This window comes from Zootoca vivipara, chromosome 14 (assembly GCF_963506605.1).
Source record: "Zootoca vivipara chromosome 14, rZooViv1.1, whole genome shotgun sequence".
Taxonomy (NCBI): Eukaryota; Metazoa; Chordata; class Lepidosauria; order Squamata; family Lacertidae; genus Zootoca; species Zootoca vivipara.
In genome coordinates this window covers 42,275,670-42,419,848 of record NC_083289.1, presented here as the reverse complement: position 1 = coordinate 42,419,848, position 144,179 = coordinate 42,275,670, and the positions used below count along the sequence as shown (strand labels likewise).

General features: G+C 46.0%; 1 protein-coding gene across 1 annotated transcript; it reads left to right on the top strand.

Annotated features, from left to right (window-relative positions):
• Window positions 1-23,333: 23,333 nt before the first annotated feature.
• Window positions 23,334-134,511, top strand: FAM20C (FAM20C golgi associated secretory pathway kinase). Its single transcript, XM_035131633.2, has 10 exons — window positions 23,334-25,510; window positions 40,058-40,236; window positions 67,934-68,012; window positions 110,547-110,639; window positions 113,879-113,994; window positions 118,860-119,040; window positions 123,184-123,293; window positions 124,357-124,438; window positions 125,427-125,486; window positions 131,295-134,511. The coding sequence occupies exons 1-10, from the start codon at window positions 24,702-24,704 to the stop codon at window positions 131,545-131,547; spliced, it is 1,962 nt and encodes a 653-aa protein (XP_034987524.1). The 5' UTR covers window positions 23,334-24,701; the 3' UTR covers window positions 131,548-134,511.
• Window positions 134,512-144,179: the final 9,668 nt, after the last annotated feature.

Genomic DNA, 144,179 nt, shown 5'->3' with positions numbered 1-144,179 from the left:
GATTAGCTTGGCATAACAAATAAAATAAAAACACTCTGTGACTCACAAGGGTGTATTTTCTGTGGCTTGATCTACCAGGGGTTTGGCACCAACCCTAGACAAGATGCAACATCAGAAATTTTCAGCCTGGCCCATCACTGTGCCACTGTTGTCTTCCCAAGGCCGCCTGTTTTTTTAAACTTTCTACTCACAGAGCAAAACAAAATAAATTGTGGCGTATGCATGTTCCCTTGAACCGCAGGAGCCTACTGAAGGCGGGGTGGGGAAACAAAACAAAATTATGGTATATTGCTGTGGTGACTCTTTTCAGAGCACTCATTTGCATGTGCTTCGTTAGGACCTGGATGAACTCTGGGAGGACAGGAGACGACTGGCAGCTGCAATACTAAGAGTGGGGCAGGGTGCATACCTGCCAAGCTGCTGTCGGAGAAATAAGGGACCGGGCCAGAAGTAGCAGACCGGAAGTAGCGCTGCCGCCATTTTGGAACTGGGCGGAGCATGCTCAGAAGTGACTTTTGATGCTGCTTTGCCCAGTTCCAAAATGGCCGCCGCGCCAGAAGTCGCACTACAGCCATTTTGGAACTGGGCAGAGCAGCATCAAAAGTCGCTTCTGAGCATGCTCCGCCCAGTTCCAAAATGGCCGCCGCGCCAGACTAAACCGGGGAAAAACAAAAAAAATCCGTTTTTTCAGCTAGGAACAGCTGGAAAAACGGGGATTTCCCGGTGAATACGGGAGACTTGGCAGCTATGGTAGGGTGGACCAGGCCACTTTGTGGATCAGTTGTTTCCAAGGTTAGAGCTGAGTTGGAAGTTCTTTGAAGAAGGTTTCTTGCTCAGAATAGATAGCTCTTAGGGGCACTGGCAGAGGAAGAGGAGTGCGGGGGGTGCACACAGTTCCCGGCAGTGCGATCCCGATGGGGTGCCATTGTGGCTGCCCCCCCCCCGTGCGCTGGGCGCCACGCCCCTACGGGCAGCACATCACGCCCCTGGGACATGCACCAGCCACACCCCCAGTGCCAGAGCTCTCCGCCCCCCCCCCCCAGTGCCAGAGCACGAAGCTCCGCCACTGCTTAGGGGTGAGAGAAAAAGTAGTCCAGGCTAGATTACTGCCATGTATTCTATTTGGGGCTGCCCTCGAAGACACACCAGAAATTGCTAATTGTGAAAAATGCTGTGCCAAGAATGATGGTAGAGGCAATAGCCTTCAGGCGTATTACCCGCACCTCAAATCAGCTGCACTATTTCCACTCACATTTCCATTGGAAATCGCTGACAACCATTCTCTCCCTCTCCCTCTCCCCACTCTCTCACAAATAGAATCATCAAATTGTAGAGTTGGACGGGACCGCGAGGGTCATCTAGTCCAAACCCCTGCAATTCAGGAATCTTCTGCCCAGCATGGGGCTCGAATCCACGACCCTGAGATAAGAGTCTCATGCTTTATCAACTGACCTACGGAGGCATCTCCTCACTCATCCAAAAATCATTCGTCTTCACAGAGCTCAGTTCAGCGCCCTTGACTGCCTTCAGAAGTCTCCAGCGGGAGCCTCGTTTTGGTGCCTGCTAAAAAATATTTCTGCTTAGACAAGCCTACCTAGATATTTAGAATGTTGATGCATGTTTCAAACTGCTTTCAGTTCACCTTTGATTTTTTTGAACATTTAAAATTATTGTTGGTGCCGTACTTTTCCGTCTATAAGACAAGGTGTTGTTGTGTTTTTTTTTACTGTAAAATAATGTTCAAAATCAGGGCGTGCAATTGGCGGCGGCTGATGGCGAGTGGGCAGGTGGTTGTTGGCTTTGGCGACATTTCCCCCCCCCCCAAAAAAAGAAGAAGCTGAAAAACCCTGGGCAATCCTCCCCCCAAAAAGCTCAATAACTCTGGGCCAGCACCATTCCCCCCTCCACCTCTTTCCTCCTTTTCTTCCTAATGTAACACTGATGTTTCAACAAATGAAACTGATCTGTAAAAAATGTTATTTGAAAGAAAAAATGGAGACATTGCACATACTTTTGTAAACCAAGAAAATCTTTAATAAAAATACATTTTTTTTAAAAAAAAACCTCAAAAACCTCTGGGCTATCTCCCCCCATTTTCTTAAATTGGAGTCCCCCAAAATAGGGGTCATGTTATAAACGAAAAAAATACGGTGATTGTTTCCGTTAATCATTTTCATTGTTTTATCTTCTTTTTGCAAAGCACTTTAAGAGTTTCCTCCACCATTAAACTGGGGTATAAATTTTATAGAAAGGAAGGAAGGAAGGAAGGAAGGAAGGAAGGAAGGAAGGAAGGAAGGAAGGAAGGAAAGAAAGAAAGAAAAGGAAAGAAAGGAAAGGAAAGAAAGGAAAGAAGGAAAGGAAGGAAGGAAGGAAGGAAGGAAGGAAGGAAGGAAGGAAGGAAGGAAGGAAGGAAGGAAGGAAGGGGGAGAAATGGTTTCTATGAAAAAGCAGCTTCCGTTTGGTGGGTTCCCCCCCCCCCTTGGCTCCTTTGTCCCCCATGCTCTGCTTTCTTGCCTTGTTTCCCTGGCATTGCAGCTCAGCGGGTGGCAATTCGCGAGGGAACAAATGGCTTCAGGCATCGCCTACCCCATGGTACCGAGCAAAGCACAATTGCATCCCTTGCTGTTATGAATGGGGGGGTAGGAGGTGTGCCTGACAGGAGACGCACAAGTGTCACTGCAGAGAAACGTGATCTTGAAACGTTTTGGAGAGGAGTCAGACCTGCTGCCGCTGGCGGGCGGTATCAAAACCACTGCTCTTCCCACCAACACCTGGGATTATCCATTTGAAGTCTGGGGCCTTATAAAGACCTTGCTGTCTGACAGAAATCTCACAGGAAGTTGGAGTTTCGCCCCAGGGAACAGACCAAAAACTTGTACATAAAAGGCCTTGGTTTTTCAAAGTGAAAACTCTCTCACACACCCCTTTTTCTTCCTTTCTTTAATTAATTTTTATTAATTTTCGCATACCACATATTCCATTATCAAACATTTGGGCTCATTACATTCATTATCTTTACAAATTCTCTATAATTCTCAAATAAAAATTCAACTGTGTATAGTAATAATAACAACAACTCTTAAGGTTCAAACCTAAAGTTACAAAAATTTCCGATGATCGACTTCCACACTACTTTCTTCTGCTATTTTTAGATTCATGTGTTTGGTTGCGCGGTATAACATTCCTTATCGTTTCAGTCTATTTTCAACATTCTTCATATCGTTTTTAAACCTTCATCCTCTTTCTTTTGTACTTATATTTTCTTGTTTGATCCTCTTTTTGTATATATATAAATATATATATGCGAATTTAATTTTTATTTTATTTTTTTACTATACATTGTACTTGTATTTTCTATCTGTATGTCCAATAAAGATTTCTAATTTGTTGTTGTGGGTTTGTTTCCTTCCCTTTTTCTTCTTCTTAGTAAACATTAAGACGCCCTTAAGACAGGATTGGCAAGCAAAAAGACAATGGGAAGGCTTTCCCCATTTGCCTCCCGCAGGGGCGTAGGAAGGATGGGGCGATGGGGGCGCTCTGCCCCAGGCAGCGCGATCCCGAGGGCGCCATGGCGGCTGCCCCCCACCTGCGCTGGGGGCCCCGCCCCAGAATGTGCACCATGCCCCTTCGGGCGGTGCATCACGCCCCCAGAATGCGTGCCAGCCCGCCCCCGCCTGCTCTCCACCCCCAGTGCCGAAGAATTAAGCTCCGCCAGTGGCCTCCCTTACTGCGGAGGAATATTTGAGGTCATTGGGAGAGTCAAAATGGCTTCAGGATTGCTCTCCCATACTATTTCAGACACATGGTTCATATATTTAGATATGTGTGCATTTATGAATATTGATTCTATATTTGAGACCTTGAAATTCTTATAACACCTTGTTGATTCATCCACTTGTATAGATCTGTGGATCTTCATAATACCAAACATTGTCAGTAACTCAAGGGCAGGATAGCGTTTTGCTGAAAATCTGGTGCACAAAAAGAGAAAACAAAGCTGATAGGAGGAAAAGAAGCATGAAAATGACAACCATCCAAGAAAGAACAAAAGCAAAGTGAATTAAAGAGAAAAAAAACAATGAAGTTGAAAGAACAAGGAGTTTGATAAGACCATCTGAATTTAATTTTTTTAAAAAAACCAAAAACCCCTAATGAAATAATGAGACAAGAGGGGAATAAAGAGTGATGGATGCTCACTTGAGTGCCGTTTGCATAAGTTCAAATGGGCCAGAACAAATGTTTGCTCTTCACTTATTGGCTCTCCAATGAAGGCTGCTTCTCTTGTTCCAATTCCCCTCTCATCTTTTTGAAACCACACATGAAGAATCAGCTGAAAGACAAAGAGGGGTGTTCTCTTTTTTTAATGCGAGGATGATCAGACACAAGCGTTCAGGCTCCTTCTCATATCAATCTGCAATCACTCTCAAATGGGCTGGCTCATTCACCAGACAAGGAAGGGGAGTCCACAAATGTTCCAATTAGGGACAGGGGAGAAATTTGATTTTGCATTTAAAGCCAAATCTTTCTAAAACAATATGAGAACTGAAACACAGCCGTCCTAAGGTGCAGGCGATGCTGATTACCAAACCAGAACAAATTGCATTTTAATTGCTAGTTTTAAAATGTGCTGTGATGAATTTTAATCATGGCCTTTTAACTAGTTTGCTTTTGTTATTCTGCATTTTGCAACCGGTGCTTTTAAACGTTGTAAGGTGCCTTGAAATCCCAGCTTGGGAGAAAGGCCGGAGAGAAATATATTAAATTAAAAAAACCCAAATCCTTCAAAGGTCTCAACTCATTTTTCAATGCAGTTCTCCAGCTGAGCAATGTTTACAGAAATGCATATATTAGGGACCTGGCACACAGGAATGTGCATATTAGTCAATCTGCATGCAAAAAAAAAAAGAGTTTATTAGGGGGAGGGGGAATCACTCTAAAATGCTAATGAATTTTCATGAGAATTTTTAAAAATGGCTGAAAAAAATTTTAGATTGATTCTCTCCATTTCTCATTTTTCCAAAGTGGATGGATTCTTCCATTCCCAGCTCTAACCCGGTGGAGGGTGGAATGCCATGTGTGAAATCAGGGTTGTTTGGGCCATGACTGCCTCCAGCTTTGAGGAGACCTTCAGCAAAGCGACCTCTGGTAGGGCCTCTTCTATGGAGATAACTCTGTCCATTTTGTTTTCTCTTGTTCTCTCATTTTTCCAGCCTCATGTTCAGTTCTCCACATCTGCGTGTGGAGACCTTTTAAACCCCTCCCCCGACAATAAATTCAGGCAAGACTCAAATTTTTTTGTTTGGTTTTTGGCAGAATTTAGGCCACAACTTTATTGATTACAATCAAGTGAGTGGTTGCACAGGCTCTGGTTCGACTAGCTCCCTACACCCTTGCAGGCAGCGCTGACCCTGGGCACCAACCATAGGTCAGCCTTGGGTGAATATATGGGACGGTGGCAAGCAGGGGGGTCTGCTAGACCTCCACTCAGGTGTCCCCTGAGCTCAGGTTCCGGGCACAACCCCTCACAGGGAAGACCAAGCCCTAAACGGCCTCGGTCCAGTATATCTGAAGGAGCGCCTCCACCTCCATCACTCGGCCCGGACACTGAGGTCCAGTGCCGAGGGCCTTCTGGCGGTTCGCTCGCTGCGAGAAGCCAAGTTACAGGGAACTAGGCAAAGGGCCTTCTCGGTAGTGGCACCCGCCCTGTGGAACGCCCTCCCACCGGATGTCAAAAAGAAAAACAACTACCAGACTTTTAGAGGACATCTGAAGGCAGCCCTGTTTAGGGAAGCTTTTAATCTTTAAGAAATTAGTGTATTTTAATATTTCTGTTGGAAGCCGCCCAGAGTGGCTGGGGAAACCCAGCCAGATGGGCGGGGTATAAATAATAAATTATTATTATATTATTATTATGAGTCCGTGGATTCCTTTAGAGGAATACCCAACGCATAGGGATGGCTAGGCATCCTGCCACCCCTATCTACCTGAACCAGAGGCTATCGGCAACCTTACAAGTTGTGTCAATTTGCTTCGCGGCAGGCAAAACCCACGTGGCACCAGCCAATTAGCCAAGTGGGTGAAATTCCTGCCATGCCCCTGTCCCAATGACAGGGAACACAAGACGGCATAGCAAGGTCAAGCGCAAGCCCTAAATATAGGGAGAGGTGGGCGGGTGTTCCAATGCACTGAACCCAAAAGAGGAAGCTCAGGGACACATGCATGGGCTTAAATAGAGGTCCCTCGATTGCTTTGACTGGCGTCCCTCTGGCCCAATTGCACCCAGGATCGAGAGACCTCCAATAGGGTGTTGTGGCTATCCAAAGGTTCCCACTCACAACACAGGGTCTGGTTGCCAGGTCACACCACAACACGTGCCCTCTTGTTAGGGAGGACCCGATTTCCCCATTGGTTTGCAATTTTTAAAGTCCTTGTGGAAATTCAGTACGCAATTTTGTCCCATTTTGTGCAACGCTCTTTCCCCTGATATATGATGCAATTTTCAATGTCGTTTTCACTAATCCATGCATTTATATGCACACTCGGTTTAAGTACACAATTGGTTCCGGATGTCTGTACTTAACCTGAAGCGTACTTAACCTGAAGCGAACTTTCCCATTGAAAGTAATGGAAAGTGAATTAGTCCGTTCCAGACGGGTCCGCGGAGTACTTAAACTGAAGCGAACTTTCCCATTGAAAGTAATGGAAAGTGGATTAGTCCGTTCCAGACGGGTCCGCGGAGTACTTAAACTGAAGCGAACTTTCCCATTGAAAGTAATGGAAAGTGGATTAATACGTTCCAGGCGGGTCCACGGAGTACTTAACCTGAAAGTATTCAAACCGAAGCATACTTAAACCGAGGTATGACTGTATAGCAGGCATCTTTGTACATATTCCTTGGCAGGAGAATTGCATTGAAAAATGCTTGTTCTGTGTTTCGGTTCAGTTAATTTACATTTTTATGCTGTAAACCACCCTGTAATCTTTGGATGAAGTATATAAATTTAAATTTAAATAATAATATTAATAATGATACTCTGTCAACCGCCCTGAGACCCCATGCAGTGCCGGATTTACTTATAAGCTAAACAAGCTATAGGTTAGGGGCCCATTCTCCTGGGCCCCCCAAAGAATTTGAAGGGGGGGAAATTGGATGTACATATATAAGATAAATATAAGATAAGATAAGATAAGATAAGAAAAGATAAAAAACAAATAAAATAAAATCTACCTACAGCAACAGTTTTTTGTGTTGTGTAGGCTCCTATGATGTAAGTCATGGGCCCCGCCTGCTAGCCTGCTCCCTTAAAATATCACTGGTTTGCTCATTTCTATATCAATTACTTTAATAAAATACATATTTTGTTATGTGCAAATGGCTTTGGATACCTATTAGGTCCCTAAATTACCATATAGCATATATTCAACACAAAACACAGCGGCAATTTGTTGTTGACAAAGGACAGCTGGGCATATAAAAGGCCCCATTACCTTCAGTAGCTGAGGGCCTCATCAAACCTAAATCTGGCCCTGGACCCCTGGGTATAGGGCGTTATATAAATTCAATAAATAAAAAAAATTAATTTTATTATTACTATTATTATTATTCAGAAAGTGTGACTTAGGGGCGCTCTCCTTTAAATGTGAACTCAATCGAATCCCTCCCCCATCCCTACCTCAGGCTTACCTGGTGGTGGTAGTGCCACTCGTACAGCACGTTGGCGACAAATATTCACATAGTTGTTCAAAAATAATTTTACACCAATTATCAAATTTGTGAGAAAGAGACAATTACTTACAAGGCGCCATGAAAACTTACAAACTACCTAAAATAAGGTGAACTTGCAATACCAGATTTGACTAGGTTCTTACAAATTATTGACTCAGTTTTTCGTTTTTTAATTAAGTTCAAGGAGATTCAAGAAAAAGGTAAGTTCAGCGTTGTTCCCGGTGGCTGAGAGGTGCTGATGAACCAGCGTACGAAGTTATAAAGAAGACAGGGTGCCACCGTTCTATCCCCATTTCGTCCTAGCAGTCCATGCAGTTGAGAGGCTGCTGTTTTCGCCCCCGGTGGGGCTGATTTGTTGGGGTTGGCGGATAGCACACTCCCTGAGCACAGTTTTCTCGGCTTCTTCAGTAGTCTCGAGCCATTGATGCGTCTACTAATGCTAAATATCATTGAAGAGACTATTTCTTGGCTTAAGCATAAAAGACTGAATAGCTTATAGCTGCTGGTGGTGGCAGCACAACTATGAGCGACCATTTTGAATTCTCTACAGGACCCCAAATCTGGCACCTGCCTCCTCCAACCTATGCTTTCCCACTTTTTGGGGAGGGGGGATCACAGACACAGCTTCAATTATCAAAAGAATAACATTGAAGGAAGAGAGGAAAAGATGGAAACCATTTACAGCTTATCTCTGCTACAGCTTGTCTCCGCTGTTACAACCCGGATCTTTTTTGTTGTTGTTGTTGCTGGTAGCCAGAGATGGGTTTTTAACCCTTTCTGTGCTGTTTTTCTGGCGCTTTGGCAGACTATGATTGGGTGTAACAGCGTTAGTTTTTTAACTCGTTCTGTGCTGGTTTATTTGGCGCTTTGGCAGACTATGTCGCTGCTGCATGTTTGTTCCAGCAAGGGTATTATTCGTCATTTATTTCTGTTCTCTTCCCTCCCCCCCCCCCAAAAAAAGCGCAGCAGCTTTGGGGCACCCCCCCCCCCAAAAAAAGCAAAGCAACTTTTGCACACACACACCTCCAAAATTTTGGTCAGCAGCTCCCCCCAAAAGCTCAACAACTCTGGGCACTTTGTGATAAATAAGGGGTTTTTGTTTGGTTTGGTTAAATAATTAGTCTTTGGTTTTTTAAATACAGTTATATATTACAATTATACATTTTTGTTATTTAAACTATAAATATCGCGAAATTGTGGTTTTTCTCTCGAAGTGACACACCACCTGAGTTATGCTCGGTTTTTTGGCGAATTTTGACACACCAAGCTCAAAAGGTTGCCCATCACTGATTTAAAATGAAGGGATTTGAGACAGTGGGCTTGCATTCACTGTCCTGGCACCTGAAATGGAGGCCACGTGGCTTCTGCTGTCTTCAGTGTCCTTATCTTCGCCCACAGCAAGTTGCCAAGAAGCACAATGAACAAAGGAGGCTGTGGAAGGAAGCAAGGAGGAGTTCTGTGGTCTAGAGTTTCTTCACCTCACCACGCTCCCGATTTGTGCTTTCCTTCCTGTCTTGAGCTCGTGACTCAGGAGGCCTGGCTTCCAACCAGTGAATCACTGCTTCAGTCAAGATGTGTTTTGCTTTTTTTGTCGAGGAGGGTAGGAGTGGAGGGAAACCAAACCAAAAATTAACACAAAACAAAGGTCACTGAACAGCTCTGTTGACAGAGCAGCTTACGGTACACTCCAAGAAGCCAGAACAAAGCACAAAATCCACCACTATCTCCTTCTGTGTCAGAATTTCCATGGTAACCCTTACTAGATCAACCAAGAGTTGACCGATGGAAGGGGGCACAGGAAGCATAGGTTTGAAGCTTTAAAAAAGAACTTTTGGTATATAAACTCTGTGGGAAGGCACCTGGAAACTTTGGCAGGCATTGTGACCATTATCCAACTCCCAAGCCCTTCCTTAAGTCCTCTGGTGTGTCCAGAGACCTCATGGGTGGAGAAAGGTGAGTCTCTGGGGTTGGACAGCAGCTGGAATTTATTATAGTTAATAATTAAATTTATGTCCCTTCCTCCCTCCCAAAGGAGCACTGCGTGACAAGTTGTCCCATACTAATTATCCACAGAATTTAATCAGGGTACAGTGACTGTAAGACGCCTAGACAGCATCTTAAAAAGCAGAGACATCACCTTGCCGACAAAGGTCCGTATATTTAAAGCTATGGTTTTCCCAGTAGTGATGTATGGAAGTGAGAGCTGGACCATCAAGAAGGCTGATCGCCGAAGAATTGATGCGTTTGAATTATGGTGCTGGAGGAGACTCTTGAGAGTCCCATGGACTGCAAGAAGATCAAACCTATCCATTCTTAAGGAAATCAGCCCTGAGTGCTCACTGGAAGGACAGATCCTGAAGCTGAGGCTCCAATACTTTGGCCACCTCATGAGAAGAGAAGACTCCCTGGAAAAGACCCTGATGTTGGGAAAGATGGAGGGCAGAAGGAGAAGGGGACGGCAGAGGACGAGATGGTTGGACAGTGTTCATGAAGCTAGGAACATGAGTCTGACCAAACTGCGGGAGGCAGTGGAAGAGAGGAGTGCCTGGCATGCTCTGGTCCATGGGGTCACAAAGAGTCAGACACGACTAAACAACAATGACTGTATGTGGGGTCAAGATGGGTGACTGTCAATTTTGATTTCTCTCTGTTTCCCTCTCTTAAGTTCAGTTCTACAGCAGCCTGCCATTTTTAAACAAGTCCTTGTTCAAATTAACCCGCATTTCAGTCTGAATTTCCCTAAAGCACACATGTTTGCAAAGCAGTTTTCGAGGGTCGTGCACCAGAATTGGCAGAATCCCAGATAACACACTGATTCAGGCAGGTTCAAGTTGACCCAGGATTCAGCCGGATCAGGTTGAGGCAACCCAGGATTGCCACAAGTCACATTTGGTCCACCTGGAGTAACTCGAATCTGTCAAAAGGGGTGGTGGTCTGGCATCTACGAAAGGAGGGCAGCAGGAGTAGCTTTGTGGATGTCTTCCCCCTCCCCATCATTAACTGCATCTTTAATTAGGGGTTTAAACCCTGATTCAACATCCAGTCAGGGGAGAAGAAAGTGTATGTCTCCTTCTCCACAAAATCTGGCTGCTTGTTTATTGGGGTTTTCGACGTGCAAGGATCCCGAATCAGGCCCAGAACTGGGTCAGGATTAGAACGGAAGTACCAGATCAGGCCCCAAATCTGATTGAAGGGACCCATAGACAGCCCTGCAATTTCTCCTGATATAATGCTGTTCTTGTTTGTTATTTTCACTAACATAAGACATTTTAATGCACACTCTCACCAAATATAGGCATTTTGTCTGCACATTATCCTCCACAATAGAAGCATTTTTGTACACATGATTTGGACAGCACCACAAAATTTGCCCAAGTGTGATTATTGAAGGATAGCTGTTTTGGTTCACACACTGTTTTGGAAAATGGTCATCACTCCTGATCTGGGGGTATGTTGGGAGATGACTGCATAGGGGCATCTCTGCAGGATGGCAAAACCCCCTACCTTTGTAAGGCAGAAGAAAGTAGAGTTCACAGGAGCTAGCAGCTTCTGGGAGAAGTTGTTTCAATCTCTCTCGCCACTTCCTGAGTGGCAGAGCACATTCTTTGCACGCCGAAGGTCCCAGGCTCAAATCCTGTGTAGTTGAGTGGCAAGGGGTGCGAAACCCTTGCCTGAGGCTCTGGAGACTCACAACCAGTCTGAACTGGTGATACCAGGGTAGATGAACTAATGGTTTGATCAGGTATAAGGCAGTTCTCTGTGCTCCCAAGTATCTCTACACCTGATACAATGACCAAATGACCTCAGGAATTCCCTAGTTTTCAGAGGGCTTGGAGGTCAGCCTCTTATATGACACCACACTCTGAAGTGCAGAGAGACAACCCCTCTCTACACTTTGATCAGTGCAGAATGAAGATCATGTAAAGCAGCACAGGAATTTTAAGCTCCACTCTTGATCTCCATGCATTGAGGGGATGGGATTTTTCTGAAAATATTGACGTCATGCTTACCCTCATGGATTATTTTTTTTCCCTAATTCATGTCTTGCTCCTTGATGTTGATGCAAAGCAAGTTTTTCCAATTCTTTATTCTTTTACCAGTGCCACTAAAAGTACAAACTCTCATATGCATTATAAGACATATTGTATTACAAAGACCTCCAGTTTCCTCAAATAACCAGCACTTAAGCAGATACATACAACAATGTATTTAACTTTCATATTTTTAAAAAATAGCTTTACTTGCCCATGCCTATAAAATGCTGCAGATAAATAGTATTGCAAGGGGGTTAACTGTTTTATTTATTCATTTTTACCATAATCTTTTATTGTATTTCATTGTAATATTTTGCTGGAGGCCGCCCAGGGTGGCTGGGGAAACGCAGCCAGATCGGCGGTGTATAAATATATTATCATCATCATCATCATCTTGTTCTTCTTCTTCATTATATTTCATTCATGAACTGCTTCCCATGAGGCATACCAAACTTGTACACACACACACACACACACACACACTTTCAGATTCAATACAGAAAGAGACACCAAGTTATAGTATATGCATTTCTTCCTCATATGGCATATAATTAGCAAGGTTTGAAATCCAACATTTCACAAATGGCCAAAACAAAAGCAAGTGTGCTGATATATGCAGGACTTGCTCAGACCAGAGCTATCTGAATGAGTTAGTGACCTCCCACACCCCTGCATGCATTTGCTTTAGTGTCAGAAGTGACCCTCCATGCGTGCAAGGGTATGTCCGTGAAGGTCTCTCTCTGCACAGCTGGGAACTGGGCTTTTACTAGTCAGCTGCCTCTGTTGACACTTTCAGGGAATGCAATTCCAGCCCAACAGTCCAGTGTGGAGAGATAGAGGGAAGGCAGGCAGGGTTCCGTCCTAAATCAGGGATCCAGTAACAAAGGGGAGTCAGGCACAGGTCTTTCAGGACCCCGGACAGGGGACAGGGAGCAGGCAACTTGGTCCTCTGAAGGCAGAGCTTCCCACAAACCCTTTTAGATGTCATTTCATTTCAGAATCACTTCCTATGAAGCTTGCTGAAGCGATTTCTCAACACACAAAAAAGTTTATCTAAAGAAGCACATGGATGAAAATGAGTTTAAACGACCACATATTAAAAACAGTTGCACGTATAAAAATAGCTGTGTATTATTTATTACGTATAGAGACCACCTTTTCCTCCAAGCAGATCAAGTTCTCCATGGCTCTCTTTCTGCGAGGCTGAGAGATGGTGACTGCTCAAGGTCACCCAGTAAGCTTCACAGCTGAGTAGGGATTCGAACCCCAGTCTCCCAGGTCATAGTCCAACACTCTAACCATTGTGCCACACCGGTGAAGGCAGTTGCATATACAAAACGGTTGTGATCATGGTATCTCCCATGTGGTGGCATAGCTGCCAAGTTATCCCTTATTTTAAGGGATTTTCCCTTATGCTGAATAGGCTTCCTCGCGAGAAAAGGGAAAACTTGGCAGCTATGTGTGGTGGCGAAATTTTGTGCCAACGCTATTAAGATTCGGTCCACACAAATTGGTGGCACCCAAATCAATTCTTGATCTGAGCTAGAAAATAACCCGATTTGCTGATGCCTTAATTTATGTAGTGCGATAATTAATCAACCATATTGTATCTAATGGAATAATGACGGCAAATTCTGTCTAGTTTAAATTTTTAGAATATATTTTAAACTGTATTCTTGATTGATTTTATGCTTTTAATATGCTGTGCTGGTCGTTGACCATAATAGATAAATTGACAAATTGATTGATACGAAACGGTTTCGAATTCCATAGAGATACTGACTGTCATAAAAGAAATAGCCACTTGGAAGGCTTGCTGGAGAAAGAAAGTCTTCAGCAGGCAACAAGACAATCAAGACAACGCCAGTCTGATAAGTCACAGGAGTTCGTTCCAAAGAACAGGTACCACCACGCTAAAGGCATCGTGTGGAACAGCATCGAGCTTCATGACTGAGTGGAGATTCGAACCCATGTGCCCTAGGTTCTAGTTCAGCACACTAACCAATAAACAACACTACCGTAGCTCTTGCCTCAGCAGGAAGAATGTGAGGTGCTGACCTAGAAACAGAAGACTCTGTCTCAGCAATAGAGGATAATCCATTAGGGTGAATGGGGTAATGCTCCACCAACCTTAGAGTGCTTTCAACACACCGGTTCTGAAAGTCCTACATTGGCTCCCAGTACATTTCCGAGCACAATTCAAAGTGTTGGTGCTGACCTTTAAAGCCCTAAACGGCCTCGGCCCAGTATACCTGAAGGAGCGTCTCCACCCCCATCGTTCTGCCTGGACACTGAGGTCCAGCTCAGAGGGCCTTGTGGTGGTTCCCTCACTGCGAGAAGTGAGGTTACAGGAAGCCAGGCAGAGGGCCTTCTCGGTGGTGGCACCCACCCTGTGGAACGCCCTCCCATCAGATGTCAAGGAAATAAACAACTATCTGACTTTTAGAAGGCATCTGAAGGCAGCCCTGTTTAGGGAAATTTTTAATGTTTAATGTTTTATCATGTTTTTAATATTCTGTTGGGAGCTGCCTAGAGTGGCTGGGGAAACCCAGCCAGATGGGCGGGGTATGAATAATAAATTATTATAATATTATTATTATTTCATTGTGCACCCACCCACCCACCCACCCACCCTGTCTGTCTGTCTGTCTGTCTTTTTTTAAAAAAGGTCATTGCACTAGTCCTCAAGGTGACAAGCCCACACAAATGAAGGGAACGTGGCCAACACATGCAAAGGAAATAGAACCGCCTCCTGAAAAAGCTGATCCGCTGAAACGAGAGGCAGTGATATATTTTCTAGCCGGCTCGGCATACCACACACACAGCAACCTGCCTTTTGAAGTCCCTCCTCTCTACAATGGAGCCCTATCTCATGTTGCTCCTTTTATTTTCATTTTCTAGCCAGAGCTTACTAGCTCAATGCAGCTCCAATGAACCTTAGCGAAACGATAAAGGGAAAGGGATGACTAACCAGACAAGCAGAGCTGCTTTTTTGGGGGGGGGGGAGAGGCGGAGAGACGGCAGCTGGCAAGAGGTGATGTGAACAGGATGGCAACTGCAGCAGACAGGTTCCTGCTCCCTGAGAAAAACGGAGAGGACAAAGAACATGAACTGGGTTTTCAGATTGGTGGATAAATTGATCTAAGGTCCCCAATATAGCACCCATAGGTCAAGCAGTTTCCCTTGACTGTGATCGCCCTACTCAATGCTAATCCTACAATGAATGTGACCAGTGCTAAAAAATTTTCCAGAAAAAGAGGTGTCGAAACACACCATGAACCTCATTCTCTGAGAACGGCAATGGTGCCCACCTGAGCGGTGCCGGAACTGAGTTCTGGCACGTTCAGGCTGAAAAAAAGCCCTGGATGTGACTAACTAGGGTCCATTAATTTCAGTGGATACAGCTCTAGGTGTCCATCAAACCCCTCTGTCCAAGCTCTGATAAAAGTTTTTTTTTTTCCTCGCTTTTGGGAGTTAGTGGGAAATTTTCTTCTGTGAAAATGGGCATTTTCTGGCACCCATAAACAAGGGACAGTTGGGTCCTTTTTTTGAGGGGGGAGATAATTCAGATGGAAATTCCCAGGTGTCAAAAAAAGGTTATTTATGCATGCCACACTGCAGCCTGTGTTTCATTAGCCCAAAAATGGAAAATGAGCGAGGTCTCCACCAAAGAAGAATGGCAACTTAAACTGATGGCATATGCACAGATTGCAGATCTAACCTAGAGAATAAGAGAACAAGAAGAACATTTAAAGAAGATTGGAAAATGTTTATTGAATATATGGGGGGGGGGAGGTTGTATCACTTGAAAACATTGGTAGCATTAAGATAAATTCAACAGTGTAAATATGTTTTGATGGAAGTAATAATGGATTACTGAATGGTTGAGTAGTAGTAGTAGTAGTAATAATAATAATAATAATAATAATAATAATAATAATAATAATACATTGTTGTTGTTGTTGTTGTTTCCCCAGCCACTCTAGGCAGCTCCCAACATAATATTAAAAACACAATAAAATGATGTGTAAAATGAGAAGAGAAGAGAAGAGAAGAGAAGAGAAGAGAAGAGAAGAGAAGATAAGATAAGAGAAGAAGGGTATCATTGACATTTTAAGGTTGTATAAATGAATATTCCAAACTGTAAAACATGAATATGAATATTCTAAACTGTAAAACTGGTGTGTGTGTGTGTGTGTGTGTGTGTGTGTGTGTGTGTGTGTGTATCAGAAAACAAAAAACAGTTACAGTACTTTGATTTCCAGGTGGTCCCCTGGCCAACCCGCAAACTTGGGGACCCCTGAAATAGATACACACACACACACACACACACACACACAATTTTTCCTCTTATGCCACCAAGAGGCCACATCTAGCAGGATCGCGAAATGAAGTGTAAGTTTGCATAACAGCATTTCTCTGAATTCACCCTCCAATTTCTCCTCTCTCCACCCTGATCTCTTCATGGTTCTCCTTCCTGGCCATTCCAGAGTTGCAGCCTTGTGATTACTTGCCAGCAGCAGGGGCGGCTGGTGTCTCTATGGGGCCTGGTAGGGCAGAAAGTGGGGAGTCCGACACTAAGTGGAGCCAGAGCCAGTGACAGGCAGAACCCACTAATTATAGTTTTCTTCCCAACCTCCTCCTCTGTGGTGAGTTCAACAAGGGCAACAGCAAGGCTGAGGAAGAAGCAGTTGAGAGCCAGAACCCACCTCTGGTTGTACAAAAGCAAGTGGGGCTGCTGGAATCTACACTGAGCTTGATGGGGGCAGTGCCCCATTTGTTCTAAGGGGAGCAGTCTCCACAGCACGACTTCGGATTAAGCGAAGTTGCATAGTATTCCGTTGCCAGGTTAGTGAGCCCTCCAGGGGCAGAGAACTCTTGGGTTTGGTTTGCATGTGCTCCCCACGCATCGTGCTGTGTCGGTAACACCGGTGCCACTATATAAATAGTCTCTATTACACAGTAGCTCTAAGCACGAATCGTAGTAAAATTCCCAGCTGGGCCTATTGTGTTTGTGCAGACATGCATGTTGTCCAGAAGCCAGCTGAAAACAAATTTCAGTCACTTAATATGTGTACTCAGGAGAACCCAGACTCATTTAATTTAAACAAATCACACAAATTCCCACCATTGCCAACGTGACTGCAAAGGCAAATAGATAAATCAGGGGGAGAGAGATCTGGCAAACCTGCCTTTTCTGGGCAACCGTATCATAAGTGTGTACAAGCGATAAGCGTTACCATGCAATGGCCAATTGTGAGCACAATACAGAGGGAAGAATGCAACAGAGGTGTGAGATGAGGGATTTGTGCCACAGGTCAGCTCTAGCTTCTTCACTTCACATTACAGCTGACTCTCAGGGAGACCTGTCTAAAACATAAAGCATTGTGCCCACCTTGCTCACACAGGGTACACCCTGAGCCTCTTGGGCTTGCCGACCAAAAGGTCGGTGGCTCAAATCCCCGCAACGGGGTGAGCTCCCGTTGCTCTGTCCCAGCTCCTGCCAATCTAGCAGTTTGAAAGCACACCAGTGGAAGTAGATAAATAGGTACCACTGCGGCGGGAAGGTAAATGGCATTTCCATGCGCTCTGGTTTCCATCACGGTGTCCCGTTGCATCAGAAGCGGTTTAGTCATATTGGCCACATGACCCGGAAAGCTCTCTGTGGACAGATGCCGGCTCCCTCGTCCTGAAAGTGAGATGAGCACCGCAACCCCATAGTTGCCTTTGACTGGAGTTAACCATCCAGGGGTCCTTTACTTTTACCCTTTTTATTAGTATATAAAGCCCTTAATAACTTGAGACCCATTTACCTGCAAGATGGCCTGGCCCCAAGTATGCCCATTTGACCACTTCAATCTACTCTTACAGATGCCACATAATTTTCTCTTCTTTTAGCATGGCAGCACCTACACTCTGGAACTCCCTGCCTATTGACATCATACCGTAGAATGTGGAGCACAGGTGGCTCTGTGGTCTAAACCACTGAGCCTCTTGGCCTTGCCAATCAGAAGGTCGGCGGTTCGAATCCGTGCGATGGGGCAAAGTCAGAAAACCACGAGGAAGGGGGAGTAAAATGGAGTGACTGGAAAAGCACTCCACATTTGTGTTGGTCCTCTTCATAATAAGCTCCTAAAGCCAATAATTTCTAATGAATGCTTTTATGTGGCATCACCCTGTTCCAGTACTGAATGAATGGGCTCCATTGTCTCAGTGAGGCTTCTTTTAATTTACTTTTCCCACCCCAGAGAGGTTTGAAACAAGTCACCTTATGCATTAATATAGTGCTCCAATTATTTTTAATATCTCAATTGCTGGAAAATGTCCTTATTTGGAGAGTGAAGCCATTAAAATCGTACCTGTGGTTAAGAGATTTGCAAGGAGATGCCTAGAGGGTCAATTTAACGTTGGGTTTCCAGCAGCCTAATAGGACAGTTATAGGCATCATATCCAACAGATTTCCAAAAATTCTGCTGGTACAATGTGTGTCATCACCTGCATTTGAATGATTCCTTGTTTCATTGACCCTACCTCTCCAGTGTTTCCTGTTCTCAAAAGTCTCTTTCTGGAGAATGCTGGATCCTCAGGACTGATTTTGGAGGAGCTCGGGGACTGTAATGTGGAGGAAGAGGGGACGGAAAAGCCCCATTATATGAGTGGACTTCCACACCTCCAGATCTAGCACATTGCCATTCTTTCGCCTATCCCCATTTAACATCCTGCCAGCCCCTGCCAGCCTTAGACAGCATGGACAATAGTCAGTGATGATGGGAGCTGTTGTCCAGTGTCTGCATTGCCACAGATTCCCTATTCATTCGTCTAGTCACGGGGTAGAGAACCTCCAGCCTGCAGGGCAATCTTGGCCCACCAGGGGGAGTCCAAGCTGGCCCGCAAGGCCATTTCTGGCCACACTCCTCAGCTGATATCACTTGTGACATCATCTGATGGGTGATAGGGTAGGATTAAATTTGTTCGCTTGTGCATTTTTATCCTACCTTGCTCAAGGTGGTGTCCATAGTTCTCTCACCACCATTTTATCCAAGAGACCATATTGGCTGTGTTTCCTGGAAGCCTCTTTCCTTTGGAACCTACCTGGACCCTGAGATTACCTTCTAAGGCCCTCCTTCATGCGCCTCTCCTCGAGAGGTATGGAGGGTGACATCACAAGAATGGGCCTTCTCTGCAGTGGCTCCCCGTTTGTGGAATGCTCTCCCCAGGGAAGTCCGCCTGGTGGCTTCATCACACACCTTTAGGCGCCAGGCAAAAATGTTCCTTTTTTAACCAGGCCTTTAGCTGATCTGTTTGACATCCTATACCCTTTTAAAATGTGCATGTGTGTGTGTGTGTGTGTGTGTGTGTGTGTGTGTGTTATTGGCTTGTTTTTATTCTGATTATATACGTTGTGATCTTTTCTGGGCAGTATATATAGGGCAGTATATAAACTATAATAAATAATAATAATAATAATAATAATAATAATAATAATAATAATAATACCTGCCCATGGAGAAATAAATAAATAAATTGCACCCCAGTATAGTCCCTGGCTGCTTGATCATAGCGATCAAACTGGGAAAAGAGAGAGTCTAAAATGGGGCAGGTATTGTTTCATCTACTCCATGATCATCCAAGTTGTCAACATTAGTCTTTGGGGTAGGGGCAGGGATCAGAATCAATAAGGTTTGGACAGAAGTCAATTTAGAAATCAATGCAGATAAAACAGCATCAGTGAGGTCAAGGGTGAACCCAAGACTGAGTTCTGAATTCTGAAAGAAGGATACTAGGCAGAAGATTTTGAATCAGAAAGGAGAGCTGGAGTTGAATCTTGATGAAATATAGGTGGAGTTAGCCAGAACCTAGGAGAATCAACTGGCTCCCCCCCTCCCTCCAATGCTCATTGCTAGGAGTGTACATCAGATTTTTTTGGGGGGGGGGGAGTTAAATGTCAAGCAGAAGTGAGGTACCTCAGTGAGATTTTGGGCTTATTACGTAGATGCGAAGCAGGACACACCAGCCTGTGTGTCAAAGCAGGCACCCGCTGAACTGTTTCATGTAGCCTCGATGATCCAGGTATCCAAAAATGCTGCAGACAAGTGCCCACTAAAAGCAATTTCTCCAAGCTTAGCATTTGAGTAATCACACCATGGTGAAGAAAGAGAGAATATCAGAATGGGGAGGACGCATAGGGGTAGCTCTGCGGTAACTGACAAGTATAGCTTGTCGTCAGAGGGAAAGATGTTATCCCAAAGTGAATCCTTTCTAGTCTTCCTCTCCCCACCCCTGCCCCAAGAAAAACCACATTAAAGGTACCTAGTACAAAAGTCACTGGGCTGATTTGTCTGAAATGTAGCAGGTTTCTTACCCAGGGGAACCTCTTTCATAGCTGAAAATTTCAGACCAATCGTCCTGAAAATGCCGTGGAAGATTAAGTGATTAATTCTTCCCTCCCCAAGGTGATGGCTGCCCCAGCAGAAAAACCATGACAATTATCTTTTTTGGAATTGGGCAGGATTCTTCGACTCAGAAGGGGCAACGTTGCCTGTGAATTTCATTCAATTCCGCCCTCCCCCAATAAAATAAAAGTTACAGAAGATTCCTGCAACTACCACCCACTTCTGCCAAAATAAGATACCTACTAGGTACCTGCCACAAAAAAAACTTCTGCTCCTTAAAAGAACACTGGTTGTCAATCTTACAAGCAAATGTCAGTTGTAAACAGTTGTCTGTGTTACATTTCTATAATACGTAATATCTGTTGTTCAGTCACAAGATCACGCACCAGACTTGCTGATTATAGCTGCTCATATCAATAATGCGGGGGCAGAGGGGAAAGAGGAAGAGAGAAAGAGAACAGGAACGGTTTCCAGGCAAAAAAATAATGATAAATCACAGTAGGTGCCACCCTATACGAAAGAGTTCATTTTATTACATTTATCAGCTAGCAAAAAAACCATATTAATGGCAAGCAATTCCATTAAGAGCTCATTATTTCCTTGTGTTTATAATAGGAGAAGCATTATCAAGGGTAATAATATTCATCTGACACAGCAGAAACTGAGAGCGTGAAACAGTTTGGGAAAGTCACGGGAGAAGACGTTGAGCTTAATCCCTAAAAAGAAATAGTTATGTTCCGCCTCCCCCCCCCCCCCGAACTGAGTTCTGCTCATCAAAAGCATATCAAACCTTCATCGGAAGGGATGAGGGCGCAGAGGCATCTATATAAATGCCATGTATATATTATTGTCTCGATAATCCCCATAACAAATTAAAGTAGGCAATTTATGTTAGCCGCACATTGCAGAGGGAGACCTACCCAGTGTGTTGAAGACTAAACTGACATTTCAACCAAGGACCTGCAGGCATTAAACCACTATGCTACAATTAATTGATATTGTTATAATTCAGCTATTATCGGGGGAATATTGGAAAACTAATAAAAACTTTTGGGGGGGGGGACCACCACTTGTGCTATATGGGCATATTCTGCAACATTATCTTCATTCATTGCATGTTTGGGGAAGCTAAACCCATGGGGCTTAATTGCGGCCCTCCAAGCCTCTCTATCTGGCCCTTGAGATGCAAGCCACACCGTCTTTTCCCAAGCCACACCCCTCCCTGGCCTTACATCACAGCCTTCTTGAGGTTTTTTCCTGGCTGTTATGTGCCCTCAACTCTGATAGAGGCTCTTGCTTAACAGGATGGATGATAGACAGGAAAGTGTGAGTGTGCAAAGTCTGGACATGCTTGCTGGGGCAGATGACATAACCCCCCAACATTTCTCTGATGAAATAGGGACATCCTATTCTCTTATACTATTTATACCCCACCCATCTGAATGGTTGCCCCAGGCACTCTGGGCGGCTTCCAACATACGGTATAGAAAAACACAATAAAACATTAAACATCAAAAAGCTTCCCTATACAGGGCTGCCTTCAGGTGGCTGGGGGGGGGGCAGATAACTCCATACCCTCCAACATTTCTCCGATGAAAATAGGAGCGTCCTAAGGCAGTGATGGCAAACCTATAACACGCGTGTCAGACGTGACATACAGAGCCCTCACTGCTGGCACGCGCCCCATCGGCCCAATCACTGTTGTTGTTGTCCCCCCCCCCCTATTTGTTCTCCCACTCCTCCTCACGCTACAGCTTGTCTCCGGTGGTCAAAACCCCAGATCCTTTGTTGTTGTTGCTGCTGCTGGTAGCCAGAGATTGGTTTTTTAACCCTTTCTGTGCTGTTTTTTCTGGCGCTTTGGCAGACGATGATTGGGTGTAACAGTGTTCATTTTTTAACCCGTTCTGTGCTGGGGTTTTTTGGCGCTTTGGCAGACTATGTTGGTGCTGCGTGTTAGTTCCAGCGAAGGTATTATTTGTCATTTATTTCTGTTCTCTTCCCCCCCAAAAGCGCAGCAGCTTTGGGGCACCCCCCAAAAAAGCAAAGCAACTTTTGCAGCCCCCCAAAAAACCTCCAAAACTTTGGTCAGCAGCTCCCCCCCAAAAGCTCAACAATTCTGGGCACTTTGTGTTTGGTCTGGTTAAATAATTAGTTTTTTGTTTATATATTACAATTATACATTTTTGTTATTTAAACTATAAATATCACGAAATTATGGTTTTTTTCTTGAAGTGACACACCACCCGAGTTATGCTCGGTTTTTTTGGCGAATTTTAACACACCAAGCTCAAAAGGTTGCCCATCACTGTCCTAAGGAAAAGTGGGGTGTTCAGGGATCAAATCAGAAACTGGGAACGCTTCTGTAAATCTAAGAATGTCACTGGGAAACAGGGACACTTGGTATCAGATGGGAATCAGGGTCCAAAATCATCAGGAGTGCACCACGTTGGCTATTCCTGACCTAACACTCAGGTTCATTCCAGTGGCTTTTGGATTTGTCTTGCAGTCACTGCATACAGAAACCGCAATAAAATCTGGCCTGGTGTGCCTACTTAACCCTGGAGAGCTGCTATGGGAGCAATTATGTGTGCATTTATGGATTGATTATTTTTGCATTAAATGCACGCGCGCACACACACACACCCTAGACTATTTGTGTGCATCTCTCATCCCTCTGTAAAAAACAAAACAAAACCCAAACCAAAATAATGACCTTGCAAAAGGAGCCAGTTGCAGTTCTCCTTTGCGTTTCATTTGCGAAATGTGCTCTGTGTGATGCAGACGATGACAACAGCAAAAAAAAATATTACAATAATAATTCAAGTCCCTCTGATCCGACGCAGCCAGACTGCCCTCATACTTTGCAATCATAGATTTTCTTCCTTTCCTCTCCCTCTCTCCCTCTCCCCTGCTACCAGCGCCTTCCCCTCCTCAAACCTTTGAGAAAAAGACGCCCTCTTTTTGCCCTAGTTGGATCTGCAGTAAAAACGAGAGAGATACTGGGGAAAAGGAGAGAGAGGGACAGCTTTTGGGCTGAGGTTTTCCTGTTACTATCACTGTAGCATTTATTTAGCCAATCTCTTAACTATGACGTCTGGGTGGATGGCTTGCTCATAATATTTTAACACACCCACCGAAGGCAGGCGCTGCCTCCTCCTCTCGCGGCCAGCCAATCTGCTGCATTCAGTGTGGCTGCAAGGGGGGAACCGCGCTGCACCTGCCAAACGCTCCCTCCGAGCGCTCTCTCTCTCTCCTCCCCCCTTTCCCTTTTTGCCTTTTCACATTTATTTACCCCCTTCTTCTTCTTCCTACCCACGAAAAGCAGATCCGCACAGCCCAGCGCGGATACAACCCCAGCTGCTGCCTTGCTCCAAGAAGGACCGCTATTGAATGTGATGCTTCTATAGATCTTTTATTCCCCCCCCCCTTCTAATTCGCCCCCCTCCCCGCACCACCCTATTTAAATTCTCTATTTTGGGTCATCTGGGAGGTTATTATTTCTTTGTCTCTCCCCCCCCCCCTCTTTGGAGCAAATGACAGTATTGCATTTTTGCTATATATATAGTGCGGGTTTTCTTTTTTCTTTTCCCCTGCTCTGACTTATTTTTTAAGAGAAAACCTCTGTCCTTTCACCGGCCTCCCCTCCTCTCGCTACCCAATTCCTGGATGAGCCGATCGCTCTCGCCCAAGCGCTGGAAGGAAGCTCCGGAAAGAAACATGTTAAAGAAAAAAACCAGCGTCCAGCCAATGTTTTGAAACAGTCGCGCAGAGAGAGGGAGAGAGCGAGCGAGCGAGCGCGAAGAGAAAACGGCCAGAGAACAGAGAGAGAGAGAAGGCAGGAAGATTTTTCGCCTCCTGCCTTTTTCCAGCAGCCGCCTCGCTCGTTTTTTTGCAGAGAACCTGGAAGGAAAAGAGAAGCTCGAACAGAGGACCAGAAAAAATACTGGGCTGATTCCTTCTCCACCATCACCCCGCTCTTTTATGGTCCTTTTCTGAAATCTCGTCATCCACCCCGTTACCTTTTTAATTTAATTTAATTCTTTTTTTAAATGCTCCTGATTTCTTTGCCTTTATTTCCCTTGGCTTCTTACTCCCTCCTTTTCCCCCCTAAAGGCAAAAAGAGGCCGATGTTGTGTGCATTCGGGGAGGTCACGTCCAACATCCGACTCCCTCTTTATTTTTTGCATCTGTTTTGACCCCTTCCTGCATTAAACCCGTCCGATCGTGGGGTGCTCCGAGGACTTTTTAAAAAGATTTAATTTGCAACTCTACAGATCGCGATGCTCCTGCTGCTGCTGCTTCCGTCGCCGGCTGCTCCTCGGTTTTAAAAAAGACTTGCCTGGTGCGAGCGGGGGGTAAAGAAAAACCGAATTATTTATTTCTGGAAATGACTGGCTGGACCGGACCGGGAAGTCCCGACGCTTTTGTGTTTCTTTTTCTGTGAAAAAGCTCACCCAACTCCAGCCAGCCTTTCTGGGTCCCTGAATATATTTATTTCCAAATAACCCCCAAACTCTATATTTATTTCCTCCTCCTTTCCACCGAGCCATGAAGATGATTTTGGTGCGCAAATTCCGGATCCTTATCCTGATGGTGTTCCTCATCGCCTGCACCATGCATATCATGATCGACTTGCTGCCCAAGCTGGAGAAGCGGGCGGCGGGCGCCGACGGAGCCGGAGACGGCAGAGGCGGCGCTGGCGGAGCCGGTGGAGGCAGCGCCAACGCGGGCTGCTCCTGCTCGCACGCCGCGGCCGCCGCTGCAGCCAGCCGAGCCGGGGAGAAGGAAGGCGCGCGGGGCTGGGCGCCGGCTCCGGAGCTGCCCGAGCAGCAGCAGCAGCAGGCGGCGGCGGCTGCTGCTGCGCCCGCGGAGAGGGCCGGCGCCTCGGAGGCTGCCGCTGCAGCCGCGGGCTGGCCTAGCAAGCACACGCTGCGGATCCTGCAAGACTTCAGCAGCGACCCCAGCTCCAACGTGAGCTCGCACTCGCTGGAGAAAGGCGCCTCGGAGCGGGCCGAAGCCTTCAAGCGCGCGCAGCAGGAGAAGCAGCAGCCCAAGGGGCCGGGTCTGACCCAGAAAGCGCTCATCCAAGATGGGGAGCTGCGCCACGGCCAGCCGAGCAAGAGGAGGCAGCAGCAGCAGCAGCCGGGGAACCGCCTGGGAGGCCACCGGCCTCGCCAGCAGCCGGGCTACGAGGAGGAGGACGGGGACGAGGAAGGCGCGTATTTCTCCAAGCTGGCGGCTCTCTTCGAGCACCCGCTGTACAAGCTGCCTGTCCCGCCGCTGGGAGACCAGGACGTCCTGTTCAGCGTCAACAGCGACATCCGATTCAACCCCAAAGCGGCGGAGAATCAGGAATGGTGAGTTGGGGGGTTGCTGCTGGGGTGGGGGGGAGGGAAAAGAGGCTTTGGAAGACGCCCCGCCCCGCCGCCGCCGAAAATAGAGGAGTGTGTGTGTGGGGGGGGGTGTCTAGGGTAGGAGTGAAACTAGGCTTTCTTTCACCCGGGGCAAAGACCCAGGTTGGCACACTCCCCATGCGCATTTGCGCGCGCTCGCGCGCACACACAGGCTGGGAGTCTCAATACCGCCCCTCTGGAGGCTTCACCCGGGGCAAAAAAATAAAATAAAATCCGGTTAGTTGCGCCCCCCCCCTGTGCAAGGCACTGAATTGGGGTTGGGGGCTGCTGGAGGATGGGGAGGAGAGAAGTGGCTTTGGCTTTAGGTGACGCCCCACCGCGCCGTCCAAAATAGAGGAGTGGGGGGGGGGTCTAAGGGAGCGTTGCCTGAAGTGGCCTTTTCGGCTTAGGAGCAATCCTTAAAAGAGCCTTGCTTGCCCTAATTGATTCTCTGCGCCCACCCCCACCCCTTCCGCACCGGTGTCTTTCTTTGCCCGTTCATATTCTTGCATTGAGTGATTCTCTGCCCCCCCCCCAATTAAATAGGGAGGGGAGTTTTTGCCCCTTCTGGTTCTCTCCTGAAGAACAGGCAGCGTTGGTTGATTCTCTTCTTTCCCCTAAAATTAAAATAGGGAGAGAGTCTTTCTGAGAAAGGGTGGGCTGGTGCTGCTGCCGCCCCTTCTCCACCCTCAGAGTTTAAGATCTCCCCCTTCCCTGCCTGAAGACTGGAAGAGAAGCTTGCATGGGCTGACAAGCCCCCCCCCCACCCATACACTTCAGTAGCAGCAGCATAGAGGGAAGAGGGCAAAAAGTATTAGCTGATGTTGGTGGAACCTTGCTGATTCTTGCCTTCCCTTCTTATAGAGAAGAAAAAGAGAATCTTACATTGACAGCCTGCCCACCCACCCTGCAAATAAAACAGGGAATGGGTCTTTCTAAGAGAGCCTCAGCTCTTTCCAAAAATTATCAGCTCCTTCCTTAACAAAAATGGGTAAGAGTCTCCTCTTGACTTTTACTGCCCTCCCCGCCCCATCCCAAGAATAAAATGCAGAAGTCCTAGTAGCAGTGACAACATTTCAGAAATCTTCCTCCCTTATAAAAAAATATGGGCAAGTCTTGCATTGGCTACCCCCATTAATTTATTTTTTAAAAGGCCTCACACACCCTACAAAAAATATGAGTCGAATTCTGTAACTGCATTAGCTGATGACCCCCCTTTTGATTTTCTCCGCCCTTCAAACCTAAAATATGTAGGTAAGAGTCTTGCAGCAGTTAATGCCCCTCATAAGAGTCTTACAGTGATTGACACTCCCTTATTAAACTAGATAACTTACCCTGAGATAGCAATGGCTGGTGTCTCTCTCAACCCCCTCCCGCACTCCCCCCCCCACTTCTCCCCTGCTCCTGGTTTTGCAATTTTTGATGCCAAGGCTAACATTAACAAATACAAATATTTTACTGACTGTCACCCTTCCAGAAAACAAACCAACCAACCAGAGTGTATTCTATAATGCTGCTTTCTCAGTAAGTTGCTCCTGTGAAGGATAATTCTCTTCTCCAGCTGTTGTAAAAATGAAGGAATCTTGGTTTACCTCCCCTCCCCCCAAATAAATAACGCAGAGATAATGTTTCTGAGAGAGCACTCTGTGCGTTGTGAAAGGTAGCTTTGGTTTTTGTTAAACCCCTTCTTTGATTCCCCCCACCATAGAAATAGATAAGGATCTCAGGGGGCAAAATGGCTATGTTTTCCTTTAAAGATAGCATCTGGAGATGTCTTGCCCACCCAACCAAAAACTGAATAGGCAGAATTGCCAGGTCTTCCCTCTCTCTTACTGAGTCTCCCACTTGTACTGCCCCCACCTCCAAACAACAGATAATGGATAGTGGGTCTTTAAAAAACAACACAGGCCAATGTCTTTTAAAATATCACTTTGAACTTCCTGATATGGTCCCCTCTGTGTCTCTCTGCAATCAGAATTGTTACCCCCCCTCCTCCCAAAAAAGGAAGGTGAGATACAGTGTTTTAAAAAATCCTGTCATTGAGAAGAAGGTTTGTTAGATTGTTTCATCTGAGCTGAAATGGGTTCGCAGAGTTAATCTACCCAAAAGACAAATAACTAGGAATCAGAAGGAGGAGATGAGCAATTCAGGGTCTACCCCAGGCATCCCCAAACTGCGGCCCTCCAGATGTTTTGGCCTACAACTCCCATGATCCCTAGCCAACAGGACCAGTGGTCAGGGATGGTGGGAATTGTAGTCCAAAACATCTGGAGGGCCGAAGTTTGGGGATGCCTGGTCTACCCACCTGTCAGTGATCCCCCAGCCCAGTCCATGTATACCCCCTTGTTAGGTAGAGAAAATAGAATTTGGAGGATTTTATTTCAGTAGAGGTGCCAGATTTAATTAACCACAGGAAGAGGAACTGGATAGATGTTACGACTTCCACCACAGCCAGCCTTCCCTTCCCAGGAACCTTTCTATAAAAAAACCCCACGATTTTTGTGAATGGAGCCTGCTAATCTCATCCACCAAAGATGAAGAGGTGATGGTGAAATAGGAAGTACAGTATTTCCAATCCCATCTCTTTCCTCCTCTGCCTTTGTCAGTGTATAATCTACTCACCTCCAGCCCTTTGTTGGAACTGCTGAATGAATGGCTTTATTTTAATTACTGGTATATAGGATGTCTTTCTAGCTTAAAAACCTGGAAATAAGCCCCATCAAACATAGGGGGATTTACTTCTGAGTAGACCTGTACAGGATTGTGCTAGTGAGCTCCTGAACAGAGCAAGGGATGTTAGAAAAAAAGGTGTATCTTTCTCTCTCACCCCCCACCCCCAATTTTTTCAGGCTTCTGCCTTCCACTTTCTCTTTTAAAAAAAACAAAACCAGGGATGGCGGTTTTAGTATATTGTCCAATAATTTAAAATGCTGAGAGAACTCCTGCAGATTTAAGCCCAGACACACCCTGGCAGGATGCAGAGAATTTGAGATAACCATACTGACATGCTTACCCACTGCCACTACTACCACTTCCAGTGTTCGAAACGCCCATTGTTCTAGGCGCATTTTGCAACAGGGAATTTCATTAGCGCAACCCTTTTCTGAGCTCTGGGTGCAGTATTGCGCCTAAGATCCCAGATTAAAACTGCAGAGTGGAAGGAAAGGTGGACCTTACTCTGGCTCCCCACTTCCTGCTACCCTCTGAAGAAGACTGGAGAAGAGACCATCTTAAAGAATATTAAAGGGGTGGGCAGGGGAAGGACAAGACCATGTGGAAAATGAACATAATATTTTAGCTGCAATTCATTCATTTTCCAGCTCTGTATTCTTATAAAAAAGAGTGCCTAGACATTCTGTTGTTGCGCCCGTAACCTAGGTTTAAGGTGCCGTTCAGCTCCTAGCTTTCACATCTCAGTTTCTAACACTGACCACTACTATACTGTACTAGATCCCGTTTTCCAGATATTTGGTAAAACCACTAGATCTTGTCCTCACAGGAAGCAGTGATGGTCACGGGTTTGGGTGGCTTTCAAAGAGGATTAGACGAGTCCATGGAGAGGAAGGCTATTAATGGCTACTGGCCCAGACGGTTATACTCTGCCACCACAGTCGGAGACATTAATGCTTCTGTATGCCAGTTGTTGCAAACCACAGGAGTGGGAAAAGTGCTTCTGAGCTCTGGTCCCACTTGTGGGCCACTTTGAGAACAGGATGCTGGACTAGATGGGCCATTGGTCTGATCCAGCAGAGCTCTTAATGCTCTGGTCATTTGCCGATTGATCCTGTAGTCCTATACTCACTGAGAGTGAGCCCCTTTGGATAGACATCTGTAGGGCTGTAGTGCTAACTTCCAAAGCTGAAAGAATTGCAGATGGTCTAAGCACTGTTTGCAAAGGCTCTTCCCACCCCTTAGGATTGCATTGTAGGAGTTGTTGTTATAAAGATAAAAGCAAGTGCATGAGCAAATCCCCCCCCCCGATGTCCAATTCTAGGGTCCATCTCCAAGTGAGAGTATCAGGAGCTGGATCAGGCCAAAGTCGCATCCTGTTCTCACTGTGGCCAGCCAGAAACCTATGGGAAGCCTAAGAGCAAGACCTGAGTGAAAGAGCACTCCCTCCCCCCCTTTGTGATTTCTAGCGGTTGGTATTCAGACATCCATTCGATGCTTTGCTTACTGCGTTTCTAACCCACTTGTTCCTCCAAGGAGTTCAAGGTGATGGCCTTAGTTCTCCGTCTCCCCGTTTCAACCTCACAACAACCCTGTGAGGTAGGTTAGGCTGAGGGTGAGTGACAGGCTCAAGCTCACCCAGTGAGCTTCGTGGCCGGGTGGAGATTCAAACCTTGGTCTCTTATGCTAGTCAGACACTCTAACCACAGTACCACACTGGCTCTCTTTTAAAAAAATCAAAATCAAAATAAAATAGAAAAATTCCTTCCTGTAGCACAGGGGTCAGCAAACTTTTTCAGCAGGGGGCCGGTCCACTGTCCCTCAGACCTTGTGGGGGGGGGGCGGACTATATTTTGAGGAAAAAAAATGAATGACTTCCTACGCCCCACAAATAACCCAGAGATACATTTTAAATAAAAGGACACATTCTACTCATGTAAAAACACGCTGATTCCCAGACCATCCGTGGGCCGGATTTAGAAGGCGATTGTGCCGCATCCGGCCCCTGGGCCTTAGTTTGGGGACCCCTGCAGTAGTAGCACCTTAGAGACCAACTAAGTTTGTCATGAGCATGAGCTTTTGTGTGCATGCACACTTCTTCAGATACCCCGAAAGCATCAGGGATCCTACTGGGTAAGGTGCAAGCTTCCATTCCCTCTCCCCACAAAAGTAATTTGTCCATTTACACACTACCCAACAAAGATGCCCTTTTTGTATATGCAAATGTCACGTGATAAATTGTAGCCCCAAAGACATAGATATGTAACAAAAGGTGTGAGCTGTACCTTCCCTCCTTTTGTGGCCTCGTTCAGGATTTTCCCTTCCCTGTTGTTAAACAATGCATTCATAAAAAATGAATACGGGTGGGTAACTCTTTTTATATTGCTGGGGGCAATTGCTGGGTCCTCCTTCTTGTTTAGCCTTTATTCCGATTGAACTAGTTCCCCTTTCCCTTAATACAGTGGTTCTGATTGAACTAGTTCCCCTTTCCCTTAATACAGCCTCGAGTTACAGGCGCTTCAGGTTACAGACTCCGCTAACCCAGGAATAGTACCTCGGGTTAAGAACTTTGCTTCAGGATGAGAACAGAAATCGCGCGACGGCAGCGGGAGGCCCCATTAGCTACAGTGGAACAGTTTCAGGTTAAGAACGGACCTCCAGAACGAATGAAGTTCTTAACCAGAGGTACCACTGTACAGAGGGATGACTTATTGGATATGCAAGGCCAGGGAGGCAGGCTCTTTTCTTAACTCCTCTCTCGACCCCTGCTCTCCTCATAGGTAAAGGTAAAGGTAAAGGGACCCCTGACCATTAGGTCCAGTCGTGACCGACTCTGGGGTTCCGCGCTCATCTCGCATTATTGGCCGAGGGAGCCGGCGTACAGCTTCCAGGTCATGTTGCCAGCATGACAAAGCCGCTTCTGGCAAACCAGAGCAGCACATGGAAACGCCGTTTACCTTCCCGCTGTAGCGGTTCCTATTTATCTACTTGCATTTTGACGTGCTTTCGAACTGCTAGGTTGGCAGGAGCTGGGACCAAGCAACGGGAGCTCACCCCGTCACAGGGATTCGAACTGCCGACCTTCTGATCAGCAAGCCCTAGGCTCAGTGGTTTAACCACAGCGCCACCTGGGTCCCACCTGGCTCTCCTCATATTGTCCCTTAAAATGGCAGGGCCTTTGATATATGCATCTGTTACATATCTTTCCCATCTGTCCTCCAAGGAGCTCAAGGTGGTGTCACACACATTTCTTATTTCCCCGCATGTCCCTGTTACTGTAGGTGCATTATATATTGAGGCAGCTTGCTTATTTATCTCCGCTCCCCCTCCACGTTGGACGCATAGTCCCAAGGATGCCCCCTCCACCCTTTTACAGCAGCTTTCCTCAGCCTGGCGCCCACTAGATGAGGCTCCAAACCAGTGCCGGATTTACATATAAGCTAAACAAGCTATAGCTTAAGGCAGGGGTCAGCAAACTGTCCCTCAGACCTTGTGGGGGGCCGGACTATATTTTGGAAAAAAAAATGAACAAATTCCCATGCCCCACAAATAACCCAGAGATGCATTTTAAATAAAAGCACACAGTCTACTCATGTAAAAACATCAGGCAGGCCCCACAAATAACCCAGAGATGCATTTTAAATAAAAGCACACAGTCTACTCATGTAAAAACATGCTGATTCCCAGACTGTCCACGGGCTGGATTTAGAAGGCGATTGGGCTGCATCCGGCCCCCGGGCCTTAGTTTGGGGACCCCTGGCTTAAGGCCCCAATCTCTTGGGGAACCCAAAAAAATTTAAAGGAAAAAAACCTGGATGTACATTTCCCAAATATAAGATAAAAACCAAATAAAATAAAACCTACATACAGCCAACAGTGTTTTGTGTTGTGTAGGCTCCTATGATGTAAGTAATGGGCCCCGCCTGCTAGCCTGCTCCCTAAAATATCGAAACTCTCCATTCTGCATGGACTGGTTGCATGGCAACATGTGCAAATGGCTTTAGATACCTATTAGGTCCCTAAATTACCATATAGCATATATTTAAAAAAAAAAAAAAAACAGCGACAATTTGTTGTTGACAAAGGACAGCTGGGCATATGAAGGGCCCCATTACCTTCAGTAGCTTGGGGCCTCATCAAACCTAAATCCAGCCCTTCTCCCAACCCTCTTTCAGCCCCAGATAAGCGGTACAGCAACTGCTTTGCATGCAGAAACCCCCAGTTCCAGTCTCTGGCATCTCTAGGTAGGGCTAGGAATGTATCCTCTCTGAAATTCTGGAGAGCCGGGCTGGTCATTGGATAAGTGGACCCGATGGTCTGTATAAGGCAGTGCCAATAGGTGAACTACTGTAGCTGAGAAGGCCTTTAAAGATGCAAGCCTAAACATGTCTACTTAGATCCAGCTGATTTCAAGAAGGCACCCCCCAAGTGCATGCAGCCTGAGGTGATGGCCAGACGGGAGGATTTTGCCTGGTGTGGCTTTGCCCATCATAATTCTTTCTGGTATATGTTTTGTGTGTGTGTGTGTGCTGAAACTACTCCTCACTCCCATCCCTTTGCTGCTGCTGTTGTTGTTTAGTCGTTTAGTCATGTCCGACTCTTCGTGACCCCATGGACCAGAGCACGCCAGGCACTCCTGTCTTCCACTGCCTCCTGCAGTTTGGTCAAATTCATGTTGGTAGCTTCAAGAACACTGTCCAACCATCTCGTCCTCTGTCATCCCCTTCTCCTTGTGCCCTCCATCTTTCCCAACATCAGGGTCTTTTCCAGGGAGTCTTCTCTTCTCATGAGGTGGCCAAAGTATTGGAGCCTCAGCTTCAGGATATGTCCTTCCAATGAGCACTCAGGGCTGATTTCCTTAAGAATGGATAGGTTTGATCTTCTTGCAGTCCATGGGACTCTCAAGAGTCTCCTCCAGCACCATAATTCAAAAGCATCAATTCTTCAGCGATCAGCCTTCTTTATGGTCCAGCTGGTCCCCTTCTCCTTGTGCCCTCTATCTTTCCCATCAGGGTCTTTTCCAGGGAGTCTTCTCTTCTCATGAGGTGGCCTAAGTATTGGAGGCTCCCTTTGCTGTGCAACTCATAAAAACCATCGTTGCCCTCTCATCTGGACCCTATTTATTTTTTATTTCCATCATTTATATCATGCACCTTCTTCAACATAGATGTATGTTTGTTTGTTTGTTGTTGTTGCCAGGCTGGCCGACAGGAGGAAAAAGTACCATTGAAAATAAACGATTTAATAGGATAACAAGGTTTATTACCTGTTGGAACCCTTTTAGTACACAGAGTGAGCAGCATTTAAACTAGTGAATCTTGGTTAGAGAGTAGATTTTGCCCGTTGCAGTCACACACATACACATAAATGCCTGCACGTAAAAAATGAAATAAAGTTGTTTATTGTAGGAAATAAATAACTTGGACAGAAAAGGTGTCTAGTTCCAGAGGTTGGGTGGCCATCTGTCTTGGATGTTTTAGTTGAGATTCCTGCATTGCAGAGGGTTGACTTGGTGACCCATAGGGCCCCTTCCAGCTCTACAATTCTATGAACTAGACAGAACAAGGCACCCATACTTACTCCCTTGTTTTCTCAGGGAGGGAGGGAGAGGAGCAGGAGCAGGAAAACAGGGGGCAACCTAAGAATATCATTCTAATATCAAAGAGAGAGAGAGAGAGAGGTTAAAAGTACAGGGATAGTCTGGGAATATGGAGGTCCCCAACTCTTTTGTCTGTTTTAACCCCATGCAAAACCCCTCTTCTGCCAGCTGAGTTGCACCCAAACACAACTCAGAACGCAGTAAGAGAAAACCTACAAAAAAAAAAAACCCTAATGCAGCAAATTAAAAACAAACTTAAAGCAGCAACAGCCAATTTAAGCAGATGGTAAAATCAAACGGCTCTGAGTTTCGGAACGCTTACATTAGCAGTTCTTCAAAGCCTGGGAAAACAGGAATGTTTTTTGCCTGGCGCCTAAATGATAGTAATGAGGTCTCTAGGCAGACTCCCTCAGGAAGGGCAGGATGAAGGTGCTGAACCCTGTTCTTCTCCCTTTTTATCTCATCACACATGAAAAGGGAACTAGGGATCCTCCAATTGGACCAGGAGGGCCACGCTCTACATCTACTGAATTCCAGCTTCTGATAATTGCAAGTAGGAAGAGAACGATACGGCACTCAGATTCTGCTTGCTGGCTTCCCAGGGGTTGGACATTGTGAAAACAGACTGCTGGATAGGATGGGCCTTGGCATGATCCGGCAGAGTACTTCTTCTATTTCATGTTCCCAAAAGGCTAGTGAAGGCTGCAGTCCGAACACCACTTTTCTCTGGGAGCGAGGCCTATTGAATCTGGTATGCCTTACTTGTGAGTACTCGTGGGTAGGATTGCAACCAGTCCAGCCTGAAAGCTCAGAACTGGATGAAAGACACTTTTAAGAAATGAATAAAAATCATTATCCCAAAAGTGCACCACTGAGGAATTAGGTCAGAGTCAATTTTGGCAGGGATGCCAAATCAACCTCTCTCCTGGTGGAGAACTCATTCTCCAAGGCATCCTTCCCAAGGCAAAAGGTGGGGGTGTCCGCATGGTCAAGGGGAAGCCCAAGATTTCCCAAATCATCATCATCAACAACAAAACCCATTAGGGGTATGCGTGTCTACATATAGGCACCAAACCTGGGTATTATGGAACCTGAGTTCTTCCAGGTGGAGAAGCTGTGATTTAAGATGAGACCCCAGGAACCATGAGGAACTTTTGTATACTTTTGTAGTTTTAGTTAAAAGTATCAACCTGGGTGGCACTGGGTGAGTTATTCATTGTCAGACGAGTCAGGAGTTGCATACGTTGTTTTTATATTGCAAAAACCAATAGTTGATTCTGGAGAGTGATTGTATATACAGTACCGGTATATTTCTTTTCAAAGCAATCTCATGTTAAGGGCTTATATTCAGGGATGGCTTATATTTGGACCCAGGGCCGTCTTAAGCATATCTGGCGCCCTGGTGCCGTGGTGCGAAGATCCCTCCGGCGCCCCCCCGCCCCGTTTCCCAGCGTGGGCTGTCTGGCGGGCGCAGCGCGGCTGCTGCGGGCACGGCAGCGTGGTGCCCCCCCTGGTGGCCTGGCGCCCTGCGCCACCCAGCCTTGCCGTTTGGATCAATATGGCAAATGTTTATGTGTGTGTCTGTGTGTGTGTGTGTGAAAGAGAGCAAGACAGACAGACAGACAGACAGACAGACAGACAGACAGACAGACAGACACACACACACACACACACCCTGAGACCAACCGCTCAATGAAGGCTAATCATGCTTAGTGGCTACAGAATGCTGACTGGCTGTTCTAAGGAAGGGATTGGAATAGAACAGAATGGAGTTACCAGGAAATGGACCACAGCTAGCTGGTCCATTTTTTTTACAAGTCCACTTGTATTCCTTATATCCAGTCGAATATCTTTTAACACCGGGGGGCTCCAGCTTCTATAGATCATAGCAAACACATCTTCTTTTAGCAAGTTTTCTATCACAGTTCTGGTGTGTGTGTGTGTGTGTGTTTCCAATATATTGTAGAGAAAATGTAGTGGTTTAGTTATGTGAGAGAATTCCTGTCACACTTTTCCATCTAGAGCATCTGCAATTCAGCTTGCTTTGGATTTATTTTTTAAAGGTTTTGACATTGTTGCTTCTAAGCTTTGAAATGCAGTCATTCGGGAAACTTTGATTTTCTCAGCAGTTGAGAAAGGGCTTACTAGTGTGTCAAGAAGGGCTGAAACAAGATAATGTTATAAGTTATTTACCTGCACTTTTGAATCTGAACACAGAGTTGGTGTTTGTGTATTTGTGTATTAACTGGCAGTATGCAAAGTGCTTTTTAATATTAAAACAATTCCCTGTTTTTCTTTAAAAAATATTTATTCTTTATGCCTGTACTGTACTTGGGTTGCCACCACACACCGGGGAGTAAGTCCCACTAAGTTCAATGGAATTTACTTCTTAGAAGATGTTCATTGCTTTGTGTTGCCTATGGATTTGCAAAATTTGAAACCCTGTTTCAAATAAAGGCAACAATTTACTGGGGATTGCTCCTGCCTGAACCTAATAGGAATAAACAGGAGCTGCTGCAAGGAATGGAGAAATTCCCTGTCGACTCTGCATCTATCTGAAATACCCATCTCCCTCTCGCTCTGCCTTGTAGTAAGAACAAACAATAAAGTAGCACAATTGCCTTCCAAAGCCTTCTGACCAGACAGCCTGTCTCCCTGCATACGTGTATCGGTAATCTGAGACTGCGTCACAGGACAGTTCTTGCACCTCAGGCAGGGGTGGGGAACTGTAGCAGCCCGAGGGCCACATTTCTGCCTGAGCAACCTTTCAGGGGCCACATGCCAGGGGGGGTAGGGTCAGAGGCAAAAGTGGACGGAGCGACTAATGTTATTTCTACCTTTGTGTTGTAGGTTAATTTCCACGCGCGTGCGCACACACACACCTATTCTATATAGGCAAGCACGAAGCAGATTGCAAAGACAAATTCCAGCCAGGCAAAAACACTCGAGGCTGCAAAACAAGGGTGGTGAGAGGTGTGGTTTGCGAGGGTGTGTGACCTGGGGAGAGTCTTGTGCAGGGGTCCCCAGACTTACCCGCCTTTGGGCCGGTGCCCGCCGCGCCAATCGCACGGCGGCCCGGAGGGTGGGGGAGTGCGCGCACAGTGGGCCGGAGGGTGGGGGAGTGCGCACCAGTGCGCATGCGCACACCCATTTACTGGCGCGGTGGCGCGCTTCCAGGCCGGAAAAATTCACTGAGAATTGTTTGTGCGCATTCGTATGGGCCTCCCCGACCCGGAAGTGCACCTCCCCCGACCCGGAAGTGCACCGGAAATGACCTCTTCTGGGTCGGGAGAGGCCCATACGCATGCGCAGAAACGATTTTCAGCAATTTTTTTCAGATCTGGAATGGCGCCGCAGCGCGCTGCAAGAGCGGTCGGCGGGGGTCGTCGCGGGCCGGATTGGGAGGCCAATTGGGCCGCATCTGGCCCGCGGGCCGTAGTCTGGGGACCCCTGGTCTTGTGGGTCAGGGAGGAAGGGCCAAAGGACTGCATTTGGCCCGTGGGTTTCATGAATTGTGGCTTAGCTGAATTAAGTGGGCAAGCTCTTACACAACTTGGCAGGAACCATATAATATTGTTTGAGGAACAAGGACAGTTACCTTGAAGGTTTCTTAATGGGCTGAGAAACACCCTTCCCCCTTAAAACGTTAATGTTCGTTTTCTCTTGAAATGTAGGGTTTTTTTCCCTAGACGGTTTACAGTATTTTACTCTCTCTTCGTAACACTTTTAACCTTTTGTTGTTTGTAATTGAAAATGAAAATAATGGCTTATTAAAGGATCCGAAATTGGGTTGTTTACTCAGATCCAGGGGCACAGCAGAGGCAACCATTCACTGCACAGAACAATTCTGCCCCCACTGAATAAGTGCTTTGTGGCTCTGGTTTTGTCATGCAAACTTGATCTGAAAGCACAAGACACAAAACTTTTTCTGGGGCTCAAAATCTCCCCCAATATACACTGGAAATCTCATGGAAGTACGAAAAACACCTCCAAAACAATGCTGTTTGTTTGTTTTGAGATTGGATGAAAGTTAAGCAGACATATATTGCAATTATAATTGATCTACCCAGCACCCTCAATGCTCATTTTGCTTTGCACCATACAAGAGACTAGGTCCATGCCCCGTTGAGCTTACAATCTAAAATTGGAGATGGGAGGGAAATGGCAGCAGGAGCTAAACAAAGGAAGACCAATGAATTTGCTCTGGTCATTTGCTGCCAAGATGCTACTTGTTACCAAGTGTTTTACACTTTCTGTATTAGTCTTTCGTTATCCTGACAGCATATTTTGTCAGTTTCAAAATTTTGTCCATATGCTGCCTTGGAGAGCCTTTGACAAGGCAGAAGCAGGATGGGAACTTTCCCAGGGAATAAAATGAAATGTTGAAACTGCGCATGCCAGATCCTTCCCCCTCCTGAAAGCTAACAAAAAGTTAAACACACATATAAAGTGGGAAAAGGGATGTGAGAGAGCAGTAGAATATTAACTTCTTTTGCAAACAGGAGAATCGGCATCAAAGGTCACAAAGAAAAACCATTTCCAAGTATGGATTGCTTAAATGGGGATTTCCCCCTGCCCACATCCCTGAGATTTTTGAGTTATCCTCATGTCCTGAATGGCAGCTTGATAACTCTGCAGCCTCCAGCTTCTGCTTCATATTGAAAAGGCATTTTGGATTTCTTCTGTGGATGCCACATTTGCCAACATGAGCAGATGATTCTTAACCCAGCTGCACCCCCTTCCAAATGTACTGACACGGCCCTGTTGCATTGTGGTATGTGATACCTGCTCTGGCAGACAACCAAGATGGGCGATATTTGTAACTTCACATCCCTCTTTTTTAAAAAGAGTCTTCCTTCCTTGGGATCAATTCATATCGGAATGAGATAGGTCAGGCATGTCCAAAGTCCGTTTTGGGGGCCTAATCCCACCTGCCGGTTTAATCTGCCCCCTGTGGCAGTTTAGTTCCTGGGGTAAAATCCTAAAAAAGAAAAGAAAAAGAAAAAAACTCAACAACTTCAATCCTAAAAAATGTCAACAATGTTGGTCGGCCCTCACGCATGTTCCCTTCATCAAATCTGGTCCTCTTTGAAAAAAGTTTGGACAACCCTGAGATAGGTGAATCAACTTGGGGGGCATATCATGAGGGGTGGAGTGAGAAGATCTCCTGAAGACCAGATCAATCTTCTTGGGATGGGGTGAAGGTTTCTAAGTTCTTTCACATTTATTTGGGGGTCTACTTAGGGGTTGCCAACGTGACACCTATGGGCACAGTGGTGCCCTTGAAGTCTTCCCTTGGTGCCGACTAAGACTTGGAGCTCCCTCTCCCTACACTCTGCTCCTCTGGTCATGAAGTGGTGAGGGTGATACCCTTTTCCCCCCTCTCCCTTGAAAAACTAGAGCATGGCATCTGTTGATTGCTGTTTTATTAGGAAAGGTGACACAGGAAAGCAAGGCCTAGAGTTTTCTTAGGTAGATCTGGCAAATATTAATGTTTAGGACCATTTTTGGCAATGTTTTCATTTTGCTTTGTGAGGTGCTATAGGATTATGAACTTTGTGTAGAGGTGTCTTTGAAGACAGTTTAGGAACTTCACTTGGTCCAGATTGATAACATGGATCATGCAAAGAAGGGTTGTTAGCAAAGTCTCTTTAAGTAATGCAGATAGAGCCCAGAGAGAAAAGAAAAAACTCTGGTAACACTTTAATGAGGAAACTATTTAGTGCATAGTTTAGTGTATAATTTTAGGAGAAATAAACAGAGAGCTTTTGCACACTGGCAACTTAACTTCAGGCCTTGTACATAGCAGGGAGACATGAAACCAAACACACAGAGGAAAAGCTCCCTCGGAACTATACGGCCAATCAGAATATCTGCTATCTCAGCAAACATCATGCCATCATGCCACTCTGTCTGGTGCTAAGCAGCACCATCACTCGTTCCCCTCTTGGCTGGTTGACTATAACACTAACAGAAGCAACACCTAAGTTACACATTGAATGATCTCTGTCATTGCACTTCCAACACAAGCAAGCCAGAACACTCATCTGCAGTACAACAGAGTTTAAGAATTGCTGCCCTGACCTATTGCTTTTCTTGGCACCTCCCCAGGCTTGGAATCCGTCCCATTTGCTCCCCTCCCCAATTTCCCCTCTCCCTCACTGACATGTTGCAAAGTGCATTGCTGGCGTTTTAACGAAACCTAATCTTCTCCCGTCTCTTGTTCTATTTTATTTTGCTAGGCAAAACGAAGGCAACGAAGACGAAGAGTTTCTACCCACTGGAGAAACGTCCATTGATTCCTATCCAAACTGGCTCAAATTCCACATTGGCATTAATCGATATGAACTGTATTCCAGACACAACCCGGCAATCGGAGCCTTGCTTCAGGACCTGGCCTCCCAGAAAATAACAAGTGTCGGTAGGTTGATGAACATGCAGTTCCTAACAGCAAACTGTGCAAATCATTTGTTCCTTCTTTTTGTTTCTGCTTGTGGATGAGGGATATTTTATCTGGTTTTATACTGGCTGCTCCTAAAAGATGGTTCCAATAAGGTTTATTTCTGCTTTGGGAGGCTTTAAAGAGAAGCCACTGCTAGCTCTGAATTGGCTTTACAGCAAATGTGCTGCTAGCTCTGAATTGGCTTTAAAGCAAAGTTGCTGCCAGCTCTGTATTGGCTTTAAAAGCAATTCCTAAGAATAACCCTTAGAGGAGTCTAGTCGCAAAATGCAGCCATAGTGTGGAGCTGAGAGGCAGCAACTTTATGGGGCCTCTTTGGTGGTGGAAACACATGAGAAACTTCTCAGGGATAGGGGCTTTCATGGACAAAGAGCACTGGCTTTTCCCATTCTTCTTTCAAATGTAGCTTGCTGCCAGTCCTCAGCATAGCTGCCAAGTATCCCGTTTTTCGTGGGAAACCCCGTATTTTAAACCGTTTCCCGCTGGCAGCCCGGATTGGAAAAAATCCCGTAAATCCCCCGGATTTTCTACCTGCCAGGGAGGCTCCATTTTGGGTGCCGGCGCAGCCCAATTTCTGGTGCCCAGACATGGGTAGCGCAGCACCAGAAGTCGCGTCTACACATGTCCAGACATGCGTAGAAGCGACTTCCGGTGCCGCTTCGCCCATGCCTGGGCACCGGAAATCAGGCAGAGCGGCACCGGAAGTTGCTTCTACGCATGTTCGGATATCTAGTGGGAGGGCATTCCACAGGGTGGGAGCCACTACTGAGAAGGCCCTCTGCCTGGTTCCCTGCAACTTGGCTTCTCGCAACGAGGGAACCGCCAGAAGGCCCTCGGTACTGGACCTCAGTGTCCGGGCAGAACAATGGGGGTGGAGATGCTCCTTCAGGTATACTGGACCGAGGTCATTTAGGGCTTTAAAGGTTAGCACCAACACTTTGAATTGTGCTCGGAAACGTACTGGGAGCCAATGTAGGTCTTTCATGAGAAGCCGTTTAGAAACGTTTGACTCGTGTGGTTAACATGTTTCATTGATCCATCTCGCCACCTAACTTTGATCTATACCTCCCCACTTTTGCACGTTTTGAAGAATGTACTCCTTAAGTGGTCTGTTTAACCCAGTTCACATCCGCACTGCACATTTAAAGTGCTCTTATAACCACTTTAACTCTTCACGATGCATCCACCGAGGTAACCTGGGAACTGTAGTTTGTTAAGACATTTGTTAGGAGACACCCGTATTTCCCTCACAGAGAAATACATTTGCAAATGCTACTTAGGAAGAGGAGTTGATTGTTAAACCATTGTGGAGTTTGTAGTTGTTTGAGGGAAACAGCCTCTTGACCACTCTCAGCACTCTTAAACTACAATTCCCAGGATGTGGGGGTGGGGCAGGAGCTCTAAATGCATAGTGCACATTTGCCGCCTCAGATGGGAGCTGTGAAGTTCAGCACTAGCAGGCTCTGTGGAGAAGCAAACCTGTCTCTTGTCATCTTTGCCAGTCCTGTACAGTTTTGGAAATGCGGCAGCTCTCAACCTTCCCTGACCAGCTGAACCTACCAACATTCCTACTCAAAGGAGACCCATGCCCTCTCTTGCTTCTGCCTCAGGGTGCCACCCAGGCTATGGAGGGACAAAGAATTCAAACATGTACATGTCCTTTGGAGAAAAATCCAGTAAAAGGGGTTCCCTGGTGGGAATAAATGCGAAGGGGGCACTAGGGCCACATTTCTCCGTAGGCCACATTCCGGAGGGCCGCATACTGTGCAGGGCAGGGCCAGCGGCAAACGTCGGTGGAGCAATAGAGATTATTCTTCCCTTTGTACAGTGGGGTACAAGAATCAGAGGTTCATATATACAAACATACCTCTTTCTCCATCCTCCATTCAGGCAAGCAAGAGCCATTGCCACAGTTCAAGGACATATTCTAGCCAGGCAAAAACCACAAGGAATGTGTGATGTATGGCTGCTGAGAGGGGTGGCCCAGAGGTTTTGACCTTGGTAGAGTCCAGAGGGATGAACAGAGAGGTGGGGGGGGGTAAAGACAGCTGCCCCCTCCGATTTGGTCCTGCAAGGGTTTGCAATCTGGTTTTCTGGTTTGATCCAGCACTGCAAAGATGGATAAATCCCCCACCAACCTACCTGGGTTGGTTATCACAGTTTAATATCATTGTTGTCATTGGTTTAACACCTAGGAGCACAGTGTACAGATTACAGAATGTACTCTCGAATGTAGCAGCAATTATCAGTTGGCAACCAAGAGATTAGCGCGTATAACAGGCGGAGGTGTTTTCCGCAGGAATTCTGACGTGTGATTCAACTTTGGAACGTCTCCACATTTTCGGCACTGTTAAGGAACTGCCTAGTATATTATTTTTGCTGCACAAGCCTTTGGATATTCTAGTTGGGACTAGTCAGTGACAAAACCTTGAATGCAACTTCTCAGCAGCAAACTACACTGAGTTCATGGGTGCTTACTTCCAGGTTGAGAGAGTAGGGTGGCAACCTAAAAGTGCAATCTTAATAACTTAACTGTGGTTGCTGCTATTGTTTTCATTTATTAATCACTTGCAACGTAAGTAGTCTTGGAAAGGGAGCAGCCAAATTAAAAACAATTAAATGAAGCATAGCATAAACCTGGGAGAAAAGAATGCATCATAATACAATAATAAAAATACTCAATTCATACAGCAGACCTTGTCAAATAGCAGCTAAAAACGTCGGCAGCAAAATCAGAATCAGTGTGGTGTAGTGGTTAGAGCGCTGGACCAGGGCATAGCAGTGTTGAGACATTCACCGAAACTGGGGAGCCGACAGCACCCCTTCTTGTTCTCTCCCTCCAGGAGCCGGTGTCTCAAGCGGAACACGACCCAGGGACCGCAGTAGCCTGGGCACGTAATTAGCAGAGCTTATCCACGCAGGGTCAGCAGTGTTTGCGGAGAGGACGAGGCAGATGAGAGGCATTTTGTATTTTCATAAGCAGTTTTATTTACAGCATCTTAGAACACTTGGAAGAGAGAGAGAGCAGTGCTTCTCCTCCTATACTCTTACAGTAACAGCATACAGCATTACAGCTCAGCATGACTGCAACATGGCTGCTAACTCATACAGCAAACTCAGCATATATAGGAAAAGCCTAGACATGTGACACACTATCTCAGCAACATGTCTAACCCTTAAGGTATAATGCTTAAGGTGGAACTGAATTTACTAACCAACCTCCCCCATTCAGTGTAACCTTAAGTTCAGTAGTTCCTAACTGAAGCTTTTTCAAACAAATCTGAAGTTGTTCTCTGTTTACAATCTTGGATAACACATCAGCAGGGATTTCGTTACCTGCCATGTATGGAACATTAATTAAACCTTTTCTGATGCATTCCCTTGCCCGATGTAACCTAATTTGCAAGTACTTAGTTCTATGCTTGCCACTTTCTGAAGCTAGTAGAGCTAAACAGGATTTGTTATCTTGGTACACCTGTATTGGGCAAGATACTTTAACTCCAAGATCATTAAACAACTGTAATAACCATTTGCAATCCAGCAACGAGAATGAGAGCGCGTTTAGCTCCGCCTCACAGGAACTTTGGCTAACTGTTGATTGTTTCCTGCACATCCAGTCAAAAAGACCATGATTATACATGTTACAAACACTTGACGTGCTTTTGTGACGTCATCTCCAAAACTTGCGTCCGCAAAAATGTCGAGACCTCCAGTCTTTTGATTTGTTAACCGCAATCTGTAGTGTACAGTGCCTTTCAAATAGCGACATATACGCTTCAGAGCGCGCCAATCCTGAACAGTAGGATTGTTTGTACGTCTACTTAACAAATTACAACCAATTGCTATGTCAGGTCTTGAAACTCTCGCAATGAAATTTAATTTACCCAAAATACATCTATACAATGTGGTATCAGCAAACAATTCTGTGTTATCATAAACTCGATAACCATGAACCATAGGCGTGTCAACAGGATTCGCCTCAGTCAAATTTAGCTTATTCAGCACATCCATAATTTTCTGGGTTTGGTGCACCAGGAAATTTCCTTCTTTATCCTTCTCAACCTGCAGAGAGAGATAATTTGATACCTCACCAAGATCTTTCATACTGAAATGTTTCTTCAATTGTGTAAGTGTACGTTCGTAGAACTCTTTGTTCTTCCAGAAAAATAGCATATCATCTACAAAACAAATGCAATAAATTTTCTGCTCCCCTTCTTGTTTTACAAATACACAAGGATCAGCGACACCTTGACTAAAACCTAAAGAAATCAGTGTTTCAGTTAATTTGGTGTTCCAGCATCTAGCACTTTGCTTAAGACCATAAAGGGTTTTTTCAATTTGCAAACCATTCCCTTTGGAATTTGCACACCTGCGGGAGGTAACAAGAACAAATCTTCCTGCAAAATCCCATACAAAAAAGCAGTGTCAATATCGTGATGGGAAACGTGAAGTTTTTCCTCAGCCGCTATTTTTAGCATAAGTCTAACAGTTCCATACTGTACAGTGGGAGCAAAAGTTTCGTGAAAATCCTCACCTGGTACTTGTGAAAAACCTCTGGCAACTAGTCTAGCTTTGTGCCTTACAATTTTTCCACTTTGGTCAGTTTTGGCCTTAAAGACCCATTTGCTATCCACAAGTCTCATTCCTGGAACTATTTGAACTAGTTCCCAGGTTTGATTCCGATTTAAAGAATCAATTTCAGCTTGCATGGCTGCTAACCATGGCTGAGCCTGTTGGGAGTTCATCTCCTGAACCACTTTATAGCTTGTAGGTTCAAAAACCTTTTCAGAATTACCAATAACGGCAACAGCTGTTTTGGCAAATTCATCAGCATATCTCTTTGGTTGCTTTACGGCTCTTTTAGATCTGCGAACTAACCTTTCATCTTCTTTGCTTAGCTCCTCCTTTTTAGGAGAAAAATGACCAATTGTGAACAATGGTTCTTCTAATTCAGTATCAGACGCATCTGAGGGTCTGATTGAGGCTTTAGCACTTAAATAATCTGCAGAATTGCTTTCATTGTCTGTAACCGCATTCTTGCCTCCTTCTGAATCAGAATCAGAATCCGAACCTGAACTTTGTTCATTATCATCCTCAGCTTCTCTTTCTTCTTCATCTTCTTCACCTGGATGAAACTGAAAAATTCCAACATTATCCCCCCATTTGGGATTGAATTGAACACTTTTGGAGATTCTAATAGTTTGAGTATCTGTCATCAAAATTCTGTAAGCTCCATTCTCATAACCTAAGAATATACCATTTTCACCATGTGTTTCTAATTTACCACTCTGGAGTGTGGACCCACACATCAGATCCGAAAATTCTCATATGTTTTACATATGGCTTTTTCTCAAACATTTTCTCATATGGAGTACATCCAATTGCAGAATGCCATCTCCGATTCACAGTGTAAGCAAAGTTTGATAGAGCTTCTGCCCAATAGTCTTGTGACAAATTGGCATCATGCAGCAAAGTTTTAATTCCCTGCTGCAAAGTTTGTCCTGCCCTCTCACATAAGCCATTTCCCCAAGGACTTCTGGGGCAAGCAAGATCATGCTGAATTCCCTTTTCAGCCAAAAATGCTTCAAATTCCTGGGAAACAAATTCACCTCCGCGATCTGTAAAGAGACAATTTATCCTTACATCCCTGGCATTCTCTAGCCAAGCACAGAAACCTTTGAATTTTGAAAAGGCATCAGACTTCTGTTTGAGCATAAACACATGTACATATCTGGAAAATGAATCTATTAAGATCATAAAATATCTAAATCCACTTTTTGATGGTGGAAGTGGGCCTACCAAATCTGCATGAACCACCTGATAAGGTTTGGTTGCCTTTCCTCCAGACACTTTACCTTTTGGTGCAACTTTTATCTTGTGCTGCGCACAAGAAGCACACTTCAAGTGGTATTTACAGGGCTTAAGATTTAAACCTTGAACTGCTTGGGCATCTTGGACACTGACTGCCAATTCAGGTGCCCAAAAATACGATGGTGCTCATGAATGCAACCTGCATGTAGAGGAACATTTTTCGTGTTAGCAACAAGAGCAATACTTTCATCAGGTTCGCCCTCATTCACATTTGCATCAACATAATGCATCAAATACAATTCATTAACCTTTTTTGCACGCACATACCGTACTCCTCATTGTCTTTTGAAATTACACAAACACCATTCTGGAAAGAAACACTAAACTTTTTTCCGTCCAATTGTGGTACTGACAATAGATTGCCCTTTGCCTGTGGAACGTAAAGTACATCAGCAATCTTCAGATTCAAAGAATCCAACACTATTGTTCCTGTCCCTTCAATGTCTAATGAAGATCCACCTGCTTGTTGAATCTGTCCCTCGAGAGCTTGAAAGGAAACAAAGAGATGTTTATCCTTGCAAACGTGGTTTGTTGCTCCCGAATCGACAACAAAAAAACTTTTGGCACTTGGAGAAATTGTAGCCTCTGCCAACATTGCTTTCCTCTGCGTAGGGAGTGCGTCTGCCTCCACTTTCTCCCCCTTTCTCCAGCTGCTTCTTTCCTTTATCTCTTTCAGCTCCTTTTGGCTGTTGTTTAGTTTGCTTCTTCCTGGGACAATTTTTTTTTATGTGCCCCAAAGCTTTACATAAGGGGTCCCCAGACTTACCGGCGTTTGGGCCGGTTCCCACCGCGCCGATCGCGCGGCGGGCCGGAGGGCGGGGGAGTGCGCACCCGTGCGCATGCGCACGGGCGCTTACTGGCGCGGCGGCGCACTTCCAGGGGCGGGGAAGCGCCGAAAATCCGTTGTGCGCATGCGTGTGGGCCTCCCCCGACCCGGAAGTGCACCCGAAATGACTTCTTCCGGGTCGGGAGAGGCCCATATGCATGCACAGAAAGGATTTTCGGCGCTTTTTTCCTAACCCGGAAGAGCGCTGCCGCGCTGCGCGCCATAAGAGCGGGCGGCGGTGGCGGGCGGCGGGGGTCGTTGCGGGCCGGATTGGCAGGCTAATTGGGCCGCATCCGGCCCCCGGGCCGTAGTCTGGGGACCCCTGCTTTACATCCATAACATTGAACTGCAAAGGCTCTTGCATTATCAAGTGAAACGTGAGGTTGCCATGACGACGGAGTTGACCCCTCCTGCTGCTTGCAACTAGAACTTTCGATTTTCCTTTGATCCCACTCATTTTGCAGAACAGCAACCACTTTAGCTGTAGTTAATTCTTGTGAGGGAAGGGCAGCTAACTGGCTTGATATGGCATCATAACTTTTATCCAAAGAGTCAAGCAATAACACAGCAAACACTCCCTCAGGTAGTTTGAAACCACGGTTCACTAATTCCAATCTCAATTGCTGCATTTCCAATATGTGAGCTCTCAAATCACCTCCTGGCTGCAGCTTCATATTGTGCAAAGTTCTAAAGTACAACAAAACTGATCCAGCATGCCATCTCTCGTGCAGTTCCTTTAACTTGTCCCACATGTCTTTTGCACTCTCTACTCCAACAAGATTAACCAATTCTGTCGGTGAAACACTCCCCAATAAAACACCTCGGGCTTGAGAATCGGCCTGAGACCATGCGCGTGTCAGCGGCGCAGGGGGGTTATCTTCAATGGTATGCCATAACTTTGCAACACACAACTTGCCTTCTACATATAATTTCCACGTGTTGTAATTAGTCCCATCAAGGAGAATGATCTGACTAGAGCTGTGTAGCAAACCCTCCATTTTCCCTTCCACCCGATACTCGCAGTGCTTCTCCTCCTATACTCTTACAGTAACAGCATTACAACTCAGCATGATGGCTACATGGCTGAACCAGACTACTAACTCATACAGCAAACTCAGCATATATCAGAAACGCCTAGACATGTGACACACTACCTCAGCAACATGTCTACCCCTTAAGGCATAATGCTTAAGGTGGAACTGAATTTACTAACAAGGTAATGGGTGGGAACAGGATTGGGGGAGTCACAGGGATGTGCCTTTGTAAACATAACACACATAAAACATTTCAACAAAATGAAGGGTGACTTTGAAGGTGAGGGGAGTCTGAAGGGGGACTCTGAGGCTCCATTTAACAGACTGAGCCACAGCAACATAGAATCATAGAATCATAGAGTTGGAAGAGACCGCAAGGGCCACCCAGTCCAACCCCCTGCCAAGCAGGAAACACCATCAAAGCATTCCTGACAGATGGCTGTCAAACCTCCGCTTAAAGGCCTCCAAACAAGGAGACTCCACCACACTCCTTGGCAGCAAGTTCCACTGTCGAACAGCTCTTACTGTCAGGAAGTTCTTCCTAATGTTTAAGTGGAATCTTCTTTCTTGAATCCATTGCTCCGTGTCCGCTTCTCTGGAGCAGCAGAAAACAACCTTTCTCCCTCTTCTATATGACATCCTTTTATATATTTGAACATGGCTATCATATCACCCCTTAACCTTCTCTTCTCCAGGCAAAACATACCCAGCTCCCTAAGCCGTTCCTCATAAGGCACATGTGGCAGGGCCAGCTAGTAAATTAAAAAAAAAATCTTCATGGTCACAAGGACTGAACCTGGGTTTAAGTTTTGAGCTCTGCAGGAGGCTGAATTCTGGGCCTATTGCTATCAAATGCAAGCCCCTCTTTTCGGTGCTCTGACAGAATTGTGATTCTGGTCTTTATTACCACCCTCACACGCTGTAGTAATAGTTTCAAGATCTTTTATCTTGCGTAGCTCCTGGGCAGTGTATGTTTCTGTTACAGGCATCTGAGTGTTTTACTTTTCATATGTGAAATTGTGTGTGCGTCAGCAACCCACAAAGCATCTTTCAAAAAACGTTTGAACAAGGCCAGGGTGGGAAATCTCGCACAGCTGTGTTTCTGTCTCATTGCTTTTGAGATACAGAATATTGGTGGCTGACTTAGGCAGGCAAGATTTTGGTGGGGTCATATTTTGCCAACAACTACCGGTACTTTCAGAAGCAAGGGCTTCTGAAATTAATAATGGGACAGAATCTTTGGTAGCATATCAGATGGACAGTATAATCTAGTGGTGTCAAAATTAGCAGAGCACCTCTAAAGATTATTCAGGTTTGCAAAATGACGGTCGTTTAGTATGGGGGAGATGAGGGGAACCTGTGACTTTCTAGATTATTATTGCAGACCCTCCAAGTGTCCTTATTTTCCAAGGACAGTCCCAGATACAAAAGCCGTCCTGGTTTCTAGGGTTGCCAGACTCAATAGAGGACAGGACTTCTGTACCTTTAATTGCCCTGCTCTCTTTTGAGTCTGGAAACCTTAAAGAGAAACCAGCAGACCCTTTGCTTGGAAACTAAACAAAGGGTCTGCTGGTTTCTCTTTAAGGTTTCCAGACTCAAAAGAGAGCAGGGCAATTAAAGGCACAGAAGTCCTGTCCTCTATTGAGTCTGGCAACCCTACTGGTTTCTGATTTGATCCCAGAATATCCCGCTTTTTCTTAGGGCACTCCTATTCTCATCTGAGAAATGTAGGAGGGTATGGAGTTATGTGACCCCTGAGACAAGGATATAAGTAACTATACAACCTTTACAAGGCATCCGAAGTCAGCCCTGTATAGGGACCTTTTTAATGTTTAATGTTTTATTATGCTTTTTATATATGTTGGAAGCTGCTCAAAGTGGCTGGGGCAACCCAGTCAGATGGGCGGGGTATTAAAAAAAATATATTATTATTATTATTATTTTGGAATAGGGTATCCCTATTTTCATTGGAGAAATGTTGGAGGGTATGAAGGTGGAACCACCCCCCCCCCAGCTTTCAACTGGATGTCCACCTCTTCTCTCAGTCTCCCACTCTGAAAGACTGGATTTGCACAAAATGTTGGTCATTTTGGACTGCACTTTTTCAGGAAATAAGTTGGATTGCAAAGCAGTTGGAGGTATGGCCGCAATTGGCTTTATTAACAATTCTCAGGGATGAAAATTATGTATTTATTCAAAGATATGAATTCCTTCTAGCAGAAGAGGAAGAAGCTTTGGCCCTCCAAATGTTGCTGAACTACGACTCCACGGCCACTAGCCATGTTTGCTGGGACTGATGGGAGTTGTAGTTCAGCAACATCTGGAGGGCCAAAGGTTCCCCATGCCCAGTGTTCAGGATTGGATTACAGATCTGCTGAATTCTTGGCTTGCCAGCCAGCAATGTACCACCTATCTATCCAAATTCAGTTTTAAATTTGAGGAAAGGGGTGTGTTTGTATTTGTGAGAGAAAGTTGCCATAACAGTGCAAGGCAATGTTTTGCTAAATGAAATATTTAAACTTAACACTGCTACATATGGTGTAATTTCCAAGCAATTAAAGAGTGCCATGAAAACAAAAGCAAAAAAGAAGACTGGATGCTTCTGCAGAACACAAGTCGTGACCGGCTGGGAGGGATAACCTGTCAATTTCGGTTTCTCTGCATTTCTCAGCTTTCCAGTCTTCTCTTCAGTCCTCCACATATCAGTCAGTTTGCAATTTATTCATTTTTTTAAATAAATAAAAAAAACCCACATGAAAATACCTTTGCTTTTTAGTGAAAGCACATTTTTGCAGGCTATTCCCCCTGATATAATGCACTGTATGTATAGCTTTCACTGACATATTCATTATCTTATCTATCTAGTTTTCAAAGTTATACAGAAATACCTATTTTAATGCACACTTTCCCCTAATGTACTGTATGCATTGAGCTGGAAAATGGCATTGCAAAATTGGGAGAAGCGTGAATTTGCAGGGATAGCTGTGTTTTGGCTTGCATACCGTTCCAAAAAGTGCAAATTAGAGAATTAGAGAAGTTTGCATTCGAAGTCTAATGGAACCATATTTATCCTCCATCCCTACAGGGTGGCTGCTAATCATGAGATATTGGTGCTTTAAAAATGACTATGACAATCTGAAGATGGTCAGACGAAAATTAACCTGGTTGAGCTGCGGTGACGTTCTCTGCCCCCTAGAGAACCCTGGGAATTGTAGTTTTGTGAAGTTATTTGATCATTCCAATCACAGAACTACAATCCCAAGGAGTCCTGCAGTGGGGAAGGGCCCCAATGACAGTAAAAGTGGTTGAACTATATGGAATACCCCAGACATACACTACTTTGATTTCTGTGGGGCAAGGATGGGGCACTTGTGAGCCACACAGATGTTGTTGAACTAGAACTCCCACCACCCCTAACTATTGGCCATGGGCTTGCTGATCAGAAGGTCGGAAGTTCAAATCCCCACGACGGGGTGAGCTCCTGTTGCTGTGTCCCAGCTTTTGCCAACCTAGCAGTTCAAAAGCATACCAGTGCAAGTAGATAAATAGGTACCACTGCGGGGGAAAGGTAAACAGCATTTCTGTGCGCTCTGGTTTTCGTCACATGGCCCAGAAAGCTGCCTGTGGACAAACGCCAGCTCCCTTGTCCTGAAAGCGAGATGAGCAGTGCCACAAGGTCCTAATCCTTGGGCCAGAGAAACTTGGACCAGGCTCAAATGTCTGCTCAGCCTTTCAATCCACTAAGTGACTTGAATAAAGACCTGAACGCTGCTTTTTTTTCAGCCAAAACTCAACAAAACTCAGTTCTGGCACCTCTCTGGGGAGCACCACCACCATTTTAAGAGAACTACGGAGGCATTCATGTTGAGTTCCTGCACCATCAGCCCCCTTCAGCATGGGAGACACCAAATGAGAGCCAGTGTGGTGTAGTGGTTAAGAGAGGTGGACTCATAATCTGGGGAACCGGGTTCGCGTCTCCGCTCCTCCACATACAACTGCTGGGTGACCTTGGGCTAGTCACACTTCTCTGAAGTCTCTCAGCCCCACTCACCTCACAGAGTGTTTGTTGTGGGGGAGGAAGGGAAAGGAGAATGTTAGCTGCTTTGAGACTCCTTTGGGTAGTGATAAAGCGGGATATCGAATCCAAAATCCAAACTCAAATGGGAATTGCAGTACAACAACCTCTGGTTCCCTTTCTTTTTCTGTGGAGCTCCAGACAATGCACATCATTTGTCTAACCCCTCCATTTTCTCTGGTTCTAGACATTAGGTCCTCGTGGCACCTGGCACTGTTGGATTCCATCAGCCTGAGCCAACAATGGTCAATAGGTAGGGATGGTGGGAGTTCTAGTTCAGCAACATCTGCATGACTCACAAGTGCCCCCAGGCCCAAACGTCTGCTCAGCCTTCACAATTACATTAGGAAACGTTGCTTTGCAAAAAGAAGAAGTATATATTAGGCAAAATTGCACACAGATAGGTGTATATTTGGAGAAATTGGTGGTCAAACGCTGCTGATTTTTCATGTGGACTTAAAAAATAATAATAATCACAAACTATTTTGGAGAACCAAATCTGAGGTTGGAGAAATGAGAAACTGCAATTGAGAGTTTGGCCCATTAAAGTTTATTTTCCTATGTTACCCCCCCCCCCCAAAAAAAAATATTTCATTCCATGCTATGCTCTTAAAGGATAATTAGATCCTTAATATTATTTTGAACTAAACATTGGCAGTACATTTTCTGAGAAAGGTGAGCATTTTGAGCTCATAGGCTCAGAAACATAATTATCTGAATCAAGACTCAAAAATGACCATAATTAGCCATTTCTTTGTGCAATTTGAAATTTACATCTACAATAATGCCACCTGCATGAGCCAAAGAGTTGTTTAATTAGAAACGCTGCGTGGTGCAGAATGGTTAGATGCAACTTGCTAATAACATTGGTCTTTTTTTCTTCCCTGAGTTAAAATTAACAGGCGGCTTGAGTTTGATTTCTTAGGGAGGAAGGTAGGCCTCAAGGTGGTTTGTTTTATTTCCCTGCCCGAAGAAACGAGTGCAAAACTCGAGTCAGTTCATTTCTGAAATCTACAATGCGTTTTGCTTGGGTGGGCGAAGTAATTAAAGAGTTGCATGCATTTATGGAAGCAATTAGCAAGTGGGAACGATAAGTAATCTGGGCACTGGTGAAATGAAAATGAGTTCAGAGTTTAGCCCAGAGAAAGTTGCATTCAGTTAAATATTTGGCTGTGTGTGAGATCCTATGTGTATTTACCCAGAGGTCAGCCCCACTTGAGGGTCAAAGTTCAGGGTCTGACTCTGAATAAGTCAGAAATGGCCCATCTTGTCCAGCATCCTGTTCTCACAATGGCCGGTCCAATTGCTGCAGAGCCTAAGAAAAGTCTTCTTGGATCAGGCCAAAGGCCCATCTAACGCCAACACTCTGAACTACCACCCTAACTCTTCATTCCTTGAAATGCTAGATTTCCCTGTGCAAGGAGTATTTTGCCTGGGAATAATAGAATTGCAATTTGTTCCTGTTTATTTTAAATTGGGGGGGGGGACATCCCACGCAGGGCCGGCTCTAGGTAGACCCCCGGTGGCGCAGGGCACCATGGCGCCGGCCCGCCAGGAGGGCGCCGCGAGCTGCGCCCGCCCGCTGGCCGGCCGGTCCGCCGGTTCGACAACCGTGCTGTGCCTGCCCGCCCGCCGCGGCGCCGCACAGCAACGCCTGTGGCCACCACGCTGCGTGCTCCGCCCGCCCGCCCACCGCGCTGAGGAACGGGTCGGGGGGGCGCCGGAGGGATCCGTTGCTCCACGGCGCCAGGGGCGCTTAAGACAGCCCTGATCCCATGCACTGTTTGCCCCATAAAGAACCAAATCTGTTTCTATCTGTGACTGATGAATTGGTCATTGGCTTGGAAATGGAGGAAAAAGCAAAAAGCTGGTATTTCCATCCGTCAGCGGATTTAAAAAAAGTAAATGATATTCTGGTGATGGAAAAAAATAAATCACATGCCAAGTCATGACTGAGCCAGACCTACTGACTTCCCCCATTGTTTGGTATCCTTTCTCGAGATATCCCGAGTTATCTAATATAGTGCCTTACTCTGCCATCTGAACTTTACATTAAAGGCCACAATAGATTTAAAGCAGTAAGGTATGCTACCACCTTAAACAGCCATGGCTTCCCCAACAAAGGATCCTGGGGACGGTAGTTTGTGAAGGGTGCTGAGAGTTGTTAGAAGACCCATATTCCCTTCACAGAGTTCCAGTTCCCAGAATTCCCCAGGAAGAGGGACTGATGTTACCATAGTTAAACCACTCTGGAAATGGTAGCTACGTGATCAACAGAAGTATAGTGTCCTGGTCAAGTGAAGTCATAGTGTCCACTCTATTCTTCCTTGGTTTGATCACATCTGGAGTACTTTGTCCAATTCTGGACACCACAATTTCAGAGGGATGTTGACATGCTGGAACGTGTACAGAGGAAGGCAACCAAGATGATCAAGGGTCTGGAAACCAAGCCTGATGAGGGAGCTGGGTATGTCTAGCCTGGATAAGAGGAGACTGAGAGGAGATATGGTAGCCATCTTCAAATAGCCCAAGGGTTGTCACATGGAAGAGGGAACAAGTTTGTTTTCTCCTCCTCTGGAGGGTAGGACCCAAACCAATGGATTTAAGTTACAAGAAGGGAGATTCTGACTAAACATCAGCAAGAACGGAACTGACAGTAAGAGCTGTTGGACAGTGGAATGGTCTCCCACGGGAGATGGTGGACTCCCCTTCCTTGGATGTTTTTAAGCAGAGGTTGGATGCCCATCTGTCATGGATGTTTTAGCTCAGATTCCTGCATTGCAGGGGGGTTGGACTAGATGACTCGCAGGGTCCCTTCCAGCTCTGCAATTCTGTGATTCCATGATAGGAATAAGAGTTCTCCCAACCATGGTGTATCGTGAAACACTGATGTTTTGTATCTGGAGACGTAGTGATTGCGGCACAACTTGAGACAGCTTTGTAAGGGGATTAGACAAACACATGGAGGATAAGGCAATAGCTTTGTAGCAATAGCTACAAAGTCGTAATGTGTATATGGGGCATCTAGTATCAGAGATAGCTGGTTGCTGCTGAATACAGTACTACAATTCTGTGATTCTATGGAGAGAGGGCCATGTCTTGCTTGCAGGCTTCCTACATCTTGTTTTCTACTGCAGGAGCAGAATGCTTGACTTGATGGACTTTTCTCCTACTCCAGAAGGGTTCTTTGGGCGTTTCTTAATGGTTTTTACTGGGAATTCAATGCCTTGCCTGCAAATTGAGTTGAAACAGAGGAGGAAAGGCAGCCAGGAAAGGATCGTCCCATGCTATTCATTTGGAGATACGTATAGATACTGTAGTAGATGGGCACTCAGCATTAGAGGCACAGTTATAGTCTGGAAGGAAACAGGAAATCATGGTGGATGTGGATCAAGCTTTCATTGTTTCAGATTGGGGCTGTCCTTTAACCACGAGAGAAGGCAGCTTGAGAAGCACGTCTGTGCTTCCTCTTCTGTTTTTGGACAATTGGCAGCTCCCCCACCAATGAGGATCTCATGACCATTTGAGGATGACCGTGGAGCAGGATGACTCTGCAGGTTCCATAAACCACTGGCTTCCTTGATATCTTGCAGCTGCCTCGAGTTTCGAAAGGAATAGAGGGAAAGTCTGACTTTTAGGACGGCTGTGAAGTAACAGCCTGTTACCCAACCCGGGCAATCAGTAAGGTTAAATGACAGGGAAGGATATTTCTTGTCCAGGCAGGTTTACTGCGGTTTGGTAATGGAATGAGATACACCAGCAGGATTGCTTTCTCTGGAGGTGCGATAGTAGAGGAGGCTGGGCAAGCACTGTTTGGGGAAGGGAGCTGGGTTGGTGGGTGGCTGCGGCGCTGTTGGGGAGTTTGTGGCTTCCTTTGCATAGACACGGCGTGCAAGGAAAGGGTCAGGTCCGTGTGCTGCAGGGTGGAGGTGGCTAATAGGGGAAGGGTGTAACCAAACTGTGGGGCTTCCCTTCTGCTTGATCCACAAGCTGCAGTTAGTGCAGAATGCTGCAGCACGATTGCTGGCAGGACGGAGACGTTGTCAGCATATAACACCTGTGCTCCGAGATCTGCACTGGCAGCTGAATTGCTATCGCATCAAGTTCAAGGTGCTACAGTTAGAATAGGAAGCCCTTAACAAATTGGGACCTTTGAGATTACCTTAACCTATGGTACCGCAGGTGGCGCTGTGGGTTAAACCACAGAGCCTAGGGCTTGCTGATCAGAAGGTCGGCAGTTCGAATCCCCGCGACGGGGTGAGCTCCCATTGCTCGGTCCCAGCTCCTGCTAACCTAGCAGTTCGAAAGCATGTCAAAGTGCAAGTAGATAAATAGGTACCACTACAGCGGGAAGGTAAACAGCGTTTCCGTGTGCTGCTCTGGTTTGCCAGAAGTGGCTTTGTCATGCTAGCCACATGACCTGGAAGCTGTACGCTGGCTCCCTCGGCCAATAACGCAAGATGAGCGCCGCAACCCCAGAGTCGGTCACGACCTTTCCTGTGCTCCCAGCATGACAAAGCCACTTCTGGCAAACCAGAGCAGCACATGGAAACGCCGTTTACCTTCCCGCTGTAGCGGTTCCTATTTATCTACTTGCATTTTGACGTGCTTTCGAACTGCTCTGGGACCAAGCAACGGGAGCTCACCCCGTCACAGGGATTCGAACCGCTGACCTTCTGATCAGCAAGCCCTAGGCTCAGTGGTTTAACCACAGTGCCACCTGGGTCCCACAAGCCTGATCTTTATTAAAGCTAAATTTATAAAATCCTTCCAGTAGCACCTTAGAGACCAACTAAGTTTGTCATAGGTGTGAGCTTTCGTGTGCATGCACACTTCTTCAGATACCAAAGCTGTTGCAACAGGGTGCTCCCCCCCACACACAGGAGGGGGAGAAGGGACCCCGAGCTATGCGCCCAAACCCTTATATAGACATTTTAAATTACCCGCCCTGGAGTCAAAACCACCCCCAGAAACATCATACACAGAAGGGGTGTAGCCCAAGACCACCACCCCCAGTACATCATACATGCATCAGAGAAGGGGCGGGCTACAAAAGAAATCTGAGTGCGTTCTTTTTATCCAGTCTGCCAGATTGAGTTACCTGGGCATCCTATCCACTTTTTTGTTACGATAACTACTCAATCCCTGAATCCAGGTCACAGGCTCACCCTATTCATATCTTAAATGTGCCCTTGGGACAGGATTTGTGAGCAAAGAGACAATGGGGAGGCTCCCCATTTCCTTCGACCTTGCAGAGAAATATTTGAGGTCATCTGGAGGAGGCAAAATGGTTTCAGGACTTTTTTTCTGTGGGGTTTCAGACATGTGGTCTATACATTGATGTGTGTGTTTGCTTGGTACATTTATGAACATCTATTATATATACTGTATATAAGACCTTAAAATTCTTATAACATTGAGAATGATGGGAGTTGGAGTCCAACAACATCAGGAGGGCCAAAGGGTCTCCACTCCTGGCTTCGTCTCGCCATAGGTGCTGAATGGACAGAACTGTGCATATCTCTTCTTTTGTAAAATAAAAAAATTCCTTCAGTAGCACCTTAAAGACCAACTAAGTTTTTATTTTGGTATGAGCTTTCGTGTGCATGCACACTTCTTTTGTAACTATTGCATCTGTTGGGGCCAGGCTGAATAAACTCTCCTAAGGACCACCTTCCTCTCAAAGAAAGCCTAAATCCTGAATAGCCAATATGTTACCTTCTGGATACTGTTGGACTACAACTCCTATCATCTCAGGACCATTGGCCATGGTGGCTGGGGCTGATGGGAACTGGAGTCCTGCCCTAGGATCCTGTGCTGGAACATGCATCAGAGAAGATCCCCCAGAATCCTTTGCAATATGAAATGGTTCTCCAGCATACAAGCTGTCATCTAAAAGGTTCCAATAAGGTGGAATGTTTTTCGGAAATTGAAGAGCAGGTGATCCAAAGGGAAGGTGGCATGAGAAGGAGGTCAGGGCAGGAGAATATAATTAAAGGTTTGATGGACAGCCAAACAGTCATGGAACACTTTCTTGAGTGCAGTCCTGAAACTCTTCCATTTCCCCCCCCCCTTTTACCTGAAAGTAAAAGTAAGCTGAAATTCTAACTCTTTCAAATTGGCTGTGCCTTCTCCGCTGACTTTGGGGTCAAGGTGAATGCTGGTCTTTTGTTTGTTTGTTAATCTTTATATAAGATTACTTAACTTACTCTTTGCTTTCCATTCTTTGGGTTTGTTTTTTCCAGATGCTGAAAGATTAAATGTAACATTTGCATTTGAATGTGCTTTCAACACTATGTAAACGTTCTGGGTAATCTTTGCCAGAGTTAATGATATATACATTGGGGAGTTGTAAAGGCTATGACGAAAATAAAATCTCATACATACCTAAGGGCTTCTGAGGGAAAGGGAGATTTTGACTGTGATTAGAGGACACTTAAAAAACAACAACCACGCCTCTGGGTTTATATTCGTTTTGAGGCTTTTCAGAGAACCTTGTGGATCTGTTGGGTGGGGGAAATCCAGTGTCGTAATGGAGTCATACCTTTATCAAGACCAACTAAAAGGTGGTGTGGAACATCCAGCCCCTGGGTGCAAACAGGCTTTCTTATTTGGCCCAGGGGGGCTGCTTTGGCCAAGCTACACCCACCCCACCAGACAGATATCTTCTGATGGAAGAGAGACTGCAACAGAAGGGGAAAAGTGGTACAGTGGTACCTCTACTTACAAATAACTCTACTTACGAATTTTTCTACTTACAAATGGAGCTCCGTCCACCATCTTGGATGCAGTTTAGATAGGATTTTTTCTACTTACAAATTTTTAGATAGGGTTGCTTCGACTTACGAATTTTTTCTCCCAATGCATTCCTATGGGATTCGACTTACATTTTTTTTCGACTTACAAATGTGTGTTCGGAACGCATTAAATTCGTAAGTAGAGGTACCACTGTATGTGCCACAAATGCAGGGTTTGAAAGGGAAACAAGGCCTTTTTGCATCCTTGCACATGAAACTATTGCAAGGCAGAAAGCAGAAGTACACTGTTATAAGAATTTGAAGGTCTCAAATATAGAATGTTATTGTTTAGTTGTTTAGTCGTGTCCGACTCTTCGTGACCCCATGGACCAGAGCACGCCAGGCGCTCCTGTCTTCCACTGCCTCCTGCAGTTTGGTCAGACTCATGTTGGCTTCGAGAACACAGCCCAACCATCTTGTCCTCTGCCGTCCCCTTCTCCTTGTGCCCTCCATCTTTCCCAACATCAGGGTCTTTTCCAGGGAGTCTTCTGTTCTCATGAGGTGGCCCAAAGTATTGGAGCCTCAGCTTCAGGATCTGTCCTTCCAGTGAGCACTCGGGGCTGATTTCCTTCAGAATGGATAGGTTTGACCTTCTTGCAGTCCATGGGACTCTCAAGAGTCTCATAGAATCATAGAGTTGGAAGAGACCACAAGGGCCATCCAGTCCAACCCCCTGCCAAGCAGGAAACACCATAATTCTCCTCCAGCACCATAATTCAAAAGCATCAATTCTTCGGTGATCAGCTGGTCCAGCTTTCACTTCCATACATCACTACTAGGAAAACCATAGCTTTAACTATACCTAATATATAGAATAATATATATAGGATAAATATATCTAAATATATGAACCCTGTGTCTGAAATAATATGGGAGAGCAATTCTGAAGCCATTTTCACTCTCCCAATGACCTCAAATATTCCTCTGCAGTAAGGGAGGCAAATGGGGAAAGCCTTCCCACTGTCTTTTTGTTTGCAAATCCTGTCTTAAGGGTGTCTTTGTGTGTGAATAGGGTGAGCCTGTGACCTAGATTCAGGAACTAATCTGAACTAAAAGAATGGCCAGGCTGCCCAGGTAATGCAATCAGTGACCATTATCGGGTATCCTGGCAGACAGGATTTCTGCTGTAGACCGCCTCCTTTGTTGCACACCGCCTCCTTCTGTGATGTAGGTATGATGTTTTAGGGGATTGGTCTTGGGCTACAGGGTGGGCAGTTTCAAAAGTCTATATAAGGGCTTGTGCACCAATGTTTAGGGTTCTCCTCCCTCCTTTGTGTGGTGAGTGGACACCCTGTTGCAACAGTTCCTTTAATAAAGATCAGTCTTACTAGCCACTTTGCTTCTCAGGATACTCTGGTTGGCCTCTGTTTTCTCCTACCGATAGGGAACCCATTTAGGGACTCTATACGGGCTCCAGAATACTGTACCCCATAATGGAAAGGGAACAGTTTTTCTTATAACAAGACAAACAAACAAAAAACTTGGTAGTCCTTTTGCTGCTAACGAGAGCTGGAGATTCTGGTGGGAGCCAAATCAGCCTCCCATTTTGAGGCCTCATTAGCATGCCGTTCCAAGGCTATTACTAGCAGCAACGACTTAGTGTCATTATTATGTGGCTTCCTTGAAAACTGTTGACACAGTTCTGCCTGCTGTAAATCCTTATGACAATGCTGTTTGGACAGAAACGAGAGTCTCGAGTTGTCATCTCCAAATGTGCAAACAGAGTCTTGGAAACACGAGTGGCTTCTTGTTTTCTAGACAATTGTAAAGGGGGGCAGGGGGAGGAAGGAAAGGAAAACGTTGGTTGGCCTGACACAGGAATGGAAAGCAAAATTGCCATGTGTCGTTCATAAAAATAGGTCCGGAAACAGGAACATGAAACTCAGTGTGGTTGGTGACGCATGGGTGGGTTGGGTATATATTTGAGTCAATCTGGATGATGTACACAGACCCTGGCAAGCTTCAGGCTTTTATGGACTTCTCAGTTCTCTGAGCACCATAACGTCAGGGATTGGCAATGCTCCAGTTGTTGTTCGATTCCTCCAACCCCCATCAGCCGCAGCCAACATGAACAATCGCTTGAGAGCACCACGTTGGCTACCCCTGCCATACATAATGCTCAGTTCAAAATACGTCTGCTCAGATTCTTCCTATTTCCTGGAGGGTTTTGTTGTTGTTGTTTTGTTAGGGGATGCTGTCAGTCTGCCTGATTTTTTTTTTCCCGGGGCTGGAGTGGGGGAAATACTCTGAATACACACACACACACACACACACACACACACACACACACACACCAGAATCCTGGGAACTGTAGTTTGCTAAAGGTGCAGAGTGTTGATAGGAAACAATTGCAGTCTGGAACATTAAGAGTTTGAAAATCTATTTTTCAAACTTCAAAGGGTATAATGCCACAACTCATTTACCAAAAGGATAAATTCCAGCTTGACGCTTGCTCTGGCTATATGTCAACTCCCTTTATAGGAAGGAACCCCTCCTCCCCCAATTGCATGGTGTAAAATGAGTGTACAGTACCTGTATTTATTGGGCTAAACAGGTAAAAGACCCCTGATAGTTAAGTCCAGTTGCAGACAACTCTGGGGTTGCAGCGCTCATCTCGCTTTACAAGCCGAGGGAGCCGGCGTTTGTCCGCTTACAGTTTTTCCGGGTCATGTGCCCAGCACAACTAAGCCGCTTCTGGTGCAATAGAACACCGAAACCAGAGCAGTGCATGGAAACGCCGTTTACCTTCCCGCTGTAGTGGTACCTATTTATCTACTTGCATTGGTATGTGTGAGGGGAAAACAGTACAGAGAGCCCCCTCCCATCTTGAGGAGCAGTTCTTCCACCAGCAGCGGAGCTAGCGGGGACGGGGAAGAGTCCAGTGGGGAAGGAGCAAGTAGGAGACAGGGCTCTGGCAGGATAGCAGAGCCTCTGCTGCACGTGAGAGAGGAAGAGAGAGCGGGGGAAAGGGGGGAGAAGGAAAACATGGAAAGGAGACCCTTTTTCCCTCTGGTTCCGGAATTACGCAGGAGGAAACACAGAAGGAGATTTGGGGTGCCCAGACTCTTATGTTGGAAGAAAACGCGGGAAGCGCCATTCCAGGGTTCTGGGTCAGACTAAGAACATGTATCCTGTACAGCTCTAGCACTGTAAATAGCCTGCACACAATAAAAGCATGAAAAGGCTTGTTACTCTAGAGTAGTCGCAACGCACCCTCTGTGACAGTATGCTTTCGAACTGCTAGGTTGGCAGGAGCTGGGACTGAGCAACGGGAGCTCACCCTGTCGCAGTGTTGCAGGGATTCGAACCTCCGACCTTCTGATCTGCAAGCCCAAGAGGCTCAGTGGTTTAGACCACAGCACCACCCACGTCCCATTTATCGGGCTCTGTGTGGCCAGATGCCAAAGGACTTTCTGACATTGACCTGAGCTTATCTCCCGTGGCTTAGGTTCTTACAGCTATATATTTGGCTTTCTCTGGATATATTTGTAGTTGGGTTCATGGTTTTGTATTTTGTTGTGGTCGCTTTAGTTCTTTTGTCAAACTCCCCAGGAGTATGCTAAGCTGCTGGGTAGATGATTACTCAAGGTATCAGTTGTGTTTGCTGGGGAAAGTCCAAAATCTACCCAGTAGGATGGATGATTCTGCAAGTGTTTTCATAGTCAAGGAATAGTCAAGAGCCTGTAAGTGCCAAAACATGAATCCTGTCAAGGTGGGCTTTGAGTGTGAGAGTGCCCCCCCCCGGCAATTTGCCTTTCAGTGCCCCCCACTGGGATAAACCCTACCCCGTGGTCATATTGGCAGTGATAATGCCTTTTGCTTGTCTGTATGGAAGCTAGAGAGGGTTTCGTGTATATGTGTGTAAAAAACTACCCTGGTGTACAACATTTGCATCCATTGCCTGGCTCATTTTGCCACTAACACGTAGCATTTAAAAGATTGCCCAGTAACGAATGTGATCATTAGTCCAAAAAAAGGTTTCTCACTCCTGCTCTGCATGATTATTCTTATTCTTATTCATTAATTTATATACTGCCAAAATGGCTTCTAAGCAGTTTACAACAGTGGAATCAATACGTAGTTAAAATACACCATAAGAAATCCACAATTAAAAAGCATCGCAGTTAAAAAGGTTTGAAGAAAGCTGAACTGCCCTGAAAACTGTGGATGAAGGGGCAGCGTACAGATTTAATAAATAAATAATAAAATAAAATCAGAAGTTTAGTTCAGGGGACTGCTTGCCCAAACAGGTGTGCCTTCGGGATGAGGTGGAATACCAACATTAACAGTGCCTCTTGTATTTACTCCCTGGATAGTTCAGTTGGTTAGAGCATGGTGCTGAAAATGGCAAGGTTGCAGGTTCAATCCCCATGAGGGACCGCTGCATATTCCTGCATTGCGGGGGGGGGTATTGGACTAGATGACCCTCAGGGTCCCGTCCACCCCTACAGTTCTATGATTCTTTGATTTCAGTGGGGGGCGGGCATTCCGCAACACTGGCTCCATCAGTGAAAAAGCCCACCTCCATGTTACCACAAGCTGATAATCTTCATGCACCGACAGCAGACTCACTCTTTGAGTTTGGATCTTGATGAAGCCAGCACAGAATCATCCAAAGGCAATAGGGACGCATAAGCAGGCTTGGAGAAATCCCAAATTTTGCACTCAAAAAACCTTTTGACAGATCCTGGGGCGACCCCTCCTCCTCCCCAATAACCCCAGTCCAAATGGGGACTGAGAATTGGTAGTCGCTGTGAAATGCTGAAATGCTGATCATCGGGAGGGGCATGAAAAACCAGAGAGGGAGGATGAAAGGGAATGGAGTATTCTGGAAAAGGAAAGGCTGAGTTGCTATCTATCTAGAAACACCTGTCAACAGTAGAAGCCCACCAAGCAACATTTTGTTCCAGGTGCCACTTGTTTTATAAACAAGTGAAGAGGGTTGAAATGAGGACACATGGTGTGTTCTCAAGCAGCCTTGACAATACATGGTGAAATTTTGTTACAATGCACTAGATTTGCAACAGACCTGACTTAAGGCAGCTGCTTCGAGGGCTGGAAATGAGTTTTTGCTTTCTTTAAAATGACAGCATGCTTTTCTCCCCTTAAATGCATTCCGAGTTTTGGCCTACTCAGCACCACCAACTTAATCTAATATGTGAAACCTGTGCATTCCTGCTCTGCCTATTTGGTGCAAATTGCTTAATGCACTTTAATTTCTAATTATTTATTTGTTCCTGTGGGATGGGTCGGTAATGCAAGAGATGGCTAGGGTCAGCAGAAAACAGCGAGGCTGGAGGGACTGTTTTGCTCGAGCCGAAGAGTAATTAAACTGACCGGATTTGCATAACATTTTGTAGCACAGAAAAGAAAGGGGGAGGGAAAAGGACAGATTATAAACTGGTGACCTATCAGTAACAGAGCACCAAGAGGAGTAATTAAAAGGACGTGTAGCTAATATCATTGGTTCAGGGAGAGAAAACGTACGAGCCAAAGCAGCTGAAGGACAACAGATCTGAAGTAGAATAATGTGACATTTATTTACGCATGCACACACCCCAAAATAAATCTGGATTATTTTTTGTCAGCTCTCCAAAAGATGTGGGTTATCTGACCTTTTGAAGGAAGGATTTTTATTTTATTTATTTATTTATTTAAAGAAAGGACGAAATTGCACGCCCTTAGCTGCCTAACAGAATCAGCTTTGAAGATAGTGCTTTTAAAAGCTAAGGTGCAGCTTGTTACATATTGTCCGCTGCTGGTGTGATGATTTGTGTGTTTTTGTATATGCGTTACAACCCCTGAACCCAGCCCTGCCTGCAATGCCTCCAAAGAGACTCGAAAAAAGAAAAAAGAAAAATCGGGAGATGAGGCTAGTGGCTACTAGCCATCATAGCTGTGTTCAACCTCACTGCTGGAGGCAGTTTGCCGAGAATCACAAGTGGGGAGAGTTGGTCCTCTTTATGTGCTTCCCATATGCATCTGGTCAGCCACAATGAGTAGAGGATGCTGCATTAGATGGGGTTTTTGGCCTGATCCAACAGGCTCTTATTGTATTCTTAAGAGTCCTGTTGGTTTGTGCGTGGGTTTTTTTTTGGGGGGGGGGATTTTCAGCATCTCCCGTACTCTTGCAGAGGACCCAGGTGGCGCTGTGGGTTAAACCGCAGAGCCTAGGGCTTGCCAATCAGAAGGTTGGCGGTTCGAATCCCTGCAGCGGGGTGAGCTCCCGTTGCTCGGTCCCAGCTCCTGCCAGTTCGAAAGCACGTCAAAATGCAAGTAGATAAATAGGATAAATACAGCAGGAAGGTAAACGGCGTTTCCGTGTGCTGCTCTGGTTCACCAGAAGTGGCTTTGTCATGCTGGCCACATGACCTGGAAAGCTATACGCCGGCTCCCTCGGCCAATAATGCGAGATGAGGGCGCAACCCCAGAGTCGGTCACGACTGGACCTAATGGTCAGGGGTCCCTTTACCTTTACTGTACTCTCGCAGCTTAGGAACAATGCCGCCTTTGCCTTCTTCAGACTCTGAGGACCCCCCCCCCATCCCTTTAACCTCTGTCTTGTAGAAGTCAGTGATTCCAGAAGCAGGCAATGGTTCTTTAAGGAGCAAAGATTCTCCAGGGAGGTGGGTCCAATTCCAGAAGACATGCTCACTGTTCTTCATGGGGCTTCCAATGGATATAGCTCTTTGCTACAGCAACATTCCCCGCCATGACCTACAATGGAGGGAAAACTATAGCCAGCAGACCCCACTGGGAGCTATCCGTGGTCCTGATGAGACTTGCCTGGCTCTGAACATCCTTTGCCAAGCCAAGCCACATTCTCCTGGATCTGGACTTGACCTGGCATGGCCCTCCTTCCTGAAGACACAGCTTGACACGTCCTTAACGGGTGGCACTTGAAGATGCGGCCTTACTTTTGTAAATTCATGGAGGAAAGGGCTGTCAGTGGCTGCCAGCCATGATGGTTATGCCCCACCTCCTTGGCTAGAGGAGCAATGCTCTGAATACAGTACCAGTTGCAGGAAACCATAGGCAGGGAGGCTGTTCTTGTGCTCATGTTCTGTGTCCTGGTTTCCCACATGCATCTGGTTTACCACTGTGGCATGATTCATCCCCCCATTTTTAAAATTCATTTTATAACAACAATTACAACAACCAAAATGAAACTTTACTGGAAGAATTAGAGGACAAACAAAACAAAAAATAAAAAAGGAATGGAGGATATTTGATGAGTACATAAAGAATAATGGTATAGCTAAACCCTAATGGCAGACTAAGATTGAACCTAAATTGAATTTAAGGGAAGATTATAATAAACGGAAGATAAAAGTTGTGCGATACGATAAGGTGAATTCATAGATTACAGAGAGAATAATTGGAAGTCAGTTAAAAGAAGATATAAATGAATGATTTTACTTTTTCTAATTTTTGTCTTTTTTGTTTTTTATTCTTGTTTTTGTTTTTTTGTGAATGCATTTTTGGTTATATGATTAGATCTTCAGAATGCATTGTTCTTTTTGTCCATAAAAGTGTGTGCGTATGTTGAGTGTTTATGTTTTTAAAGAGAGAAATTAATAAAGTTTATATTAAAAAAAACAACAGCCAAAATGGCACACTACAACAAAAAACAACAATACAACAAACAAAACAAAAACAATACAAATAAACTCTAATCTTACCATCTATTTCACTAACCATTGTTATGTGGACTTCCCCAAGGCCCCCCTGTCTGATTTTCATTTTAACGCATCTTTAGCAGTTTCATATATCATAATCTTAAACCTTTTTTTACAACTTAACTATTACAAAAATTTCCTCACATTATAACACTTACATAAATTCATCTTACATTCTTTACTAACATCTATTTCTATCCCTACAGCCTAAAATTAACTTCCAGAGATTTCCTAAAATTTAAATATTGCAATGTTTTTCTAAATAATCTTTGAACTTCTTCCAATCTTCTTCCACCGTCTCTTCCTTCTGGTCCCGGAGTCTCCCAGTCAGTTCGGCAAGTTCCATATAGTCCATCATCTTCATTTGCCATTCTTCAATAGTTGGTAACTCTTTTTTCTTCCAATATTTTGCTATTAATATTCTCGCTGCTGTTGTGGCATACAGAAAAAAGCTAGTATCCTTTTTGGGGATTTCTTCCCCCTGGGACAATGGCATGATTCAATGGGCTATTCTTCTGTTCTTAACCTTGCCTTGAGGGGAAGCTAGGAATGGGGGATAAATATTGGTTTCACTTCTTGCTTCAATGTGAACCTGTCCACTATGGAGACCAAAGTACACCTTGCCTAAAAAAATTCCCCTTTTCCAGATTTTGCAATCCAGTTCTCCCAACAAGAGAATTGTGTTGTTGTTGTTGTTTAGTCGTTTAGTCGTGTCCGACTCTTCGTGACCCCATGGACCATAGCACGCCAGGCACTCCTGTCTTCCACTGCCTCCCGCAGTTTGGTCAAACTCATGTTCGTAGCTTCGAGAACACTGTCCTACCATCTCATCCTCTGTCGTCCTCTTCCCCTAGTGCCCTCCATCTTTTCCAACATCAATAATAAGAATGCATATATTAGGAGAACATGCATATATATGCATATACTATATGCACAGAAATGCATGTATTTGTGGAAATCATGTACTAAAATGCTTGCAAGGGAAGTTTGCTTGTATAAGCTAGGAAAATGTGTGCTAAAAGGCTGATGAATTTTCACGAGGTCTTTTAAAAACAACAGTACTGATAATTCACAAACTGATGTGGAAATCTGGTGAAGTTGAGACTGAAAACTGAGCAACTGGGAGAAATTGAAACTGACAAGCTCACCCAGCTCTCAAGGAGACCACACAGGGGGGAAAAAAACCTCCCAGTGTTAAAAATGGCACTGCTGTGTTTTTGATGCTGACTGCCCTATAAATAACCCTTCTTTCTCGCTGCAGGTGGTTAACTGTGTCATTTCAGTATTAAAAATTTGCTGGGTGTCGATTGAACTGTACGGGCATGGTTTAACCATTTTTCTCTTTCTTTCTCCCCTTCTGCTTTCCCCCCCTACAGCAATGAAATCAGGAGGCACCCAGCTCAAACTGATAATGACATTCCAGAATTACGGGCAAGCCTTGTTTAAGCCAATGAAGTAAGTGAGAGATCCCTGTCTTAAAAAAGCACGTTTACAAAATTTCTGATGCCTGTGAAGAGATCACTAATGGGCATTCTTGTCTGCAGCCAAGCTTGTGGCGGAAAGAGATATGACAGTAATGGCAGAATGAGCAATGATTGTTTCGGTGACCCTACCCGCTTTTAAATTAAAGGGAGGCCTCGTGTGTGTGTGTGTGTGTGTGTGTGTGTGTGTGTGTGTGTAATCTGGTGCAGACTACAGCATAAGGAAAAGGGACTTTTAACGCTTTCCCCTACATTGGTCCCAATCAACCCCCACCCCCAGCAAAAGGGGGGGGGATGAGGACATAGCACAAAATAATATTTTGTCCTGAGGATACATTCACAACCAGAGGCATAAAGTTAACTCAGGCAAGCATGCACTAGCCAGAAAAGCTCATTTTGCTTTGCAGATGTCTTAATGCTTTCAACTTGCCTTCTGTATGAACCTCTGCCAGACATTAACGAAGTCAGGGAAGGTCAAATGTGGGTTAAGGCTCCTAAGTTAGATTTGGGTTTAAGATTCCAGATTAACTTTGGACGCATTGTGGGAAAGAGCTTGGAAAATAACTCATCTTCAGATGGTAGCGAAACTGATTCACGTTTATGGTAGTAGCCAAATGCATTCCCCCACCCCGCCATTCCCTAGATTTCCCTTTGGTTGTATATTCATTTGTGATTTGTGCTCATGATTGCATCAGTAAGTAAAAAAATAAATAAAAATCAAATTAATTTATTTTTAAATAATTAATTAAATTTGTTAGTTGCTTTTTTGCTATGGCAACTCAAAGTGACATGCAGTATTTTAAGGGGGGGGAGCCTACATACATTAAAACCAGCATATATGTGTATATATGTACACACACACCTGCATACAACCAGCTGTCTACAAGCTGTTGGGATCCTGCACGTGCCAGATATTTAAGTGTCTTCTTGGCCCAAGATCAAGTTAAAACCTGGGGGAACAGGCTGACTGCTCTGATTTAGATCTCTGAATTTGCAATAAGCTGCGAGGTGGTCAGGAAAATGCACCAAAGCGCCTGTGTTTCTCAAGCTCCCAGCACCGCTTGGCTGCTTGAGGATATTTTATGGGTGGCTTGAAGTTATTTTGTGCATAACTGCTCCAATCCCCCTTCACAAAAACCAAATCCCCTGCTGGTTCTGATTAACAGAGCAGATGAAAAGATAATGGAAAAAATGTTCTCCTGCAGACAAACTTGCCCGGTTGCTCACATCTCCACACCTTTTGGATTGGAGCTCATCCTTCAATCTGCATTAGTTAAAATCTTTGGGGGCCTTGTGATAATCTCTGATAGCCTCCACCATTTACCTGATGCCACCAACAGCTTTTCCCTCTCTTCCTGCCCCAACCAGACCCTGCAAGGAACAGTATGTCACAAACAGTCTAGTCCTGTGCATTGTCTACTTAAGAGCAGGAATAGGGAACATGTCCCCCCCCCCCCGAGGCTGTTGGGACTCCAAAAGACTCAGCCAGCATGCCCAGTGGTCAGGAATGATGAGAACAAGATCTGGAGGCCCCTCGGGGCACAGACCTCTTATGATTTGTCCTGTATCAAATGTATCAAATGGAGCAGGACAATACCAATCAGGCCTCTGTATTCTCCTAGGCTACGTATGCACTGTGGATTTGTAGCAGGTGACTTTCTTCAAAGAATCCTGGGAACTGTAGTTTGTCGCCAGTTTTGAGAATTGTAGTTGATGGTAGGATTACCATATTTCCAACAATAAGTAAAAACGAGGACACCCCGAAAGTTGTTGAGGTGTTGTTGTTTTTAACGGAAGACCCCCCAAATGCCACCTTTCAATTTTTCAATCCCGCCTTTGAAATCCTGGTAATGTCCAGAAATATCTAGGTGTATAGAAGCCCTAGTTTATGGGAAAACTACAGTTCCGCCCAGGGCTCTCAGGGCGGTTCACAGATCTGCCAAAAGGCAGTCAGGTTGAAGAACAGCAGCAGACTTGGATGCTAGGGTTAAAATGAAGATGTGCTGCAGCTCTGGAAAAGGCAGGGTTGTGCCTCTGAATTCCACTTGCTGGGAACAACGATAGGAGAGAGATCCTGCGCTGTGTTCTGCTCATGGGTTTTTCATCAACATCTGGTTGGCCACTCACTGTGACAGGAAAGTGGACTAGATAGGCATCTGGCCTGATCCAGCAGGGCTTTTCTTAATGTTCTGATTGTAGAATCATAGAATTGTAGAGTTGGATCATCCAATCCAGACTTCCTCAAACTCGGCCCTCCAGATGTTTTGAGACTACAATTCCCATCATCCCTGACCACTGATCCTGCTCGCTAGAGATCATAGGAGTTGTCGGCCAAAAACATCTGGTGGGCCAAGTTTGAGGAAGCCTGATCCAGTCCAACCCATGCAATGCAGGATTGTGCCCGGTACAGGTTGTGTTTTGCTGTAAACAAAACTTGTCTGACCGGCCACAGCTCTTCAGGGCCTCGGATCTAGGCCTTTCTCATCTCAGATACTTTTAACTGGAGGTTAACTGGGGCTTAAATTTGGCACCCTTTACCTGCAGACCAGGTATTCTGCCCTTTCCTTTGTTGGGAGAATATGCAACAGAATGTCTGGGGCGGACGTTCCATATTAGTGACTTGTGTTGGAGGTGAGCACTGTGGTTGTCGTTCTGAAGGATGATAATGCACCCATCGAGATTTCTGTTTGGGGAGGGGATTCCGGGAATCTAAAGCAAGCCAAGGAAAGCAGAAAGGCGTCTGGGGCGATAAATACCATAGGCTTGGTTTTCTTAACCCAGGAGGGATTGGACTTTAAAATTGGGGATTAGGGTGGAAATCAAGAGCAGGTAAAAGAAATTTGAATAAAGGCAGGGGCACACTCGAAGGAGGTCAGCACTAAAGTGGAAGCATGGTGTGTTTATTACACTGGGTTTCGCAAAGTCGCTTGGGGCCGCCGAAGGTTTTAACGAAGCCATTCAGCATCCGTGTTGGGGCATTGCCGCAATCATAAACTCATTTCCTTGCTTTGTTTCCCCGCTATGGAAGTTCAATTATTAGTTCCCTCCAAGTGGGTCCGTAAAGTAGGAGAGTCGGGGAGGATAAGTGGCTTTTTGAGTGTCTATTTAGTATTCCTCACATCCATGCTAAACATCAGGTTGCCTGTATGAAGCCTTCAGAAGACTGCAGTACTTAATTTTTCAAATGAGAATCAGCGGGGCTCACAAATCATGTTTTCTGGCCTGGTGGCTTTTTCCTCTCAGTCTCAGATTTTTTTTGTGGGGAGGGGAACATGTGCTCTGCTTGATGGAGGACAGCCCACTATTTCACGGATGGGGAAACCTGCATCCCTAAAGATGTTCTTGGAACTCCTGCTCTCAGGGATGATGGACCAGGCTGCCAAAAGGATCTCCTGGTTCTCGGTAGTAGAGCACATTGCTGCTTTGCATGCAGAAGGTCCCAGGTTCAACCCCCAACATTTGCTGGTGAGGCTGGGAATATGGAGAGCCTTGGAGAGCCACTGTTGGTCCATATAAGACAATGCTGAGCTAGATGGACCATTGAGTCTGATTCTGTATAAGGCAGATACCCATGCTCCACATCACCAAGGCTCTATTTTTTTCACTCCTGGCAGCTGGGTTATAGTGGTTGGCACCTGGGGAGAGGGCCTTCTCAGTGGTGGCCCCTTCTGGAATTTTTCTCATTGCAAGAAATGAGGTTACAAGGAAACCAGGCACAGGGCCTTCTCAGTAGTGGCACATGCCCTTTGGAAATAAACAACTATCTTACTTATAGGAAACATCTGGATGCAGCCCTGTATAGGGAAGTTTTTAATGTTTGACGTTTTACTTTGCTTGATGTTTTCATTTGTTGGAAGGCGCCCAAGAGTGGCTGGGGCAACTGAGTTAGATGAGCGGCAAATAAATAATAAATTATTGCTATTATTATATCCGTAGCAACAATATACTACTGGAATATTGAGAAAAAGTTTGCAGTAAAGGAGACAAAGTATCATTGCATTTGCAAAGTATACATTTCCACTAGGCTTTATGAGGAACCATATAGCACAAAATAAATAATAATTAAATCAAAAAATACTTTAAGCAGCAGACAGCAAGGCTTCTGGGCAAACTCCAGTTTCAGATAATGATAAAACTCAAAAACCTTTTGAAGCCTTGACTGTACTTTGCACAAATGGGAGGACTCCAGGAATGTTTATCTCTCCAGAGACGTTACTTGATTCCAGAAGGATAATACTAGTGCGAGTGTCCAAATTTATAATGATATACAGTATTATAATGATATTTTGTCTACTTGAGGGAGTTGGGTATGTTCAGCATGGAAAAAATGGAGACTGAGAGGAGATGTGATAGCCATTTTCAAATATTGGAAGGGCTGTCACATGGGAGATGGAATAAGCTTATTTTCTCCAGCTCTGGAAGGTAGGACCCGATCCAATGGATTCAAGTTACAAGAAGGGATATTCCGATGGAAGAACTTCCAATGGAAGGGAGAACTTTTTGACGGTAAGAGCTGTTCCACACTGGAACGGACTCCCTCAGGAGGTGGTGAACATTCCTTCCTTGAAGGTTTTGAAGCAGAGGTTGGATTGGCCATCAGACAGGGATGCTTTAGCTGAGATTCTGGCATTGCAGGCAGCTGGACTAGGTGACCCTACAAGCTTATCTTTCTGGCATTTGCCAGGGACTACGATGATGATGGCCTTTGAAAAGTCTTTTATCTCTTGAACTGAGCGGCCTTGCTGTTGCTTTTATTCCAATGGTTTTGTTTTGTTTTGTTTTGTTTTGTGCCTTTCCTGTATTTTATGACATGGACAGTTTCTTGATGATGATGATAATAATAATAATAATAATAATAATAATAATAATAATAATAATTTATTATTTATACCCCGCCCATCTGGCTGGGTTTCCCCAGCCACTCTGGGCGGCTTCCAACAGAAAAATAAAACACAATAATCTATTAAACATTAAAAGCCTCCCTGAAGAGGGCTGCCTTCAGATGTCTTCTAAAAGTCTGGTAGTTGTTTTCCTCTTTGACATCTGTTGGGAGGGCGTTCCACATGGCAGGCACCACCACCGAGAAGTCCCTCCGCCTAGTTCCCTGCAACTTGGCTTCTCGCAACGAGGGAACCGCCAGAAGGCCCTCGGTGCTGGACCTCAGTGTCCGGGCAGAATGATGGAGGTGGAGACGCTCCTTCAGGTATACTGGACCGAGGCCATTTAGGGCTTTAAATGATGGCATTGTGTGCCCTGGGGGATAGAATTTGAAGCAAGTTGTTTGTTTCTTCTTGTCCGTTATTAATTTACCTAATAAGGTAAATGGACAAAGAAGCATTTTGGAGACCACTGTGGTAGCAGCGACTAAGGTTCACTTATGAAGAGAGACATTTGCCACCACGATCCCTCTGCTATGGAGTTCCCATCAGGTTGAGGGGCCGCTTGCGTGCTTCAGATTAATGTCTGACTAAGGCTGCATGCATGCTATATATTTAAGACAGTATCATACTGCTTTAAAGCCATGACCTCCCCCTCCACACACCAAAGAACCCTGGGAAGTGTAGTTTGCTAATAGTGCTGAGAGAAGTTAAGAGACCCCCTCAGAACTACAGTTCACAGAGTTCTCTGGGAAGAAGCATTGACTGCTAAACCACTCTCGAGGACTGTAGCTCTGTGAGAGGGGATAAGAACAACTCTCAGCATCCATAACAAGGTACACTAGTCAGGATTTTGGCGGGGATGCCATGACTCTTTAAAATCAGGGGTCAGCAGTTTTTTTCAGCAGGGGCCGGTCCACTGTCCATCAGACCTTGTGGGGAGCCAGACTATATTTTGGGAGGGAAATGATGCAAGAGCACAACGAGTCCCGGTGGCTGCTTACCTGTGTCTTGCGAGCGACGGGCTGCCGGTGGCGGTGGAGGGACGATGAGCGGCATGCGAAAGGGCTTAAAATGTTGGCTGCTTGAGCGCTGCTGCTGCTGCTGCTGGCACCAACAAAGCCCATCCCCCTTCCTCCTCTAGGCAGGGTGGGGAGAAGCCAGAAGGAGGGAGTGTGAGGGAGAGGGAAAGAATTTGCACGCTGGCAACCCACACAGCGATACCTGGCCCGTCCATGGGCCGGATCCAGAAGGCAATTGGACCTGATCCAGTACGCAGACCTTAGTTTGCCGACCCATGATTTAAAATGGTATGATACTATACTATCTTGAGGTTTCTGTGTGAAAGGGAGATACAAAAGTTTTAAACAAACAAGAAATAAAGAACATGTGTGTGATAGAAAAGCAACAACACTCAGTTGGCTGATCTGCTAGGAATGTTTCTGAATGTTCTAAATGTTCAGGGAATAAAGCTGTCAGAATATTTGCAGTTACGTTTCTGTTAGCAGAAGGGCAGTGGTAATTTTGGTTGGGGTAGAAACCTCAGGCACAGCCTGGGAATATTACCTTTTGAAAGGCAGGTTGAGTAGTGCAGTGTTTCTCAACCTTTTTTGTGCCACGGCACACTTTTCTATGAAAAAAAATCCCGCGGCACACCAACTCTGTGCCGCCCTATATTTAGTTTAGTTTGGAGGGGAGACGTACCGGTAAAGCATGCCACTGAAGAACTGCTGCGCGGTAGCCAGGCGGACCCACCAGGCGCAGAGCCTGCGGAGCGAGCGGGGACAGACCCCAGGCGGGCAGACCCGGGCGCGCAGCTGCCACCGCCTCCCTCCCAGCCGCCCCAGGCAGTCGCCGCCACTCTGGCCCGGCGAAGGGAAGCCCTGTGCAGCCTTCCCCGCCTGCCTCCTCCTCCCCAGGAGGGCGATTTGCATTGTCACGTGCCTGGCGGCCGCCAATAGACAACACTAACCCGCCGGAAAGGAAGCCGGCCGGGTCACGACGTGGGCGCTCGCCTCGCGTCGTGACCCGGCCGGCTTCCTTTCCGGCGGGTCAGCGACGTGGCAGTGCAAATCGCCCTTCTCGTCGCGGCACACCAGCCAGTGTTTCGCGGCACAGTAGTGTGCCGCGGAACTCCGGTTGAGAAACGCTGGAGTAGTGGAAATACGGTAATTCCCAGGTGATAGGGAAACTGAAAGGCAGAGAGCTCAGTTGTTGAGGAGAATATACAGGAAACAGGACTGGTAAATGACTGGAAACAAGAAGGGTAAATGAAGGAGAAGGAGCCTTGAAGAAACTGGGGCACACAATGGGGTTAATAAGATAAAGGGCAGATTTACTTATTGATTTGAGCCAACCAGCCTGCTCTTGGACTGCAGGCTCCTAATTGTTTTATTCTCCGACCTCTTAAATCAAATGTAAGGCAGGGAAGGAAGGCCGAAAGAATGCCCTTGCGTGAGTAGAGCCCACCGTGCAACAATTATTTCATTTATTTGAAGATCTACATCCTCCATCCTGAACTAATTGCCCATAAAAGGTTGCAGGGTTAGCCAGCTCTATTTACAAATCCTTATTGCCCAATGCAAATTCCGTTGCTAATTCTGCATGAATCAACCCCAAATGAGAATGCTTCCAGTAAACACCAAGGGAGTTCCGAACATAGCTGAAATGTATCTAACAAACAATTAGCGTGGAGCTTTGCTTAATATACTGCAATATTCCCCACATATTGAGATTTCTCGTGCCAGGCTTTCTTAAACGGCTCGATACACTGGGTAGGAAGTCACCCAAAGCCAGCCCAGCCAAATGCTGGAATGTTAATAACACCAAGTGGCTTTTTATTACAGTGGTACCTTGGTTCTCAAACCTAATCCGTTCCGGAAGTCCATTCCAAAACCAAAGCGTTCCAAAACCAAGGCGCGCTTTCCCATAGAAAGTAATGCAAAGTGGATTAATCCGTTCCAGACTTTTAAAAACAACTCCTAAAACAGCAATTTAGTATGAATTTTACTATCTAATGAGACCATTGATCCATAAAATGAAAGCAATCATCAATGTACTGTACTATAAAATAAATAAGATACTATTGTAGGTGAAAAAATTAAAATTACATATTTTTCTTACCTGCAGTGATGACAGCCATTGTTTGGATGGGGGCTTTTATCCATTTCTGAAGTCACACAATCAATCAATCAATCAGTAGCTGAACTGGGTTCTGCACAGTCACAAAAACAAACTAACTGATAAAGCCTCAGAAACAAAAACCCAAAATAAATAGCAAAAACAAAAGTGCCAAACATAATCCATTCCAGAAGTCCATTTGACTTCCGAAATGTTCAGAAACCAAGGCACAGCTTCTGATTGGCACAGGCGCCCCTGAAACAATAGCTGACAACCGCATTGGATCTTCAGCTTCCGAAAAACGTTTGAAAACCGGAACACTTACTTCTGGGTTTTTGGCGTTTGGGAACCAAGGTGTTTGAGTACCAAGGTACCACTGTATTATTCTAGTGTCTACTCTCACCTATTGGAGTGAACGAAAGGCTGGATTTTATAGGTCTTGATTCAGATCCAAATGTCACCATGCAAATTCTTTTTTGGATGGTTTGGGTACCAATCAACCAGGGCCCAATCAAACAGGGCCCAATCTGTAAAACCATATTATTATAGAATAATAGAGCTGTAGAGTTGGAAGGGACCTGTTCAACCCCCAGCAATGCAGGACTCACAGCTAAAGAATATGTTATGCAACAAACTAATCTTGGAAAAGGGACGCGGGTGGTACTGTGGTCTAAACCACTGAGCCTCTTGGGATTGCCGATCAGGAGGTCGGCAGTTCGAATCCCCGCAGTCCCAGCTGCTTCCAACCTAGCAGTTCGAAAGCACGTCAAAGTGCAAGTAGATAAATAGGTACTGCTCCGGCAGGAAGGTTAACAGCGTTTCCGTGCGCTGCTCTGGTTTCAGTGTTCCGTTGCGCCAGAAGCGGCTTAGTCATGCTGGCCATATGACCCGGGGAAACTGCGGACAAATGCCGGCTCCCTCAGCCTGTAAAGCGAGATGAGCGCCGCAACCCCAGAGTCGTCTGCGACTGGACTTAACTGTCAGGGGTCCTTTACCTTTTTAATTTTGGAAAAACAATGAATCTTTGCCTCATCCTCCAACTCTATGGTTGGTTGGGATGCCAGAGAATTCCAACAGAAACAAGAGCAAATGTTTGCTTATTCATACCATATCCCATATATTAATCCATCCAATGAATATGATTGGTATTTGCTGTTGTTGCTTCCAGCTTGCAAGCAATATGTTCTCAATTACTCTCAGCCCCTCTTCACATAGTGTTTCCTTTGCATTCAAAGTTGGGGGGTGGAATTGTGTAATAACAATGATAGTTGAGTAATTCATTACATAACACCAGTTATACATGTTTACCACAGCATACAGTATGAGGAATAAGGTAGCTTTTGTCAGAAGATGAACTGCAGCTGAACAGAAGCACTGCTGCATGTGGTGAATTCAGGGCAGAATGGCAAATGATGCTTTCTCATATCCTGTCTAGTGGTTGCCCAGGGACAGTTTGCGGAAAACAGAGACTTGGTGGGGACATCAAAGTTCATCTAGTCTAACCCCCTCTGGATGGTCTGAGAATGTGCAAGGCAGCTTTCTGGTGTTATAGATTTAGGGGGACCCCCCCTAAACCCTAGAAATTAATAAATGTTAGGATTTTGATTAATTGGGATATGGATGAAAGTACAAGCTGCAGAGCTGTGCAAGACAGGGAATCCTTGGGCTGGCTTATGCAAACCAACCTGGCTGGCCTAGCAAAGAGCAAATCCGTTAACATGACAAAATGTGTTGATGAGCCTTCTAAAAGGAATCATTTGGCCTGGGGAGACAGATGTTGCCAAGGTAATGGGGTGTGTGAAGTGACAGGAAAAGAGAGTTTTAGCAGGGTGTTCTGGGAGGAAGGAGGAGGAAGAAAGATGGCGACCCATATTGGGCAGGCTGGCTGAAGGCTGGCTGGGAGAGATGCCTTGGAATCCAGGGCTGCACTGCTTTGGGGGGCAAGCGCTTCTTGAAATGACCATGCTGTAAGACCTGGACTCCCTCCATGAAGGCTGAAGGTGTATATAGATGACTAGGCCATATTTCTCAAACCTACAACAGTCTCCATTGTGTCTCAGTTCTCCAAGGCACCGCAGACCCGGGGTGAGTGGCTGAAATCCCGTGGGCTCTTGCCACCGCTCAGCAGAGAGAGGGGGAGGCAACCAACTTTTGTAACACTATGTTCCCCAGATTCCCCAAACAGTGTGTTACCCTCCCCACTTTCTCAGCTTTCAGTTAGTATCTCCTCAACCTGTGCCAGGAAAAGGCAAATAAAATTACTTTGAGAAGCTGTGGGGCATTCCTTCCTTTTAGCATGGCAAGGGTGTGGCCATCTTCAGAGTTATTTTTGAATTGCCTTTCTACCAAACGTGCTCAAGGCAATGCAGAATTAAAACAACAACAACATAGAAATGACAATCCAATAATTTATTGGTGTCTCCTGCTTTCCAAGGGCCAGAAATTGGTGTGCAGTTGCCAGGGCCTGAGCAAAGCACAAGCAAGTTGTGGCTGGATGAGACTTGAGCTGGATTCAAACAAGACCTGCTTGATGGCTTTGCTGCCTGCAGATTTGCCTAAATGTGGGTTCCTACCCTTAACGGGCTTCACAATCCTTCTGCCCTCCCTCCTTCCTTGTTTGTAACATTTGTACCTCATTCATCACCCAAAAGATCACCCAGAGTGGCTTGCGGATCAATCAAGCCAGCATATCCCTTGCAGACATGACACAAAAGGAAAAGGGAATGGAGAGGGAAGAGGAAATCAAGAATACTTAATGTTATATGGTTCTTGTTAATCGTCATAGTCAGCTGAGATGGGGGGGGGGACAGTCACCTGTGACAGGACCTTCTCAGTGGTAGTTCCCAACATGCAGATGCCTTCCTAGTGAGATGTGTCAGTCTCCTTCATTGTTAACTTTTAGAAGAAATTTGTGTCAGTCTCCTTCATTGTTAACTTTTAGAAGAAATTTGAAAATAATCTCTTTTTACCCAGGAATTTGGGGGCTGAAAAACATGTCCCTGGCCACCCTGAAATTAGTCATTTTGACAGTAGATGATGGTTTAAGGAATTTTTAGGTGTTTTCAGAATGTTGTTTTAAACTGTTCAGCACCACCATATATCTATAACTGAAATGGTTTGTGCAGACCTTGTTTGCCACGAAATGCCTGCTTTGTTCCCCTGCTAGCTTGCATGGGTGATGGCAGACATCTTAGATGGAGCCTAACATCATCAGCCTGTAAGAATCCAAAACCCTTTGAAAATGATTCATTTGAAAAGGAAAATAAAATAACATTGCATGCATTTCTGGCTCCGGGGATGGGGGTGGGGGAAGGCGGAATTAATTCGGCACACTTGGCTTACAGCATCAACACACCGCTCCAGAGTCAACGTAGCAATTAATTCAAATTGCAGCGGCTCCCCACCTTCACTCCAGCATCTTCCTAAATGCAAGATGCATTCAGTAACCGTGATTCTAAAAACACTGGGATTGCTCTGTGACACGCTCTGCTGAAGGAGCCACGGTGGATGCGCAAAGAACGCCACTCTGGCTGGAGAAACAGCTTAAAGCAATTTCCCATGAGGATGTCGCTGTTGCAATCCTTCTGCGCACAAGAGGCTGATATTCCAGATTTGTGATGCGACAAGCTGATCTGAAGGGCAGAAGCTGATAATCAAAACATTCAAGACTGCTGTGCATGTTTAGAACTGAGAAGTGCCTTGTGTCTGAAGATAGGAAACAGGAAATGCTCCTCTCTCTCTCTCTCTCTCTCTCTCTCTCTCTCTCTCTCTCTCTCTCTCTCTCTCTCTCTCTCTCTCTCTCTCTCTCATCTATTTTGAGGGAGAAGCATCATTGTTTTCTACTCTGCCCTGTATTTGTCACCTGCAGCACTGTCTCCTTTCAATTCGCCTTCTGCCCTGAATCATGCTATTTGTTTCGTCATGGCGAAAATACATAACTTACGTAATTTACGCAATTAATTGCCTAAGTTGCCTTGTCATGGTGTTATTCCACGCCACTCATTTTCATGAAAAAGCGACAAAGTGGAAATTAGAGGGAGTGGTGGTAATCAATTGCATATTGTTTGCAGGCTAAAAACAACAATAACGGCAAATACCGATTGTATTCACTGGATTGATTTCTGCTCTGGACACGGGATGAATAAGCAGATTTTCCATTTCCATTTCCACCAGAATTCCCCGACGTTCCTTGCTAAGCATGCTTGCATTTTAGCAGAACAATCCAGCCTGTGGTTCAAACGCAGGGTGTGTGCATGCTTGCAAGGGGAGCTGCTTATCCAGCAGTAGTGACCTGGACACAGATTCAGAGACTGCAGGGGCACCAGATGAGGAGCTGGGTCTGGGTGTCGCCTACCACACATCACCAGCCTGGGAGGGCACCAGGAGGAACAAAGTCATGTTCCACAGGGCTGCAATTTCCAGAGTTCCCTTGAAGAGGGATTGATTTTAAACCACTCTAGGAACTGTAGCTCTGTGACGGAAATTGTTGTTGTTGTTGTTGTTTAGTCGTTTAGTCGTGTCCGACTCTTCGTGACCCCATGGACCATAGCACACCAGGCACTCCTGTCTTCCACTTCCTCCCGCAGTTTGGTCAAACTCATGTTGGTAGCTTCGAGAACACTGTCCAACCATCTCGTCCTCTGTCGTCCCCTTCTCCTAGTGCCATCAATCTTTCCCAACATCAGGGTCTTTTCCAGGGAGTCTTCTCTTCTCATGAGGTGGCCAAAGTATTGGAGCCTCAGCTTCACGATCTGTCCTTCCAGTGAGCACTCAGGGCTGATTTCCTTCAGAATGGATAGGTTTGATCTTCTTGCAGTCCATGGGACTCTCAAGAGTCTCCTCCAGCACCATAATTCAAAAGCATCAATTCTTCGGCAATCAGCCTTCTTTATGGTCCAGCTCTCACTTCCATACGTCACTACTGGGAAAATCATAGCTTTAACTATACAGACCTTTGTCAGCAAGGTGATGTCTCTGCTTTTTAAGATGCTGTCTAGGTTTGTCATTGCTTTTCTCCCGAGAAGCAGGCGTCTTTTAATTTCGTGACTGCTGTCACCATCTGCAGTAATCAAGGAGCCCAAGAAAGTAAAATCTCTCACTGCCTCCATTTCTTCCCCTTTCTATTTGCCAGGAGGTGATGGGACCAGTGGCCATGATCTTGGTGACGGAAATAGGCACCTCCTAACAACGCGGGTGGCACTGTGGGTTAAACCACAGAGCCTAGGGCTTGCCGATCAGAAGGTCGGCAGTTCGAATCCCTGCGATGGGGTGAGCTCCCGTTGCTCGGTCCCAGCTCCGGCCCACCTAGCAGTTTGAAAGCACGTCAAAGTGCAAATAGATAAATAGGTACCGCTCCAGCGGGAAGGCAAACGGCGTTTCCATGCGCTGCTCTGGTTCGCCAGAAGCGGCTTTGTCATGCTGGCCACATGACCTGGAAGCTGTACGCCTGCTCCCTCGGCCAATAACGTGAGATGAGCACCGCAACCCCAGAATCGGTCACGACTGGACCTAATTCAGGGGTCCCTTTACCTTTACCTTTAACAATGCCCAACGCCCTCAACAAACTACAGTTCCCAGGATTCTTTGGGGATACTGCTTTAAATGTATAGTGTGAGTGTGGCTTGTGAGAACAAAAATGCTGAAGTAGGTAGGCCTTTGGTGTGGATCCAGCAAGGCTTTTCTTAAGTTCCTCACATAAATTTGGGGAAAATAATAACAGCCCACCTTCCCCATCGAAATCAAGCTTGTTGCTTCCTGTTATGCGGATGTGTTTACTATAAAACCGCTTCTCTCTCCTTCTATCTCTTTTTTTAAAAAAAGAACTAAAGCACATTTTTTATTTTACTGTGTTGTTCTGTTTCTTTTCCAAGTCCTGCCCACATCAGGTCAGGCCTAGGTAAAGGTCCAGCTCTGAATTCACGGAAGTGGGCAGTTTTGGCTCTGGCAGTCAGTATTTACTGTCCATCCCACATCTCCACCCCCACCCTTAAGGCCTCTGACCAGCTCATCCTTTCCGCAGGGCCTATTTAGTAACCCTCAGCTTCCTGCCTGTGGACATGTCTAAAAATCAAAGGTAAATATATAAACAACAGGAACTCTTGCGGAGATGGCAAAGCCAGTGCAGAGGTTTCCGGATCCCTGGGTTCAAGCCTTGCTAAAGGTTGAATGAGTAGGCTGCAGTCCTCAAAGCACTGGACGGGTGCAAACAATTAACACACCCGTATGTAGTGAAGAAAGCGTTTTGGCTAGCAGGGCACTGTCGAGGAGCAAGAAGCCAAAGGAGAAGGAGAAGACGATGTTTGCTCAAGCTTCCTTGTGCCAGAATGTTCACCCTGCAATTGTGGGTGAGCTCTGCTGAGGAAAAAGCTAGGGCAGAAATTACAGGGTGTTGTAGACCGAGGCTATAGGACTGTTTGGCAATTCTTTGGTCCTAAGGGAAGATTCAACAGGACTAAAGAAAGCTGTGGCGCTCTTGTTGTCCTAGCACAGGCACCCCCAAACTGCGGCCCTCCAGATGTTTTGGCCTACAACTCCCATGATCCCTAGCCAACAGGACCAGTGGTTGGGGAAGATGGGAATTGTAGTCCAAAACATCTGGAGGGCCGAATTTTGGGGATGCCTGGTCCTAGCATAAAGGGAAGCTAACTTAGCTAAACTTTACGGAATAATGTTTTCAAGGGAAAAGAAATCTTCCTCATCTAAATTAAAAGGACATGGGATGAACCTGTTGGATCAAACCAAAGGCCTAGCTCAGTGTTTCCCCAAACTTGAGTTTCCAGCTGTTTTTGGACTACAGTTCCCATCATCCCTGACTACTGGCCCTGCTAGCTAAGGATGATGGGAGTTGTAGTCCAAAAACAGCTGGAGACCCGAGTTTGGGAAACGCTGGCCTAGCTAGTGCAGTATCCTGGTGTTCCAGATGTTTTGGACTACAGCCCCCATCATTCCCTCACCACTGGCCGTAGTCACTGGGTCTGATGGGAGGTGTGGTCTGAACCATGTGGCAGGCAGCAGGCTCAAGAGGGCTGGACTGGACTGGACTGGACTTTATGGCTGAGTGGGGATTCGAACCCTGCTCTGTCAGGTCCTGGTCCCTGTCAGGTTCAGGTTCAGGTTCAGGTTCCTCTGTCAGGTTCAGGTTCCTCTGAAGAAGTGTGCATGCACACGAAAGCTCATACCAAAATAAAAACTTAGTTGGTCTTTAAGGTGCTACTGAAGGAATTTTTTTTATTTTACTTCGACCCAGACCAACACGGCTACCTACCTGTAACCAGGTCCTGGTCCAACACTCTAACCCACATGTGGGGAACTGGTGGCCTTTCTGATGTTGCTCCCATCATTCCTGAGCATGGGCCACCCTGGCTGGGGCTCCCCTTCTCTGCTCTAACCACTCCACCACATTCTTCCCTGCACCATGCTGCAGCCTGCAAATGCAGCCTCCACTCTCTTTAGTTCCAAGGAGATAAAGAGTTGCTTACTAAGATAGCTTACCCGGAATCGCTACCGTGTGAGAGTGAGCCAGGAAAGGATCTAGGTTGGTGCTGCCCAAGAGAAGAGGGAAGCCATGCTGAAAGGAAAGCTCTTGCGGTGTGGCCAAGCTGCCTGCTCAAACCCCTGCCATCCTGGCACACAGGATGTTGTCTGACAACTCGTGTGCAGGCTCAGTGCCATCCGGGCAGATGGATGCCATTCGTCTGGCAGGCATAGATGCCTGGCTGGCTGTCCCTTGCGGGTGTAAAGGGCAGAAGTGCCCGGCTGGTCTGTAAATTGCCAAAATAGATCTCTCTCTCTCTCTCTCTCTCTCTCTCTCTCTCTCTCTCTCTCTCTCTCTCTCTCGTGTTTCTGGAGGCTATTATAAGCTGATGAGGAATGCAAGGGGGAGCAGGAAGATTTTAGGTCTGTTGTTCAAGAATTTTGATCATTGGGCCATGACTGAACCCACCATCTGTCTTGGGGCGATCTTTCACCGCTGCATCATTAATAGGTGGGATCCTTTGCGGAAAGATTCACTGATATGCCTTGGAAGTGAAAGGCAGAGGGATAACAGCTGGCGGGGTCAGAACTGTTGAGGACCTATTTGCCCACCCCTTCTCCATCTTCTCTCATTTTTAGTTGCGTTTTGAACATTTCTCTCTTCTGGAAACTGGGTGGGAGAAGAGCAAATCCACAAATTACAGGAAATATGCAGTGACCCCCCCCTTTTTTTTGCCCGAGAGCCTTGAACATTTGGCTTCCAGATGTTGCTGGCCTCCAGCTCTCATCAGCCACAGCCAGAATGACCAGTGATCAGGGATGATGGGAATTGCAAGCAACAAGATCTGAAGGGCCACAAGTTTCCTAGGCCTGATATACCAGATTCAAATTTCTAGGACCCCTCCCCTCCCCTTGAGATATACCTCATCCCCAAATCTACACTAGTAGCCAATCTGCACTCAGCTGTGAAGGTGGTTGTCCCTTTGAAGAAGAGCCATATAGCTCAGCAGTAGAACATTTTGCTTTGCATGCAGAAGGTCCCAGGTTCAATCCCCAGCATCTCCAGTTCGGGCTGGGAGAAAGTCCAGTGTTCAAAACTGGGATACAGGGCCGTCTTAAGCGGGTCGGGCGCCTGGGCGCCGAGGTGCGCTGATCGCTCCGGCGCCCCCGCCCCGTTTCTTCCCACGGCTGGTGGGCGGGCGCAGCGTGGTTTCCACGCGGCTTCGCCGTGCAGCGCCCCCCTGCCGACCCGGCGCCCTGGTGCCCCGCACCACCAAGCCTAGCCCTGGAGCCGGCCCTGCTGGGATAGAAAAGCTATTCGCCACATGGCTCCTGGAACCTAGGTTGCGGGTGCCACAACAGAATGTGTAGTCACATCCCCACCCCCACCCCCAGCTCAGTCACACTTTCTATTGATTTTTTTTTTCAAAACACGCAAACACAGTTCACATCAGTGACACAATGTTAATAAGAACTGTTATTTTAAAATGTGGTATTGTTATTGTTTTCTGAGTGTATGTCTGTGTGTGTTATATAAAGTATTGTGCCAGATTTGAACTTGCATTTTTGGGGTGGGGGAGAAGAGGCACAGCAGCACACAGAAGGGAGCAGCCAGCGATCTAACTTGCGTGCATTTCCATGCCCTCAGTGGTCAGCGGCGGGCCATTTTCTTCTTGAGTCTCAGTCGCCACCTGTGGCGCCAAGACATCGTGCAATCGTAGAACTGTAGAGTCCAACTCCCTGCAGTGCAGGAATATTTTGCCCAGCGTGGGTCTCGAACCCACAACCCTGAGTTTTAAGAGCCTCGTTCTCTACTGACTGAGCCAGCTGCTCGCGATCTGCCAATGCCCGGTCACAAAATGTACCTGGTGGCCGACTAATTCTGAACCCTGGGAGAGGCCGCTGTCTGAAAGCCTGGAACGCCGCTGCCAGGCGGTGTGGATGATACTGACCTCAACGGACAAAGGACTTGACTTCGTATAAGGCAGCTTCCTATTTTCCCCAAGCCAAACGACCTCACGGGGTTGTTGTGGAAATTATATTATGGGGAAAGGCGAGGTTCATACCATAGTAGTGGTGATGGTCATGATCAGGGGTCAGCAAACTTTTTCAGCCGGGGGCCGGTCCACTGTCCCTCAGACAGACTATATTTTGGAGGGGGAAATGAACAAATTCCTACCCCCCACAAATAACCCATTTTAAATAAAAGGACACATTCTATTCATGTAAAAACACACTGATTCCCGGACCATCCGCGGGCCGGACTTAGAAGGCGATTGGGCCGGATCCGGCCCCCGGGCCTTAGCTCGATGATACATAATCAGTGTCATAGACAAGAGGTTTGCTCCTGCAGCTGCCTTAAATTAGCTCTTCTGTGGCGTTCACACACAACGTGAGTCATACTAGGCCAAAGGTTGAAAGGCACTGATGTTTCATTAAACAGCAGGATCGTTACGTCTCAATTTAGGGATGTTGCGACTGGCAAAACCTTTAAGCACGTACTAGGGGCTGGGTTTTTTGCCATTTTATTTTGTTTTGCAGAGCTAAGCAATGTTGGGTGGGGTTGTTGTCCCCCGCCCCCCCCCCTTCGGCCATCATTTTCAAATACTGGCATCATTGTGCGAGCAGATGAAACCATCAATAGGAGCCTGGAATTTAATAAGCTCTCTGCTGAAAAGCTCTGTTGAAGCAATATAAAATGTCTTTCTTGGGAGAGGGGCTACTCTGTTCCCCACCCCTTCCCAGGCATCTCTCCAGCGATTCAAGCACATTGCTGTGATTGTGAAGAGATTCCCCCCATGAGGTTTTTCTGTATAGGTTGGATGTGCAAGGAAATAAAACATTTTGCTTATATCCCACCTTCCTTCCGTCACAGGGAGGTGTGCATGTGATTCATAGACAGTCTCCCATCCAGAAATTGACCAGACCCAGACCTGCTTAGCCTTAGCAAAGTGGCGGACCCATGTCTTTTTGGAACCAAGCACTCCATCACTGCTGGATTTATGCACAAGCCCTGGGGTCAGCAAACCTTTTCAGCAAGGGGCCAGTCCACTGTCCCTCAGACCTGGTGGGGGGCCGGACTATATTTTGAAGAAGAAGAAAAATAACAAATTCCTATGCCCCACAAATAACCCAGAGGTGCATTTTAAATAAAAGCACACATTCTACTCATGTAAAAACACGCTGATTCCCGGACTGTCCAAGGGCCGGATTTAGAAAGCAATTGGGCCGGAGCCAGCCCCCGGACCTTAGTTTGCCTACCCATGCACAAGCCCAATAAGGTACAGTTTAGGACTGTCCAAGGCCTCTGAATACAAAAAAACCCAAAAACCAATTACAAAGCCTGCTTCCTCACCATACATTTAAAGCACATAACTTCCACCAAGGAATCATGGGAACTGTAGTTTGTTAAGGGCACTGGGAACTGTAGCTCTGCAAGTGGGGAAACTACCATTCCCAGAATTCTTTGGGGGAAGTTACGTGCTGGGAATGTGTGGTTCATATACAGCCTCAATTTTCAGCTTTATATCCTTGGATGGAACAGGGAAACCTGACTTTAAAACAAAACATTATCATTGTGATATGACAAAAAGCTTCCTAATGGCATAACTTTATCAAAATTTCATTAGAGCTGGTGTCCATAAGCGGTCAAATAGGTGGCATGTGAGATGTGGTTCAAGCTACAGAGCCTTTTAAACTTTATATAGGGCTTCTACCTCTCTAAGGCCCCATCTGCACTATATATTAGAGCAGTATCATACCACCGTAAACAGTCATGGCTTCCCCCAGAGAATTCTGGGAGCTGTAGTTTGTCAAGGATGCTGAGGGTTGTTAGGAGACCCCCCTTTTCCCCTTTCAGGACTACAGTTTCCAGAGTCCCCTGGGGAGATGGATTGACAATTAAACCTTTCTGAGCAACTTCTCGTGCTTCTATGCAACTTCCATATGCTTTTGAATGTAACCTAGCAGGAAAATCTTATAATTGATTGCGCTCTTCTTGCGGAGCTACACTTAGAAGTACCCGTTTGATTAACACATACAAATTTATTTGCTTTTCATACTTGGCCTCTGCAGGCAGGCAACAATAAATCTCCTTGGAACTCATTTTTCACCTAGATGAAGAAGGCTCACCATTCCCTTCTCCCTCCAACCCTTGAAGCCGCATTGGGGATGGTTACCTAGATACCTTGCTCATAACGGATGTGCTTGCCAGAGCCATTTAAATAGCTTGGTTTGTCATCGAATTGCTGGCATCATTAGGAAAGAGCTCTTTGGGTGCAGTACTGTGACCTCAATAGTAATGATTCCTTTTGGCACAGCAGAGTGAGAGTCACTTCGATTGCCAAATCCCACTGCTCTTACATGATTGTAGCTCACAAACGGAGAAGCACAGTCCCCAAAATAAGTTTCTTGATCCCCGCCCTCCCTGAATCCTGCACAACGATAGGGGGGGGGAATACCGCATTTTTCTGTGTATAAGACGCCCCCATGTATAAGATGACCCCTATTTTTTAAAATCCAAAATAAAGAAATTAAGTTGTTTACCTTTTGCGGGGTGGGAGTGGGGGAGGTCACTTCCGCCAATCGCTCACCCGCCTGCCCGCCACTGCCGATCGCACACCTCGCCGCAGCCGCCAATTGTCTGCCCGTTCGCCCCCACCAACGGCCCACTTGCTGCAGCCACCTATCACCTGCCTGCCTCACCAAAGCCATAGCCAATCAACAGCAGGCCTTGCCGCAGCCACCAATCACCCGCCCAATCGCCGCTGCCAATCTCCTGCTTACTGCTGCCATTAATCACATGTCCCCCCCCTCTGCATTCATGACACCCAATTTTTGCCTAATTTTTTTTTAAAGCAAGAAGCGTTGTCTTATACACCATGCAGAAATTGTCCTCCACCCCATTAACCATCCAATCCAGCTATTTGGGGGGCACACACATTTTTCTAAAGAGTATATGGCACTAGGGCGCACCTTGGCAGTAGGGTTTTTTGGGGAAGCAGGGGACTCTTAGCAGCTTCCAGATGCGGGCCATCACTGCCGAAGGAACCAAGTGCAGCAGTGTCCTGGGGCGTTCTGCAAGACAAATGGCATCACTAAGAATGGTTTCAAACTGGATGGGATTCCTGCACTGCAGGGGGTGGACTAGATGACCCTCGGGGTCCCTTCCAACTCTACAGTTCTATTATTCTAGATACTACCACCACAGCAAGAAAACAGGTGGCCCCTTTTGACCAGCTGGTAAATGGCATTCTGGAGGGGAGAGAGATGGGCAAGGCAGCACTGCTCCATATATATATATATAGGACTGAATCCAGCTCACTTTTGCTGAAGATTAGAACCGTTCCTTGGGTTCCATGATCACTGCGGATGGTCACAGCAGTCATGAAATTAGAAGACACCTGCTTCTTGGGAGAAAAGCAATGACAAACCTAGACAGCAGAGACATCATTTTGCCGACAAAGCTACTGTATGGTTTTCCCAGTAGTGATGTATGGAAATGAGAGCTGGACCATAAAGAAGGCTGATCGCCGAAGAATTGATGGTTTTGAATTATGGTGCTGGAGGAGACTCTTGAGAGTCCCATGGACTGCAAGAAGATCAAACCTATCCATTCTGAAGGAAATCAGCCCTGAGTGCTCACTGGAAGGACAGATCGTGAAGCTGAGGCTCCAATACTTTGGCTACCTCATGAGTAGAGAAGACTCCCTGGAAAAGTCCCTGATGTTGGGAAAGATGGAGGGCACAAGGAGAAGGGGATGACAGAGGACGAGATGGTTGGACAGTGTTCTCGAAGCTACCAACATGAGTCTGACCAAACTGCGGGAGGCAGTGGAAGACAGGAGTGCCTGGCGTGCTCTGGTCCATGGGGTCACGAAGAGTCGGACACGACTAAACGACTAAACAACAACAGAACCATTGAAATGGATAACCTGTGTTAGGCATGCCCATTATTTTCTAAGGGTCTAGTCTGAATGCCACTAACACCGGATGCCATAGTTCTCCTTCTTCCCCCTAATTGGAAAAGGGCTGCACGCAGAAGGACATTTCCAGCTAGGGCTGAGAAATACCCCTCTCCCCAAACACGGAAAGCTGTTGGCCATCAGTGGATAGATGAGCCAAAGGCCAAACTTGCATAGAATCATAGAATTGCTGAGTTGGAAGGGACGCCAAGGGTCATTGGTCCAACCCCCTGCAATGCAGGAAACTCGGCTAAAGCATCCATGACAACCCTCTGTTTTAAGAGTATCCAACCTCTGCTTAAAAAGCTTCAAGGAAGGGAGTCCACAATCTCCCGAGGGAGACTGTTCCATTTTCGAACAGCTCTTACTGTCAGAAAGTTTTTCCATATGTTTAGTCCTTGTAACTTGAATCATCAGAAGATGCTCTGTACAGAGTCGGGCCATTGGTTCATCTCAATTAGTACCATCCGCACGGACTTGCAGCAGGTCTCCAAAGTTTCATAGAATAGCAGAGATGGAAGGGACCCCAGGGGGTCATCTAATTCAAGGAGGAAACTTTCCCCAGCCCTACCTGGAGTTGCCAGGGATTGAACCTTCGACTGAGATGCTCTACTGCTGAGCTACAGCCTGTTCCCAATACAAGGCAGCTTCCAACGAACAGCTAACAAAACACGAACAGCAAGGGATTCATTATGCCATCACCAGGGGAAGCCTAACTCATCTGTGAAACTTTGATGAATTTCACGTCTGCCCTCAGTTGCTTCGGGGTGCAGGTGGATGAATTGGGGTGCTCGCAATTATGCTATCCCTGAAATTTAAAGCTGAAAGTTCTTGTTAAGAGTTTCAGGCTCGGCTCAGCTCTTTAAAGAAATTGATTTTGCTTGCATTATAAAAGCCTGAACCTGACAATGAGTCAATTTATTTAGTGCTTTTAACAGCAGCGTGTTGGTGATAGGAAACCTCGGTCCATGGTAGCCTATTCACGTTCGATTTTTTAAGTCTTTTTGCATGAAATTATTGCGGTGATCATCCTTATTACTAATTTATAGGCCTCTTGATGCCGAAATAAGCTTTTAAGTTGTTATATATAAACACTGAGAAGCTTTTCTGTGGTGGTTGAGGAATTTGTAGCGGTCCTGACGACCATGGGGCTGTCCCAACATGTCATTGGCCCAACGGATGTGGCAGTCCCCACTTCGGACTTGATTTTCTCAACTGGGCAGGAAGAGGGTGATCTGAAAGTGGGGGATATTCAAATCAGCCCCTTGTCATGGTCAGGTCACTTCCTGTTGCGATTTAGGCTTTCAGCACCTTTCCCCCTTTGCAGATGGGTCCAATGGGTTTTCAGACAGCTCTGGGGGATTTTTCAGCTGATATGACTGGCACTCCCTTGGAAGCCCTGGCCAACATCCAAAAGGCTCAAGATGTTTGTCGGGGGGACTCCCTACAGGGAGCCTCCCCCAGTCATCCTGACCAGCACTTTGCCCAGCAATAGCGTCAGCAGTGGGCCAGGAGGGAGAGGTAAGGACTGGAGCGGTATGGAGGGAGGGCTCCAAGATGTTGCTGAGCCCTTGCACCGACGCAGACGGCCAGTAGAGGAAGGAAGGCTAAGTCACGCGGCGGGGTCACAGCGACGTCCCAGCCAACAAAGGGGAGATGGGACGCAGCCCCTTCCGGCACCCGATTTGAGGCGCGCGCACAGACCATAGCTGCCAAGTTCTCCCTTTTTTTTAAAGGGAAATTCCCTTATGCTGAATAGGCTTCCTCGCGAGAAAAGGGAAAACCTGGCAGCTATGGCACAGACGTAGGGCTAAGGGGAGGCGTTTCGGGGTCCCCAGGCTCTTATGTTGGACCAGAAACCGGAAGGCGGTATTGCTGGATTCAGGGAGCGACTAGGCAGTCATGTTTCCTGATGTCTCTGCACTGTAAATAGTATGCACAATAAAACTCAAGACAGAGCGGACTGGAGCGTCTTTACTCGGGAGTAGCCGCAACAGTCCCCTGACAATGTTGAAACAATCTCCCCTGAGCACCCTCTCCTACTTCGTGGAGCCTATTTGGCTCGCCATTTGCCCCATTCGTAAGTCGGAAAATTCAGTTGCCGAGTCGTTCGTAAGTCGAGGTACCACTGCATACTCTGTATCTTAGGTCGAGGAAACAAGCTGGGAGATGACTCAAAACACAAGTGGAAGAAAGAACTCGTTGTTGTTTAGTCGTTTAGTCGTGTCCGACTCTTCGTGACCCCATGGACCAGAGCACGCCAGGCACTCCTGTCTTGCACTGCCTCCCGCAGTTTGGTCAAACTCATGTTCATAGCTTCAAGAACACTGTCCAACCATCTCGTCCTCTGTCGTCCCCTTCTCCTAGTGCCCTCCATCTTTCCCAACATCAGGGTCTTTTCCAAGGATTCTTCTCTTCTCATGAGGTGGCCAAAGTATTGGAGCCTCAGCTTCACGATCTGTCCTTCCAGGGAGCACTCAGGGCTGATTTCCTTCAGAATGGATATAGTTAGAAAGGACTAGCTAAATGCAATTGGATGAGTGAGGGCTCATCATCGGGCCTAGCTAGCAGCAGACATTTAAACCTCCCTGTCCAGCGCTGCCTTCAGATGTCTTCTAAAAGTCATATAGTTATTTATCTGTTTGACATCCGACAGGAGGACATGCCACAAGATGAGTGCCACAACCGAGAAGGAACAGCCAGGAGGCCCTCGGAGCTGGACCTCAGTGTCTGGGCTGGATGATGGGAGTGGAGACACTCCTTTGGGTATACAAGGCCAAAGCCATTGAGGGCTTCAAAGGTCAGCACCGACACTTTGAATTGTGCTCGGAAACATACCGGGAGCCAATGTAGATCTTTTAGCGCCAGTGTTATATGGTCCCCACAGCCACTCCGAGTCACCAGTCTGGCAGCCACTTTCGGGATTAGTCCCAGTTTACAAGCCACACATTATCCTTTTTGTAGTTTCTGTATGGTTAAGGCACCTGCAGTTGGGAGCATAGGAAGCTTACCTTATCCATAGTCAGACCATTGGTCCATCGAGGCCAGTATTGTCTACACTGACTGGCAGCAGCAGGGCAGGAATCTTCTCCTAGCCCTGCCTGGAAATACCATTGAGGATTGAATTCAGGACCATCTGCATGTAAGGTACTTCACTACTGGCTCTTCCTTGCTGTATGTACTTCTGCTGGAGCCTGTTGTCTTTGTCCATGGAGTTTTCTTGGCAGGGATACTGGAGTGGCTTGCCAGTTCCTTCTCCAGGTGGATCACGTTTAGTCAGAACTCTCCACTATGACCTGTCCATCTTGGGTGGCCCTGCATGGCATAGCTCATAGCTTCTCTGAGTTATTCAAGCCCCTTCGCCACGACAAGGCATTGATCCATGAAGGAGCTGAGGCTCCAATACTTTGGCCACCTCATGAGAAGAGAAGAATCATTGGAAAAGACCCTGATGTTGGGAAAGATTGAGGGCACTAGGAGAAGGGGAAGACAGAGGACGAGATGGTTGGACAGTGTTCTCGAAGCTACGAACATGAGTTTGACCAAACTGCGGGAGGCAGTGCAAGACAGAAGTGCCTGGCGTGCTATGGTCCATGGGGTCCATGGGGTCACGAAGAGTCGGACACGACTAAACGACTAAACAACAAAACTTCTGCTGACCTATAACATACTGCGCCTTACCCTTTTTCATTTTTAATTGCTGTTACCAAATGCTTTATATATATAGCTAGTCTTTTAGATTCAACGTTGGCCAGGCCTGTGATTTATTTGATGCCGTTAAAACCAAAGCAAAAAAAGGCAGGCATTTTCTCCCGATTAGCAAGCTCCAATTCCGCCTCCACCGACAGATCAGTCAACACAGGTATTTTCGTAATTGGGGATGCATCGGGATTGTTTTATAAGTTGAATTTATCGGAGGAAACATCTCATCATAACCGATTTTTTCTCCCCGTAAATCTGGGAGTATGCATACATCTTCCAGGTGGTGATTAAATTCCTTCGGTGACACGCGGTGTATTTTCTGAACGTCTTCCTCATAATGAATATATTTATCATCTTAGAAGCCCACAATATTTTCTGGCTATTGTGCCAGTAGATCTCCGCGTATAAATAATGCAAAGCGTGATTGGGGGGGGTAATCTCTCCCCCCACCCCCACCACATCTATTATGCCATTTTTAAAAAATCTCCCACTGTTCTTTCAGCTAGGGACATGCAGCACGGAAAGAGATTTGAGAGGTGGTTTTTCAGTGATCAGCAGCCCTGGAAGCAGGGAAAAGTTGGTGCCTGTATCTGCAAGTGCCAAGTCAGGTAGTTTTACTGGCAATTGCTGGCATTAATTACCGCACTGAATAATAGCGGGTGAAAGCTCATAGAATTGTAGAGTCAGGAGGGAACCCGAGGGTCATCTAGTCCAACCCACTGCAAGTGGAAAGCTGAAAACCGAAGCTGAAAGACTAGCTGCAGTAAAGTCCTTGGAAGTCAATGGAATTTAAGCTCTATTCAGGAGAACCCCTTTTGTTGGAGGGGATGGGGCTCATTGCCTAGCATTTGCCCCAGCATCACACACTCTGACTTGCCCCCCCCCAGCATCCACCCATAAGATCCACAGAGAAAGCCACCTTCACACCTGAGGGCTTTATTCTCCAGCAAATTGTGTTAAGGATCAGGGCAGTGCTCAGAATATGGGAGGGGAAAGGATGTAGGGGGCTTTGCACAAGCCCCACCTCCTGACCCCCACCAATTTTTAACAAAATAATGCTCTATGTATCCCCCCCCAAAAAAAGCATTCACATCAGCAAGTCTTATAGTCACACGTGTACATGTAGATCAAAATTAGATAACCAAAGTGTGTTTGTAATATATAGGTTATCTAATTTTGATCTACATGTACACGTGTGACTATAAGACTTGCTGATGAAGAATCTCCGAAACAGGGCCCTGTCCTGGTATATACACTTCATCTGACGTATAAACTTCTATAAATAAATCCAACCACAGAAGGGACTACAGTGGTACCTCGACTTACAAAGGCGACCCATTCTGTGGCGCTCTTCGGAAGTCGAATCCTTCGTAAATTGAAGCGTCCATTTTGCACATGGCAGCATTCCAGATGTGTTCCTTGCTTGATGGCAAGTGTTTATATAGATATAGCGTCTGATTGTTGAGCGCACAACAGCAAGAGGAAAGGAGGGTCCATTTAACAGGCCACATGCATCAGTTTTCCTTGCCTCACAACTATGGATTGGGGGGGGGAGAATTCACTGGATTGGTGCTTCCTGAATTCTGACAGCTGTCAGTTGCCTGGTGTTACTGTGACATCAGGTAATTGGCAGGTGGGTAGTCCTGGACACCTGTCGAAATAAGCCACCTCTGCTTTGTAGGACTTGAACCTTGCTATTCTAGCAATGTGGGATTCCTTCTCCAACATAGCTCAATTGGTAGAACATGAGACTCTTAATCTCATGGTTGTGGGTTCGAGCCCCACAGTGGGCAAAAGATTCCTGCGTTGCAGGGGGTTGGACTAGATGACCCTCAGGGTCCCTTCCAACTCTTGTCATTCTATGATTACAATTCGGACCGTTCTGCGACCTTGTTTGCAATTAGGCAAAAGGCCTGGAAAACAAGAAAGGAAACTTTGCAGTACAAGAAACATAATGAAATACCATATTGTATCAGAGCAAATCCCCATTACTTTTATCCTTTTTTCCTCCTCTTGCAAAACAGAACCTGAAACAATTAAAACTCTCCCCCCACCGGGCTCTTCGAGGCACCTCGCCCTTTGCTGTGCATTAAAAGAATGTTAATTGCAGCAGTAAAACAAGTTCAAGGGTGTGTGTTCTTTATTAGGAAATGGCACTTCTGAAGATTCAGACACTTTTAGCCCTAGGGTGTGATTATAGTGCTGTAACCACATGCCTACTATCATGGCCAGGATAATTATTAAATATCTTCGGGATTTTGAGCAGAGACAGTCTGGGAGAGGAGGTGCACTCTTTTTCAGAGATGCAGCTCAGGAGCTGAACATCTGCCTTGATTGCAAAAGTTTCCAGGTTCGGTCGCTGGTCTCTCCAATTACGGCTGGGAAGAATTCCTGCCTGAGACCTGGAGAGCTGCTGCCAGTCAGTGTCAGCTATATTGAGCTAGATGGAAGAGTGGTCTGTGAAGAAAAAAAAAGAGTTGCTGCACCTTGCCTGACTGGGCCAAATGTCTGCTGATTTTCAAGCTGAAAATACTGCAGTAAAGAAAGGCGATATATCTCCCCCCCCCCAAAAAAAAGAATCCTTGCTGGTTTGAGTTGTCCCCATATAGGGACGCGGGCGGTGCTTGCCGATCAGAAGGTTGGCGGTTCGAATCCACGCAATGGGGTGAGCTCCCATTGCTCTGTCCCAGCTTCCGCCAACCTAGCAGTTCAAAAGCATACCAGTGCAAGTAGATAAATAGGTACCGCTGCGGCGGGAAAATAAACGTCGTTTCCAGGAGCTATGGTTTCCGTCACAGTGTCCCATTGCGCCAGAGGCGGTTTAGTCCTGCTGGCCACATGACCCAGAAAGCTGTCTGTGGACAAACGCTGGCTCCCTTGGCCTGAAAGCAAGATGAGCGCCACACCCCATAGTCACCTTTGACTGGACTTAACCGTCCAGGGGTCCTTTACCTTTTTACCTGTTTGTTTGCAAAGCCTTATAGTGGTACCTTGGTTTAAGAACAGCTTAGTTCATGAACAACTTGGATTAAGAACGCTTTAAACCCGGAAGTAGGTGTCTTGGTTTGTGAACTTTGCCTTAGAAGCAGAACATCTTCCGCTTCCTGTTGAGTGTGTTCCATTTGTAAATTGAGTCCCCCCGCTGCTATGGGAAAGCACGCCTTGGTTTAAGAACACTTTGGTTTAAGAACGGACTTCTGGAACGGATTAAGTTTGTAAACCAAGGTACCACTGTATTTCCTTTTTGCTAGAATCATGCTAGTCAGTTAGGGCATGTAACAATGTCATAACACTTTGTAGCTTTTCTGTCCTAGAGACAGTATATCTCCATCCTGATGAGGAGCTGCGGGTAGCATTATTCTCCAGCGATTTGTCTACTCCCCTTCTGAAGCTATCTGAATTGGCAGCCACATCTTATAGTAGCCGATTTCATAAATTAATTTTGCATTGTGTGAAGAAGCACTTCTCTGTCTGATTTACATCTCCTGCCAATCTGTTTCATTGGCGGACACACACTCCTTGCGTTCCAGCGTTATGAAAGGGATAGAAACCACTCTTATCAATTTCCTCTCTGCTGCACATCATTTTATCAAGCCTCTTTGTCTCTCCCTGTGCTAAAAGGGGGTGGGGAGAAAGAAATGAAACATTTTTATTCGGGTTTTTCAACTCGCCTTGTTCCCAACGGCTTAGGACAAGTAGCAGCAGATAAAACAAAGTAATCAAAAGACGTGGAAATGTAAAATTGCATTAAAAGTATCTGCAAAATTAAAAGAACGTACGGCTCTTCCACAAGTTCTGAAGAACAATTTATACATCCATGCACTCCCTTTTAATAGCTAATGACTCAGCAACTAATCAGTCAGTGGCTTCCACCCGATGGGCCTGTTTGAGTGGGAAACTGGGTTCCTGCATTTTTCTACTGCTCTCGAAAGGACCTTTTACTTGCCTTGGTAGTTTGCTGCATGGTGACAAACCCCCTCAGTGGAGTGCAGTGAAATTTTTCATAGGGGAACAGGGCCAGGGGTGGCAGCTCGTGAGGGCGATTGGGGTAAGGGGTGACGTCTGCTTGTGAGTATCGCACCTCCCTCTCTAAGCCAGGCAGAAGTTCCTCAGGCTTTGAGAAAGAGGTGCCAGGTGAACATTTACGAGGCTAGCCTAGTCCCCCTAGTCCACTGATCGCTCACACCACTGAACCTCTTTGCAGTTTGTGGAACATTCAGACATTCAATCCCTCCCCTCCCAACTAGAGCTTGATGAGGTATAGTCCAGAAAATGCTTGAACACGGATGGGAAACCTGTGGCGTTCCAGATATTCTTGGACTACAACTCCCATTGGCTATGCTGTCAGGGGCTGGTGGGAGTTGGAGTCCAGCAACATCCGGAGGGACACAGGATCTCTACCTGTGAGCAGGGGTGGCCAACTCCCAAGAGACTGCAATCTACTCACAGAGTTAAAAACTGGCAGTGATCTACCCCCTTTTGGGGGGTTCAGGTCAAAGTTGTTGAGCTTTTTTAGGAAGGAGGAAGGCCCATTTTGAGGGGGTCCGGGTCAAAGTTGTTGAGTTTTTTTCAGGGAGGAGGTAAAATGTTGAGCTTTTTTTAGGGGAGCCACAGTTGTTCAGCTTCTGTGGAGGAGGCCAATGATCTACCAGTGATCTACCGCAGACGTCCAGTGATCTACTGGTAGATCACGATCTACCTGTTGGACATGCCTGCAGTAGATGATAATGAAGATGATATAATATTGGTTTTGCCTTCTTCCTTTTCTAAAAGTGTTCTGTATCACATACACAGTTACCTGGGAGTAAGCCCAGTTGAACTCAGTGAGGAAGTTTAAGCCTAGGATCGCACTGTCAATCTGCCTGTGCTTAAAAACAAAAACAAAAAAACACCACCAAATTTCAAATATGAATAATAGAATTGTAGAGTTGGAAGTGACCCTGAGGAACCTCTAGTCCAACCTCCACAATGCAGGAATATGCCGCTGTCCCTTGTGGGGATCAAACTTGCAACCTTGGCATTATCAGCACCATGCTCTAACCAGCTGAGCTATTCAGGTGTTGTGAAAAATAAACTACAAGACAGTTTTCATCCTGTATATATATATATATATATATATATATATATATATATATATATATATATATGTGTGTGTGTGTGTGTGTGTGTGTGTGTGTGTGTGTGTGTGTGTTAGATAAACTGCTGATAGAAAGAAAGAAAGAAAGAAAGAAAGAAAGAAAGAAAGAAAGAAAGAATAGATTTGGTGAATACATATTGGATGCTGATATAGAAGCATTGCAAGTATACCAGTTGGGAGCATGCATACCTGAACCAGCCTATCGTAAGCTGCCATAGAAGGAGCATTGTGTTTGATGTGGTGCCTGAGCACATGAATTCTTGGGTCTGTGGTCGGGAGGCTTGCGTGAAATTCCTCCCTGGATTTTTTAGTTCCCAGTTTTGTTGCTCTGTTGCTTTGTGTTTTATAGATGCTAATTCCTTCTCTGGTGATTTGTTAATTGTTCAATTAATTATTCGATATTATTTATGCTGTATTTGTGATGTTTTGTTGCGTTCAATCACACTACTGTTAGCTATTGTTTGTAAGCCACTTTGTGATTCATTCAACTGAAAAGCAGCATAGGAATGAATCAGATAAGCTGCCTGCCATTCTTGCCACCCTCCTCCCCTGCCTGGGGTGCCATCATGCAGGCAAAGGGGGCAGAGTGGGGCAGGGACCCATGTGGGGCAGTAGTCCAAGTACGCACACCCTGCTCTGCTTTCCTGGACATAACCAGTATTCTTTCCACTTTAAAATGTAAGCACTTCCTCAGACTTCAGAAACACTTTTCTGTCCCACAGTTCCTATTTATTTCACTGGGCATTACAGCCAGAACTTTAGAGTCTGTTGGATTACATCTATTGTTGTGCGGTCGGGCAGAGACCCCCCCCAAACCCCAGGCAGCCCCCGAGCAGAATAACGACACCAGACAACGTTCTATGGGATTCAAATTGGCCACAACTTTATTATGATTCAGATGTAGGGAGACCTTGGCTCAGGCATTGGGCGTTTATCCTCCCAGCCGGAGGTCTGGGTAATTTCCGGGTTATCCAGCATATGCGGGGGTTGGGCAAGCTCTGGAGAACATATGTTCAAGCAGATAGCCCGCCCCCCTTTTTGCCGCCACTGGAGGGGGAGGGCAATGACGGCCCCTGGGCAAATGGTCAATGCCTCCCCCCTAGACCCCTTTAACGGGAATCCTGGTATCGCCGCCACAATGGGGGTGGGCGGTCACCTCCCCCATGCCCCCCCTTTGGTAAATGTCTAAAGGATTCCGCCCAAGGCCTGCCACCGCCAAAGTTGTGACGAATTGCTACGGGAAAGGGTGAACCTGCCAATGCAGGGAAAGTCCTTTCCGGCCCTTCAATAGCGGCCTTGACGTAGCAGCGCCTGCGTGCGTGTTCGCCTGCGGAAGAAAAAAAGGTTAACCTGCAATGTAAGCATTAATATTTGGGAGTGGAGGGTGGGAAAGCTCTGGAGCCGTCGACTGCTTCCCAGGTATGTCTCGCCTTCTGCTGTGGGCACTGGATGGTTATCTCCTCCCACCTGGCCAATCCCACCCTGGCAACACCTCCCCTGGCCGGATTGGACAGCTGGCTGTGTGGGCGGAGACCACAGGTACCCAGCCCGGGAAGGTGGTACCAGCCTCCGAACTGCTGGCGGCTGCCTGAGGCCCCCAGGGTACTACATGCGGCTGCACAAAATGTGCACCTGTTTTATATGGGGAACGGTCATTATACAGACAGCAGGCTGTCCCTTGTGTGTTCATACTAAAGTAATGATACCAGGACGGTTATAACACAATCAACCTTTCAATGCCGTTGGCTCTGGCAGACGTTTTGGGATGGACATCCTGCTCTGTTTCCCATTGGTACCCATACTTCTTCATGGGATTCTCGTAACTTGTTATATCCATGAAAAAAGGCAAACTCTGTGCTGGGGATCATTAGGAAAGGAATCGAAAACAAAATTGCCAATATTACCATATGCCATTATACAAATATGTGGTACAACTGCATTTGGAGTGCTGTGTACAGTATTATAGGATTATCCTGTTGGGGACACGGGTGGCACTGTGGTCTAAACCACTGAGCCTCTTGAGCTTGCCGATCGGAAGGCCGGCGGTTTGAATCCCCGCGACAGAGTGAGCTCCCGTTGCTCTGTCCCAGCTCCAGCCAACCTTGCAGTTCCAAGCACACCAGTGCAAGTAGATAAATAGGTACCGCTGCAACTGGAAGGTAAACAGCATTTCCGTGTGCTCTGGCACTCGTCACGGTCCTCCGTGCGCCATTAGCAGTTTAGCCATGCTGGCCACATGACCCAGAAAGCTGTCTGTGGACAAACGCTGGCTTCCTTGGCCCGGAAGTGAGATGAGCGCCACAACCCCATAGTCACCTTTGACTGGACTAAACCATTCAGGGGTCCTTTACCTTTACCTTTTACCTAGTATTATCCTGTGAACCGCCCTAAGACCTGTGGATATATGGCAGTATATAAATTCAATTAAAAAATAATAATACAGTGGAACTCATGGACATCCAAAGAAGCTAAAAGAAAGGAGTTCTTCACACAGCTCATAGTTCATCTATGGAACTCCCTCCCACAGGAAGCAGTGATGGCCTAGATGGCTTTGAAAGAGGATTAGGCAAATCCATAGAGGAGAGAGCTGTCAAAGGCTACAGGCAACAATGGCTACAGAGGGACGATGAGCAGCAAGTGAAAGGGGTCTGGAGAAGGGCTGCTTAAAATGGCGGCCACTTGAGTGCCGCTACTGCTGGCACCAACAAAGCCCAGCCGCCTTCCTCCTCTAGGCAGGGCGGGGAGAAGCCAGGAGGAGGGAGAGAGGAGGCACCGCCGCTGTCGTGTGAAGGAGATGGAAAGAACACGCGCGCTGGCGATCCACGCAGCGATTGCCGGACCATCCACAGGCCAGATCCAGAAGGCAATTGGGCCTGATCCAGCCCACGGGCCTTAGTTTGCCGACCCATGCTCTTAAGTCATCTGCTTGGCCCCTGTGAGATCAGGATGCTGGACTAGATGGGCAATTGGCCTGATCCAGGTGGCTCTTTCTTCTATTCCTCTTATCACCAAATTTGCCAATTTGTTTTTTTTTTAACCCACTTTTGTTGCACTTTGAGTGCAAGAGTTCCCCTCCAGATAGCAATACATTCAGTGAGGTTGGTGGAACATCACAATGCTAATAAAGCAGGATGGCATGTGGACCACCCAGTATAGATCCGCCACTTGCACTGTTGTGCTGCTCATGACAGGTTACAGAATACACCTATGGGGCGGTGTGGGGGAACCAATCCGTTAGGAGGGCCCCCCCAAATTACTGCAGTGTTGTTTTTCTTGATGCTACTTTGATTTAATTGCTTCTGCGGCTTATGTCCTTTTCCTGTTGAACATCACATTATTTCGATGTAGATAAAAGCTTTTCTTATCCTCTTCTATTTTTTATATAAAAGGGAAAAGAAGTCTTCATCTGTCAATAAATTTTCCGCCAAGCTGATTCCCATATTGGAATACAGAAGCCCATTTGGGTGACGCCGGTGTCAGCAGAATTTCAATTTTATATTGGGGTAGAGAAAGCAATGTGCATCGGAAATGGTTCACTTGGGAATTATATATAGTCAGGCTGTCAGCCGATTAAAGATTAGTTGATTCATCAACCGGCTTTCAATTAAATCAGTGCAGTTTAAATAAATTGCTGCATGACCAAAGCCTCAGTGTATGTAGGTGCCTTTTTTGAGAATATTGAAGGCAAATGAACTCTTTTTAAAAGGGGGGGGCTTCTGTTCCCCTCACAGAGCCACAGTTCCCAGAATTCCCTGGGCAGAAACAGTTATTAAACCAGGCACCCCCAAACTCCGCCCTCCAGGTGTTTTTTTGACTACAATTTCCATCATCCCTGACCACTGGTCCTGTTAGCTAGGGATGATGGGAGTTGTAGTCCCAAAACATCTGGAGGGTTGAGCTTGGGGATGCCTGTATTAAACTACAGTATCCTGCAAGTTGTAGCTGTATGAGGGGAATGGGGGTCTCCTAGCCACTCTCAGCACACTGAACAAACTGCAGTTCTCAGGATTCTTTGGGGGAAAGCCAAGACTACTTGAAAGTGTGACTGCTTTAAATGTATAGTACAGAATTCTGGCTTTGTTCTGCGGGCCCTCATCATGAATAGAACATCCCATTTAGTGCATGGTTAATGCATTGGGCTGTATTGAACAATGCACATGCGCTCAATCTTTTGTTCCCCTGCAGTCCTCCAATACCCTCTCCCCAAAAAACAAGCCCTATATCACACTCCATATGGGGGTGAGTAGCTAGGATCCTTTGACAAGGCTGAGGAGGTGCCATCTGCACCCAGGGCAAGTGTTCGGCCTCTGACATCGAGGAGGAACAGGTCCCAAGTTCCAGGTGGAAACCCAGCCAATCCAGAGACTCACCCAACTACAGGCAAAGACTCCTCATTAGGGCTGGGTGATATATTAAACTGGTTTGAAATCCATATTGCGATATCGGTTTCATAATTTTCGCCTTGGCAATATATTGTGAATCATGATGCGTGTTTGCACTGGGTTAAGGGTTGCCAGACTCAATAGTGGGCAGGACCTCTGTGCCTTTAATTGCCCTGCTCTCTTTTGAGTCTGGAAACCTTAAAGAGAATCCAGCAGACCCTTTGTTTAATTTCCAAGCAAAGGGTCTGCTGGTTTCTCTTTAAGGTTTCCAGACTCAAAAGAGGGCAGGGCAATTAAAGGCACAGAAGTCCTGTCCACTATTGAGTCTGGCAACCCCTAACTGGGTTATATATCGTCCAAAACTGGTTTAAAGTCCATATCATGATATCAGTTTCATAATTTTTGTCCTGGCGATATATATTGCAAATCATGGTGTGTGTGTGAGCTATGCAATAGCCATCATGCAGGAAAAACCATACCTCTAAATAGCTCCATTCTTATTTCAGACATTGTGATATATCGTGATGTTTAGCTGGTGATATATCACAATGTTGAAAACAATATACCGCCCTATTCCTCGTCAGTAAAGGGCTCTTCAGGAGTAAACTCCTCCTCTCAAAAGACAAGGGATAGGAGTCAGCTGAGGTTGGGTGGGGTTGGAACAGCTCCAGCTGAGAAACCCCAGTGCTGGGCTGGACTTGCTCCTGGAACAACTTCTGGGCTTTGCCTGCTACTGGATCATCTGGCTGCACCAAACCGGACTGCAGGCTGCTCAGATATGCATCTCTCTTGACCCTTTGTTGTGGAATCTGCTGGCTTGGACCATGACCTTAGACCTGCTCTTGAATGCTCCTTCGGTTGCTGCTCTGTTGCTTCTGGCAAGTCTGCTACTGACTCAGGAGCTCAGGGAGAACAGGGCAAAGGTCACTGGCCTCTTTTTTAAAAAGTTAAATATTTTATTAATTTTCCAAAAGAAAGGATTTAAGCATGAACATAAACATTATCAAAACAATTGGTTTCCTGCCACTCCCATCCCTTCCCCCAGAACAGAAGACTAATGCGTCGATTTCCCCCATAAACCTATATGCATAGTTGGTGGGTGCTAGTCACGAAGGTGTTCATTTGAGTATTTTATAAAAGAGCACCAAAGTTCAACAAACTCATCTGTTTCATAGGCATCATTCAGGGCAGGTACTTAGTTTCTCAGATAAAGCAATTGTCTATACATTCTGTTTCCATTGTGTGATGTGTAGACAATAAGGTCCTTTCCCAAAATGGTTGCACTAAGTCACATGTCCACCACATGTGGAAAGTCGTGCCAGTTACATTGTCCCCTCTCCACCATGTGAAAGAGGATGCTCTGTCCATACAGCTGAGTTTTACAGGTGTTAGATGGCACCTAGGTAAAAGGTAAAATCCAGTCAAAGGCGACTATAGCGTTGTGGCGCTCATCTCAGCTTTCAGGCCAAAGGAACTGGCATTTGTCCACAAACAGCTTTCCGGGTCATGTGGCCAGCGTGACTAAACCGCTTCTGGCACCACGGGACACTGTGACAGAAACCAGAGTGCCCTGAAATGCCGTTTACCTTCCCGCTGCAGCAGTACCTATTCATTTACTTGCACTAGTGTGCTTCCGAACTGCTAGGTTGGCAGGAGCTGGGACAGAGCAACGGGAGCTCACTCAATCCTGCAGATTCGAACTAGCAACCTTCCAATTGGCAAGCCCAAGAGGCTCAGTGGTTTAGACCACACACACACACCCCGCGTCCCATCTATGTATTAACTTAAAAGAATTTTCTCTAATGCAGGTTGATGTTAATTTTTGGAGGTGCTTGCCCATAGGTTGTTCCAATCTAAAGGTCTCCAATCTTAGGTCAGTGGAGCAAAAGTCTCCTTTGCCTAATATCAGCGGATTCTCAATTCTCCCTGCAGCCCCATCAACACAGTCTGCTGTGGCTGGTCTGCTTCGATGCCTGCACCAACCCTCTTGATGGCAGGAGGAGCGAAGTGGAAAGCTCCATGGTGTGAGCTTGACTTCTATACCTTGTCCATGTCAAATCTAACCCATTGATTTGGCCTCCCTTCCTTATTACATTTGTCGGTGACATCCTATTCTTAGAAATGGCCGATGTGTAACCAGATATGCCACCCCCGGCGGCAAAGAATTCAAGCACCCAGATTCCAGCAGCGCTAGAGAAAGGCGTTGGGTCATTTTGGCACCGTGTGCCCATTGAGGCATTAGCACAGCAAGTGCCATTCATTTTCCTAAGGACACACTAAGCCCCCGAAATGCTTGCCAAGTGGTGTTAGTAAAGAATCTTACAAGTGATTCTAATCTATGTGCAAAATTTATTAAGCTTGGTGCAAGGGACAAAGGTGCGAGAGCCTCAGAGGCATTCCTTTTGTCTACGGGCCGCCTTCTTTCATTTAGGATGAATCAGGTGTACACTACCTTGGGGCAATCTCGATTCAGTCTCTGCACAGTCAGAGTCAACATCAGAGAATGCAGGGGGAAAACCTGGAAGACGTTGGCAGCCTTCCTTTCAGGTGCTAAGAAGTTGTTGTTGTTTGGTGTTACAGCTCGTTTGTTGCTTGTTACACAAACAAAATGTGCCCAAGCAATGTAAAACATGTTTAAGAGCACAAGCGTAGGTAAAAATACATCTAAAGAAAGAAAACACATGAAATTGCTTTGGCGACACAACTAAGAGCAAAAAATAAAATTGCAATCCAACAATGGGCAGGGCAGAAAGTGAGTTTTTCATCTGGCATGGAAAAGGTGTCAGCGGAAGCTCCAGGCAGGCCTCACTGGAGAGCGCATTCCACAAATGGGGAGCCACAACTGAAAAGGCCCTGTCTCCTGTTATCCTCCTCTGAGCCTCCCTCACAGGAGGGATTCTGGTTGCATATGCAAAAGCAGGACCAACTCCAGAAAATGTAAGAGAGCGATATGTAAGGGGGGAATTGTAGAATGTATATATAATTCTGTTTTCTATTATATACATGGTCAGGGATGGTGGAAGGTCACAAGTTAGCTGGGGCTATCTTAGCGCATTAACTTCCATGTGGCTCCTCTGAATTTATGTATATTGTGTTCTTAAATACAATATACATAAAATTGAAAAACTAAGGCGCAGGTGGCAGTGGGCTGCTGGGTTGTCAAGATTAGTTATAACCATCTACATTGTTGCTTGGAGCTGTGGGGTGTTAATAGAAAAGTAACATTTCCAAGAGTATATTATTCCAGCAGTGCTGTAATGACCACTCCCTACGTCTGAGAGGCAACAGCAATGAACAATTAATGTTTTCGGTAGATAACTCTGCTCTCATGGTACGAGCTGCCCTTTTCTTCCTTCAAGGCTCCCTTTTGGGATCAAGAGTATCTTCAGGAAATTCTTAAATGCTCTGCAGGGGATGAGAAGCAAAGTGTTATGAATTAGCTAATTAACCAGGGTTTTTTTTAAAAAAGTTTATCAGTAACTTCAAGTAAGCCCCCGTCTCCTATCAGTATCCTTTGTCCATGAATCTTTTTTTAAAAAACAAAACACCCAGTGTTAGAAAATAAATTTCCTTTGGAAAACTAAGTTTGCATTCTCCTCCAGTTATAGAATTGGAGAGTTGGAAGGGGCCGCAAAGGTCACCTGATCCAAGCCCCTGCAATGCAGGAGCAAGTCATTCAGACACATGACAATATATCATACGTAGAGAGCTCTTCAAACGTTTTGGGTTGGAGACATGACACCCGCAGGGTCTCCTTCGCTTCCAGAGGCCTGGAAGGTCTGGAAACCTTCCAATTCTGCAGTCCTAGAGTTCTGTGTGCCTGTTCCTCTTTTCCTGAACACAAATAGCCACAACCGTTTTGCCATTACTTATTAGGGGCGTCACACCACAGGCCATTTTACCCCACACACATATGGAACGCATATCGGCAGTTCCTTGTTGGGTATAGTTGGAGGTAAAAAAGGGACATGGGTGGCGCTGTGGTCAAAACCACTGAGCGTCATGGGCTTGCCAATCAGAAGGTCGGCAGTTCGAATCCCCTTGACGGGGTGAGCTGCCCTTGCTCTGTCCCAACTCCTGCCAACCTACCAGTTCGAAAGCACGCCAGTGCAAGTAGATAAGTAGGTACCTCTGTGGCAGGAAGGTGAACAGTGTTTCTGTGTGCTCTGGTTTCCATCACTGTGTCCCGTTGCACCAGAAGCAGTTTAGTCATGCTGGCCACATGACCCGGAAAGCTATCTGTGGACAAACGGCGGCTCCCTCGGCCTGAAAGCAAGATGAGCACCACAACCCCATAGTCGCCTTTGACTGGACTTAACTGTCCTTTACCTTTACCTATTGTCACACCTATAGTTGGAGATATCACCACAGGCCCTGTGGAACCCCTTGAGAACCTTCCCAGCACCTTCTCCCTGCTGGGTTTTTGCTATCCTAGAACTCTGCATCTCTCCCCAATTCTTCCTTATCTGGCCCCACTCCAGGAAGGAAAAATGGTCTAGCTTGTCTAACTGTGGACTTGTCTCTCAGAAATTCTCCATCAGCAAGCCCCACAGTTGCCCTAGGTGGCTCCTGGTGGCCCATTTCAGTATGTATGCAAGTGGAGCCCACAACAGCCCCTCCTGTTGGTTTGGGCCCACAGACCCCAAAAAAAGTTAGCGGCCGCTGGTTTGGCCATTTCTCCAGCCACATTGGCAATACTTCTGCTTAGTAGTGACTCCATCTGAAAGGGGCCTGAACATGACATAATACAGCATCTTCCCCATGGCACCCACAGGCAGTGGGGCAGAGCTTCAGGGTACACTAATGCTAGGGGTGGGATGAGCCTACAACTACTTACACCCCTCTTCGAATACACATAAGGTTTTGATTTTAAGCAAATAATAATAATAATAATAATAATTCTGGATCGATCCTGCCCCCAAATGCCGCCGAGATGAAGGAACTACAGGTTCTTACAATGCACCCTTCTCCTGAGCTTGTTAATATGCCATGGAGCATGGCGCATGCCAAGTGACTATAAATGCGGAGATGGAGAGAGCATTGGTGGAGCTCAGATGTAAAACGGAACTGTCATGTTTTACAGCGGAAGCAGTGCAGCAGCCAAAGTTGAAAGAGAAGCGCGATGACTTTCTGAAATGTTATAATTGGGATTCGCAAGGGTTTAATAAAGCAACCATTTTTTCTGCTGCTCTCCTTAGGTGTTGTTCGACAGAGTGTTTGCGTGTTGAGAAGGGACGGTTTGTGGGGGGAAAACTTTCCCATACACATGCACTGCTTGGAACCTGGAATTTTCTCATAATTAAGGCTTGTTTGCACAGCTGTAGATGTGAGAATGTTGTACAATGCAGTCCTATGGCGCATGTGACGTGACTTAAGTTGCAGCTCCACCAGCAGTATGAGGGTGATAATATTGGACTACCTCGCAGGGCTGTTGTAAGATTACTGAAATAATGTGTTCAAAGCCACTCTGAATTAGAAATGAATGAGACCATTTCCTGTACTTCCAACCACATTGAGCAGGGACCCTGTTTCATGTGTTTGAGTCTTCTTGGTTGTCTTTCTGTTTTGCTGTTTTGCTGGGTTTTTGAAATATTTTTTTAGACTGAGCACCACTTAGAGATTTTTTAAATATTAACTGGTTTTTATTTAATGCTTTTAAATAAAAAAAATTAATTTGCAGCTTTTAAAATATAAATTGCACAGAAATTCATATTTAAGTAGTATCTCATCTCAAAACACATAGCAATTCCATTTTAGCTTAATATATGCATTTCTATGTGTATTTTAGCCCAAGATCCATATTTTGTAGCAGCTCTTGAGCTGAGAACTTTACAGGAAGCCTGCAAATTAAGTGCATTAACTGGTGTCCATTCAAATTTTTCCTAGTGGCAAAAATTATACATAGAAATTAAAAAGGGAGTGGGAAGGGAGCAGGGTTCCGGGGAAAATGACTTTGGCAATCCCGCTTACCACTGAACCCAATTGGGCTTGCCGATCAGAAGGTCGGCAGTTCGAATCCCCGCAACGGGGTGAGCTCCTGTTGCTCGGTCCCAGCTCCTGCCAACCTAGCAGTTCGAAAGCACGTCAAAGTGCAAGTAGATAAATAGGTACTGCTCTGGCGGGAAGGTGCGCTGCTCTGGTTCGCCAGAAGCGGCTTAGTCATGCTGGCCACATGACCCGGAAGCTGTATGCCGGCTCCCTCGGCCAGTAAAGCGAAATGAGCGCACAACCCCAGAGTCATTCGCGACTGGACCTAACGGTCAGGGGTCCCTTTATCTTTACCTTTACAGTCGTACCTCAGCTCCCGAAAACCTTGGGAGTCAAACGTTCCGGCTCCTGAACGATAAAAAACCGGAAGTGAGTGTTCCAGTTTTTGAACGTTCTTTTGGAAGCTGAACATCCGATGGGGCTTCCACGGCTTCTGATTGGCGGCAGGAGCTTCCTGCCGCCAATCAGAAGTCACACTTTGGTTTCTGAACGTTTTGGAAGTCAAACAGACTTCTGGAATGGATTCCATTTGACCTCTGAGGTACGGCTGTATGTGCAATTATGGCTTTAGGCCATAAACATAACCCCTGTGTAAGTTGTGAGCTTACTATATTGCAGATTTTGAGGAAATGCAAATGTTGAAGGAGAAATGTTTGCCATCCCTCAAATTAGGCCCCACCTGCACTCTACATTTAAAGCAGTATCTTGCCACTTTAAACAGTCATGGCTTCTCCCAAAGAATCCTGGGAGCTGTAGTTTCTAAAAGCCGCCATGGCCACCGAGAATCCTATTAGGAGACTCTTATTCCCCTCACAGAGCTACAATTCCCATAGAAAGAGAGATTGGTTGTTAAATCGTTCCAAGGACTGTAGCTGTCTGAGAGGGATAGGGGTCTCCTAATGGGGTTCTCAGCACCTTTTAGAAACTACAGCTCCCAGGATTCTTTGGGAGAAGCCATGGCTATAGTGCTTTCAATGTAAAGACCAGGTGGGTCTTTAACTGGGAGCCTGGATCAGGTAACTTTGCACCAGCAGTCACAGGAATCAGGTACTGTGGCACTCCGCAAGACCAATGCCTCGCGCAATGAAAAAATTGCAAAACGAAAGCGTCTTGCGATTTTTTTTGGGCAACTCGTAAAACGAAGCCGTCTATGGCTGTGCTTCGCAAGATGAAGCAGCCTTGCGAGGGGAAGGGAAGCCGCCGCCGCCGCTTACCTTTAGGACTCCGCCGGTGATGTCCATGGCCACTGCTTCTGCCTCCTGCGGCGGCGCGGTGCTCATGGCAGCCTCCGTGGCTCCTGCCTTGCCCTCCTCAGCAGCCTCCGCAGCTCCGGCCTTGCCCTCGTTGGTGGCCTCTGTGGCTCTGGCCTTGCCCTCCTCGGTGGCCATGGCGGCCTCCATGGCTCCTCCCCGGCGAGCTGGCAGGATCCAGCAGGAGCAGCAGTGGGGCTCGCCAGGCGGCCCTTGGTGGGAACAGCGGCAGCGCCTGAAGGAGCGGAGGCTGCAGCGGGAGGAGACCCCTGGCCCTCCTCCTGCTTCCCCCTCCCCAGAACCTTGAAGTCTTCCGGCTGTGGCGGGTGAGTCGGCGCCTTCTCTTTTTTTGCACTTCTTTTTTCCCCATAGGAACGCATTTATTAAATTTCAATGCATTCCTATGGGAAACCGCGCTTCACAAGACGAAATTATCGCAACACGAAACGACTCATGGAACGAATTAATTTCGTCTTGCGAGGTACCACTGTATCTCAAGCATCCCTACTTAAATGGTTCCAAGGGCTTCTCATCAGGGAACCCACCACAGAGACTTACAACCCTTTTGTTGCTTAGCCTCAAGTATGTGATCTTCTCCTGTCTTTTGTTTTTACAGGCAAACGAGAGAGCAAGAAACCCCCCCAGACTTTTTCTATTTCTCGGACTACGAGCGGCACAATGCGGAAATTGCAGCATTTCACCTGGACAGGTAAGGAGCACGGAGCAATAATTAGAACAAAAAAATGAATGGGAATCACCCACTGAGGTTTAGGTTGGTATGTTGCGTGGATATTTTTTTTAAAAAAAACCTTGTGTAGTCTGACTCATTGTGTGCCTGCTCAGTCCAATGTCTGAGGTGCTAACAGCTATTAGGTAACTTCAAGCCCCCGTCTGTTCACTTTCCTGTTCTTTGAGAGCCAGTAGTGGTTAGAGCGCTGGATTAGGACTTGGGTGACGAGGGTTCGAATCCCCACTGGGCCATGAAGCTTGTTGGGGGTGGGGCAGTGCCGGATTTACATATAAGCTAAACAAGCTATAGCTTAGGGCCCCACTCCCTTGGGGGGCCCCGAAAAAAAACTGGATGTACATTTCCAAAATATAAGATAAAAACAAATAAAATAACACCTGCACACAGCAACAGTGTTTTGTGTCGTGTAGGCTCCTATTTCTTATGTGCAAATGGCTTTAGATACCTATTAGGTCCATAAATTACCATATAGCATATATTCAACACACAAAAAACAGCGACAGTTTGTTGTTGACAAAGGACAGCTGGACATATAAAGGGCTCCATTACCTTCAGTAGCTTAGGGCCTCATCAAACCAAAATCTGGGCCGGGGGGGGGGGGAGGTGCAGTCAGTGCCTCTCAGCCTAACTTCCCTCACAGGTTTGCTGTGGGGATTAGCTGAGGAAGGAAGGAACCATTTACACCACCTTGAGCTCAATGGAAAAAAGGGGTGGGCTATAAATTAAATAAATAAACAAGACTTGGACCAGGCAGCCTTTCAAACAGACGATACATTCAGATACAGTGGTACCTCGACTTACGTAGGCGATCCGTTCCGCGGCGCTCTTTGTAAGTCGAAGTCTTCGGTTGCCGAAGTGCCTGTTTTGTGCATGCGTGAAGCGCGATTTTGTGCTTCTGCGCATGCGCCGACCGCCCACGCCGCTTCTGCGCAGGCGCAGAACACACGCACGGCAAAAATACTTCTGGGTTTGCCGACTTCAGAAGTTGAGTCATTCGGATGTCGAGGTACCACTGTAGAGTACTGTCTGTTGTAAAATAGGGCACCCGATTGCCCTCTTGCTGAGGTCTATAAACAACACAAGCAAAAAGACTGAATTCAGTAGTATGTAAAACACTTGAGGGGCGGGAAATTTGTTATTCATGCAAACTAGGACACCTAACAGACCCCATTAAAACCTTCAAGGGAGTCAGGCAAGCTGTATTCTTAAATTCTTCAGAGCCCAAGCGGGCTTCTTTGTCCCCATGGCCCTAAAATTATACAAAGCCAAAACACTGGCACAGCTCCTCTATGGATCCTTTCTGGGCCCGCCTTCCTCTGCTTTCTCTCCCCTTGAGAGAGTTCAATCCAAACTTCTTAGAGCTTTCCTACAAGTCCCCAGATGCGTTTCAAACGCATGGGTCAGACAAGAAACAGGGATAGTGAGAGTGGAGGCTTATATCTGCCTAACATCAATCTACAAATGGCTGTCATTGAATCTGCTCCCCCGGGGAATAGCCCCACTGATCCTCTGCGACCAGTTTCAGTCAGGCTGGCAGACAGCAGTCCTGAACACCCTTCAGAAACTGGGTTTTGCCTCTCAAATCCTTCTAAGGTTGAGCCAAGCAAAAGCTATGGTTGGGCAAAGAATCATAACACTGAGAGACAACAGGATTGCTCAAGGTGCCCCGATTATAAAACTGGAGAAATCGAGATATATATATAGCTGCACCGGCAGCATATCTCTTCTTTCTAGTATCCAAAAATGCAAGAAGGGCTTTTACTCTCACCAGAAGCTCGGCTTTGCCCTCGCCGGTCATGGAAGGATCCTTTTAAAAAGTCCCATATGCTCAGAGAATTTGCGCCTGTTCATTGGAAGCCCAGAGCACTTATTTTTTAGATGTCGCTTTTATGAAGAGGCACGTAGTGAGACCATTGAACCCCTGCTGGTGAGGCTTGCCGACCTCCCGGAAAAGCAAAAATTCAATCTTCTCCTGTTAGGCAAAGATCAAAAGACGACCTGGATGGTCGCCAGATTCTGTGTACAGATCTGTAGGCGCAGACCATCCCCCGGTCCAAACTAGTTCTTCAAGAAAATACCCAAACTCGGTCTCTCGGGTGATTCTGGGTCATGTCTCTGTGGTAGCTTATCTCAAAGTTTTTAGTGTCTATATGCTTGTCGCATTTATAAATTTTAAATTTACTGTTGTTCAATGTTTTAAATGTTTGTGTTCCTTTTGGGATTGTACCCCCAAGTGTGTTTTATATGCTGGTCTCTGACCGTAATAAATTATCTATCTATTCATGTAAACTGATCTATTTTACATTTCCCAAGCAATCCGTGAACCAGAGCATAACAATCCTTCAAAACACTTCTCCGAATGTTGGCGTTCTATGCTCCAAACGAGCAAACAAAATGTGTTTAAAAAGCACATATATTGGGGGGGGGTGCCCCAAATTGAGTGTATTTGGGATAGTGATATAGTGGTACCTTGGTTCTCAAACTTAATCCGTTCCAGAAGTCCATTCCAAAACCAAAGCATTCTGAAACCAAGGCGCTCTTTCCCCTAGAAAGTAATGCAAAATGGATTCATCTGTTCCAGACTTTTAAAAACAATCCCTAAAACAGCAATTTAACATGAATTTTACTATCTAACGAGACCATTGATCCATAAAATGAAAGCAATAAACAATGTACTGCAGCCACACAATCAATCAGTCAGTCAGTCAATCAATCAATCAATCAGTAGCTGAACTGGGTTCCACACAGTCACAAAAACAAAACAAAAAGAGCCACAAAAACAAAAATGCAAAAATAAATAGCAAAAACAGACTGACCTCAGCATAACACTCAAAACGGAAGTGTGGCACTCAAAATGGAGTACGTTTGGCTTCCGGAATAAACTTCCCAAACCAGAACACTTACTTGCAGTGTTTGGGTTCCAAGTTGTTTGAGTACCAAGGCATTTGAGAACCAAGGTACCAAAGTGTAAACAAAAATGCACTACATTAGGGGAAATGGCTTGCAAAAGTGCATCTATTGAAAGGACTGCCTGCCCAAACACCTAGAACTTTTCATGCAGACTTCTTAAAAGTTGACAGACTGGTACAGAAGTGGGCCAAACAGATTTCAAGACAGGGAAAATGAGAAACTGAAATGGCCGGGATCGTCATTTCAATGCCATAGCTACTCTCTTTTTTTCCTCCCCCCCCCCCGCTCAGAATCCTGGATTTCCGGCGTGTCCCTCCAGTCGCAGGCAGATTAGTTAACATGACCAGAGAGATAAGGGACGTTACGCGTGACAAGAAACTATGGAGGACGTTTTTCATCTCGCCAGGTATGTGCTTCCGTTCTGAAATGTAATTCGTTTTCTTATTAAAAATCTTTATGACAATATGTTCCAAAGGGCTTTGCAACAATACAGCAAGTAAAATAACAAGCTGGATAAGGCAATCAACCATATAGCAGCACAGATAAAAACTACAATATTTAAAATAAGCTTTTTTTCCCCTTGACATTGAACATAAAGCAAGGTTGGCACCAATCGAGCCTCTCAGGGAGGGCATATTTTTCTTACTGCCATAAAAACCGGTCTTATTTTAGCATGGCACAGGTCAGGTTGATGGTTCCCACCGAGACCTGCATCTTTTAGAAGAGGGAAACAGAATCTTCGGCCTTCCAGATGTAGTGGACTACAACGTAAATACATCGCAAATACCTCTTTCTGCCCAGAGTTGGTTAATCTCCCCTAAGGTCTCCTTATATTTAAAGCATATGGCTCACCCCAAAGAATCCTGGGAACCACCATTTGTTAAGGGTGCCAAGCTTTGCGGGAGGTAAACTACCGCTCCCAAGATTCTTTGAGGAAAGCCATGGTAATACGGCGCTCACTCCTGCAGGAAGCAGTGATGGCCACCAACTCGGATGGCTTTAAAAGAGGATTGGATAAATTCATGGGGGAGAGGACCATCCCTGGCTACAGGCCATGATGGCTATGATCTGCCTCTACAGTTGTAGGCATCAATGATTCCAAATACCAGTTGCTGGAAACCACAGGAGGGGAGAGGGCTCTCGTGCTCAAATTCTGCTTCCTGGTTTCCCACGGGCATCTGGTTGGCCACTGTGGGAACAGGATGCTAGACTAAGGTGGGCCATTGACCTGATCCTGCAGACTCTTCTTATGTTTCATGCAGGATGGAGTTTACGGCTCTCCATTTCCTGCAGGGTCCAAACCTTTGTGCCCATCCTGTTCCCTGACTTTGTCTTAACCGCCTGCCTTTTGATGCCAGCGTTCCATACTCTGCCTATACTGGTGAGGCTTCGTGAACTTCAGCATTCGTAGAGAAAGACCTCTGGTGACATTTTGTTAATAACAGCTGACTGACAAAGAAATGGGCGGGGGGAGCTACGGTAGGTCACCTCCACGTAAATATTTCAAGCGATTTGCAGATATTTAAAATTCTTAACTGGACTCCTCTCGCTAGCAAAAATAGACAGAGGCTGCACCGTTCTTTGAATGTCTAGAATTATGTAAGGATCATAAGGAGACGGTTATCTTAGCTGGCAGCCTGAACAGTGAGTTCCTGGGCTTCTGCTGTTTTAAGTTCCCAAGTTGCCTCTGCAGTTTTACTTCTGGAAATTACTCAGGTTGTTCCTTAGGCTTCAGCATATAACCAGCGTTGTTATAATATAAGGGAAGAAAATGACGACAGAGCTTTTGCAACCTTTGCTGAAGCCTGGCGGTAAGGATGAGGAAGAAACTTGATCGAGTTGCATTTAAAGGCAAACCTATTGAATCCACGCATTCCAAAACTGTGCATGAACTGGAGCACCCAGCAGGATGAAATCCCACCTCCTCCAGCTGATTGACAGGTGGACTCAGTTTGTGGAAGGTGGTCTCATGCATCAAACAGGATCCCCTGGCAAGCTAGAAGTTCCCTTATAGGCCTGAGGCTGACCCACAGGCAAGAGGTTCCTCATCCTCCCCTCTCAAACACACACATAGCTATTTTGGAGCTTCTACAAGGTGTTTGGGGCTGAAAAATGGCCATCACAGTTTGGTTCAAGAATTACTCTCTATCGAAGGCACCCAGCCTTTTGTTCGAAGAAACCTGCCTGAAAGTGGCGGGGGGGGGGGGAGGCGGGAAGTCGATAACACAATGCCACGTTTGGAAAGAAAAAGAGGACTGGAGCACTTTAGACTGAATGTGAGGAATGGAAATAGGTCAGTAATTATTTAAATGCACTGTTACGTCCTTTTGCAGTTGGGCCGACTGCTATAACTCCAGGCCTTGGATGAATGAGTGGTAATTTAGCAGCAAAAAGAGACATATTAACAATGTCTGCCATAGTTTCCAGAGTAATTGAAGCGGCAGTTTACCGAAATCAATGTTACATAGTTAGTAAGTGCTGGGGCTTTTGTTCATGTTAACCAATCACAGGGGATTATGGATTTCCACCCCAGTATCCCCCCCTCCCTCCGAGTAAGCAAACAATAGCATACAGAATCTGCTCCTGTTACCCAGGAGAGATAGATTAAGATCTCTCTGCGTTTCCTTTATGTGTTAGATGAGTATCGCTCTCCAGGATTTTGAACGTGCAGAAGGATAAATGACTAACTGTGCAAACCATATTTCTAACCCTACCAAGATACGGAGGACTCTTTCCACAGATTACACAGCAAGAGGCACAGGGTTTTCTCCCAACTACCCAACAGGGCACCACAGCTTGTGGCAAGGCTAAAATATGGCTGCCTGAGGCAAAATATAAGATGACACTTCCCTCTCCATTCCATAGCTGCCAAATTCTCCCTTTTGCTGAATAGGCTTCCTCGCGAGAAAAGGGAAAACTTGGCAGCTATGCTCCATTCCGCAAGAGAAAGCAGATGGAGAAAAGCTTTTTTCTTCCCCTCCCATTAACAGCAAAACTCACGGACATGCAATGAAACTGAATGCTGGAAGATTCGGGACAGATAAATGAAAGGGGGGCTCCCTGCCACTGGAGGCAACGATGGTCACCAACTTGGATGGCTTTAAAAGAGGAGGAGACAAATTCCAGGAGGAGACAGCTATTGATGGCTACTTTCATGGACTGGCTGGATGCAGACAGGGGCATCACAATAGGGGGGTGGGGCGCATCAGGCTCCACTCTGCAGGGGACAGCACAGCGCCCCCTCTCCACCGGCGGCCGCCGCATGCACCTGCCCCTTGCCTTGCCGGAGCAGACAGGGCGGCTTGCTCGGCTCACGCTTTGATTCTTTCTGCTCGGGTGGGGCAAGGGGCAGGCTGCTGATGCCCTCTCTGTCCCGCCCCTCGCCTCACCTGAGCAGAAAGAATCAAAGCTCAAGCCGAGCAAGCCGTGGGGCGGAGCGAGACGTAGGGACGTGCTGCATCCCTACATCACTACGCAACACATCACTACAGAGGGGCGCTGCGTGCCAAGGGGCGGGGTGCCACCCCCAGTACCAGGGGGGCTTGCGACGCCGCTGGATGCAGAGGAGTGGTGGGAGGCTACAGTTGGGGAACTCCCAAGGGAACCCCCAGGGGAAGAAGGCTCAGAGCCGGGGATTGGTGGTGGAATGACAATGAGTGGTCAGATGGAGAAGAGGGAGCAGACTAGGAAGAGGAGGTGTTGGAAGCTGAAGAGGCAACAGGGCTTAGTGAGCAGGGAGAGGCTGTGGCAGAGAGCAGTCCAGACTCAGAGGTCGGAGAGGGGGTAGAAGTCACAGACATGAGGCAGGCTGCTGAAGAAGCCAGGGAGTCTCCCCCTCTTGCTGCACCCCCTTCCCAGTCTCCCAGAACCTGCAGAGAAATGAAGTGAGCAGAGCAGAGAATGCTTGTGTGCAGATGCCGTCTCCCAATTGCTCGAGGAAAACCCTGCAGAAGAGAGGACTTAGGCAACTGCGGGAAAGCGGGGACCTTCAGTCCTCACAACTGCCTCATTGTGCAAGACCTACTGGAAAGAGTTGCTGGGATCACTAGGCCTGCGTTGTTTGGGTTTCTTTGAATAAAGAGTTAAATTCATGGGCATTGTGGGGGTTTTTTTAATCACTGACCTAGACCTGACTCCATCTCCTGACTCCCCTTGAAGGCTCCTCTCATCTTGGAACTTCCATCATTAGCAACCCTTCCTCCTGTTTGCATTAGGACACTATTCTTCAGCCTTTGTTCTCCAGACGTTGCAAGACAAAACTCCAATTATCCCTGACCTTTGGCTAAGCTGGCTGAGGATGATGGGAGTTGTAGTCCAAAAGGTTGAAGAACACTCCTCCATTTGTGTGGGGGGGGGCGACCAACTGCTTTTTGGCTTTTAACCTCCCAGAATTGCTTCCTGCAGTTAGTATTTGACCTGGGCGTTATGTAGCGTCATTATGTAACTGTTTGAAAAAGTCAGTACTGTATGAGAACTTGGTCGTGTTCAGCTGTGGTTCCCCACCTCACCCCTCTTTTGTATCTGTCTCAAATCCATTATGATAAACAGGAAACTGCCAAAATGCTTTGGCAAAAAAGGCGATGCACAAGTGTGTGTGTGTGTGTGTGTGTGTGTGTGTGTGTGTGTGTGTGTGTATATATATATATATATATATATATATATATATATATATATCCCTCAAATAGCAAACTCAGTTGGTGAGTGCTAATTAGGATATGTAGCCCAAATGGGGCCGCTGAAAAACAAGAGGAGGTTATTGGCACGCTCAGGGGGATGCTGAGGCTGGTAGAAGTATTGTTTTAAAAATAGAAAAGAAAGGAAAAATATAAATTGGGAGACAAAAGAAGGAAAACTTAGCTCACTGAGGACTGAGCAAACCGAGTATGAGAACTGGGGTGTTGCTTGTCAGTTTGGGGAGGGGGAAAGGAAATGGGAGGTGGGTGGAATGGCATAGCCTGGAAAAGGGGCTTGGCTGGCCAACTAGCAGGAACCCTGAAGCTGAACGTTCCTCCTAGGAGGTGAAGATAGGTGCTCAGTAGCCATAAAAACAGGGAAAGCAAGTGGTGAACGGAATGGAGTTTTCTGCAAAAGGGCATGTCTGCCTGGCTAGGAACTGGGGATACGCCACAGCATTTTGTTGCAGGTCCCACTTGTATTGGCTAATCATTCCGATGCGCTCTTTTAACATCAAAGACATGGAAGACGCTCCCTCACCACCTCTCTCTCTCTCTCTCTCTCTCTCTCTCTCTCTCTCTCTCTCTCTCTCCTCAGCCAACAACATCTGCTTCTACGGCGAGTGCTCTTACTACTGCTCCACGGAGCATGCTCTTTGCGGGAAACCTGACCAGATCGAAGGCTCCCTTGCTGCCTTTCTGCCAGACCTGTCTTTGGCCAAAAGGAAAACCTGGAGGAATCCATGGAGACGTTCCTACCACAAGCGCAAGAAAGCCGAGTGAGTCCTCCTCCCATTTAGGCAAAAGGCTTCCCGGCCCCCCAGCGGCTGTTTTTGCCGGGCCGCTTATGAGCAGCAGGCAATTAGTTTTCTGTGGTTTTGTAGCCAGACTTTGATTCAAAACCTGCTGAGAATGACGGGCACATTTCCATCGGCTTCTGTTAGCTCTCTTGGGGAGAGCAAAACCATAAACCGTTCCAACCCATGTTCACCCATCTGGACACCACTTTTATTTAATTCAATTAAGTGATCTTCTTTTCCCCCCTCCCGATGTCATAGTCTCCATATGAGAGTCCACTTGAAAAGCTTCAAAATCAAAGCTTCTGGACTCCATTGCAGCTGTACTGAATCACAAACTTAGGAAGATACCTTATACTGATTCAGATCATTGGTCCATCTACCTCTGTATTGTCTACACTGACTGGCAGCAGCTTTCCAGGGTTTCAGGCAGGGATATTTCCCAGCTTTTCCTGGAGATGCCAGGGATTGAACCCGGGAACTTCTGCACGCAAAGCACATGTTCTACCACTGAGCTGCAGCCTTCTCCCTTGCATTCTCTACAACTGACCAAGAATATGCCTCCTTCTACACCAACACGCAGCTGTACCAAAACGGAGATGTGAAAGGTAGAAATCTGTGTGTCCCCTCCCTGCGCTACTTTTTTCTAGGTATTCTGTTTCTTCCTCCCAGATTTCTCCCCACGCTCCCCAGACATTCACTTCTCTGTACACCTGCATTGTGGTGCAGAAGGAGTTGACCAGATGCAGCTCTAATGAGCGCAAAGCTTCAGTAAATCTATATCAAACAGCTGTGTCTTTCTGAGTGAAGTGGGGCCACAAAGCTAGTGTTGGGGAAATTAGTAAACGGTTCACCTTTACTACGGTTTCCAAGAGGAGCACCAATAGACACAGGTTTTAAGTGAAAACTTAAAGGTAAAGGGACCCCTGACCATTAGGTCCAGTCGTGACCGACTCTGGGGTTGCGGCGCTCATCTCACGTTATTGGCCGAGGGAGCCAGCGTACAGCTTCCAGGTCATGTGACCAGCATGACAAAGCCACTTCTGGCGAACCAGAGCAGCACACGGAAACGCCGTTTACCTTCCCACTGTAGCGGTCCCTATTTATCTACTTGCACTTTGACGTGCTTTCGAACTGCTAGGTTGGCAGGAGCTGGGACCGAGCAACGGGAGCTCACCCTGTCGCAGGGATTCGAACTGCTGACCTTCTGATCAGCTGTGGTTTAACCCACAGCGCCACCTGCGTCCCTAAGTGAAAACTTAGGCCTTTATTAATCCTAAAAAAATCAGAAAAGGGCTGCCCTTTCCTACTGTCAGGCATCATCTTTATATATATCCAGCTACACAAGTGATTACCACTTAAACCAGGGGTGTCAAACTCAAATTCATCGGGGGCCGCATCAGCAGTTTGGTCACCCTCAAAGGGCCGGTTGTATCTGTAGGACTATGTGTCCACTCTTTATTATCATAAATTATTGTCACTGCATTCAATTATTACTGTTTTTTTGTAATAATGTAAGTAATAACTAGCTCTGAACGCAGAAACATAGTCAGAATAATGGCAAGTAGATATTCAAATGTACAATTATTGTACAATTTATTGAAAAATGATTTTTGGTAACTGCACTGGGTGGTGGAGGCTCGCTAGGGTTTCATGCAGGACCTTTGCAGAGCTACTAGTACCTGGAGATGCTGGGGTCCTTCTGCATGCAGGACAGATGTTCTGCCAGTGAGCCACCACCCTTCACCAAAGGGACTGGCTGAGGTTGACTCACTGGAGCTGCTCTCCTGGTTCCAGGGTTTAAGGGCCAGAAGTATAAAGCAGCATCCTATGTTTCTGAGGAGAGGGAGAGGAAGGGGAGGGGAGGGGAGGGAGGGAGGGAGGAAGAAAAGAGGGGAGAGAAAGAAGAGTAGGAAATAAGGAAGGGAATAAAGAAGGAAAGAAAAAGAAAGAGGGAGAAAAGACAGAAAGGGAGAAAGAAGGAAGGAAGTAGAGAGGGAAAGAAAGAATAAGAATGAGGGAGAGGAAGAAAGATGGGAAGGACAGAAGGAAGGAAGGAAGGAAGGAAGGAAGGAAGGAAGGAAGGAAGGAAGGAAGGAAGGAAGGAAGGAAGGAAGGAAGAAAAGAGGGAGCAGGAGGAGAGAGGAAGGAAAGAGGTGAGAGAAAGAAGAGTAGGAAAGAAGGAATAAAGAAGGAAAGAAAAAGAAAGAGGGGGAGAAGACAGAGATAAATAAGGAAGGAAGGAGAGGGAAAGAAAGAATAAGAATGAGAGAGAGGAAGAAAGAAAGGGAAGGGGGGGTCGCCGCCTTGATTCAGCGCCAGAAAAGAGCACGAAGGGACCCAGGGGCAAAAAGCATTTCCCGTGGAGCGTGAGGCAGCGGGTGTCCGTTTTAGGAGAACTGCGTAAAGCCTCAGAGTTGCACGTTCGTGAGGCTGAGCCGCGGCAGGAGGAGGTGAGGCAAGAGGAGGAGGAGGAGGCGGCTTGCCGGGTCGGTGCCCGGCAGCGCCGTGCGGAGAGTCCCGAGCCTCTGGGACGCAGCAGTGCTCTGTAGCACTTTGAATCCTCCTCCTCCACGCGGCGCTGCTGGGTGCTTTGTCTGTGCTTCAGCAGCAGTAGCAGCTGTTTCCAGGCGCCGAGCCGTGGCAGGAGGAGGATTCAAAGTGCTACAGAGCACTGCTGCGTCGCAGAGGCTCGGGACTCTCCGTGCGGCGCTGCTCCGGCCGCCTTTCTACCCCCCCCGGCCCCAGCTGTTTGTCGGCGCTTTGTCGGCGCGGCGCTTCAGCAGCAAGGTCCCGCTGCTAGGTCCCGCTGGCTGGGGCGCTCGGCGGGCCACATGACGAGGTCTGGCGGGCCTGATTTGGCCCCCGGGCCTTGTGTTTGACACCCGTGACTTAAACAATCAGACAATTATCACAGCAGTTGTCCTCAGCAGAGTTAAACAGTTGCAACACACTGTTGTCATTCTTAAACCACTCAGAGATCCTTTGACCCTTCTGACTAGCCTACCCCAACCTTCTCATTTTAATATGTGAATGTCACATAACCATATTTCAACGTCTTTCTTTGTTGTCCTCTAATAGCTCTGTGTATTATCTGTCAGCCAATGCCTGCTGTCAGTTATCTATGTTGACATTTTTGGACTCTTCCTGACCTAGGATTTGGTGTATTTACTTTGCTCAGCCAACCTCCTAGCGTTTAGTTCTTCATGTCACATCTTCCCAGATCGTATTCTGTTCCTTCCAGTTGGACCACCTCTTGCCCGTACTTCTCCTTAAAAGCCGCCTGTTTGTTCTGTTAGTAAAGCTCATGCAGAGATTTCAGACTGCAAAGTTCTGAATGCACAAAATGAATTCGGAGATGAAATAAAATGGGGACATTCTCCTCTGCTTGCTTACCCGGAGCAAGAGGAGAGTGGGGAGGTCAGTGTGGTGGAAATGCAGGAGCAGGAGTGCTGAATGGGATCCTCCCTCCACTGTGTTTGCACCATGCTGACCTCCTCATCACCTTATCTGTCTCCCAGAAAGCAACAGCCTTCTGCTTGCTGGGAACCCAGGATAGTGACTCTGCCCCAGCCAGGGAGCTGCTTCTGGTACCCAAGTCCCGAACCATCTTCTATGTAATTGGAAGTGATCTTTTAGATTCCTGGCTACTTATAGAATAAATAGGCAAATGCCATCCTGTCAAAAGTACGTCCGTCTTCCTTTGACCTTTCATTACTTGAAGTCTGTGAGATGATCTTTCCAAAATAACTATTTGCCAAACTCTAAAGTACCAATACTGTAGATTCTTGGACTTAATTCTCCTGCCTCGTTATTTAGCTCTTGTCGCTCTCGCTGCGAAAAGGAGATGACTAATCAGTTCCTTTTCCTTCAGATCTTGCTAAATAAATAACTCTAAAACTGTTCCCTACACCACACTGGCTGTCAGCTTCTTGTAAGGGTGACTGTAATACACACAAAAAGAGAGAGAGAGAGATAAAATTGGGACGCATGCCAGAAAGCCCTGAAAATTTTCTCCTGTGTATTTTGAACTCAAGGAGAAAGCTCCTGCTGACTTTAATATTGAAAAGATAAGAGTGGCGTGTTTTTCCGTCTACGTTCTCCTAACGCTGTTGCTTTTTCCAGGTGGGAAGTTGACCCCGACTATTGCGAAGAGGTCAAGCAAACACCACCCTACGACAGGGGGACCCGAGTTCTGGATATAATGGACATGACCATTTTTGACTTTCTCATGGGTAGGTTTCCTATATCTCGAAATAAAAACGGCACCGTGTGAATCCGAACTCAGTCCTGCACATGTTAGCAGGCATTTGGGATGGAGGAAAAATTCATTTCATTTTTCAGCAAACACACACACACACCCTGCACTGATACATAGATTGGCATGTAATTATCCTTCTGATGCGCGGCCCCCTGAATCGTGGGGCAAGGCGATGGGCTTGCGTTGGAGGGAATCATGCGCCATTTGGAGGAAGCGGCTCAAATGCAAACTTCTTTCTCAACAGAGGGGGGAAATGCTCCTTTTGGACTCCAGAAGGAGCCTTTCCCCCTCTGCAGAGATGATCTTCCATAAATCATAGAATATAATTCTGGTTTTGGAAGGGAGCCCACCAGACTGGTGTTTGCACACAACTTCCTCTCAACTGTGAAAGGTGCCAATCACCTGATATACAGTGGTACCTCAGTTTAAGTACACAATTGGTTATGGAAGTCTGTACATAACCTGAAGCGAACTTTCCCATTGAAAGTAATGGAAAGTAGATTAATCCATTCCAGACAGTCCACAGAGTACTTCAACTGAAGCGTACTTAACCTGAAGCGAACTTTCCCATTGAAAGTAATGGAAAGTGGATTAATCCGTTTCAGACAGGTCCACGGAGTACCCAACCTGAAGCGTACTTAACCCGAAGTATGAGTGTAATTGGTTCTGGAAGTCCGTACTTAACCTGAAGCGTACTTAACCTGAAGCGAACTTTTCCATTGAAAGTATTGGAAAGTGGATTAATCCGTTCCAGACGGGTCTGCGGAGTACTTAAACTGAAAGTACTCAAACTGAAGTGTACTTAAACCGAGGTATGGCTGTAATTATGGCATCTTGTGATTGACAAGATGGCTCCAGTGGGGGGCAGTGGAGTTAGGGATCCATTACCTATCCATGGTTTACTGTCATGTGTGAACGCAACCAAAGTTTGATGGAAATATGTGCAGCATTGCTTTTCCAGGCTCCGAGCCATTTAATAAGTATTTGGTGTGCATGTGTGTTTATCCCTCCTGGGTTTTTTTCCTTCTCCTTCATAGGCAATATGGATCGCCATCATTACGAAACCTTTGAGAAGTTTGGAAATGAGACATTTATTATCCACTTAGACAACGGAAGAGGGTAATTGCTGGCATTTCTTTCCCTCTTTAACCAATATATTTGTTTAATTTCCCTCAACATTTTAACCCACCTCCCCTCACAGAATCATCTGACACCATCTGCCCCGTGGGAAGGGTTCTGATGATTTTTATTCATATTAAGTTACTTATTCGCCACTTTTTCCTTAAAAGGAGTCACAGTAAATAAATAAGCCCCCATCCAGTCACCTTATCATTCCTGCAGGCCAGTGTATAAACTGGCCATGTCATAGATCTTGAGAAAGTTCTTGTCACTTTAAGAAATGCACAGAAGGGGAAACTCTGTTTACTGCAGATTTCCCACAGCAAAAACTGCCCTTAAAGCTACAGGGCCTTCTTAGATTTTTGCACTGGCAAAAGGCCATAGCTCAGTGGTAGGGCATATATTTTGTATCCAGAGGATCCCAGGTTCAATTCCTGACATCTCCAGTTAGTGCTGAGAAGGACTCATTTGCAGAGGAGGGCAACCAAGATGATAAAGGATCTAGAAACCAAGACTTACAAGGAATGCTTGGGGGTGTCGGACATGTTTAGCCTGGAGAAGAGAGGACTTAAAACACATGGGATAGATAGCTGTCTTCAAATATCTGAAGGGCTTTCACATGGAACATGGAGGAAGCTTGTTTTCTGTTGCTCCAGAGGGCAGGACTCGAACCAGTGAATTCATATGACAAGAAAGCAGGTTCCAACTAAACCTTCTGAGGGCAAGGACTGTTTGACTCCCTCAAAAGGTGGCGGACTCTTCTTCCTCACAGGCTTTTAAAACACACCTTGATGTTGTGCCCACAGAAGTGGTAGCATAATCCAGCCAGCCACCTCCAGGGGGCATCATTGGAAAGAGGGGCAGTTTTCCAGACCCAGCACTGCACGCCTACGTTTAACCTGGTTAAACAAGCTCCATTGCAAAACTGTACCGATGCCTCAAGATGCCCTCCTAACACTCTCTTCTCTTGTTTCTGTCTTTGTGACAGGTTTGGAAAATATTCCCACGACGAGCTATCCATCTTGGTGCCTTTAAATCAGTGCTGCAGGTATGTCGTCCCTTGTCAGTCATGAGCCCGGTGGCAGCCTCATGGGGAATGATTTACAGGGATGGGCGATGTCTTGAGAAATGCTGTACAGTGGTACCTTGACTTCCGAATGCATCGACTTCCGAAGGTTTCGACTTACGAAGTCGGCAAACCCGGAAGTATTTTCGCCCTGTGCATGTTCTGCACCTGCGCAGAAGCGGCACGCACGGTATGCGCAAAGCGCAAAATCGCATGCACAAAATGGATGCTTCGACATCCGAAGGTTTCGACTTACGAAGAGCGTCGCGGAACGGATCGCCTTCGTAAGTCGAGGTACCACTGCAAGTGTTTTGAGGATTGGTCTGTAGTGGTGGGAGTTCACTAAGGCACTAAAGAAACAGCTTTGTTGTTGTTTAGTCATTTAGTCGTGTCCGACTCTTCATGACCCCATGGACCAGAGCACGCCAGGCACTCCTGTCTTCCACTGCCTCCCGCAGTTTGGTCAGACTCATGTTGCTAGCTTCGAGAACACTGTCCAACCATCTCGTCCTCCGTCGTCCCCTTCTCCTAGTGCCCTCCATCTTTCCCAACATCAAGGTCTTTTCCAGGGAAAGAAACAACTAGACCTCCCCAAACAGCTGAGAGTGATAGAGGCATGAGCCACGTGCCCAAAAGCCATTTTAATTTCACCAGGGGGAAGCAGTCGTTATTTATTAAATTTGTATACTGCTCTTTATCCACAGGTCTCTCTCTTTTAAATAAATAAATAAATAAATCTTTATTAAATATTCAACCTTAACTTACACAACAATACACAATAGTACAATATATACAAACTACATACACATACTTTAAAGAAAAAGAAACGAAAAGAAGAGAAGAAAAAGAAGAAAGTAAAAGGTAAAAGATGGAATAAATGAAATATACTTCCGATTATCCGCAGATCTCATGTCGGGCCATAACATAAAAATACAAGATAAAAAAAACAACCCACAAAATACATAATAGAAGCAGAAACACGTAAGTAACCATCCTGTCAGTGCAGCGTGGTTACTTAGCACCACATCATATGCAAACCATTGTTTCTATGTTTCAAGTCACCCCTATAAATCTCTGCTCAGGCATCAAGTTACTGGGTAGGCAGAGCCAGTGTAGTGTAGTGGTTAAGAGTGGTAGACTTGTAATCTGGGGGACCGGGTTCGCGTCTCCGCTCCTCCACATGCAGCTGCTGGGTGACCTTGGACTAGTCACGCTTCTCTGAAGTCTCTCAGCCCCACTCACCTCACAGAGTGTTTGTTGTGGGAGAGGAAGGGAAAGGAGAATGTTAGCCGCTTTGAGACTCCTTCGGGTAGTGATACCGTGTTTCCCCTTTTTTAAGACACCGTCTTATAACTTTTTTCCCTCAAAAAAACACACAGTGGCTTATTTTCAGGGGGTGTCTTTTTTTAAAAAAAAAAGTGCTGGTACAACTGGGACCCACTGGCTCAGGATGCTCGGTGCTCTCTTCTGCACATTGCTGGGCGCGTTGTTGGCGCTGCCAGTTCCGAGCGCCTGCAGGGTGGGGTGGGGGTGGCAGTGCTTTAAACCCCCAACCCTGTAGAAAGCAATGGAAGTTATGGACTGTAACAATCCTTAAGAGGCGCAGGTCTTAAAAAACCCCTGGTATCACCCTTGAAGCACAGCCTTCCAAAGTCAGGGGGGAATAGGTCTGTTTAGACAAAGGAAAGGATCGGGGGTGATTCTGTGCCCTGGGACCCACAGAACTACTTTAAAAATCCCAACCTGGGGGGGGGGGTCAAATAGTGAAGCCCCATAGCCCTGTAGCAACAGAAGGCACATTCTGAAGCACCCGAGCTGTTCGGTTCCATAAAAAATCCAGGAATTGTAAAATTAACAACAATAATGGGGGGGCACTCTATCCAAAGAGTTAAGAAGGAATGGGAAAGTGTTGAGTTATATATGGAAAAATATGGAAAGGAAAGTTAGTTAAAGATAAAAAATAAATAATTATCGCAAGGGGAAAAATAACATCATAAAGGGTAATAATATTAAATATAAAATAGACAACACAACAGAAAAAGCAAGTATATGACTAAATGAGATCGCACAGGAGTGAGGGAAGTGGGGAGAGAGGGAGGGGGGTAAGGAATGGAAGGAGGCAATGGTTGGAGGAGGGTATAGGGGGATGAATTAAAGGAAAATTAAGACTGAGAAGCGCATGGTTTTTGTTTTTTAAAGATGCAAAGGCTTGCAATCAGCCAAAGTATAGAGCCCAACTTCTAGGAGACTGCGATCTACTTGCGGATTTATAAACTGGAGGTGATCTACCCCCGTTATATTGGTGTTCAGGTCAGAGTTGTTTTTAGAGAGAGGAAATATCCCATTTTTGAGGTTAAAGTAAAAGTTCCTGACCTTTTTTTTATAATGAGGAAATGCTGCTAAAACTCCGTTCTTCATTCCACGAAGGGGAGAGGGGGCGGGGCCGGGTGCTCAAAGACAAAAGAAATGGAAAAGGAGATAGCGATCAAATCCAGCCTCGCATTCATGCAGCCGTCGGGAGAGGCAGGGGCTGCAGCCGAGTGCTGCTTCACAAACAAACGGGGGAAAGTGCTTAGAACCCAGAGAATCCAGCTGAAAAACACGAAGCAGCAACAGCAATTGCACACACACCATCCCAAGCCAGCACAGTAACCAAGTCCCAAAAGCAAGAAAGGACTCAGCAAACACTGCTGCGGCCGGCGTTGCTGCTGCTGACTCGGGGAGCTCAGTGATCTCTTCCGCACAGCGCCTATCACTATGGCTTATTTTCGGGGTACGGTTTATATTTCTCAAATGCTTAGAAATGCTGCTATGGCTTATTTTATGACTACGCCTTAAAAAGGGGGAAACACGGTAAAGCGGGATATCAAATCCAAACTCTTCTCATATTTGGCCCCCTTCTAAGGTACAAGCCTATCCCTACAGGGATACTAAAATGCCCTTCAGCTGGAATAAAGATCTTGCCTCAGATAGCATGGCCAAAAGTCCATGTTGTCCAGGAACATCTAGAAGGGCCATAGGTTCCCCACCCTGGAATTATACTGACCAGAGAAAAATAGCAAAATAATAAATAAATAAATAAATAAATAAATTAAATAATAGTTGATTATTTATTATCTCTCCCTGTAAGTCAAGGAGGTGAACCTCAGAATATAAGAGCGCCAATGGATCCATTTAGCCCACCGTCCTTCTCCTTGCAGCGGCCATTCAGACACTTCTGGGAAGCTCACAGCAGGCCATAACAACAGCCCCTCTTTCTCTCTGCCCTGTAGAAACTCATATCCATTTGGTGCAAAGCGCACACACACACACCGTTTTTTTGGAGCTGTTCCAGCACCATGCCTAGTTTATCCTCCCCTCCCTCCCTCCCTCCTTACCCTTGCAGTGTCCCCCAATTTCCATTGTGTTGTCCTTCCTGGACCAGCTGTTAGAAAACCAAGGTGATGCCTACTGAGAAATGAAACAGCCCTTTGAGATCTCAGGTTACCTGATTCTTTCCGAGGGCACAAAATGTGCCTTGAATTCCAGTCCTCGGAATTAGATGACTAGCATTTGACATTTAATTAAATCTGGCTTTTACAGAACAGAGCACAAGGGAGAGGGAGAAAGAGGGGTGTAAGTGAAGAATGTAAGCAAAACCCTGTTGGATCAAACCAAAGGTCCGGCATTTTGTTCCCACAGTGGTTAACCAGAGGCTTTCAGGAGAGCCACAAAGCGGAGGCTGGAACACAAACAGCTCTTTCCTGCTGTTGCTCCTAAGCTGTTTAGCATTCAGTAAACAACAAACGAACAACACCGGAACTGGCTATTAACATGAAGGGCAATTTTACTAGAACGAGTACCGGTATATAAACTCATAAACCTACTGGACAATGAGCAAACTAAAGTGTGATGTGCATAACCAAGCCTGGAGATACTCATAAACATGTAATGAACCAGTGTCTCTCTCCTTGCTTGGAACAAAAAAAACGTTCTTCAAATAGTTGTTCACTGGAAGCGCAAAGCCATGAATGTAGGAGCAGTTGCGAGAAAGCCTTCTTCAAGTAGTCGTTAGCTGGAAGCGCAAAGCCAAATGGTCAATTGAAGCCAAATTGATGAGGCCTGTTCTCCAGATATTATCCCGGTTTCGCAGCAAGCTTCATCAGTCAATCATGCTAATCCCTCAACACAGTTCGCTCAAGACAAAAGGTCACGAAAAATACTCACAAGGCACAGCAAATGTATTCAGTGACATCATACAGCATAGAGCAGGGGCTTCCCAAATGGACCACCAGTGCTCTGCAAGCTTCACTCCGGTGGTCCGTGGCATGTTCACAGTCGAATTATTTCGAAATTGCATTTTTATTGCTTCTTTCATTTCTTCTCTTGCATTTCACAGCCTTGCTGTTTTCAATTCTACCGCACGCAAATTGCAACGCAGCATAAGAAATAAGAGAAACCATAAAAATGCAATTAAAAACCATGCGGCATCTGACACAGGCAGAAAAATCATTAAGGCTATCAGCAGTTCTCAAAAATGTTTGGGTGCCGTTGGCACAGAGGCTCTGGATCCCAGACTATGCTGATGGCTTGGTTGCTCTCCAGAGACCACAACTCCCTCCAGCTGCCACTTCAAGGCTTCTGCTGCTTTCTGGGTTCAGATCGGAATGGGGAAGCTTTTTCAGCCTTCAGCCTGTTATTCATTTTGTTGAATTAATTTAACTAAATAGTTTTAATTGAATTTCAAATGAACGTGCAGCAGTTACAAGTTACTGGTCTCTGCAGCCACAGCAGGTGCTGTGATTCTCCAGCAGTTTGACTTTACCCCTGGAGGTCCACTCCAATGTCCCTCGAGACAGACAGATGCCAACAAAACTTGCATTTTATTGTGTTGCGATCATCCTTAGTGAGTCATACAGACCACTGTTCTGAATACAGTGGTACCTTGGTTCTCAAACTTAATCTGTTCTGGAAGTCCATTCCAAAACCAAAGCGTTCCAAAACCAAGGCATGCTTTCCCATAGAAAGTAACGCAAAACGTATATTAATCCATTCCAGACTTTTAAAAACAACCCCCTAAAACAGCAATTTGACATGAATTTTACTATCAAACAAGACCATTGATCCATAAAATGAAAGCAATAACCAATGTACTGTACTATAAAATACAGTAAATAAGACAACATTGCATATAATGAAAATTAAAATTATTATTTTTTCCTTACCTGCACTGATGATAGTCATTGTTTGGATGGGTGGCTTTCATCCATTTCCGCAGTCTGGGTGCTGAACTGGGTTCCACAAAGTCACAAAAACAAATTAACCAAAAAAGCCTCAAAAACAAAAACGCAAAATAAATTGCAAAAACAGAAGCACCAAACTTAATCCATTCCAGAAGTCCGTTTGACTTCCGAAATGTTCAAAAACCAAGGCGCGGCTTCTGATTGGTGCAGGTGCCCCGGAAGCAGTAGCTGAAAGCCGCGTCGGACATTCGGCTTCTGAAAAACGTTCAAAAACCGGAATACTTATTCTGGGTTTTCGACATTTGGGAACCAAGGCGTTTGAGAACCAAGGTACCACTGTAATGTTTTTATCGGGTAGGGCAGCCTGGGGATGAGTTTATGGAACCAACAGGGCGGTGGCTTGAAAAACTCCGGGAACTGCTGTTCTAAGCACTCCACCGCAATGCCTCTCTTCCCCTGTTACCCCCAGAGCCAACAGCGCTGGCAGAACTCCATGTGCCACTCACCACGGCAAACCTTAAATGGTGCCCTTTTCCCTCACCTTCAGCTTGCCTTTTCCTTTCCTTAGAATACGGAAGTCCACCTACCTGCGGTTGCAGCTGCTAGCCAAGGAGGAATACAAGCTCAGTCACCTGATGGAAGAATCCTTGCTGAAGGACAAGATCGCGCCCATCTTGTACAAGCTGCACCTGGAAGCAATGGACAGGAGGCTCCGGATAGTCCTCAAGGCCGTCAGTGACTGTATAGAGAAAGATGGCTACAGCAACGTCGTCGAAAATGACTTTGTCTCCGACGTAAACACGATGGCTACCAAGAGGTAGTGGAGATCGCAGGACCATGTTTTTATTGGTTCCGTGAAAGAAAGAACCGGAGCCGGGGAGGGAGGAACAGTCTTGCGAGGGACTGTGTATGCCGCTGTGTGAATTCAGTGAATTCAGAAATTGCGATAATAATAAGTATTCTCAAAGTAGCTAAGGCGTAGACTCTGCAGAGGATTTAGCTCTGGGGCTCGGGGGCAACCAGCTGGACCAATTTGGATGCCCCTTGGGGAATCTACGAGTTTTTGGCAGATGTGGCCTCCCCGTTGCCACGGCCTCCATACAGTCCTGCTTCCCTTCAGCCCTAAATTATTTCTTCCCGTTGCCCGTGGCGGTGCAAGGGTTACACCTTGTGGGCGGAGCTTCTGGCAAGCCCCGCCTTGTGTGGCGTTGCTGTAGATCCTGTGATGTGGTTGTGGCCAAGCCCTCTCCATCCTACGCGCAGATACAAGACACACAGGCATGCGGGGCACATGGGCGAAGCATGCGAGCAATGTGGGGAAGGGCTTGCAGGATATTTTGAGGTGGGTAAAGGAATAATTGTCTATCTCCGGATTAAGTGATTAGAAAAAGAAATGCACTCATTGTCACACTGTTAAAAAGAGCCAGTCCCCAAAACATGATTTGGAAAAATATTTTGAGAACATGAATTGCCTGGTGGCAAAATGCACTTCTTTCCTTTCCTTTTGAGCTTATTTTGTTTGTACAGAAAGCAGATCTTTATTTAATATTTTGTATTTATATATGAAAAAGTTGTCCTTTTTGTTTTGTTTTGTTTTTAAAAATGCAAGCCTTGGGGATGGGAGGGGAAAGCAACCGTCTCATGTTCACAGCTCACAATTTAATATCTAGGAAGGGCCATACATCTGTTAGCAACTGTTCTGGGGCTGTTTCCACTTCCAATCTCAACTAAAAGGAATCCCAAGCAGAGAGAGAATCGAACCATTATGTACTCCCCAAGTTCAAAACTGCATGCGCATAGGAAATGTAACATGTCAAGGGGAAGGTTTGGCCTATAAATATTGTTCCTGGCACGCTAGCTTTCAAAGTGCAAAAGAATTGGAGACATGGAAGAAGCTTCCCCCTCCCCACCCCCACCCACAGACTCATATTTAAATGGTACAGTCTTATAGAAGAACATGCTTAGGGATCAAAGAATCATAGAATCGTAGAGTTGGAAGGGGCCCTGTGGATCATCTAGTCCAACCCCCTGCAATGCAGGAATCTCAACTAAAAGCATCCATGATGGGTGACCATCCAACCTCTGCTTAAAAACCTCCAGTGAAGGAAAGTCCACCACCTTCTGAAGCAGTATGTTCCATTGTCAAACAGCTCTTGCTGTCAGGTAGCTATTTCTGATGTTGGGTTGGAAACTCCTTTCTTGTAACGTGAATTAGTTGTTTTGGGTCCTACCCTCCAGAGCAGGAGAAAACAAGCTTGCTCCACCTTCCATATAAGGATGGCTATAATATCTCCTCTCAGTCTGCTCTTTACCAGGCTAAACATACCCAGTTCCCACATAAGGCTTGGTTTGCAGACCCTCGTTCATCTCGGCCATCCCCCTTTGCACATGTTCCAGCTTTTCAGTGTCCTTTTTAGATTGTGGCACCCAGAACTGCACTCGGTACTCTGGGTATTGTCTGACCAAGGCAGACTAGAATGGTACTATTACTATTACTTCTCTTGGTGGGGAAGAAATTTGGTTCAGTTGATATTTAAAGGTGAACCTACTTACCGCAATGCTACATGAACCAAGAGGCAACCACCCTTCAAAATTCTGCATTTTGCAGGGCAGTTCTCTAAACAAGGGCAAAATGTGCAAAAAAGTATGTATGCTCCCATGAAGCTTGGGTCAGAATGCACATACAGTACAGTGGTGCCACGCTTAACGAATGCCCTGCTTAACGAAATTTCCGCTTAACGAAAGAATTTTTCGAGCGGAGGTTACCTCGCTAGACGAATTTGTTTTATGAAAAATTCGTCTAGCGAATCGCGGTTTCCCATAGGAATGCATTGAAATTCAATTAATGCGTTCCTATGGGCAAAAAAAAATTTCAATGCATTCCTATGGGATTCGCTAGACGGATTTTTCGTTATAAGAAAAGACCCATGGAACGAATTAAATTCGTCTAGCGAGGCACCACTGTATTGGTATAAAAAGTAATGATCATTTTATTGGTCCAAATCGCTTGGGAAAACATGTGCATTAAGTAAAATTGCAAATCAGAATGTGTCTACTAGGAAGAATTTGCACTAAGATGCTGGTGGATTTTTATGAGGACTTATTTTTTTAAAAAAATGCAAACTGATGTGGAAATGTGAAGAACTGAACTCAGCTCTGGCAGAAATGAGAAACAACGAGAAAACAAAATCGACAGATCTGCCCAGCCCTAGCTATGCCTTCTGCGTTTATTTCTCAATGTGCCATTAAGATTCTTGTGTTCGGGTTGTTTCCGTCACTTTATTTAAATTGCTTCCGCCCCAACCCCACCCGTGTCTACTCAGCGCTTCAAGGATGGAGACAACTCAGAAACTGTTTTCAAAGGCAAAAAGCCCCACATGATGAATGGCAACCCGCCTAGACATAGTCAAAGCTACAGCAACATAGTCAAGAAGCGGATTTTGATAATTTGTGCATTGACAGGAATACTTGAATGTGGTTTTACAAAGTGATGTAAAAAAAAATAATATGACAAATTGTACTATTTATCCATAAGGAAAAGTAGCGGCTCTTATCTTTCTAGACTGTCATAGCAGAGCAGCTGCTTTCCAGACTTTGCTTTTGATAGTTTTTGTGTAAATATACACATATACGAGTTTAAAAAAACAAAAAACCTGAAGATTTAAAAAAAAACAGACAAAAAAAGCTGCTTTTGGCAGTGATAGACTTACTTTTGCAGCATTTTTTTTTTTGGTGGATTTGTTTGCAATGTGGTCCCAGTGCAATAAAGATATGGCAAATGTGTAGCCAGAAAGTCTATGCAATGCTTATTTTGTCCATTTCAGCAGAACAAAATAAGGGAGAATGAAAACTCTGGAGAACGAACTCGCTGTGTAGTAGGGGTTCCCCCCTCCAGATGTGGCTAGACCACAGCTCCTGTCATCCCAGCCAACAACATCTGGAGAGCTCCAGGGTCTCCACCCTGCTGTATAATCAGAGAGCTATCCCTATGGAAACAGGCTCTGAGCTGGCCCTGCCCAGCCAGGGTCCCCATTGGACAGGAAAGGCTTCCTCTTGGACTGGAAACTTGTCCCAGCACTGAGATTCTCTTCTTGGCTCTGCTATGTTTCTCTGCCTCTCTTGGCTTCGACTTCTTGGCTCCGCTCCGGGTTCCTACTTCTCGGCTGTCCTCCGACAGCTACCTACAGCTCAGCCCTGACAGCTTGGGTGCAAACGGAGCCCTCAGTCGTAGGTGCAAAGTCCTGGGACTGCATTCGGGGTTGAATTTCACCTTAAATGTTCTCCAGCAGCGACACTTCATGCTGAGGGCATTGCGTGCGTGCATGGCTACTGGGAGGTTGAAACACCTTTTTCTGCTTGTGTGACAACCAGATTAGCAGAAGACGATTCAGCGGCTCTGGGAGGGTGTCACTGTTTATTAGATCAGGAATCGGAGAGCTCAGGGGAATTAACATGACAAAGTGCAATGTCCCCTTGGAAGCTCAGCACACATCCTTGCAAAGGAGGGGGGACAGTTGCTTGAGTGCACCTTAAATCAGGGGTAGGAAATTTCCATAGGAATAAGAAAAGTTGCAGGGCTTAAATTATTATTATTATTATTATTATTATTATTATTATTATTATTATTATTATTTATTTCTACACCGCCCATCTGGCCGGGTTCCCCCAGCCACTCTGGGCGGCTTCCAACAAAACATTAAAATACAGAAATCCATCAAACATTAAAAGCTTCCCTAAACAGGGCTGCCTTGAGATGCCTTCTAAAGGTCTGGTAATTGTTGTTCTCTTTGACCTCTGGTGGGAGGGCATTCCACAGGGTGAGTGCCACTACCGAGAAGGCCCTCTGCCTGGTTCCCTGTAATTTGGCTTCTCGTAGTGAGGGAACCGCCAGAAGACCCTCGGTGCTGGACCTCAGTGTCCGGGCAGAATGATGGGGTGGAGACGCTCCTTCAGGTATACTGGACCGAGGCCGTTTAGGGCTTTAAAGGTCAACACCAACACTTTGAATTGTGCTCGGAAACGTACTGGCTTCAATGGTTATTGTTATTTACAGGGCTTTTTTCAGCCAGAACTCACTGGAACTTTCAGGTAGGTGCCATTTCCATTCTAAGAGAACAAGTAAGGCGTTACATGGTGAGTTCTGGAAGCTGGTTATTTCTAATTACACCCAAGGAGCTCCAGGGGCCATGCATATCCTCACAACAACCCTGTGAGGTAGGTTAGGCTGAGAGACTCTGACTGTTGCAAGGCCACCCAGAGAGCTTCGTGGCCGAGTGGGAGGATTCGAACCCTGGTCTCCCAGGTCCTACTCTATAACCACTACTCCCACACTGGGTCTCAATAAGATGTGCTATCACAAAACGGAGTTCAGTTGCTTGTTAGTTGTTCAGATCAAGAACGGAGGTGGAATATTTTCTACACATACCCAGCGCCGAAGTTAGGATTTGCAGTTCTTTCAAATTCGGCAAATGTTCTGGTGTCACTGCTTGGGTTTCAGGTGTGCCGCTTCAGATTCAAAATCTGAATTTGCACTTCGAATGTGAAATGTCGACTCACACCTGAGTACGGAGGAAGCTGTTATAGATGGGTTGAGGAGTGGGGATGCAAGTATCTTTGGCAACACGCCATTGAGGCTTTGTTAGTTGTCCTGTGATGTTCCCCCATCTGAAGGGGCACTCATTCACTACTGCAACCAGAAGAGTGGGGGCCAAAACAACCCTGGAAAGTTTTGCACTGTGAACAATTTTGCAGAATTTCAGCAGGCAGCTGCGAGATATGCACTGAATGGAAGAGAAGTGGTTTGTGTGCTCCGAAACATTTGCAGGCAAAACAGTGCGGAAAGTGGGATTGTGTATAACTGCCCCAATACCATCATAAACACAAATAATCATGAACACACAATTTTAAAAAAGGTGCCTTTGCCCATATTCCGAGTCAAAACCATTTGTCCTAACTCAGTATTGTCTACACTGACATGCGGTGGTTTTTGCAGGGTCTCAAAAAAGAGTCTTTTTTCCAGACCTACCTAGAAATGTCAGGGGTTGAACCTGGGCCTTCTGCATGCAAAGCAAATGCTCTGTCTGGTTTTGGCTTTATGGCTTTATGTTTTGGCAGGCATCAAATATGAAACCTCCACAAGCTGTTCAACACTGTCAGTTATTAAATATTTTACAGAGCTGTCAAATAACATTCGGATATTAAACACTATTGCACACCGACCTTCAGATGCTGTCGGTTACGAAGATCCATTGTGCATCAGCTAAGAAATACTGTCTCCAGTGCTCAATATCATTGCAATGCCATCAAGTCAAATACTGCCAGACTGCTGCCATTGCATGTCTGGATTAAATGCTAGAGAGCATTGCATGCCTACTGTCCCAATATCAAATCGGGAAATCAAATATCATATACAATGTCAATTGCAGAGATGATATTCTAAGAATATCATGTGAAAATGTAAGGTGTCATCATGTTCTAGCAGCATGTCAACCGTAGCATGAGAAATGGCAGGCAGGGCCAGGTGTGCTGTTTAATGTGCCTGCAGTGATAGTTCCAACCTAGCAGTTCGAAAGCACGTAGATAAATAGGTACCGCTACAGCGGGAAGGTAAACGGCATTTCCATGTGCTGTTCTGGTTTGCCAGAAGCGGCTTTGTCATGCTGGCCACATGACCTGGAAGCTGTACGCCGGCTCCCTCGGCCAATAACGCGAGACGAGCACCGCAACCCCAGAGTCGGTCACGACTGGACCTAATGGTCATGGGTCCCTTTACCTTTACCTAGTGAGGTTAAATGGAGAAGCGAAATGCTTCACTCAGTGGTTTAGCAAGTCACTGTGTGAACTGCCTGCGGCCTCCTTAAAAGGGAGTGGATCTTGAGACAAAATGCGAGAAGGCTTGAGACAAGCTGTGGGGGACAAACTGGGAGTTGCATCTTCTTCTTCTTTGGTGATCACTTGTAGTGGAATAAGATTGTCTTCCATGAACACGGTCTTCATGGTGAGTCCGTAAGTGACTGCGGAGGCCAATTCTGGATCCACACGTCCTTACATAATGGGGACACAGGTTTCCGGGCAAGAGTTGATCCCGGTGAGGATTTGCCAAACATGCCTTCCTCTTAGCTCATCTCTCCCTTTCGCCTTGAGTTCATGCTTCTTCAAAGCCCATGATGCCTTTGGTAGAGACTATTCTCCAATTGGAGCGCTCGCAAGCAAGTGTTTCCCAGTTATCAGTGCTTATACCAGGCATCCCCAAACTGCGGCCCTCCAGATGTTTTGGCCTACAACTCCCATGATCCCTAGCTAACAGGACCAGTGGTCAGGGATGATGGGAATTGTAGTCCAAAACATCTGGAGGGCCAAAGTTTGGGGATGCCTGGCTTATACTGCATTTTTAAAAAGATTTTGCTTGAGAGTGTCTGTAAACCTCTTTTGTTGTCCACTGGTATTTCGCTTTCCATTCTTAAGCTGGGAATAGAGTAGCTGCTTTGGAAAACAATAATCAGGCATCCGAACAACATGGCCAGTCCAACAAAGTTGATGTTGAAGAATCATTGTTTCAACACTGGCGATCTTTGCTTCTTCCAGTACACTGCCTGTCTTCCATGCAGCTAGAGTCGGAAAGCAAAGCAGACCCAAAACTGAGGACTAAGGAATAACATTCACACTCCTCCTGCCTCTCAGTTCTCGGTCAACTAAGAGCTTGCCAAGCCTACAGAAGGACCACCTTTATATTCAGTTATTGATCAGATGCATCCAGCCCTGATTTCTGATTCTTCAGAGCCCAAACCCCTGACTTTTCAGGTTCCGCCCTAACTCAGCTCCATCCCCTCAACTCACCCAGAAGGCCAGTATTTATTTTATTTTTGAAAATCGGAGGCTGGCAGACGCCAGATCAACGGGTCACATCCAAGGCAAGGCCTTTTGACAGGTTCCTTGCTAAACCGCAAAGAGAACTCTCTCCAGACTCTCCGTATAATCAGTGTTAACAATTCCCCAGAAAACTAAGAGACACTTAAAATCTTTTTTTTCTCTTCCCAGCCCTCAAAGCCTGCTATTGTGAGCCTTTGATAAATAAATAAGCTGAACGTCTCTTTCACTGTCTCAGGCATAATTCCCACTATAAATAGCCCATTCTGTGGATTTTTAAATAATTCTTATTAATCAGCAAAGTCAGTGGCAGTTTTATAAAAGCCAGATTAAGTCCATTATATTTCTCTGACTGTCCTATTCACCGCTGAATGGTTTTTACCAATTATCTGGGTTCCTTAGTTAATGCTGTTCAAAAAACATTTTATTGTGATATGCCTTGACATTCATCTTACTCCTTTAATTTATATATATATTTATTTATTCTTTCCTTGCATGGGGGATTCAGCTATGCTTTTTTTATAAACCTCTCAACATCAGAGGTTTCTCAAAGTTGGGTAGCTTTTTGAAAGAGGTGTTGGGCAGAGTAATCCTATTAGTGTGGGGGAGAGGGAAAATCTGTGGGGAAAGAGTCACCAAATCCACACACACACACACACACACACACACACACACACACACACACACACCACCCCGTTTGTGCAGGCCAAGATAGAAAGGAGAAAACATATTTGGAGGGGAGAGCCCTCACACTTTAGAGCAAATAACTAGGGAACAAGAAATAGTGCCATTGGAGTCAGGGTCTGGGACCCAAAGTCCCAGTGGTGAGCCTATAACAGGAGATGGAACATAAAGAAACTCCGCCCACCTTCCACAGTGGACGGTGTTGCAGCCGGGCAGCCGGGACCTTTAGTGACCCAGCTGTAGGGCGAAGGGATGCCGCCTGTGTCATATGGACTCTCGGCTGCGTCACACCCTTGTAGCAATTGCCACAACTTTGTAAGGTAAGACATTGGGTTAAAGGTAAAGGGACCCCTGACCATTAGGTCCAGTCGTGACCGACTCTGGGGTTGCGCGCTCATCTCGCATTATTGGCCGAGGGAGCCGGCGTATAGCTTCCAGGTCATGTGGCCAGCATGACAAAGCCGCTTCTGGCGAACCAGAGCAGCACACGGAAACACCGTTTACCTTCCCGCTGTAGCGGTTCCTATTTATCTACTTGCATTTTGATGTGCTTTCGAACTGCTAGGTTGGCAGGAGCTGGGACCGAGCAACAGGAGCTCACCCCGCCACAGGGATTCGAACCGCTGACCTTCTGATCAGCAAGCCCTAGGCTCAGTGGTTTAACCCACAAGACATTGGGTTAGCCTTTGCTTAAGGGAGAGGAGGTTGTAGCCTCTGCCTGCCCCTCTGTGATAAGGGTATCCTGTTAAAGGGATCTGGGAGTGTGGATCCTGCCCGAAGCCTGGGCATGGACATGGGCTAGGGCCAATGCCACGACCCCAACGGGGACCCCATAAGGTGCCCCGATTTGACGCCTGTCATAGGGCTCCCCCTACTGGTGGTTTACCCTTAGTGAGACTCCCTGCAGACGGGCAGGAGTCGGAGTGTAGCCAGAATTCGCCCAATGCCTAAGCCAAACCACTCACATCTGTAACCAATAAAGTTGTGGCCCATTTTATCCCTTTAACCCAAAATATTTGTGTCCATGTCTTTATTATCTGAGGGAATTGTGGGGCCCGGGTCCTTGGCATGGAAGTAGGGGAAGGAAAATGGGGAAAGGACAGGCCCAGGGGAGGAGTCCAGGGATGAAAACGGTTGTGTGAGCTCTTGTAGAACAGGTCCCATCCAGTAGGATTATATTAGCTCTCCAAGGACCCTATGGAGGGCAAGAAGTGATGGATAAACATAGAGTAACTATAACATCTAGTATCTCACATTGAGTTCTACAATGGGATAGAAGTCTTCTAAATAAATAATACAATAAACATACAAATTTATGGATTCTATTTATGGCTTGTATATGCTTCCCAATAAAGGCATTTCTTTGGACGGCTTACAACAGAAGTAAGAACTGCCAGAATCCAAAACCATAAAAGCATAAGTGATACTTTGCTAGCAGCTGCCCGATCAGTGCAGATAGCATGGCAAATTGAAATCTATCAAAACACCTACAGAATTAGATTTTTTTATAAAAAAAATAATAATCTGGGGTTTATTCATGATGGATAAATTAGCATGGCAAATTAGGACTCCAAAAGGGATCGTTTTATGGAAGAAAGTTGGTGAGCAATCACATATTTGGAAACAGAGCCTATGAACTGGGACAAGGAAACAAGGAGCGAATGATATATTTGTACTAATTGCCTCTGAAGAAATTGCTTTCTGTTTGTTTTACGCTAAGTGAACCCAAATAAAAGTTTGCAACTGGGGAGGGTAATTATAATTATTTTTGTTATTTGCAGGGGAGTAGGGGGAGCATTGTTTCATGTTTTATGCATTATGGGCTATGAAAGAAAACAACAAGTTGCCCAAACCATAAAAGTCTAACATAGCACATTACAGCGTGTAAGCAGCAAGAGAGGATAATACAGTGGAACCTCGGTTTATGAACACCTCGGTTTACGAATTTTCGGTTTATGAACGCCGCGGACCCATCTGGAACGGATTAATTCACTTTCCATTACTTTCAGTGGGAAAGTTCACTTCAGTTTATGAACGCTTCAGTTTATGAACAGACTTCCGGAACCAATTACACCCATGCTTCGGGTTAAGTACGCTTCAGGTTGAGTACTCCGCGGACCTGTCTGGAATGGATTAATCCCATACCTGCCAAGTTCCTGCCTGAAAAATAAGGGATCGGACCAGAAGTAGCAGACCGGAAGTAGCACTGCCGCCATTTTGGAACTGGGCGGAGCATGCTCAGAAGTGACTTTGATGCTGCTCTGCCCAGTTCCAAAATGGCCGCCGCACCAGAAGTCATGCTGCAGCCATTTTGGAACTGGGCAGAGCAGCATCAAAAGTCGTTTCTGATCATACTCCGCCCAGTTCCAAAATGGCCACCGCACCAGAATAAACCGGGGGGAAACAAAAAAATCCGTTTTTTCGGCTGGGAACAGCTGGAAAAACGGGGGTTTCCTGGGGAATACGGGAGAGTTGGCAACTATGATTAATCCACTTTCCATTACTTTCAATGGGAAAGTTCACTTCAGTTTATGAATGCTTCAGTTTATGAACAGACTTCCGGAACCAATTGTGTTCATAAACCGAGGCACCACTGTACCAATCTAGCGAAACTCCCAACAGCCCCCCACCCCCTGCCTCAAAGTTTCAACAGCTCTTTAAACTCCCCAAATACCCAAGAGATACAGAAAGCACTAAGAGTTTTCCAGATCTGAAAGCCCAGAAAAATGAAAAACATTTCCCCCTGGCATAGAAAAGACTGCAGCTTATGTGTCGGGTGAACCTCTGGGGAGAGCATTCCATGCCATCCTGGAAAAAGTCCTCCTCTCAGATAGCGACCCACTGAACAGGCAGAGGCACAAAAAATGGTATCAGATATGCATTGATCGGTGAAAATACAGTATACAACTTGCTGCTGAAGTATGACACAGAGCACATCAGGGTAAAGATTATATGGTCTAATGGGCTCAGAACATTGTGGAAAATATACCAATGGAGGTTTGGGAGAAGTTGCAGATATTGCACAGTTCTGCCTGCATTTAGGGATTTTGGGGGGGGGGAATTCTTATAAAAATAATGTGCAAGTGGTCTATTATTTATCCAAATAAATAAATAAAAATTCCCTCACATGTTGGAAATGTCAGAAAGGAAAATACAGAATGCGGTGGAAATGTGAGCTAGAAAAAAGAAAACAGAAAAAGAACGGATAAAAACTGAGTTAGGAAGAATTTTGGGTTATGAGGTTCCGCTGGATCCAGTAATACTTCTGTCAATTTATTTGGAAAGATTGACAAAGAAAGAACATAAAGAAATGAGGTGTTATTTATCAGCAGCTTCCAGAATCTTAGGCACTGGAGAATGTCAAAGAATGGCACAGTATAATATGGGACAGTAAATAATGGCAGAATTATTATGTAAAATTCAAGGATTACAATTATAGGAAAAATATTTTTTATGTGAAGATGGAACCAATTTGTGGATTATTGTAAGCTACCTGGAGTATATCCGAGTGCTAGTTATTGATTCTGTGTTCTGATGATGATGGCAGCTGGATATCGTTTGTATAATGAGCCTCTCTTCTTGTTGTCGATATGGCTTTGAAGTGTGTGGGGGGGGGGTCTCTGAAGATGATCATCAGATCCAGGTAGGTACACCTGTGGAGGGAAGTGTCCCTTCAGAGAAGACTAATAATTATTCACACAGCAAGTAATAACCAATAAGAAATTTCTGGCATTTGCTATTACAGTGGTACCTCGGTTTACAAACACAATTGGTTCCAGAAGTCTGTACTTAACCTGAAGCGTACTTAACCTGAAGCGAACTTTCCCAATGAAAGTAATGGAAAGTGGATTAATCCGTTCCAGACGGGTCCACGGAGTACTCAACCTGAAGCGTACTTAACCCGAGGTATGAGTGTAATTGGTTCTAGAAGTCTGTACTTAACCTAAAGCGTACTTAACCTGAAGCGAACTTTCCCATTGAAAGTAATGGAAAGTGGATTAATCCGTTCCAAACGGTCTGCGGAGTCCTTAAACTGAAAATATTCAAACCGAGGCATATTTAAACCGAGGTATGACTGTATTATTACTACTACTACTACTACTACTACTACTACTACCTCCATTTAAATGTTGCTTACTACCCATGAAATGTATCAAAGTAACTTACAACAGCAAAAACCACACAAATGCAAAACTAATGAACTACAGGTGCTCATTCCACAATATTAGAACAAGGAGGAATCCTACCCTGTCCCACTAAAAGATGAAAACCACAGTGGGATTCCCCCCCCCCATGTTTACTAGAATCACACCAGTGTGCTCCCCTAAATCCACCTCTGACCTATGTGGCCAGTCTAGACAGCATTGCTCTCCCTCTAGTGGGTTTCGTTTTTTCTAATGATGTCACCTTAGTGACGTCAATTGCCATTGTAATGCCATCATGCCCAGGATGTGATCCCTGATTGGCAAGAACAACACAAGGATGAATGAAGGAGGGGAGTTGGGTGGCTGTGGACTTCAGGGAAAGTGGCTGCAAACAGCCACAAACTTAGTTATCTGTTGTGTTTTTATGGAGCTAGGAAAACCCGCTATACATTTACCTTAGCTGTATTGTCTTTTGTTTGCCAGGAATTGACTTTGTGTTGGCCTTTGGCCATCACGCTGTCTTTGAAACTCTACTTGCTTTCAAAACAGACTTGTTAATTCCTGGAAAGCAGAAAGAAGGAAACTCATCTGTTATTCATGCGAGTGGCTGTATGGATATGTCTCGGGCCCCGCTGGGATTCTGGAGTTCTGGCAGATGAGATAATACATTGGAACCAGCGAAGGAAAGGTAAAGAAGTGGAAGATCTATGGCAAGGAGCAGAGTCTTATCGCAGCTCAGATCCATGTACTGAGGAGGC

What these genes read in the sequence shown, in the direction of transcription:
- FAM20C (XM_035131633.2), top strand. Translation starts at nt 24,702, where the DNA reads ATGAAGATGATTTTGGTGCGCAAATTCCGGATCCTTATCCTGATGGTG. An exon ending in CACAAGCGCAAGAAAGCCGA is followed by an intron (nt 119,041 to 123,183) that starts GTGAGTCCTCCT and finishes TGCTTTTTCCAG; the next exon opens with GTGGGAAGTTGACCCCGACT. An exon ending in CATTTTTGACTTTCTCATGG is followed by an intron (nt 123,294 to 124,356) that starts GTAGGTTTCCTA and finishes TCTCCTTCATAG; the next exon opens with GCAATATGGATCGCCATCAT.